The 119,082-nt window shown below is 43.8% G+C and overlaps 3 protein-coding genes and 1 pseudogene across 4 annotated transcripts; 1 reads left to right on the top strand and 3 right to left on the bottom strand.

Annotated features, from left to right (window-relative positions):
• Positions 1–24,092: 24,092 nt before the first annotated feature.
• Positions 24,093–39,486, top strand: Col9a2 (collagen type IX alpha 2 chain). Its single transcript, XM_034503854.1, has 32 exons — positions 24,093–24,565; positions 25,753–25,827; positions 27,090–27,125; positions 27,215–27,277; positions 28,510–28,563; positions 28,676–28,711; positions 28,809–28,832; positions 29,105–29,158; positions 29,470–29,523; positions 29,634–29,681; positions 29,812–29,868; positions 29,947–30,000; positions 30,280–30,333; positions 30,766–30,819; positions 30,915–30,968; positions 31,081–31,134; positions 33,784–33,837; positions 34,209–34,262; positions 34,466–34,519; positions 35,311–35,355; positions 35,751–35,804; positions 36,084–36,137; positions 36,344–36,397; positions 36,474–36,545; positions 36,691–36,726; positions 36,862–36,906; positions 37,005–37,037; positions 37,203–37,349; positions 37,589–37,643; positions 37,921–38,109; positions 38,397–38,474; positions 38,749–39,486. Exons 1-32 carry the CDS (start codon positions 24,287–24,289, stop codon positions 38,946–38,948), a joined length of 2,274 nt encoding a protein of 757 aa, XP_034359745.1. The 5' UTR covers positions 24,093–24,286; the 3' UTR covers positions 38,949–39,486.
• A 4,079-nt stretch (positions 39,487–43,565) lies between these two features.
• Zmpste24 (zinc metallopeptidase STE24) lies at positions 43,566–84,112 on the bottom strand. Of its 2 annotated transcripts, XM_034503003.1 has the most exons (10): positions 83,748–84,112; positions 81,639–81,785; positions 73,671–73,757; positions 68,392–68,508; positions 67,725–67,877; positions 66,002–66,143; positions 60,209–60,393; positions 52,204–52,308; positions 49,782–49,925; positions 43,566–45,544 (listed from the first exon to the last, which is right to left on the bottom strand). In XM_034503003.1, the coding sequence occupies exons 1-10, from the start codon at positions 83,868–83,870 to the stop codon at positions 45,320–45,322; spliced, it is 1,428 nt and encodes a 475-aa protein (XP_034358894.1). In that variant the 5' UTR covers positions 83,871–84,112; the 3' UTR covers positions 43,566–45,319. The 2 variants fall into 2 exon arrangements, with proteins under 2 accessions (XP_034358894.1, XP_034358895.1); XM_034503004.2 differs by lacking the exon at positions 49,782–49,925 and having other exon boundaries at positions 83,748–84,017.
• On the bottom strand, positions 78,476–78,916 carry LOC117708974 (small ribosomal subunit protein eS19 pseudogene; annotated as a pseudogene).
• A 5,596-nt stretch (positions 84,113–89,708) lies between the features above and the next one.
• Positions 89,709–93,892, bottom strand: Tmco2 (transmembrane and coiled-coil domains 2). Its single transcript, XM_034503005.2, has 2 exons — positions 93,585–93,892; positions 89,709–90,091 (listed from the first exon to the last, which is right to left on the bottom strand). The coding sequence occupies exons 1-2, from the start codon at positions 93,828–93,830 to the stop codon at positions 89,774–89,776; spliced, it is 564 nt and encodes a 187-aa protein (XP_034358896.1). The 5' UTR covers positions 93,831–93,892; the 3' UTR covers positions 89,709–89,773.
• Between the last annotated feature and the right edge of the window lie 25,190 nt (positions 93,893–119,082).

Here is a 119,082-nt window from a genome sequence, read left to right as displayed (position 1 = left end):
CCTGGAACTTTGTATTGTAGATCAGGATAGGCTCGAACTCACAGAGATCTGCCTCCAAAGTGCTGGAATTAAAGGTATGTGCTACCATACCTGGCCTTTACTTACTAGTGTGTGAGTGAGTGTGTGTGTGTGTGTGTGTGTGTGTGTGTGTGTGTGTGTGTGTGTGATGTGTTCAGGTGCCCAAGGAGAAGAGGGCATTACATCCTCCGAAGAGTTACATGTTGTTAAGTGCTGATGGATGAGCTGACTGGTGTGGGTCTTGGGGAAGGAACCAGTGTCCTATAAGAGATTACCAAAGTCTCTCACCTGCTGAGCCATCGCTCAGATTGTTTGGAGGAGAGCCAGTTATAGGGTAGCATGAAGTAAGCAACTACTTAAGAATGGCTATTATTTTCCAAAGCCACTCTTGTTACAAAGAGTGTATGGTAGCTGTCTTGAACCCACTGCCATCTTGCTTGTGAACACATTCCCTCCCTTCACTCATCAAATTCTTACAAGAAACTGATAGAAAATAGGATGTGCTAGAGGAGTGGAGAACACTACTTCCTGTTTTGTGCTCTTAAGAGATTCTTCTGAAGGCTAGAGTACTAGACCAGGGAGGCCGGCAAGACAAAGCATTCATTTATCTCTAAGACAGCACTCTTGTCCATCTCTACTTTCTCCCAATACCAGGCTCCCCTCAAAATGCTTATATTATCAAAGGGAAATTAAACTATTTGTTACTTTATTAATCAGAATAATTTATTCCTCTGTCCAAAACCTTTTTGTTCTAGTGAAGTCTTAATTTACTTTCATAAATGTCCAAGTTTATAAAGTATTTTCCTAAGACAGAATCATCATCGATATTATCTTAGTTGTTTTTAAATATTTATTTTATTTTATTGGGACAGGGTCTCACTATGTAGCCATGGTTGGCCTGTACTCACTATGTAGACCAGGTTGGCCTTGACATCCCAAAGTTCTGCCTGCGTCTGCCTCCTGAGTGCTAGGATCAGAGGCATTGCAACATGCTGGCCTTAAGATTTAGTTTTATTTTTAACTATGTGTATGTGTGTCTATATATGGATCTGCACGTATAAATTCAGGCGCCCTTGAAGTCCAAAAAAGGTCGTCCAATTTTCTGGAGCTGGAGTCAGTCACAGGTGGCTTTGCCCCACCTGACTCCTCTTGTATGAAGATCTCACTGAACTATGCTCATCCGTTGGGAAAACCTTTGGTAGCTTCTCATTTTCTTCCACTTGGTGTGAGACTGCACAGTATGGAGATGAGGCACATATTCCATGAGGTCAGATCACCTGGGTTGAGATCCAAAGTTTGAATTCTGTTTGTGTGGCTTTGGCAGATTGCTTAATGTCTTGCCTTGGTATTTCATCTATGAAGTAGGAATGATAATGGTGTTAACTACCTGTTTCATGGGACTGATGCACAGCTTCACTGGCCTAATACCTGTAACTCGTTTAGAACAGCTCTCAGCACATAATGAATGGTAGACGACCAACACTTGTTGCTAAATATGTCTGGCTTTTGGCCTTATCAATGCATGATAGGGTTTATTTCCTGATCTGTTTATAGTCAGACATGGTCAATGGGCCAAGCAGAAACATGTTGCTTTATGTCTGAAGCCTTTATTTGGTGTTTTGACTGGAACACACTATCCACACAGGACAAACAGTCAAGACAGACTGAAGCACCAACTATATAAAACATGCCTTTGCTTCCGATCCCTGCAAGGGCAGCCCCGGGGGGTTCCAGGTTAGGCTTCATAATCAAAGCCTGAATTTATTTCAGAAAGCAAGAGCTCTCAACTAATCTAAAAAAATGGTAAGAAGTAATGAGCAACAACCACAAAAGAGTCTTGCTTTAAGTTACTGAGTTGTTTTGTCACCAAACTGTAACTTAGCTGGTCCTACATAAAAGGATTCATCAAAGCCAGATATGGTAGCACACAGGTGATCCCAGCACTTGGTAGATGGAGGCCAGTAGCTCAGGAGTTTAAGGTTAGCCTCAGCTACATAGTGGATATTAGGCTATCCTTGGTTACAGGAGATCCTGTTTTAAAGCAAAGAAACAGGAAAGAAAAGAGAGAGAGCAACAAAATTATAAAACCACAGTGCTCGAGACATATTTAGTCATTCATTTCCTTTTTTGTTTATTTTTGAAGCAGAGTACCTTGCACCACCCAGCTCAGAAATGAATCTCCTAAGCTGCTATGCTAGAGTAAGCTGTGCAGCCAAACGCCCAGAGCATGACTCCAGCAGTGCTGTGGGGACATGTTTGGATTTCTGCCACATGGAGCTTTTCATCCCAGCATCTTCTAGCTAAGAGATAAAATCTCTTGAGTCATACATTGAACTAAAATAGTTTCCAACCCACTGGTTAGTCAGGGTACCAATTTAGGGTAATACCAATTAAATGGCTTTGTCATTAATCGAGCTGGACTAATTTTTTTCTATTTTCCCGTCATCTCTTCTTTAGCTGTCACAGTAAATGAGCTGTGGCTCTCCAGTGAACTCAAAGCCTGTTCAGCCAACTCCAGCCAACTCTCACTTTTTTTTTTTTTTTTTTTTTTTGGATGTGACAATGTGCTATGACTTCACTGTCAGCCTTGAGGACTTGTCTGCATAGGAGAAGCCAGCTGGGAGCCAACCTTGCCTGTCTGGCCCTTCTCTCCTGCTTGAATTCCCATATGTCCACTTCCACAGCCTGACTCTCAGAAGCACTTCCGCTTGCAGCTGCTGAAGGTGCCCACCAGGACAAAGACGGTGCTTTACTTAGTGGCATATGTCCTAATGTTCACACTTCTTGGGAGTCCAGAAGATCAGCATGCATTGTTTCTTTCCAGACAGAATGGCTTCTCCTCATCTGTTGACACACTGGACTCTGGACTCAAAACCATCCCTGTTTGTGGGCAGTCTCACGAAGTCTTTCCTGTGAGCCTGTTGGCTGGCCTTTGAACCTTTCCCGTCAATGTGGAAACCCAGTCCCAATGCCAGGATTTCTTGGTATGCAAATCTGCCATTTTTCTCAGGACAGCCTGTGTCCTAGCTCTATCAAGCCTCTTTCCCTGTCTTCCTTTCTCTGCCCTACTGTTGCTAAACTTCCTTAACGAATCCCAGGTACAGGTCCTGGGAGAGGAGGCTGGGCCAGCTGCGTGTGACTCTAGCTCTGCAACGCACTGCTACCGCCATGCCAGAGTGACAGAGTGATCGTGCTAGCATCCTCTTCAGCCACATGCAAGAACAGACAACGTCCAAGAGCTGTATCAATAGCTCCTGCATTTTTAGGGCCTTACAAGGGACTGGGTAAACACACCTGACCAAGGCCTCCTGGGAGAGACTCGGAAGTGTAATGAAAGGAAATCACACCACACCACAGCATATCAACTGTAAAAAGCAAAACACGGGGTCGGGGAGGGGAAGGGAGGTAAGACCAGAAGTTTAAGTCACATGTAGAAGGTCCAAGGAGAATGGCACAGAGTTCTCAACAACAGCAGGGGAAGCCAGGAGACCATGGAATAGTGCTTTCAAAATTCTGAAAGAATTGCCAACCTAGAATTCCAAGCCTGGCACCCTGCTGTTCTAGAAGCACTGTGGAACAAGGGAGGGTTTTTTCTTTCTTTCTTTCTTTCTTTCTTTCTTTCTTTCTTTCTTTCTTTCTTTCCTTCTTTTCTTTTCTTTCTATTCTTGCTTTCAAAGTTGTAGCTCCCCCTGTGGCTGTGTTCTAATGCCCCACACACTCTGTCTGCCCTTCATCCCACCCTGGGCCCCAGAGTCACTCCGGAGAGCATCAGCCAGATCCCTCGAAGGCAAGCTTTGGGTTGTGCTCAGCCCTGAGTCAACAATAGGCACAGGCAGGAAACCAAGAGATGCTGAGTTACTTGGTTTCTCTGATTTTTTTTTTCCCTGCTGCCAGAGGCATTTCCTTCCTGCGCTGACAGCAGCATTCCTTCGAGGACCTTCTCCCACAACTAAAACTCTTAGCAGGGAACTTCCAGAACCCTCCCTGTTGCCTCAGAGTTTGAGGGTAACAGCTTTCTGCTGATGCTGGCCTCAAGATAACAGCACAGCAGGACTCTTCTTAGAACTCTCTTCAGCTGCCTCTTTCACATTGGCCACGAGCTTCTGATTGGATCCTACCCAAACCACTGTCTGGGCCTACACTATCTAAAAAGAACAGTCACTGCAGAGAGATACACGAACTATGGAAAACAGAGATAACATCTCTTCCCAGTTACATAATGGTGGAGCCCAGGGTGAAGGTCATGAAGAACGGACCAGCTGGACAGAAGCTTTAGTATGGACTGAGCCGAGAGAGTGAAGCTGGCAGATCAGCTAACATGTTGGAATTTATTAAAAGGAACTCTGACTGCACTGGATGTTGATAGTGTACCCCTCTAATTCCAGCCCTCCAGAGGTGGAGGCAGGACGAGTCCAAGCCTTCATGTTACACAGTGAGCATAGTGAATTTGAGGACAGCCTGGGCAACACAGCAAAACCCTAGCTGAAGGGGGCAGGGGGAGGGGGGAGGAACCCCCCCCAAGGATTAAGAGATAAATTAATTATAGATTCCTTGACAATTAAAACATTTCAGCACAGAGTGACCATTTGGCTCCAAAGAAAACAAAGGCTTAGCCAATGAGGAAAATCTAATTGGTAAATCTAGTGGTCAACATGACATTATTATAGGCAGTGAACAGAAGCAAGGTATTGTTATACAACTGTATCAGGAAATCATTAGAGAGAGACTCCAGGGATAGAACAAAGAAAGGTATATCTTCATCTTGTTTAGCAGGAAGAGATAAATAAAGATGGAGGGCAAATCAGGGTAATTTAGCCTGCTGTTTAGTCAAACCCCTCAATTACAAAAGAAAGCTCCTTAAGAGTTGAAAATGGTTACTTCAGAGGAAGGAGGGGGGGAAGAGTCAAGTGCGAACGGGTGGGGGCGGCAGTGCTGGCTGGCTGACATTATAAACCCTGTACATCCAGTCTTGAGGCTTAAGGGATTTTTCTTTAAACATTTTATGTGTGGGAGTGCTTTGTCTGTCTGTATGTGTGCCCTATGCCCTCAGAAGCCAGAAAAGAACATCAGGTTCCTCACAACTGGAGTTACAGATGGTTGTGAGCCACCATGTGTGTACTGGAAACTGCACCACAGTCCTCTGAAATCGCAGCCAGTGCTCTTAAGTGCTCAGGCATCATTCTAGTCCCCTTGAATTTTTTTTAAAAAGATTTTTTAATGAGGTCAAAGGACAATTCGAGAGTCAGCTCTTTCCTTCCCCTCTATGTGGACCCCAGGGATTGAACTCAGGTGGCCAGGCTTAGCGGCAGGTGCTTCTACTCACTGAGCCTTCTCACTGGTCCTCTTGAGCGTTTTATTTCATTTTGGGTTTGGGTTTTGTTTGTTTGTTTGTTTGTTTGTTTGGAAACAGGGTCTCTAGTAGCCCAGGCTGACCTTGAATTTGCTAGGTTTCCAAGTATGACCTTTAATTCCTGCTCCTTCTCTCCCAAATACTAGGATTACAGACGTGAGCCACCAAGCTGGCTTATCAAGCAGTGCTGGGCACCAAACCTGGTGCTCTGTCCACACCAGACAAAACTCTACCAGTTGATCTACATTCCCATCGCCAAGTTCAGAAACCTTTTAAATGGAAGTGATAAGAAATCCAACTGGGCTTAAACAAATAATAGTTTATTCTCATTGGACAGGAAATTTAGAAGTAGGGCGGATGTCCATACTTAACACAGCTCCCTGACAAGACATCAGCATGGGGTGGTGTCATCCCAAGCTGCTTTGCTCATGCTCAGAGATCCTCAGTCCCAGTTGGGCACCAGCATCACCTGGGAACTTGTCAGCAACGGGGGTCCTCTTTCCAGATCCAAAGAGAGACAGAGACCATAAAAAAACGAGAGCTCAGCTGAGCCAGCCTGGTGGCTCACTCTTGCAGCCAAATGTGATGAGCCAAGTTTAATCCTCAGGACCCACATCGTGGAAGGGGAGGATTGAGTCCTGGAAGTTGTTCTCTGACCTCCACATGCACATACACACATGGATGGATGGATGGATGGATGGATGGATGGATGGATAGATAGATAGATAGATAGATAGGGTTTAAAAAGAAAAGGGAAGGTTCTTCACCTGACTAACTGTTCACCAGTGATGACGTTTGGCTATTTCCCATTCATTCTTGAGCTCAACCCTTTCGTTAGATGCCAAATTCCCGAAATCGTCAGCTGAGTGGGGCCCAATAGACTTGCAAAGAGCTTCCTTAGGCCAGAAATCAAGTTGGCAACTTCCCTTGACTCCCTGGTTGGGCAACTTGCCCGACCAATTTCATTTCACAACTGGTTTTGGGACAGGAAGTGGCCCAGATTTGCAAATCACCATGCGCATCGACTGCACAGTCCTGCTGTGGCTTTGTCTCTTCCTAGGAAACAGATGTGTCAACTCTTGGCACCAATGCCGTTCCTTTGTTCTCAAAGTTTGAGAGAATGCAGCTTCCCAGGCCTCTTCTGACCTGGCTGTAGACTCACACTGTCATGGAGTAGGGACCTCAGGTTAACACACTGACCTCTATTAAAGGAGATTAACCTTTCTTTATTAATCTCCAAAAAACCTACAGTGTGTCTTATTTTATTTCTGTGACTCAAATGTTGATTCCCTGTTTGGTGATCCTGGTAACCCCTACTGCAGGCCTTCACCAGAAGGGAGGGGAGAGAAGGGGAGGGGAGAGGGGAGGGGAAAGGGGAAGGGAGAGGGGAAGGAAGAGGAGGGGAGAGGAGGAAGAAGAGGGGAGAGGGAGGGGGAGGGGAGGGGAGAGGAGGGGAGGGGAGAGGAGGGGACAGGAGGAAGAAGAGGGGAGAGAAGAAGAGGGAAGGGGTAGGGAGGTTTGGGGAGAGGTCTTAGGCAAGACCCATAAAGGAATCTAATGGGATGAATACACATGGCTTACATAAGAGACCCACAAAGTTATTGGGGATTTAATACCAGAAAAAGCACTGGAGTATGGACTGAAAGGGAGAAAGGGTCTGAGATAAAGAGGAATTCACCCTTGCAAATCCCACCAACAGGAAACTACCCACTTGCTACCTTTCATGAAGAAAGAAGTTTGTGGCTGGTGGAGGGGTCCACAGGGGATTGAGCATTCCTAGGTTTTAAACCTTATTTTGAAATTGGAACTATTCCTTCCCTTTCCCTTCCTGCACGGGACCTGCTGTCCTATGTCCATCCCACCACTGTATTTGGAGAACTAAAGCCTCGTTTCGAGTTCCTTGTGTCCAAACGGTATAATCTATAGTTGATGAGTCTTATCCAAAACTTATCACAGATCAATTCAGGGAGACCTTGGAGAGAGTTGACTGTATTTAGCTTGAGGGGATGCTCCATGAATAGTTGGGACCAGAGAAAGGGTGGAGGTAGGCAGAGCAGTGGCCCCCAAGCATGTCTATGTCCTTACTCCTTCATGATTTGTAAATCTGTCATATTAAGTGGGGGCCGGAAGATAAGTGAACAAGGTGAGACCAAGTTAAAGATTGTAGGGCAGGAAGTGATCTCTAGTTGTCAGAGGTTCTCCTTCCAATTGGAAGAGAGAAGCAGAGGGAGGTTTTAATATGGCTGAGCCAGTGAGATGATTCAGTGGGTAAAAGTGCTTGTACCCAAGCCTGAGGACCTGACTTTTGTACCCTGCACCCACATGGCAGAAGGAGAGAAGCAATTTCTAAAAACTGTCCTCTGACAACACATGGCCTATGGCATCTATGTGCACGTGCATGCACAAGCACACACACACACACACATATATATATAAATGTTTTTTGAGACAGGGTTTCTCTGTATAGCTCTGACTGTCCTGGAACTCACTCTGTAGACCAGGCTGGCCTCAAACTCAGAAATCTGCCTGCATTTGCCTTCCAAGTGCTGGGATTAAAGGCATGCGGCACCACTGCCCAGCAAAAATAAATTTCTATTTAATTGTATTTTATACACACTAGTGTGAGAGTGTCAGATCCCCTGAAACTGGAGTTACAGACATGAGCTGCCACGTGGGTGCTGGAAATTGAACCCGGACCCTCTGGAAGAGGAGCCAGTGCTCTTAACCATTGAGCCATCTCTCTAGCCCTCAAACCAAAATTTTAAAAGATCTTCCTATAGAAGAGTGTCAGAGAGATGTAAGCCGAAGAAGGGCACCTTGAAAGAAAAAATGTAGGAATCTTATAGAAACTCAGAATGGATGGGAAATGGATTTATCCCTAAAAATCTTGAGAAAGAATCATAAACTGCAGAGAGAGAGAGAGAGAGAGAGAGAGAGAGAGAGAGAGAGAAGAAGAAGAAGAAGAAGAAGAAGAAGAAGAAGAAGAAGAAGAAGAAGAAGAAGAAGACACCGAGAGTCTAACTGAGGAGCCGCTGCACTGGTATTGCGGCTCGGTTCATACACTGCTATTCTAGCATGCGGTGACTCCATAGGAATAGGAGGAAGCAGGAGGACCAGCTGACCAAAGGTCCTGCATAGTGACCAGCCTGAGATTCTATTCCAGGGTGAGGGGGAACATGCAATAATGTAGGCCAAAGAGATGGAGAGGACAGGATGGCTTAGGAAATATGTGTATGCATTTGCCTTAACCAATAGGACAAAGGGTGGAGCCACTGGCTGTGTAGGTGGCACAGGAGGAAGGGTGGGTTTGTGGGCAAGAAGATAACTTCATCCTGCACATGAGGAGTTGGTGATATGTGTGGGACATTCCGAAGACAGTTGCATAAGTAGGACTGGGGTTCTGGGGAAAACAAGCAATAATTAAAGCTAATGAGGTAGATAAGATGGCCCAGGGAGAGGGGCTGGGGCGGGGAGTATCTCAATTGGTAGGGTGCTTGCCTAGCTTACTCAAATTCCTGGGTAATCCCTGGGTTCCATGGCCAGCACTTTATAAAACAGGCATGTGGTGCATGTCTGTAATCCCAAAACCCAGGAGATAAAGGCAGGAGGATCAGAAGTTCAAGGTCAGCCTCAAATCAACTACATAGTGAGTTTGAAACCAGCTTAGCATACATGAGACCCCGTCACAAACAAAACAAACAGAGAAACAGCCAATATATAAGGCCACTGAGGTGGTCCATTGTGGTAAAAGTGCCTGCTACACAAGTCTGGTGACTGAGTCTCTGTGTAAGAGTGGAAGGAAAGAACTGATTCTACATTCTAATATCATCATCATCATCACCACCACCACCACCAACGACAACACACACACACACACACACAAATAATAACAGTGATTTAAAAAATGACCAAAACCAACCAATATATACACGGTTCTGGAAGAGCATAGCAAGTGAGAAGAGGAAGGCAGGGCAGGCCTTTGAGGAAAAGCCAAGCTAGAGTGTGCAATGGAGAAACTCCTAAGAGGAACAACTAGAGAGACAGGAAACCAGAGAACAGCAAGGACAACCACTCTGCGGGTGGTCGGTACTGGCTCAGGACCAGGGAAGAGTTAGGTGAAGCCAGTGGTAAGGCAGACAGGACTAGAGCCCAGGTGTGGCTGTTCAGAGAAGTCTGGAGAAACTGGCTGAGGTGACGCATGCCTTAAGGTAGCAGGTAGAGGCAGACGGAGGCTAGCTTGATCTTCATAGTGAAGTCCAAGTCGGTCTGAGCTACATAGTGAGACCTTGAAAAAGGATAGGTGGGAGCCGGTAACTGGTGTCTGGGGGTAAATCCTGAGCACAAGAGCATAGCCACACTCTAGGGAGCAAACCTGCCGAGGACTAGGCTGAGCTGAACATGGAGCTGCTCCCAGGAGGGTTCTGACTCCTTTAATGTACTTTTCTTCCTTTCTTAGAGGTAGGTGTTGCTGGCATGCCTGAAATCTCAGCACTCAGTAAGGCTGAGTAAGAGGACTGTTAATTCTAGCCAGCCTAGGCAACAAAGCAAGCCCCTATTTAAAAAAAAAAAAAAAAAAAGGCAACAGCTGGAGACATGGCTCAGTAGGTAGTTAAGAGCACTTGCTGGCTTTGCAGAGGACCAGAATTTGGGATCCAGCATCGAGGTGGGCATCTCACAACCTCCTATAACTACAGCCAGGGAATCTGATGTCCTTTTCTAGCCTCTGAGGGCACCTGCACTTATATGTACATAACACACACACACACACACACACACACACACACACACACACACACACTTTACCTCCCAAAGAGACTCATCCCCTGCTCCACCTTGTTACACGGGACTAACCAGCTGAGACTCCTCCCCTCCAGCGGGGAAGGGGGATTGGCTGTCACTTACTGTCTTCTGAATCTGTGTTTTTCTTCCTACCTTTGCTTACAAAGTGCCTTCTGCCTAAACATCTAGAGCTTTCTGGGCGCCATGTTAAACGTGCCCTGGATATAAATAGGGCCTGGTATATGTCTGCTCTCCACGTTACAAGTGAGGACAGTGAGGATCAAAGAGATGGAGTGACTTATTTGTCCAAGGTCACTCAGCCAATACATAGTAAAATGAGACTCTAACTATATTTGAATCCAGATTCTAAATTCTTTTTTTTTTAATTTTCTTTAACTTTGTGTATATAAAAATTTATGTATATATGAGGGTGGGGTGTGTTGTGCAGATGTGTACCTGTGGAGGCCAAAAGAGGCTTCACATTTCCTTGAGCTGGAGTTACAGGAAGCTGTCAGCTGCCCAATGTGGGTGCTGGAAATCAAACTTGGGTCTTCAGTAAACACAGCAAGCTTTTAGCCGGGTAGTGGTGGCACACGCCTTTACTCCCAGCACTTGGGAGGCAGAGGCAGGCAGATTTATAAGTTCGAGGCCAAAATGGTCTACCAGAGTGCATTCCAGGACAGCTACACAAAGAAATCCTGAAGGGCTGCGGGAGTGGTGGTGGGGGTAGCAAATTTTCTTAGCTGGCCCTAGTTCTGATTCTTGAAAGCCATGATCTGTCCCTCAACTGAGGTTTGTTTGCGTGCGTACGTGCGTGCGTGCGTGCGTGCGTGCGTGCGTGCGTGTGTGTGTGTGTGTGTGTGTGTGTGTGTGTGTGTTATGCTTGTTTCTTTGTTTTGGTTTTTCGAGACAGGGTTTGTCTGTGTAGACCAGGCAGGCCTCAAACTCAGAGAGATCTGCTTGCTTCTACCTCCTGAGTGCTGGGATTAGGTTAAAGGTATACATTGCCACCACCACCTCTTCTGCTGCCCAGCCTGAGTTTTTTTTTAAAGATAGGCAATTTATTTGTGTGCCACTTCACACATATGAATGGAGGTCAGAGAACAACTCGTGGGAATTGGTTCTCTTTCCACCTTGTAGGTCCCAGAGCTGGAACACACAGGTCCTCTATCTTGGCATCAGGCACTTTGCGCTTGCTTTATTCGCTGAGCCATCTCTCCAGCCCTGCCCAAACTGTGTTCTCACAGTGTTGTTGCCAGAGAAAGGGCTTTTTTTTAATTAGTCGCCAGCATGAGGTGCTGTGAATGATGACCACGAGGTGGCGCCACAGCACCAGCCAGCCCTATTCGTTCTGGAGGTGTCCTGGCTGTCTTACCGTGCCAATTAAAGCTTAGGGAACTGAAACACTTCTAGAGTTTCCCCGGGCCTCACATCAAACTTAAGATTTCAAGGAGTTTTCTCTAAAGGTTTAGAACTAGCTAATAAAAACTTGTAACAATCCTGTGACGCTTCTGCCCACTGCCATTCCTTTCTGTACATACTCAGGTCCCCATGCTGTGGTCTCAGTGGAAAAGGGAGCAAGGCTGGCCACTGGGACCCATGCTGAGCAGTAAACGATAGTAATCACGCACGTGTGTGGTCTCGGGAAAGTCCCTTCCGCTAAGCCTGTTTTATTGGTATTAAACAAACAGACCTAAGTCAGGGCTGGAGAGACTACTCAGTGGTTAGAGCACTTGCCTCTCTTGCAGAGGACCCTGATTTGGTTTCAAGCATCCACATAATGGCTCACAAACCATCCATAACTTCAGTTCCAGGGGATTGAACATCTCTTTCTGACCTCTGGATGCACCAAGAACTGTGTATAGTGCACATACATGCCTGCAAGCAAAAACACTCGTACATATAAAACAAATAAGTCTATTCAGGTGGTAATCCCAGCACTTGGGAGACAGAGGCCAGCAGATCTCTGTGAGTTCAAGGCCAGCCTGGTCTACAGAGTGATTTCTAGGATAGACAGAGAAACTCTGTTTTAAAAAAAACAACCACAATAACAATAATAAATTTAAAGAACAAATAAATCTAAAAAAAAAGACATAATCAGGAGACCTACCTCACCGAGGAATAACAAAATTCAGACTAAGTATTTAGAAAGTGTGGCATCAAAAGGGAACATTCATCGTGGCTAAGGCAGAGACCCTGTACTTGATAGTTCCCCAAGCAGACTGAAGACAGAGACAAAAGATGTCTCAGATTTGTGTATTCTTCACAATATAAAACCAGTCCTAAAGAGGGTCTGCAGATCTAGCACAGATGCCAACAGCTTACATGAAGGAAACCCAGGGTCTGATCTCCTCAGTGCTGTTTTTTTTTTTTTTTTTTTTTTTTGGTTTTTTCGAGACAGGGTTTCTCTGTGTAGCCCTGGCTGTCCTGGAACTCACTCTGTAGACCAGGCTGGCCTCGAACTCAGAAATCCACCTGTCTCTGCCTCCCAAGTGCTGGGATTAAAGGCGTGCGCCACCACCGCCCGGCCCTCAGCGCTGTTTAAACCATGTGATCTGTGCATTTGGGGAGAGGTGACCAGAGGGTAAGGAACTCATGGTCATCCTCAGCTACACAGAAAGAAAGAGAGAGGAAGGAAGGAAGGAAGGAAGGAAGGAAGGAAGGAAGGAAGCCAGGCACATGCACACACATACATACACATGTACACATGAAGGAAATAACTATAGTAGAAAATGTTTAGAAGAAACAAAATAGCATTCCAGATGAAATGTGTTAGCTTTCACTGGGAGGCCATGGGGGAGTTAATGTGAGTCCACAGCACCCTAATAAACCAAGTGTCACCATTGGAGCAAAAAGCATATATTTCCAGAAGGAAGGATGGGAAGGGGGAGAGGAGGAAAGGGGGAGGAGTTTGGGTGAATGAGGGAGGCTGCAAAGACAATCTCCAGCAGCCTGTCTCTAGGGTCTTCACGGTTCCCTCTACGCTCCCAGTGTCTGCCTTGCTGGATCTGCAGCCACAGCGTGACCTCAGCGTGACCTCAGCGTGACCTCAGTGTGACCTCAGCAGAGCTCATTCGCCTTGCCCAATGTGATGTGCACTTGGTATAAGGAGCTGCTTAGTAAAGGCTCGTGTATCGCTGAACTGGCAGGTTTGCATTCAGGTCTTGGTTGGGTGAGCTGCATAATGCCAACCTCCCACAGATAACAATTATAAATTCTGATCAAAATGTACAGACAGCAGCAGTGCCTAGTGAAGTGCGGCTAGAGAGATGCCGTTTAGGACACTTCTTGTTCTTGCAGAAGACCAGGGTTCAGATCTGTGGCTAATAACCATCTGTAACTCCAGATGGTTATTAATTGATTGATTAATTAATTAAGCGAATAAAGTGAATTAAGGCTCAGGAAGGTGACCCAAAGTAGCCATCGACTACAAAGTAACTCATCATTTAAAATAAGTGATCCAGGGTCGATAACATGGCTCAGCAGGTAAAGGCATCTGCCAGCAGCCTGCCAACCTGAGTTCAAACTCAGGAACACACATCATGGAAGGAGAACATCAAAGCGACTCCCAGAAGTTGTCCTCTGACCTACACATCTTGCTGTGGAGTGCAGCTCCTTCCCCCGCTCCAGATAAATAAAATGAAAAGATAAAGAAAAGAAGTTTCTGTGAGCTGGAGAGATGGCTCAGAGGTTAGGAGCACTGGTTGTTCTTCCAGAGGTCCAATTCCCAGCAACCACATGGTGACTTATGAGCCTCTATAAAGGGATCTGGTGCCCTCTTCTGGCAGGCAGGTGTAATGTAGACAGAGCGCTCCTACATTAAAAAAAAAAAAAAAACTTAAAAATTTCAAAAAAAATGGTTTAGTAAGGGTTCTCTAGAGGAACAGAACCAAGGGGATGAACACACACACACACACACACACACACACACACACACACACACACACACACACTGCTTTAGTTATGGTTTTATTGTTGTGAAGAGACACCATGGCAACTCTTATAAAAGAAACCCTTTAATTTGGGCTGGCTTACAGTTTCAGAGGATCATTCATTATCATTGTCGGGGGAAACATGGCAGCATCTAGGCAGACATGGTGCTGGAGAAGGAGCTGAGAGTCCTACATCTTGATCTACAGGCAGCAGAAGGGGATTGTGTTCCACACTGGGCAAAGCTTGAGCATAGGTGACCTCAAAACTTGCCCCCAAAGTGACACACTTCCTCCAAGTCCATACCTCCTAATAGTGCCACTCCCCATGGGCCAAGCAATTAGACTCATGACTTTACAGGGGCCATTCCTATTCAAACCACCACCACACAGATATATGTGTATGTAGACATGTAGATGTATATAAATACATCAATATCATATATACAAATATACATATTCAGGATTTATTAAGTGAGCTTTAAAACAGAAACAACAGTCAAATTGCACCCGAGAACCCAGAAGTTACTTGGTCCTTGATTCTGGGTGCCTCAGCAGTCAGAGGAGTGTTAGAACAGCTGTCTTTCATTGGTGGGTGACAACCAGTAGCTGCTCAGACCACGAGGCAGGGAGCCTTAGTACTTTCAAGCTGGCACCAGTAACTTGAAGGTTCCTGCAGATAGGCTATTCTACCATAGAAGACTGGAAGAGCTGCTGGTTCTACTGTTAGCAAAGGAATCAGCAGAAGCAGCAGCAAGGGGGCAAATCCACTCAGCAACAAGAGGGAGGCCAAGCAAGAAGAGAGTAGAGGAAAAGTTTTCTGATACTGTAAGGCCCCCATGAAGGGAGGACCTCACCCAAGCCTCAGGAATTCACGGCCACCCATTAACTCACAAGACACCAAACCTGATGCAATCAGCAAGAGGTATATTTCGATCAACATGTTGAGGTCAAGACCTGAAGCCCACGCAGGAGCAATGGGGTCTGACCCTGGGGCTTTGGAGACAGAGAGATTTTAAAGCCAAAAACCACAACTCAGGGGGGAAACCACAACCCAGGGGGAGTGAAGGAGGGCTATTAGAGAGTACTGGTGGAAAGTCCCAGTCCATTATTCAGTTTGTGACAGGGTCCAAGGAACAGTCATGGGGAACATTTTGTATAGGCTATTCTCTAAGAGCCTGTATGTAATCAGCCATCTATCTTGTGGTCAGCTAAGTTCCTGAAACACAGAGCTCATGACCAAGCTGACCTGCACTCTTGGTTCTGCTCTGCCTGTTAGGAGTTTTTGAAAAATTTTAACCCTTTCAATACACCCTTTTTAAAAATCTGGGCAGCTATCAGAAGATGTCACCCCCAAATGGCCTTCCCACATCAATCTTGGCAATCAGGACAATTCTCTAGGTGAGGGTCCCTATTCAGGTGATTCTAATTTGTGGCAAGCTGACATTAAAACCAACCATAATAACAAAGGGTCCATCAGGGAGTTGTAGTGCATTCCTGTAATACCAGCCCTTGGGAGATGCAGGCAGACAAATCAGGGATTCAAGACCACCATATGTGTCTTAGTTACTTTTCTATGGCTGGAACAAAACACATGGCCAGGACAACATATAGAAGAAAGTGTTTCATTGGGCTTATGTTTTCAGAGGGTTAGAGTCCATGATGGCAGCCTGGAGGCATAACTACAGGAACAGTTGAGAGCTCACATCTCTAACAGCAAGCAGGAGACAGAGAAGAGAGCACACTGGGAATGGGGTGAGTCTTGGACCCTCAGAGCCTACCCCCAAGTGATACTTCTCCTCCAACAAGGCCAAATCCTTCTCAAACAGTTGTACCTACCACTGGGGAATACCACAAGTATTCAAACAGATGAGCCTAAGAAGGCTATTCTCATTCAAACCACTGTACAAGGCAAATAGTGGGTCTGAGGCCATCCTGGGCTACTTGAGATCCTGTCTCAAAGCAAAACACCTGTAACTCCAGCCCCAGGGGATCCAGTACCCTCTTCTGGCTTCACTAAGTAACTGTACTGATTAATCCCATTCTTGATTTGACACAGGCTGAAGGAATCTCAGTCGAGAAAATACCTTTAGGCAAGCCTGTGGGATATATATATATATATATCTGTGTATGTTTATATGTATTTATATGTATTATGTATGTGTATATGTCTATGTATAATGTGTCTGTGTATGTGTATGTCTATGTATAATGTATATATATATTATATCTATGTATAATGTATATATGTATGTCTATATATAATGTGTATGTCTATATATAATGTGTATGTGTATGTCTATGTATAATGTGTATGTATATGTATGTGTATATGTAAAATGTGTATGTCTATGTATAATGTGTATGTATAATGTGTATGTCTATGTATAATATGTATGTGTTTATGTATGTGTACGTATAATGTGTCTGTGTATGTATTATGTATGTACATGTGTATAAGCAAGCCTGGTAAGCAATGCTCCTCTATGGTCTCTGCTTCAGTTCTTGCCTGCAGCTCCTGCCCGGCTGCCCTTGATGATGAACTGCAAACTAGAAGCTGAAAGAAACCCTTTCCCCCACAAGCTGCCTTTGGTCAGTGTTTTATCACAGCAACACAGAAAGGAACTAGAACACCAGATAAGCAAAGACATACGTCTTGCTAACCTATCGTTCAATTTCTAGTGGAACTGTAGTTCAAAAATTAGGACGTTTCTGATAAAGTAAAGCTGCTCTTGTCACCAGGAAAATTAAGTGCTGGAGATAACAGGACAAGAGCTTGAGCTTGGACCAGTATTACGCCACACTCTTGGATGTACAGAAAGACAAGTACAATAGATAGTATAAGTAGGTTGAGAAATGAGACATTTTATTCTTTACTTTTTAAGTTCTTTGAAAGCCACTGGGCTCTCAGGTGACGTGACTAAAATGCTGACAAAGGAGAACAGAGACTTCACTCCCCAGTGGAGACATCAGCACAAGAACAAATAGTCTAGAATTCCAGAGCTCAAGGCTGGGGCTATGGCTCAGATGGTAGGTGCTTGCGTAGTGTGCACAAAGCCCTGGGTTCAATCCCCAGCACTGCATACACTGGGCAGGGTGGAGCGTACCTACAGCCCCAACATCAAGGATGGGAAGAAAGAAGGATCAGAAATTTCAGGTCAGCTGGGCACTTGGGAGGCAGAGGCAGGCGGATTTCTGAGTTCGAGGCCAGCCTGGTCTACAGAGTGAGTTCCAGGACAGTCAGGGCTACACAGAGAAACCCTGTCTCAAAAAACCAAAAAATATATATGAAAAGGAAACAAGAAAAGAAAAGCAAGGATATTAGCTCATACCTTTAATCCCAGCACTTGGGAGGCAGAGGGAGGCAGATCTGTGAATTTGAGGCCAGCCTGGTCTACAGAGTGAGTTCCTGGACAGCCAGAGAAACCTTGTGTTGGAAAACAAAAACCAGACAAACAAACATATAAACAAAACCAACAACAACAGACCTGGGTTTTCAGCACCCAGATATTAGTTAGTCATTGGTTTTAGAAATCTAGTCAGTTGTCCCAGCATGGCAGCAGTGTGCAGGCAGACACAGGACTGGAGAAGTAACTGGGAGTTCTATGTCTGGATGTGTAGGTGTTGGGAAGAGGGGGAGTCAGTAGGCCTGGCTGCTCCCTGTTAACCTCAAAGCTTATCCCTAGTGACACACTTTCCAACAAGGCCACACCTCCTGGTCCTTCTCAAGAAGTGCCTCTCTCTGATGACCAAGCATTCAAAGTTATAAGCCCTTGGGGGCCATTCTTATTCAAACCATCACACATATAAAAAGCAAAATTGTCAAACGCTGCTCATTTCAATGCTACATCTGCCAAAACTGGAGCAGTGCAGAGATTGGCATGGTGCCTGTGGAAGGATGGCATGCAAACTTGTGAAGTATTACGTGGTTTTTATGTATCAATCAATTTTTTTAAAACTTTCTTAAAATAATAAATGAAATTTATAAATCACTTGAGAGGCTGAGGCAGGAGGTTTGAAAATTTGATGCCAGTCTAGGCAGCATAGGGAACCCTGTCTCAAAAAAAAAAAAAAAAAAAAAAATCTGGACCAGAAAGATGGATCACCAGATAAAGTCACCAGTTCAATGACTCCAGGATCCATATGATAGAAAGAGAGAACCAATTTTTAAAAGTGTTCTCTGACATCCATAGGCATGCCATGTAAACCATGCATCCACACTCACTCCCTTCTGCCACTAAAAATCTAAATTTGTGGGCAGAGACTGGGAATGTAGCTCAGAGGTAGAATACTTATCTAGAATATGTGGGTCTCCAGCACCACCATCACCCAAATCATCATCATCATCACTACCACCACCACCACCATCACCACCCTCCTTATCATCACCACTACCACCACCACCACCATCATCACCATCATCATCTCATCATTTATGGATAACTGTGGCTTGGGAGTTTAAGAGTTGTGTGCTAAATAGTTTTATGTCAACTTGAGACAAGCTAAAGTTAACAGAAAAGAAGGAGCCTCACTTGAGGAAATGCCTCTCTAAGGTCTGGCTATAAGGCATTTTTTAAATTAGTGATGGATAGGGGAAGGTCCAGCCAACTGTGGGTGGGGCCATCCCTGGGCTGGTGGTCCTGGGTTCTATAAGAAAGCAGGCTGAGCAAGCCATGAGAAGCAAGCCACTAAGCAGCACTCTCCATGGCCTCTGCATCAGCTCCTGCCTCCAGGTTCCTGCCCTGCCTGAGTTTCTGTCCTGACTTCCTTCAATAATGGATTATGATGTAGAAGTGTAAGTTGGATAAACCCTTTCCTCCCCAAGATGCATTTTGATCTTGGTGTTTCATCACAGCCATGGAAACCCCAACTAAGACAAATTGTAAATCAAATTCCATCTCTGTTCAAATAGGAAACAACCCTGTAACTACAACTTAAGCTTGAAGTAATACCAAGAAACCCTGCATCAAATCTGACAAAATGCGAAAGGGACACCTGTCTTTCTTCTCTTTCCTCTCTGGACCTCATGGAAGACATTTCCATATCCTACGGATTTGCTGTTCCAACTCTGTTGTGTCAGTCCTCTCTGGATCAGCTCCTGATTGACCCTGTGGGCTCCCACTGCCGGGCTTATTTTTGAAGGACAATTCCTATGATGGGCAGAGCATAAGAAGAAATTCAAGTTCCAGGGTTTTTATATCCTGGAGATGATATTAACTATCTTTCTCCTCCTCTTTTTCCTCCATTTTGAAAAAGGGTCTCCTATGTAGCCCTGGCTGGCTTGAAACTCACTGTATACAGCTAGCCTTCAACTCAAAGAGATTCCCCTTTCTGGAGAGTGCTAAGATTCAAAATGTAAGCACCCACGCCTCAACTTTTTTGGTTGTTGGGGAGGTAGAAGGACAGTCAGGATCTCATGTTTCCTAGACTGACCTTAACATTGTTGTAGTCAAGACTGGCCTTGAACTACTGATTCTTTTTAATATATATATATAACATTTTAATTTATTTATTTTGTGTGACATAATTTGAAATTATTTTTTATTTTATGTGCATGTACTATGCCTGCATATACGTCTGTGCACCACTTGGGTGCCTGATGCCCTTAGAGGTCAGAAGAGAGCATCAAACCCTGGAACTGGAGTTAGAGGTACTTATAGGCAGATAAATAGATGCTTGGTCCTCTGCTAGAGCAGCTGGGTGCTCTTAACCACTGAGCCATTGCTCCAGCTTCATGGCATACTTAAAAAAAAAAAAAAAGAAATGTTGAGGGTGATTTTTACATGTGTTTATTCATTTTGTGTATGTACATGTGTTTTATATGTCTACTGTGTGTGTGCTGGTGCCTATGGAAGCCTAAAGAGAGCATTGGGTTCTGTGGAACAGGAGGTACAGGTAGTTGGGATCCATCTGATGTGGGTGCTGGGGTCCAAATCCCAGACTTCTGCAGAAGCAACACGTGCTTTTAGCTGTGGAGCCATCTTTCCAGGCTCTCTCTTTGGCCAGGTCACTTGATTTGCTTGTGGTCAAGTTCCCATTCTGGAGGTCAGTGGATACAAAGAACAAACGATACTGAGGGTCAAAGTGCACCGGGGGGCAACATCAGGCAGCTGCGGCTCATCAGCTCCTTCAGTCTTCAAGCAAATTCTTTTTTTTTTTTTAATATATATAATATAAAATTTTATTAATACATGTATGGACATTTTTAAACATTATAAATATAAACACAGAGATATATTGATAATATTTTTGTGGAATACATCTGTAACTAGTTTATTATTTTATTGTGTTTAATAAATATATTTTATTTAGAAATTATGCTACTTTTTTTCCTTTTTTATTAGATATTTTATTTATATTTTAGATGCCATCCCCTTTCCCCATTCCCCCCCTTAGAAAACCCCTATCCCATGCCCCCTTTTCCTTTTTACACTTATACAATTTTTAAAAAATGTTAATCATAGGCTTTATAAGTTTGGTATTGCTCAATCAGAGGTGTAACCCACTGCCCAACCTAGATATATCAACTATCTTTGACTGGTAGAGATACATGAACATCTGCCTCCCTGTCTCCCCCCTCTTTCTCTCTCTCATCACCTAGCTTCTCCTCTCCTTCTTCTTCTCCTTTTCTTACTCCTTCTCTTCCTCTCAGTTCTCCTCCCACCTTAGCTCCTCCTACATATCACTCTTCCTGTTAAAATGAAACTTTTCTCTCAAAATACAATTAGAGCATAATTATGCTGATTTGTACCAGTGAGGTACAAGATAATCCTAATATCCAGTCCATCATTTTGTTGACTAACCAGTTCCTCTCTCGTCTATCCTAACTAAAACATTTAGTTCTGAACCTGGCTTTAGGATGAATGTCAGGTGACAACCATCCACTCAAATCTTTTCTCTCAAGGTAAATAGCCAGGATTGGCTATGAGGCTATAAGTTTTCAACCCTGTCAGAGATCCAGAATGACTGAGTTAACTATAATTGTGGAAAGCACAAATCGTAGTTTCTAAAACTTAGCCAATTTATAGAGACCTCCGAACACCTGGACAGTCCCTCTACTTCAAAATGTTGGAGCATCTGTTCTCCCGCCATCTGGCCCAGGATCATCTGACAGACCTTAGTGCTGCAGAATTCTTAAGGGCTGATTACTCTGTCTAGGCAGATATAATCAGTCGACTATTCTGCAAGTGTGTCCTTTTCTGGACAGTAATTTGTCTGTAGAAGGAAAGAGGCAATTCTTGCCTAGTGGCTGTCTCACCACAACTGGAGTAACTCCAAAGATGCTCAATTTCTTCTTAGAATTCAATATAGGAAGCTGTCAGGAGCAGACAGGTCTCTAATCAAAATGAACATTAATACAGAAATGTTTGTCATGTCAATTCTGTGGATTTCTGATGTTTTGAAAACCAATTATCCATGTAAAGTAATCTGGACTGTTGCCTGTTAACTCCACTCAGCTATTTCTAAATAAAACATAGAAAACATCCAGATGGCCTTCAACAGAGGAATGGATACAAAAAATGTGGTACATTTACACAATGGAATATTACTCAGCTATTAAAAATAATGAATTCGAGAAATTCTTAGGTAAATGGATGGAACTAGAAAATATCATCCTGAGTGAGGTAACCCAATCACAAAAGAACACACATGGTATTTACTCACTGATAAGCGGAGATTAGCCCAAAAGTTTCAAACATCAAAGATTCAACTACGAGACAACATGAAGCTCATGAAGAAGAAAGAACAAGTGAGGATGCCTAGGTCTTTCTTAGAAAGAGTAACTAAATACCCAAGGGAGCAAATATGGAGACAAAGTGTGGGACAGAATCTGAAGGAGAGGTTGTATGGAGACCATTCCACCTGGGTATTCATTCCATGTGTAGTCACCAAAAATAGACGCTGATATGAATGCCAGGAAGGGAAAGCTGACAGCAGCCTGATAAGGCTGTCTCCTTAGAGGTCCCCCAGAGTCTGACATACCCAGAGACAGATACTCGCACCTAACCATTAATCTGATCAAAGGTTCCCAATGGAGAAGTTAGAGAGTAAACTGAAGGAGCCTTAAGGGTTGGGAGCCCCATGAGGAGAGCAACAATACCAACCAGCCAGAGCTCCCCAGGGTCTAAACCACCAGCCTAGGAGTACATGACTCATGGAGAGACACATGACTCCAGCTGTATATGTAGGGGAGGATGGCCTTGTTGGGTATAGGTGGGAGACGAGGTCATTGGTACCTTGAAGGCTGAGCACTGAGTGGGGGGTGGAATCTGAGGGTGGGGGGGAGTGGGGGGGGTAGGTGGATGCACAGCCTCATAGAAGCAGGAGGAGGGGGGATGGGATAAGGGGTTCTTGGTTGGGGGGGGAATGTGGTAAGGGGATAAAATTTGAAATACAAATATTATATCCAATAAAAGAGGGAAAAAAAAAGAAAAGCGGTTAGAACCAACATCCTTAATAAAATGTCAGCCCTCTTAAAAAAAACTATCTTGATACTAAAATTTGTTTTGAGAATTGTATATTGCAGAATGATCAGCCTTGGTGTATCTACTCAACAAGCAAGCTGGGCAGACCTGCTCAAACCTCTGAGGTCCTGGAATTCCATCTGGAGGCAGTGAAGACACAGCATCAGAGGCTTGTCAATTTGCTCTTCCCCCCTACTCCTCTTCTAATATCTCAACGCCCATAATCAGCTTGAAGAAGCTAATGAAGAGTCAGCGCCCCTATTCCCTGGGCTTGGGGACTAAGGTGGTAAGTGTTGGGCTGTCTTTCTAGGGAAAAGTAGTGGTTTTGTGGGAATAGAGAGGACTAGCTAGGGTTTATTGCATAGCTATCACCTATTAGTAGAAATCTGTATAATTAGTATCAAGATGAAGATATAAATTCTTAAACGGCACCAATTTACTTTGATTACAAATTTTAAGGTTTTCATTGGTATGAGCTTCTTATTGATATACGAGTGAGATGAATATTGTTACCCTCATAGGCATTGTACCAGTATAACACACTTAGGAATACAAGGCTTAGACCCAGCCCTTCTTTAACTTTTTTAACTGATTTGAGATGGTCAGCCTGTGAGTTAAGGGACTATAGCAAATTCATGGCTTGGAGTTTATTGTTAAGCAAATTCTTTAAGATGGGAACCCGGAGGTTCTCAGTCACAGAGGAAGAAACTGAGACTTCATAGATGTAGTTAGAGGTGCAGCCTGAGATCCACAGCTGCAGAGGAGAAAGACAGTAGAGTTGTGTGTCACTTGGCTGATAACGGACCTCACACATGCAGGTGGTTCTACAGGTTAGACAGTCCACGGTTCGATAGTACACATTTTAGTTTGTGTGACTATGCATTGTGATGTTTGATAGCCTAAGGGGCACTTTTCACAGAACATGTATTTCTCCTTAATATGTTGTTGTAGGGATCCGGAGAGACGCCTCAGTGCTTAAGAGCACTTGCTCTTCTTGCAAAGACACGGGCTCTGTTGCCAGCACCCGCATTCGAGCTTACACCTTTCTGCAACTCCAGTTCCAGGGTGTCTGGTTCCCCATGGGACAAGGTCATACATGAGGGCAAAACACTCATACACATAAATAAAAGCTGATTTTTTTTTAAAGGATATAATTGTACAAGGTCAAGTGGGGTGCCTGGTGGATGCTTGGGAGAGGATATGTGAAGAACGGCAGGTCCAAATGCTAAAAGCCTCCTGCCTCAAGGATGGAAGATGTTTGGATCTCACTGGTGAAGATCGCCATCCTAGATCAATGGAAGCAGGGAGGCGAGAGAAAAGGGAAGTTTAGAGGCCACGGACAACTCTATTGGAATTGATGGTGGAGGGGGGGAGAGAAGAGGAAGATGGAGAATTGCGGAGGACATGGCTGATTCAAGAAAGATGTTATTGTGTTTTCATATGGCAGGGACCTGATTGTCTGTGGAGAGGACTGAGCCAGTTAGAAAAGACCGAGTTGGGTGGAGTCCTGGCCAGATCTCCAGAACCCCAGACGGTTGCGCCTAGGCACGAAGGAGAAAGGACCCAGACAAGCCTGCCTCAGGCCAGGGTAAAGGATGGGGCTGAGGACAAGGAGGAAAGTTTTGATCCTGGAGGGCAAGGAGGAAAGGGACTTCGGATGGCTTCTGCTCTTCACAGAGAAAATGGTCCAGCACCCCGGAGATGCCTCTAGGACTTCCTAGCTGGGGATTCTAGTCAAGCTCAAAATGCAGACCCAGGGTGGGAACAGAAGATCCGCCCCTGGCCGGGCGGAGCTGGACACTTCCTCCCCACAACTGCTCTCAGGTGACAGGCCTGCAGGTCCCCGCCCCGGCCCGCCCCGCCGCGTATTCGGGGAGATCCAGTCCGAGGCTCTGAAAGCAACCCCTGCGGTCGGTGCGTGGAGCGTCGAGCTCCAGAACTCGCTGCTCGCCATGACCGCCGTGCCCGCGTCCCGCAGCGTGGTCGTTCTCCTCCAGGTGCTGTGGCTTGCCCTGGCTCAGATCGTAAGTCCTGTCACTTCTCTGGCACTGCATTCCCGGGTGCGGAGCCTGGGTTTAGGAGCCAGGAGTCTTTAGGACCTGTTCTAGTTAGTTCCTAGCCTGAGGGGCAGCTGAGGACAGAGCCAGCGGGGTGGTGCATACCTGGCACACGGCGCGCAGTGAAGGGAGATTGACTAGCACGGGAGCCAGAGGGACAGACGTTGCCTCGGGATGCTTGGCCTTGCTTGGGGCGGGCAGCTTCGAGCAGGAGATGGCGCGGGGTCCTGGCAGCGGGGAGAGCCCAGGTGGTGGCGGAGACAATGGTGACTATTCAGTCGACAGCGGAGCCTCCGCCCCCGGAGTCTCCTAAGGGGCCCGGGTTCCCGCCAGACTTCTCTGTCGCTCCAGTACGCCCGTCTCCTCTAACTCTGGGCTTCTGCCTCATTTCGCAGGAACAGCTGGGGCCTGGGAAAGAGATGTCACGAGTAGGACGCTAATGGGGACGCTGGGCCTGGCGCGATCCGGCCAGCGCGCCGAACAGTGCTAGCGTGGGGGTATAGTTCGCCTGTGGGGCGTCAGCCTGGCACTTCTTAACCTGGGGAGGGCACCTGGCGCCAGCATCTGTCACACGTGGACGTCTTCCTGGGCCGGGGCTGGCCCGCCACCTTAGGGAGGATTGGGTGGGAAGAGTTCCAGCTTTCCTTCTTTACGCCTTTCTTCTCCGAGGGCACTTTACCCACACCAGGGGCGAGGGAGAGGAGCCAGTTCACCGCTATACCTGTTGTTGGCTAGAAAACAGTAATAGTCCGAACGGCCATCGTTGGCTAGGCACCATCTTGCACATCATCTGTGATTTGAGCAAATGATATCTTCATCTGTTTCCCATCAGGACAGTGGAAAGACAGTGTGGTCCAGGGGAAGAAGTCAGCCAACAGTAACCACGATTTCATCATTCACTTCCACGAACACTTAGTCTTTTTGTGTGTTTCTTCACCCTCTCCCTGTCACAGAGTTCTGAGTAGCTCATAAAGTAACAGAGCACAATGCCACACAGTGCCTGACACACAGTAGCTGCTCAACAAACTCCCCATGGAGCACCGTCTCATTGAGGAGATACTGCTTTAAGTCACCTTCGCTCTCGGGGTCTCCAGCAGCCCCTGGGAGCCCAGTTCTTCATACTGTCTGAGGGCTGCAATCTTGTGTATTTTCAGAGAGGTCCACCAGGGGAGCCGGGTCCTCCAGGGCCACCAGGGCCACCAGGAGTGCCTGGTTCAGATGGCATCGACGTGAGTATCTAACCTCAGACTTGAGAGGAAAGAGGGCTATTCACAAAGGAGAACTTTGTGAGGGCAGGGGTGGGGATGCCTGGAAGTTTAGCGCCCCCTGTTGCCAGTAGGCGGTGCCTGCAGAGACCACAAGGAGTCTGTTCAGAGAAAACCCCAAACCAGCCTTGAAATGCGGGAGTCTGTCATAGCCACCCAGTAACAAGGGCTTGCTGTTCTGCTGTTGGCCTCAACTCACAGCGTGTCCTTATCCCCCTCCCTCTCTTCTTCCTCTTCGCGCTGTCGCCTGACACACTATGTGCTTCTTTAAGGGTAGCTGGGGAGCCTCGTGTAGACTGCTGAGCAGCTTGGGACCACACTCGTGTCTCTCTCTCCCTTTTGCTTTTAACTCCCCGGTTTAGAAATCAGCTAGGCTTGTCTTCTGCTCCCCCTGTGTGCAGAGGGTTAACTACCTCATTCTGGAGGTTCCCCCAGGAGGTCGGCTGGATGTTTACGGTTTGAACAGACTTCTATTCAGTCTGGTGCCCCCACCCCCAAAGGCAGGGCGCTGGGCCCCAGCCAGACTCTTGCTGCTGCAGGCTCCGGAATGCCCAGGGGCCTCTCTAGGGCTAAATCTGACTCCCTGGCCCTGCCCTTCTCCCACCAAGGGTCCTTTGTCACGCGGAAAAGAGACCTTTCTTTTCTTGAGAACATTTTGAATCTATCCCCATGTTGGCCCCCTTGATCCTTGCCTCTGTCCTGAGTCTCTGGTTTTCCTGACCAAAAGCCACCACCAGCCTCCCCTTCAGATTTCTCTAAAAGCTTTATTTATTTTTATTTTTTGTCATTTGCTTTATTTCTCCCAGTTAGCCTGGGGACTTCACAGTTAGTACCCCACCAGCATCAGCATGCCTAGAACCTACTTGATTAAATAAATACACCTCTCAGCTGGCTAGATCGGTGTTGATGCACTTCTTATTTCGTTTTGTTTTAATTTAGTTTAATGTAGACATGGTCTCTTTATGTAACCCTGACTGTCCTGAAATGTGCTGTTAGACTAGGCTGTCCTTGAACTTACAGACTTATACGTACCTCTAGAGGCCTCCTGAGTTCTGGAATTGAAGGCTTGTGTGCAGCTGAATTTTGTTTTGAGCAAAGGAAGCTGTTTTTTAAAAAGTGCAAATTTCAGCACAAAAGAGAGAGGAGGAAGCTCTTTGGGACCACCCAGCCAGGCTTGTCCACCATCTCTTGGGGAAAAGCATGTCTTACCAGCTTATGTCTTGCAGGGTGACAAGGGGCCTCCAGGTAAAGTTGGTCCTCCGGTGAGTGCTTTTTTTTTTTTTTTTTTTTTTACCTTTGACAGTTCTGCTACTTTCCTCTGACTAATATCTGCTCTGCTTCTAATTTCAAGGGATCCAAAGGAGAGCCTGGCACACCCGGGCCCGATGGTCCAGATGGGAAGCCGGGCATTGATGTGAGTACCCGAGGCTGGGAAGAATCTGATTCTGGCTTTGTTCACACATGTTCTGGTCAGAAAGGTAGCAAGATGTTGGCTCTATAGCCAGTCAGACCTCCTCATTTGATGCAACCGTGACCTCATTCCTGTCTCACATCTATCCTGTCTGGAAGCCTTGGATCTCTGGCAGCCAGGAGCCAGAGAGGGCTTTTTTTTTTTTTTTTTTTTAATGTGAGGACCAGGATTGTCTGCAGGTGTGGGAGCATAGTCTCATACTTCTGGTGTCTAGGAATTATACTGCCTTTGTGTCCTGTCTGCATGCCCCCAACACACACACACACACACTGCCACCCCATCCCCATTGCTTTGCTTTTCCATCTATCCACTCTGTAGCTCTGGCACAGCTCGGGGAAGGAACACTATTACAGAGTTCCCAGGGACCTCAAAGCCACACATTCCTGAGGACAGTTTTAGGGAGGTAGGGATGGTTAATTGATGGGGGTACCCCTCACCCTCACCCCACAGAGATTACAAAACACACTGCCCCCACCCTAGCAAGTCAAAGCCTCTGTCTGCCCGAGAGGTGGGTGTGTTCATTCATTTGCAAATGAGAAAACAACAGAAAGCTTTCCAAAGTTACCCAGAGCAGACACACAAGTCCAGATTCAAGTCTGAGTACCTAGATTCCAAATGTGAGGAGTGAGGCTGAGCCCACAGGGTTTTGAGTCTTCGTTTCTCATCTCTCAAAGGAGGGTAATTGCCATGAGACTGAAGCTCAGAGGCAGAGCCACAGCATCACAATTGTGCCAGGTAGCATAGATCTGTAATTCCAGTACTCAGTTGGTGGGAAAGAGTCAGAAGTTCAAGGTCACCCTCCTGTACTCAGTGAACCGGGGTCTACTCTCTCAATAACACAACAAAAGGATAATTGCAAGGCATGGTGGCACATGCCTTCAATCTCAGGACTGATCTCTTTGAGCTTGAGGCCAGCCTGGTGTACATAGCAAGATCCAAAGCTAGCCTAGGCTGGGCACAGTGAGATTCTGTCTTTGGGGGGGGGGGGGGAAGGAGAACGATTGTTTTGCTGGCCTCCCTGGATTCTTAAGGAAACCAGAGAAAGAGAAAGGGAAAGGTTTGGTTCCCAGGCCTCTATCCAGTGTGGAAGCCTAAGGAATCGCCTAGACTTGCCTTGCCTTTTGAATTAAGGGCAGGCTGCACCTCAATGATCCGACCATCTCTTTCTTCCCCAGGGTTTAATGGGAGCCAAGGGAGAGCCTGGCCCCATGGGGACCCCTGGAGTCAAGGTAAGTGCTCGCTGAAGACAAACTAAGGCAGGGGCTTGGAGGAGCCACAGTAGAGGGAAGTATGGATTCCAGAAGTCTCTAGTCTCTGACTCCTCTCTCGTTACTTCTGCAGGGCCAGCCTGGGCTCCCAGGGCCTCCTGGCCTGCCGGTGAGTAGCACCTACAAGGGTGTGGAGGGGCCCTCTAGGGGTTGGGAGGACCTGCAGAGGGGAGCTGTGAATCTGATTTCTTTTTCCTCTGTCCCAGGGCCCTGGTTTTGCTGGACCTCCCGTAAGTTCTGGGGGCTCAGGGCAGGGTACTCAGATACTGGGGAAGGAGGGGAGTCCTCATCATGAGAAATGACCAGTATGCTGTGTTGGTGTCAAGAGTGGGCCAGTGTGAGTCTGGAATAGTCTGGTCCTTACAGCCCTACAAGCTCTGTCTACCCAGAGTTGTTTAACTAGTCACAGTGGAGAAAAGACTTTTGGTGCCTGTCCCTACCTTCCCATCAAAGGTGACTGACCTTGTGAAGCATCTGGGACAGCCATCTCTCTGCTCCACAGGGACCCCCTGGACCTGTTGGCCTCCCTGGTGAGATTGGAACCCCAGGCCCCAAGGTGAGCCCCAGTCACCATCTGACTCTGCCCCTTGCCTGTACACCTAAGCTGGCAGCCTGGGTCAGGCTTTCTAGGAGTTTCTGGCCCACGAGGAGCTTCTCCAGGCTTGAGGTAGAACCTATCCTGCTGAACCTGGGACTGTAGCAAGTCTTCCTGGGAGGCTTAGTGCTGGTGCTGCTTGCCAGTTCCCTGGATCTCCTCCCTGTGGAAGCTTTCTGGAGGCGCCCTAAAGGGTGGTGTGGATGGGAAGAGAAAGGATAAACTAGGTCCCAGCAGGATGATATTGTAATTTGGGCTCTTCTTGCCTCCAGGGGGATCCAGGACCAGAGGGACCATCAGGGCCCCCAGGGCCCCCTGGGAAACCAGTAAGTATCTTCAACTCTCTTGAATGGCCATGTGTTCCCAAGGAAGTGGCTCAAGGAAGTGGTCGAAGTGGGGATGGATCACGTCAGGTCTCATCCTAATCTCCTCTTAGGGCCGACCAGGAACCATCCAGGGCCTGGAAGGGAGTGCAGATTTCTTGGTGAGAAATGGGGTCTGGAAAAACTGACAGGGGTTTGCAGTGAGAGATGAGAGCGGGTTTTGAGAAGCATTGCTCAGCTGGCCCTGACCAGCAAGAAACCTCAAGGCCTTATAGGATTTTTTCTTTCCAGTGTCCAACCAACTGTCCAGCTGGTGTGAAAGGTCCCCAGGGCCTGCAAGGAGTGAAGGTGAAAGGGTGGCTTTTCCTGGGAGGAGGGGTAGAACTTGGAGGGAACCTGGGCTGAAGAATCCATTCTTCCTTTTAGGGCCATCCAGGCAAACGGGGGATTCTGGGTGATCCTGGTCGCCAGGGGAAGCCAGTGAGTATGAGAGCTAAGGATCACGGATGAGGATTAAGGGGGGACTGTCCTACAGAGATCTGCCTCCTTCTTCATCCCTCCCTCTGTCCTTATGGGTTTAAGACGGGCAGATCCCTGAGCTGAGGGGCGGGAGGCCACTGGGTCTCTTGTTGAGTCCCCTTCATGTGGTATGGGACTTCATGGTTTCTAATTGCCTGTCTGGTTGTCTGTTGAAAAGGTTGCTAATGTCTGTCTGTCTTGTATTCACCTGTTAGTCTGACTGCTCTTCCTTTCTCTTAGGGCCCCAAGGGAGATGTGGGTGCCTCTGGAGAGCAAGGCATCCCTGGACCACCGGTATGAAGCACCCCCACTCTTATGCCCTCTATCATCCTGGGAGCCCTTTAATGCGATCATTCACCTGCTTTGGTCTCTAATTTATAAAGATATCTGTGTCTCGATGGGGTGCCTGGATAGGTTGAAAGATTGAGGCTGGGTATGGAGATAAGGAGGGACAGGACCTAGGCTGCCCACCAGAAGGCCTGGCTAAGGTCCAGGCCTGCCACTGTTTTTTTTTTTTTGTTTGTTTGTTTGTTTTGTTTTTTTGTTTTTTTGTTTTTTAAATGCCCTGATTCCTCTCTACATCTGAGCAGCTTTGTACTGTGCAGGAGACAGGGACATTCTGCCCACTTTAAAGGGGCATTGTGAGAGAGGGTAGGGTTAGAAAGGGCATAAATGAATTGGGCCTTGTAGCTGTCTCCACCTTAGTCATTTGTTTGTTTTTTACAGGGTCCCCAAGGCATCAGGGGCTACCCAGGCATGGCAGGGCCCAAGGGAGAGACGGTGAGTCTTTGGGGGCCATGAAAGAGCTGCTGTGCCCAGTACTCTGGGCTCTAAAGTCCATCTAGGACTGATCTGCAATCTTTTCCTCTCCCCAGGGTCCTCGTGGATATAAAGGCATGGTGGGCTCTATCGGGGCTGCAGGGCCACCGGTAAGCCTGCTTCTGTCACCAGGCCCTTCCTACACTGGAGGTCTATGGCTTCAAACCGGGTACTGGTCTTCATGGGCTCATATAACTTGGACTCTTGTCTTCTTCATGCCAGGGTGAAGAAGGCCCAAGGGGGCCACCAGGCCGAGCTGGTGAGAAGGGGGATGTGGTAAGTTTTCAGGCACCCCTTATTTGAACAGACCCCCTGAAGAGTACTGGAAAGGGATTGTCTCCATCCAAGGCTGTGGCCATTGGGGTCAGACATGAAATTCTAGCAAATTAACTATGGAACTAATGGAATTTGGTCTGGGCCCATAGACATCTATAGCAGTTGTTTAACTCTTGTTTCTCTCTCTCTCTCTCTCTCTCTCTCTCTCTCTCTCTCTCTCTCTCTCTCTCTCACACACACACACACACACACACACAATCTTTTTTTTTCATAGATCCTTTTTCTGAGCAGCACTTTTGTTTGTTTGCTTTGAGACAGGGTCTCGCTACATAGTCCCAGCTGTCCTGAAACTCACTCTGTAGACCAGGCTGTCCTATAACTACAGAGACCTCTCTGCCTCTGCCTCTCATGTGCTGGAATGGAAGGCATGTGCCACCACTCCTATCTTTCTGAGGAGTTTTAAAATCACAGAAAACTGAGCAAAGGGTGAGTGGCTCTGGAAGCCAGAAGAGTTGCCTGGGGATGGGAAGCCATTTTCTTTAGTGTTCCAGCCACTAGCAAGTTGCCCACATTCTAGTAAATAACCCCACCTATGTCCATACAAAGCAACCTAATTAAAATGGGTTTTATTAAACTTGGATCACACCCAAACACACAAAGGGATGGTGGTGACTTGAGTTCAGTCCTGGATCCACTTAAATAAAGGTGGAAAGAAGGAGAGAAGCAATTCCACAAGGTTGTCTTCTGATCTCCATGCAAGTACTATAACACTTGCATGTTCCCCAACACACACACACACACACACACACACACACACACACACACACACTCCATCATCATCACAACAACATAATACATATCCATCAAACAAACAAACAAAGACCTGAGATTAAGAGGGAACTCATTGGTAAGAGGGGGTTCTGTAGGAGTGGGAGGATGAGAGTGGGTGATAGGAATTACAAATTTATTATCATTACTCTGTGTGCTTAGTGTGTGCCTCAGCATGCAGTTGGGAGCCAGGGGACAACTTAACAGGAATCAGTTCTCCCCTCCCACCTGTGGCTGCTGGAACCCAAACTCAGGTGATCGGGCTCCCATGGCAAATACTTTTACCCACTGAGCCATCTCACCAGCTCTTACGTTTGGGCAACATGACACATGTAAAGGTAATTTTTGTGTCACTGGCTGTAGCGCTGGTAGAGTATGTCACTATGCGTCACAAGAAGATGTTCCCTAATCTGGTAAACCAAGGGCTCGTCAATGTTGTGGGTGACCTCTACGGTTTGTTAAGTAGTGGGGTGGGGGCAGTCATTGATGTAGAACAGATATTCATGCTATGTTAATAGAATGAAAAAAAAAAAAAAAGATTGCTGATTTGCTTGGGGAAGAAAACCCCCTAAGCAGAAAGTTTAGTTAACTGTGTTTTTAGTGCAAGTTTAAAAATACATAGAAGAGTAGAGAGACTGCCACAGAGAATCCCATGCGGCACCTCACGGGTTCCAGGTTAGACATTTGCCATCACTGACTCCGTTGCTGTCCCGTACCACAACCACCCCTCTCTCCATCCCACAGTCCCATAGTCCTGCACTAGATTACTGCTTGCTTGCCTGTTTCTTTCCTTCCTTCCTTCCTTCCTTCCTTCCTTCCTTCCTTCCTTCCTTTTTCTTTGTTTTGTTTTTTTTTTTTTTTAAAGGCAGGGTTTCTCTGTATAGCCCTGGCTGTCCTGGAACTCTTTCTGTAGACCAGGCTGGCCTGGAACTCAGAGATCTGCTGGCCCTGCTTCCCGGCTCTGACATTTTCAGAGATACTTGGCTCATCTCATTTGCCTCCACACACTTCTGAGTTTATCTCTAAGAATTAAAGACTTTTCCTCACGGAATCATATTATTATTGGAACTGGAGAAAGAGGGCTGGAGAGATGGCTCAGAGGGTAAAGGCACCCACTACCAGGACTGATAGTCCGCATGGTGGAAAGAGAGAGCCGATTCCCAAGAGCTGTCCCTCTGGCCTCCACAAGCATGCCCACAGGAATACACCAACAAAAAGAAACCTGTGGGACTGGAGAGATGGCACAGAGGTTGTAAGCACTGACAGCTCTTCCAGAGGACCTGAGTTCAATTCCTAGAAACCAAATGGTGGCTCACAACCATCTGTGATGGGATCTGGTGTCCTCTTCTGACATGCAGATATATATGCAGAACATTGTGCATAAAATAAATAATAAATCTTTGGGGAAAAAAAAAAGAAAACTGAAGGGTGCAGTTGTCTTTAGCATCACCAAGTAACTGTCTTTAGCTTACTCTAGTTTCCCCCAAACTATCTTCAATCAAGGCACCCTCCCCCCCACCCAATATGAAGTCCACCCATCACTCTTGGTAACTGTTTCTTTACCTGAGTAACGGCTGTCTATGAATGCCTGGGGCTCCCAGGGACCACTGCACTGCCCTTCCTGCTCAGATGCTATGCTTAGTGATGCTCTGGGCACCCTTCCCTTATGTCAGGCCACAGGTGTGCATCTTCAGGGACTCCCATTCAGCCTCTGAGTCTGGCCCATGCCACAAGGACTCTGGGACCGCTGTGTCAGCTGTGTTTTCCTCTCTCGTTAGGCTCAGCATTCTAAAGGTGACCTCCTCTCTATCTATTTTGCAGGGGAGCCAAGGTGCCCGAGGACCCCAGGGGATAACAGGCCCAAAGGGAACAACTGTAAGTGCTCAGAGTCCAGGCCCTGGCCCTGGTCAGTTTGTCTGCATCCCTACATGGACAGGAAGCTGGGGGTCTAGACTGGACTCTGTGGTGGGCTACAGCTCTGTAACCTGACCGGTTTACAGTCTGAGAGTATCTTCACCTGCAAGTAGGGGGGAATTCTTGTGGAGGACAGTGGGAGGCTTGAGCAATCTGAGTGGTCATCTACATACCAAGGAAGGGTGTGGCTTGTCCTTCTTAACCCTGTCTCCTGTGGGCTGGTGTTTCCTGAGATGATCAGAGCCTCTCTGCTTATACACTGTGGCTGTCACAGAGGCTCATGTCACAGGGTGAGTGTTCGTGAGACTCCCTTGAACTTTCTTCCTGAGCAGGGTCCACCAGGCATCGATGGCAAGGATGGGACCCCGGGCATACCTGGCATGAAGGTAAGAGTAGGGAGCACTCGTGGGGCTGCGCAGGGTAAGGCTTGTTCCTCCTCAGGCCTTTGAGCCTTGTCACACCAATCCTAGAGACTTCAGTCTGTTCCCAGCAGGTTTTCTTGCCTCTGTTTCTCTGCCTGCCCTTAGGTGGGAGCCATGAGAGCTCAGCTGGGGCTCTAATTTATGCTTCTGGTTGTTTGTCTCTCTAGGGCAGTGCTGGACAGGTGGGGCGGCCGGGAAGCCCAGGCCACCAGGGCTTAGCGGTGAGTATCATTGGAAGCCACTGAGGCTGCCCATGGGCAAGTTGATCCTCCTGAGCCTCAGAGAGCTAGCCACTCTGTTGTTTCCCTCTCTGTGGGGGCATGAGGAACTGATGAGGTAAAAGTTACACCGGAGCTCTGGTCCTGTCACCACGTCACCTTGTCACTGTCTGCAGTTCCTGGCTTAGGGTAGGCAGCCTCAACGCTGGACAGTTATTTTTGTCTTCTCTTTTGTTGTTACACATCCTCCATACTGGCTGAGTGGAATCTAACCATTTCCCTGCTAATCCCTCCAGGTTCCCCAGTGCTTCTATGAAATTCACACAGTTTAGCTATTCAGTAGTTATTGATTACTTGAGGTACATAATAACGAGAAAACAGTTAAAAAGGGGGCGATTACAGCTCACTAGCTCATCCTGGCATTCAGTGACTACCATAATTTGAGCCCAGCCTGACACCCCTACTCCACACTTCTGGAGTAAGGTGCCCACCCTTCTCCTTCCTGAGGGCACGGAGTGGCCACAGCTTGCTTCTCTGTGCATGTGTAGACTTGTGTTCACTGTGTGTTACTCTTTCCCCATCACCAAGGACATTGATAGACAGGCCACTGTCCAAAGCCCACTCTTCCAACAGTAAACTTGGGAAGCCAGCCAAGTTCATGATACCATGGCTGGATCTTTGGTTGTTTAGTTCCCACAAGGGGGAGAAAATCTGGACTGGGCATGGAGGCAAAGTGGCAAGTACACCCATCTCCCCATGCCAGGGCAGAGATTAACACCAAAGTTTTTCTTTAGGGTGTGCCTGGTCAGCCTGGAACAAAAGGAGGCCCTGGAGACAAGGTGAGGAGACCCACCTTCCTCTTCACCAGGAAAACCTGTTCTATCTCAATAAGGGGGCCAGGGAGTGAGAAATGAGGCATGCCTTAAGGATTGTGTAAGGCCCAGTGCTTAAGGCTTGTCACAGCCCCATAGGCCAAACCACCTTCTGTGACCACCCTGCCCCTGATCCTGGCTTAGTAGAAACAGGATGTGGTCTGGAATCCAGTGGAGAAACAAACCTAGGAAAAGCAATGGAACCCAGAGGATTTGATCCAGAACTTCCTCCCCCACCCCCCATCCCCTGCACTCTTCTCTGCTTATTTGGTTGTAAACTTTGTTGAGGGTTCCTGGGTCTACCTGAGGCTCAGGCTGACTGGCAGCTACCAGACTGACAAGAGAACTGTGTTTTTCTGCAGGGTGAACCAGGCCAGCAGGGCTTCCCGGGAATCTCTGGTCCCCTGGGGAAAGAAGTGAGTATATGCCCCCACCCCCTACTTTCCCAGGAGGGCTTTGGTCCTTCTAGGCCTGAGTCCTTGACCTCAGTGTGGGGCCTGGGTAAGGCTGAGGAATGAAGCCCAAGCCTGGGGAGTGTCTTGAGTCTGTCCCACTGTTTCCAGCAAGCTTTCTGTTTTCTAGGCCAGCTTCCTTAATTGAAGCCAATTAGCTGATCCAAGGGTGGGGAAGGCTGAGCCAGGGGTAGAAAGAAGGGTCCCACCAGGCTTGCTGCTTACCCTCCTTTCTCCTCCCAGGGGGAGCCAGGGCCTCGAGGAGAAATTGGTCCACAGGGCATCATGGGACAGAAGGTAAATGGTCCCTCCCTTAGGATCCTTGTAGCAGCTGGCACTGGGTCTTCTCTGACAAGGCCTTAAATGAATGTCTGTAAAAAAGTAATTAGAAGGACCCCTGCTGGTGACAACCAGAATGGACAGCACTTGTCCTGCTAGAGTTCAGCCTAACCTAAAAGGCTGGTCCTGCTGAGCCCAGAGGTGACCTCCATTTTCCATTTCAGGGCGACCAGGGTGAGAGGGGGCCAGTGGGGCAGCCAGGCCCTCAAGGACGGCAGGTGAGAACAGCTGAGGGAAACAGTGGGCTCACAACTGGGTTCCTTGTTTGATTTATTTCATTTTTTCCCACCTCAGGGCCCCAAGGGAGAGCAGGGACCTCCGGGAATTCCAGGACCCCAAGGCTTGCCAGGCATCAAAGGAAATAAGGTGCCTTAGGAGGCTGGAAAACACCAGGGAAAAGGGGCTAAGCCTGGGCTGCTGTGGGACGTGGGGTTGGGTTAGACCAGAAGAAACGGAGCTAGAGGAGCTTCCTGGAGAGGACATTTCACTACACCACAGTCTCTTTTTTCAGGGTTCCCCAGGGAAGACCGGGCCCCGCGGCGGAGTGGTGAGTCCCAGCGTCCCCAGATCTGCTTGCAGTCATTGAGTGCCTGGGGCCTCTGGTCTGTCCACACTTGCAGACCCTACGCCCCACATCGCTGCCATCACGGCTGGCTCTTGACACAAGGTTCTCTTTCTGCAGGGTGACCCAGGGGTGGCTGGCCTCCCAGGAGAGAAAGGAGAGAAGGTGAGCAGGGAACCGGAGCGGGACAGGAGTGTGTGGGGTGTACATGGCCTGGGTTCCCCCCCCCCCCTGCATCCTGACTGCTCCCCCTCTGCTTGCAGGGCCAGTCAGGCGAGCCAGGGCTTAAGGGACAGGTGAGCTCCTAACTCCCTCCCTCCCTCCCTCCCTCCTTCCCTTCCTCCTTCCCTCCTTCTCTCCCAAATGGATGCTTTCCTCTCTTGCTCCGCCCTCTCCCCGCCCCCTTTCCCCACTGTCCCCTTCCTTCAGAAGCCTTCTCAGTCTACACTGTCCCCTGGCAGCAAGGAGTCCGTGGAGAGCCGGGCTACCCTGGCCCCAGTGGAGATGCTGGTGCCCCAGGAGTGCAGGGCTACCCTGGGCTTCCCGGGCCCCGAGGACTGGTGGGAGATCGAGGCTTGCCAGGACAACCTGGGAGACAGGGTGTGGTGGTGAGTGGACCCCAGGGCTAGGGGACTTTATAGGAAGGGAATCTTCTTGGGGATGCGGCATATTACTGAAAGCTGGGAGTTCCCAGAGGTGTCCTGGCTTCTTGGAGATTGGCCACAGATCAAGAGAATGGGTGTGACACGTGCTGAAAATGCTGGACGGAGATGGGAACCAGAGGGTTGCAGGCGTGGTTGGTCTTGGCAGCCAGAGCTTCTTCCTCAATTGTATCCTCTGCTCTCAGGGTCGAGATGCCAGTGACCAGCACATCGTGGATGTCGTACTGAAGATGATTCAAGGTGAGGGGAGGGCTGCAGCTCCTCCTCACAGCCCACTTCAGTACCCAGTTACCCTTCACCAGCCTCTCCGTGTGTCTTTGCTTGAGAGTCTGGAATTCCCGGTGTGCATTCCAGCTCTGCCTCCTCACACACTGTGGAGCCTTGGACAGACTTCCATAAAACAGGGCCTAGGGAAGGGGAGGTCAATGCTGGGTTTTTCTGTCTACAAGCTTATGGGCCAGGATGCTCTGTCTTTTCCAGGCTCATCTTAGATCCTTCTTCCTCCTCTTCCCTTCAGAGCAACTTGCAGAGGTAGCTGTGAGTGCCAAGCGAGAAGCTCTGGGTGCAGCAGGAATGGTGGGCCTTCCAGGACCTCCTGGCCCCCCTGGATATCCAGGCAAACAGGGACCCAATGGGCATCCTGGCCCTCGAGGCATTCCTGGTATCGTGGGAGCAGTGGGTCAGATTGGCAACACTGGACCCAAGGGTGAGTGCTCCACTGGCTCTGGAGCTAAGGCTGGACTAGGGGGACTGGGTCAAAGGCAGCTTGGTACACAGTAAATGCCAGTTATTTATTGGACACTTTCCTATAATAAACCTTATCTGATACAGAAACTCCAAAATTTTATCTGGATTGTCCTTTATCTAACCAGCTCTGGGGTCATTTCCAACTTTCTCCAATAGTATACTGCCACAGTAGAAGTGTATGAAACAAAATAAATAGCGGGAGAAATACTTGTCAGTTTGGGAAAAGACACTCCTTTTTGTCTACAGGAAAGCGTGGAGAGAAGGGGGATCAAGGAGAAATGGGACGTGGCCATCCCGGGATGCCTGGGCCCCCAGGGATCCCAGGTAACAAACACCCTGGTCCTGTCCAGCTACTCTGTTTCAGCTTGGGGATGAATGATCCATGGACACCTGGGTTTTCTTCGTGGAAGCCTGGCACTCAGCCAAGCTGGAGGACCTATGTGTCTCTGGGAGGGTCTGGCTGGGAGCTGGCAGTTGGGACTCTGAGTTGGGCAATGTCTGTGTCTTCCTTCGATGGAATTCATGGTCTAGTTTTCCCTGCCTGAACAACTTTCTGGTGGTCTTTATCCCATTCTTATGGTCTGTCCTCTCCTCACAGGTCTTCCTGGCCGGCCTGGTCAGGCAATCAATGGCAAGGACGGGGACCGAGGATCCCCAGGGGCTCCAGGAGAGGCCGGGCGACCTGGTCCGCCAGGCCCTGTGGGGTTACCAGGTTTCTGTGAGCCTGCTGCCTGCCTGGGAGCTTCAGCCTATACCTCTGCTCGCCTCACAGAGCCTGGGTCTATCAAGGGGCCATGAGTAACCAGCCAGGACAGAGCCTATTAGCATCCAGGGTCACCTCTGGGTGGACATGCACCCCAGCCCCAGGAGGCTAGATTTCTCAGGATCTTGTCTGGAAACCCAGGGGTCCTGAAGACAAGTTTGATGAGGGAGCGGTCGGGGAAGAGAAAGCACTGGAATAAAGGTGACCACAACAGAGCAAGTATTGGAGAGCCATCCCTCCCAAGGGAAGAGGGTAGCTTTTCTTCCCAGAGCGCCAACTGTCTCTCACCCAGGCCATTCAGCACTGGCCTTCCCACCCCTGGGGCAGGAGGGCTGAGGCTTCTGGTGGTCCTTACCCCATTCTTACTCTCTGGATTTATTTTGATTGGTTGTCTGCTGGGGGAGAATACCCTGAGCTAGCAGTTCTTAGGCCAGCCCCACTATTGCCTCTGCCTCCCATCCGAGTATTTAAACACCCATCTCCTTTCTTGTTTTGGCACCACAGTTTCCCAGTCCCCTTTGCCCACACCACTCTGGCTTTTGTGTGAATAAAAGTTCCCAAGTTGGTTACAAAGTGACTTCTTGTGGATGAGGATGGGTCTCCCTCCACTGCTTGAGCAAAGTGGCTAAGGGGAGGGAAGGTCTGGGCCCTCCATCTGGGTACATCTTAAGTTGTGAATATTGGGATCCCTGGCCTGCTTGAGAAACTTAGCAGAAAGAACCCAAGGGTTGAGGCAGGTTGATTCACTGTACCTTTGGGCAAACTGCATATGCATCTTTGTACAGTGGTGATGAGGGCTTAGCCATGTCTTATGTATAAAAGTGTGCCATGTCCACTGGGTTGTCTGGGCTCTCTCTCTCCCATTCCCCCTCCTTTCCCTTTCTCCCCTTCCTTTCTTTTCTGACTCACGAGTCGGGGGCCATGTACTTAGACTGGCCTTAAACTTGCTATATATTGAACTTTTGAATTTCTACCTTTTGCTGGGATTACAGGTATCTATTGCCATGCCCTTTTTGTGCTACTGGAGATCAAATCCAGTGCTTCATGAATTGCATATTAGACAAGTACTTTACCAACTGAGCCACACCCCCAGTTGCACACACTCCAACCTCCTGGCCTGTCTCAGTGGCCTGCATGTTATTTCTGCAGCAGCAGCATGCAGTGGAAGATTGGAAGACCTGGCTGCTGCCTTCCAGGGACTCCTGGGGGTGGGGGTGGGGTATGAAATGCTAAGGGACTCAGATCTGGTCTGTATAACCCATTATTCTATTGGCCAGCCAGGAGCTTTTGAAATTAGATGATATCCCAGTCAGGGTTAGTACCGCTGTCATGAAACACCATGGCCAACCTGGAAAGCAAAGGTTTGTTTGGCTTCAGCTTCCACATCAGAGTTCATCATCAAAATAGATCAGGACAGAAATCAACCGAGTAGGAACCTGGAGACAGGAAGTGATACAGAGGTCATGGAAGACTGTTGTACACTGGCTTGCAAGTTGCCCCCATGCTAGCTCAACCTGTTTTCTTAATGGGCTGGGCCTCCTCCTATCAATCACAAATTAAGAAAATGCCTTGTGGTGGCTGGAGAGATGGCTCAGTGGTTAAGAGCACATACTGCTCTTCTAGAGGTCCCGAGTTCAATTCCCAGCAACCACATGGTGGCTCACAACCAACTGTAATGGAATCTGGTGTCCTCTTCTGGTGTGTCTGAAGACAGCTACAGTGTACTCATATAAATAAAACAAATACAGCTTAAAAAAAAAGAAAGAAAGAAAATGTCTTACAAGGCTTGTTTACTATGGAAACATTTTCTTAACTGAGGCTCCCTCCTCTCTGATGACTCTAGCTTGTATCAAGTTGATATAAAATTAGCCAGCATAGATAGCTAATTTCGTTGTTATTTGGGTACAGATCTGGGCATGTGTTGCCCCCAAATGAAGTGCTCTGCATCCTGCCCCCTCCTGGAGACACATAGCACTGCAGCCCAAGGCCTGGCACCTGCAGAAGTTATCCTCACCCTCCCTCTTCTCTCAACACACGTTTACCATTAGGGACTTAACAAGCCAGGGTCAGCCAGAAATACTAGGTATAGCACTTCAGAGTTTCGGCCAATCCTGTTACGACACCCCAGTATCCACAGAGGACTCCCAGTGTATGGTTGTCAGAGTTCCTGGAATACAGAGGATTCAGGATTCAGAGCCATATGAAGGAATGGAAGAGAGCCTCCCTGGCCCTGAGTGGGTACTCAGGTATCCACATGGCATGGTGGTGGCAGTGACTCTCTCTTAGACACTGTACCCTATATTTGGTCGGTGCCTGGAACCTTGGGCTTAGAGAGCCCAATTTCTCCTCGATGTCTTCATGTGTTAGTTTAGGATCCTTTTCCTGGTCCTCTCTGTAGCTTAGTGAGACAGGACACACTGGATGGTTTCAATGACAACAGAAGCTGATGGTTCAGCAATCACACCCCATTGCACCTCATTTCTGAGTGAGGCACTTGAAAGGGGGTTACTCCTAGGGACCAGTGGTCTCTCATATACTTGTCTGAATGCATCCTGGTCGTCTGGCCTTAGTCCATCCTACCCAGCCATGATACTCCCTGGGCTGTCCAAGCATGCTGTGCCACACACATGCTGTGCCTGCTGCTTGTACCCTACCAACTATCCTCACTCCAGCACCTTGTTTCCTTTCTGCCATTTCAGACATCCCTTTCCTGAATGTCTGTTTCTCTTTTGTGCTTCTGTTTGACCTGAGATGCTAGAATATCAACTCCACAAAGGAAGGGGCTTGTCCTCTCTCATTCACTGTTGTTTGACCTGAGATGCTAGAATATCAACTCCACAAAGGAAGGGGCTTGTCCTCTCTCATTCACTGTTGTTTCTCAGCACAGTGCCTGCTATACAGCAGGTACTCTATTGGTTAAACAAAAATATGTTCAGGACACAAAGAAACAAGACTACTAATTATCAAACTATGAACAAAGAGACTTGATTTCAACCTGTGTATGACCGTGTGTTCCGATGGCTTAAGAGTACCAGTGGTTCTTTGCACCATGAGCAGGACTCTGCCCCCTCCATGACTGAATCTTGAGCAGCCAAAATGACATGAGTATTGCAACAGAGCACTTGCCTAGTATGAGTAAGGCCCTGGAAATGGTCCCCAGTAAAATACACACACACACACACACACACACACACACACACACACACACACACACACGGGGGGGGCGGGTTAGCTGGGGGGAGGAAATTACGTTTACTATAAAGGACACACAGCTAGGTAGTTCAGGTGTCAGTTTCAGTTTCAGATTCAACATGTATCAGTTTCAGATTCAACATGGATTCTCCAGGTCATACCTTGCAATGCCTCTCCAACTATCACTTCAGGGAGCACCAAGATTTCTTGCCATAAGGGTGAGATGATCCCACCAACCACACACTTCTAATGTAGAAGGGTGATCCTGTAAAACGAGGCCATATCATGCCCTAAGCCTTAATAGCCCTACCATACCCAAGTAAAAGTCTAAATCTTCCTATCCTCGAGGTATTGAGGGTCAAACCCAGGACCTTGTGCACCCTGGGCCAAGTACTCTAATTGCACCATGCCCCAGCCCCTAAAGCCTGAATTCTCATAGTGGCCCATAAGGCCCAACAAAGTCTGTCCTTTCTGCTTCATCTCCCAATCCTTCTCGCATCTACCATTCCCACCCTTTGGCCTTCTGGTGCTGCTCATTTGTTCCAAAGCCTTTATTCCTATAGTTCCCTTTTCCTAAGATGCCCTCTGATACCTACAGTACCGTCACTGGGCTCCCATTATAGTTTTCTTCTATACACACACACACACACACACACACACACACACACACACACACACGCTCTCACATGCACACCCCTACTGATAAGGTCTAGCTATAGTGGGAGATTAACAGTAATTAACATAACAGTTACGGCAATACATTGTATGTAGGGTTTGCACTGTGGCTCAATTGACAAGAGAGCTTGTTTAGCACGAGCAAGGCTCTGGTTTCAGTGCCAAGTGTCACATAAACGTCACATAAAAATTTCTGGCCTGTAACTCCAGCACTCAGGAGGTGCAGACAGGAAGATCTAGGTTACCCTCAACTACCCAGTGGGCTTGAGACCTGCCTGGGATGCATGAGACTGTATCTTAAGAGGAAGTTTCTCCTCAGCAACTTGACAAAGGTTATTAGTATTTCTGCAACAGCCAGAAAGTAAAACTACTGGGAGCGGGGACTACTTACTGTTACCTGAAATTGAGGATTGGACGTGAGCTGACTCCAACGGGGGCAGTTATCTGCTCACTGGTATAGGCAATCCTGGTGTTGTGGGCTTCAGAATACACAGGGGTATCTGGATGACAGAGGACCCAGAGGGCAGCCAGAACAATAAAAAGCAAGCCCAAGACAATTTGAGGTTGCAGCAATGGAGAAGGAGTAGTTCCAAATGTTGCTTCTGAGGGAGCATCAGCAAGAACTGGTGAAGCTGGAGAGGCAGGAGGCAGCCATGAGTGGTGCTGGTGCCGACACCGCTCAAACTCAGGGCTGTTCACAGGTCACATGGCACTGTTTCTGTAGGTGATCAACACATCTGCGTAACGTATGACGCACAAATCACATCAAACCCAACACCAGGACATAAATCTGCATTGGCAATTTTTAATGTCTCATTTGTGCAGAACTGAAAAGTTTTTAAAGGCACAGAAGGAAGGAAAGGCAGTTATCTGAGCATGAGGTCACAGGGAAGGATGCTGGAGAGAAACCGTGGGCGGCTCTGCGTAGCTGTAGGAAATACTAATGCAGCGCTGACTGAGAGCTGACGCTATTATGGTCCGTGTGAAGGCATCGCTCAGCCAGCTGAGTGCAGACACCATAGTGTACAGTCGGTCACACTGTGGAGTGAATGCCCAGAGGTGCTCCTTGCCAGTGACGGGGAGCGGCTGGCACAGCATGATTCCCACTCAGGATGTGGACAGACATCTGAAGCAGTTAAGCACATACCTTTTCCCACTAGAAATCTTTTATGACGCTTTCTCTGCAAGTAAACATCTGCCTGCCTACCAAGAATTATAATTTTAAAAAATGGAATCTGGTCTAATTATGATTTGTGAATAAAAAATTACAAAAATAAAAGCAGAGACTTCTGTCCTTGAAAAAAGATAGAAAACTATATTTTCCTGTAATTAGAGAATCATGAATATTTTACCTTTATGTCTTTTAAAATGCCATCTCTTCTTTTTTTTATTCTGCCATAATTAACATTGGGAGATGCATACAATATGGCAACTTCTGCTGAGTAAAAGGATGCACTATTATTTACTGGAGAAAATGAATGAGAAAAGGCTAGTTTACTCCTAATAAGGTCGGTGGAAGGAAGGATAAAAACCGAGAGTGACTTTTACCCCCCACCCACCTTTGAGACAGTCTCACTGCAGAGTCCTGGCTGGCCTAGAACTTGCTTTGTAGACCAGGCTTGGCCTCAGCTCACAGGTCCATCTGCCTCTGCCTTAATTGCTGAGACTAAATGTAAGCCTGGTTTAAAATTAAGCCCTTCTTAAAGCAAACCCAAACCCAATGATTTAAAAGGTTTCTAATTTCAAGCACTATTAATAATTCCTAAGCTGTATGTGGTGGCTCACACCTGCAAGCCCAACATTTGGAAGACTGAGGCAGGAGGCCTGATAGGGTTCAAGGCCACCTTGCACTAAAGAATGAGTTTGGGGCCAGCAAGGACTAGAGTGAGACCTAGGAAAAAAAAGAAAAAAGAAAAAAGAAAAAAGGAGAGAAGGAGGTGGAAGGGGATTCCTGATTTGTGTGGCAAGAAAGGGAACAGAAAGCTCTGTAAAGCGTTGTAACTACAACAGTATAGCATGCCTAACAATCATTTCAGTAGCATTAGCCTTACTCATTTTTACTTTTCTTTCTTATGTAAAACACTGATTGGCCAGGTTAAATCATAACAACATAAAAGTAAAAATGGATTCCACGTAGGTACAAGCACGATGATTGGGACCACTCTCTGTCTCTGCCCAGCAGAAAGTGCTTGGAGGTGGTGTCGCCACCTTTAAATATACGACCTAAACCCTCTGCGCAGACTCCACATAGTGCAGACATAAAACAAATTGTGCATTTCCTTAAATCATTTTACAAACTGATGATAAATCAGGTACTAGATAAAACTATGCTTTAAAAATATTAAGCCTCAAAATTTTATCCAGTGTTTTAAGAAATGGATTATTAAAATCATTTTTGAAATGAGATAGTAAATGTATTTAAATCTGGACTTTTATGTACGTAATCATTTTTCTTAAAAAATTAAAAACATCAAGAGCTGGAACATGCTGCCAGGACAGAAATAACCAGAAGTGCGTCCAGTCATGGGACCTGAGTGGCTCAGTCTTGTTTTGTGCTTTTCAGAGCCTGAAGCCTCTCTAGCAGCGGAGGGTGCGAATAGTGCCATGTTGAAAACAACCAGTCAGAAACCGGGAATCCCAGGTTATCTTTGTTCAGCTTGATCAAAGCAGAATATAAGTCTTTAGCCTTCCCAAGTTTCTTGGCAAAAGCGTCGGCTTGAAACTCAAATCTGCGGCTCAGGACTGTTAGGCAGAAAGACAGAATCTGCAGAAGGAAATCGAAGGTTTTAGCCGCCTGGTACCTTTGTTATCACTCAAGTCTTCATGAGCCAGGCTGTGGAGGAAGGCTGGTCAGGACATGAGAAAGGCAAGCCAAATCTAGAAGACAACGACTTAGGGACTGTCAAACTGAGCTTCCCTCACCCCAAGCGATCAGACCAAAAGCAGGTACACAGCTTATTAAAAAGGAGCTTCTGAGAACCTGCCACGTGCCAGCCAGTTTACATGCTCTTCAGGAATCTCTCGCTTCTGCTGTACAGGTCAGGAGGGTTACGTTCAGAGGACTGGACATTTCCGGAGGCCACAGGGCTGGAGGTTGGTGCTGAACAAGGGTGACTCCGAAGCCAGTGCACGCCACCGCCTCAATCAGACCTGTGCTCACTTCTGTCTCTGATATGCTTTGTCTGTTTTTCTTAGACTGGGTTTCATGTAACCCAGGCCGACCTCAAACTCCTCATCCTTTGCCCCCACACCCCAACTGCTAGGCTAGGAACATGGGAATCCACTACCTCACCTGGAGTTCTTTTTCAAGTATTTATTTATTTTGTATTTATATTTTGCCTGGTGCCCAAAGAGGTCAGAAGCAGGCTTCATGATCCTTTTAACCTGGAGTTACATTACAGATGGTTATGAGTCATCGTGTAGGTGCTGGGAACTAAGCCCAGGTCCTCTGCAAGGTCAGTGAGTGCTCTTAACTGAGCCATCTCTCTAGTCCACAGGATCACTCTTAATATTCCTGATCATTTATCTATCTTTAATACATCTTCTTTGAGTTATTCTAAAAAATATGACAGAGCCTCTGACAATAGTTTCAAGTTTTGTTTTGTTCCTGCCATGCTTTTCCTACATAGCTGGTCTCACACCCATGATCCTCCTCCTCCTTCAGCCTCCCATAGCAGACCTGAATGTCCTCCAAGTAGCTTCGGCAATATCTCAGAGTAAGTTCATAATTTCTAAAGACCATTATGAGAGGGAAACTTTTCCTAGGAAAGATATACGTTCTGAGGGATTAAAAAGTTTTTGTATCAACACTCAAGGGATAGAGGCAAGTGGATTCCTGAGTTTGAGGCCAGCCTGGTCTACAAAGTGAGTTCCAGGACAGCCAGGGCTACACGGAGAAACCCTGTCTCGAAAAACTAAAAACCAAACCAAACCAAACCAAACCAAACCAAAAACCTCAAAAAAACCAAACCCACAAAAAAACAAAAAAACCCCAAAAAACCAAAAAACCAAAAAAACACCCCAAAACCAAAACCAAACAAACAAAAAATAGAAAAAAAAAAAAAAAGACTTTTTTTTTTTTTTTTTTTTTTTTTTTTTTTTTTTTGGCTTTTGGCTTTTGGGGACTGAGGAGATGGCTCTGTGGGTAAAGTACTTACTATGTGAGCCTGAAGACTCAAATTTGAACTCACAGCTAAATGTGTATCAGAAGCCCTAGTGCTAAGAAGTGGGGAGGTGAGGTAGATCTCAGGGGCTTGCTGGGCAGCCAGGTTCAATGACATAGGAAGATTCCTGGTATGAATGTCTGGCCTTGGAGAGCGACAGAGGAAGGCATTCAGTGTTAACCTCTGGTCTCCGCAGGCATACACATGGGCTAGTATTCTTACGAATACAGCTCACTCTGTCTCTGTCTGTCTCTGCCACTAACAAATACTAGTTTCCCAATAAAGTTTGTGTGTCTCTGTTATCAGCCAATTCTGCATGAAATTTCTTTCAAATCTTGAATATACATTTTGGTTTGGCTAGCTGAGTCACATGAGGTGGACTGTACCTGTCACTCCAGCTATGAGAAGGCTGAGGCAGGAGTTGGAGGCCAGCCTTACTACAACACAGTGAGACCCTGTCTCAAAGAAGGAAAGAAGGGAGGGGAGAAGGGCAACCCTTATCCCAACCTTCATTCACTGGCTCTACTAACCTTATCCCAATGTTTCCCCAGCACATGTGAGGACCTAGGTTCAGTTTTGACAACTATAAAAAACAAGCCCCCCAAACAAACATACAATCCTTCATTCTCACCCTTCACCTCTTCTCAGTAGCCTGGTCAAAAAGTCTTTGATTTTTGCTGTAATACATAAATAAAATACAAGCTAAATGAGTAACCATCTGTTTTGTTGTGGGTACATGAGTATAAGTCCCCACAGATGCCGAATCCACCGGACCTCCAGAGCTGGAGTCACGGGCACTACCTGACGTGATTCCGTCCTATCTAGGAAGAGCAGCACTGACTTGGAAACACTGAGCTGGCCCTCCAATTGTTTTTAAAGGGTAATCCCAGGAAAGATCTCTCCTATTAGGTCCCTTAAACTCTGACACTGCTTACAAGACATCCAGGCTAAAATAACTAGTGCCTTCTAAATAGATCTCCCAGGCAACTCAAAGCTTAATAATCAGTTGTTAGTACCTCTGTGGACTAATCACATTCCAAACCACTCTAATACTCCATATTTATTTCAGTATTTATGAAGTGAAGTCAACTACTGAGTAAGGAGACAAAACAAAAGATCCTCTGAGTAGTCCAAGCAGACAGCCTTTGTGACATCACCCTCCCAGCCCCCAGCCCTCCCCCTGCTTCAGAAGCTCTCCTCTACTTCAGAGGAGCTCCCCTGTGAGCTGGGCTGCCAGAGTTCCTAGACAAAGGCAGTAAGTTCAAGAAAACTAAACATGGACTAATGGGGAAGCCACAGTGATATTATTAGCCCAAAGGGGTAAGAAAACATTAGTTAAACAAACAAACCTTCTAAAATGCAGGGTGCTCAAGGGTCATTTACTATGTATATGCAGTGACTTGAACGCATCTGAGATATGACAAAAGCATTCTGTATAATTTTTTTTTTTTTTTTAAATTGTTGATGATATTGAGACAGGGCTTCTCTATGTGGCTTTGGCTGTCCTGGAACTCACTCTAGACCAGGGTGGCCTCAAATGCAGAGATCCACTTACTTCTGCCTCCCGAGTCCTGAGATTAAAGGGTATAACATCATCATCCAGCTTCCCATCATATTTAAGCAGCAAACTGCATAATGCATTTTATAAATATGTTCATCAAAAGTTAAAAAGTTTAATGTTTAGGGGCTGGAGAGATGGCTCAGCAGTTAACAGTATGAGCTGCTCTTCCGGGGGACCCAGGCTGGATTCCCAGCAGCCATGCCGGGTGGCTCACAGCTGCCTATTGTCCAGCTTTAGGAGTACTCACCAACTCTAGCCCTGCTGGCACCTACATTCACATGCACACACCACACAAACATCATACACATAGTTTAAAATAACAAAAATAGATCTTAAAACCCAAAAACCAATAGTGTAATGTCTATAATTCAGAAATAATAAATACAAGTTCTCTCTTAGATTTAGTTCTTTGGACAACAATTTACAGCTACTTCTCTTATAACTTTTACCCTAAGGCAGTGGTTCTCAATCTGTGGATTGTGACCCATTTGGGGGGTCAAACAACTCTTTTACAGAAGTTTCATATCAGATATTCTGTCTCTCAGGTATTTATAATCCATAACATTAGCAAAGAGTGGCAACAAAAATAATTTTATGGTTGGAGGTCACCACAACATGAGGAACTGTATTAAAGGGTTGCAGCATTACGAAGGTTGAGAACCACTGCTCTAAAACCTGTCTCAAGGATGAATGGAGGCTCCCCAAAATCCCCAATATCATTTCGGCTTCACCTGAAGCCTTACCAAATGCCATGAGACTCTGCTCTAAAGTCCAGTCTCATGAACACGTTTATCACACTGCAGGATCTGCTCCTGAGTAGCTCACTAGTGAAATGCCCACTTTTGGTTTAGTGGGTCCTGGAGGGAACTCTAGAGTTACTGTAAACAATCAGAGGAACACTGTCTCACAGCCTTCTCCAGTCTAGTTGCCACCTACTCATAATTTGCCTTGTCCTCTTACACACAGATTTTCACACCTACACTGGTGACCACATGGCTGAGGACATTCGAGCAGGTGACCTGCAGCTACTGCAGCTCTGAGGACACACAAAGTTTTTACTGCTAAGCTCCAATTCTCTATTTTTATCTCCTAGTGGTCTTATGAGCACTGAATTACTTAGTCTCAGGCTTCTCTGCTACTTTTATTCTGTCCAATCTGTCAATGAGGAACTAGAAGATTATAGAACTTTATTGATTCATTTTTATATTACCCTAAAGAATGTAGATTTGAAATAGGCAAAACCCTATTATATGGTAGTTTTAAAAAGCATACATTACCTCATTGTAAGGTGAGAAAATAAACTGAAAGATGATCAAGAGTCCGATCAGAGTGGGTTGGCTGTCATAAAAACCAAAGGCAGCAAAAAGTTCCCTTCGACCAATTAATACAGCAAACAAGAAAAAACACAGGAAAGAATTCATCTAGAAAAGAGGGCACAAGCACTGTACGTTACTGTGATGCTGAGCAAGCTGTAGTGCGTTTTCTTGATTGATGATGGATGTGGGCGGGCCCAGCTCACTAGGGGATGCTGCCACCCCTGCTCAGGTGGTCCTGGTTTATACAAGAAAGCAGGCTAAGCAAGCCATGAGAACAATGTTCCTCTATGCATTAGAGGTTCTCAATTTAATGCTGCAACCCTGTAACATACTTACTTCCTCATGTTGTGGTGACCCCCCCCAACCAAAAATTATTTTGTTGCTACTTCATAACTATAATTTTTCTACTGTTGTAAGTTGTAATGTAAATATCTGATATGCAAGATATTTGATATGTGACCCTCAAAGGTGTCAAGATCCACAGGTTGAGAACCACTGCAGATATATATATATATGTATGCATATGTATGTATGTAGGTATCTGTGTGTGTGTGTGTGTGTGTGTGTGTGTGTGTGTGTGTGTGTATATATATATATATATATATATATATATATATATATATATATATATATTGCAACTTTTGGTCATGGCATTTTATCACTGCAATAGAAACTATAACTAAGACTCAGAGGGTCTTGCTAGGTAGCCCATGCTGGCTTCATAATCATAATCTTCCTGTCTCAGGAGGCATTAAAAGCATACACCTTTAATCTTAAAATTTTATATATGACATATATAATAACGTGCTATGCTAGCACCAGCTGAAGTGACAAAATGCTCACCATAGAAAAAGGTTTTAGGGCTGGAGAGAGCTCAGCAGTTAAGAGCACTGCTGCTCTTGCAGAGAACTTGGGTTCAGTTCCCAGCACCAGCATCACATAGGTCATAACCACCTTTAACTCCAGCTCCCTGCCCTCATATCCATACACAGACACACATACCCATACTTGATAAATAATCATAAAAACAAAATCTTTAAAAAATTTTTGTTTTATAAAAGATTCTTTTAAAATCTTTAAAAAGTAGATACAAATATAGAAGGCACTCAGTGGTAGCACACGTCTCTAATCCCAGCACTCAAGAGGCAAGGCCAGCCGGGTGGTGGTGGCACACACCTTTAATCCCAGCACTTGGGAGGCAGAGGCAGCCTGGTCTACAGAGTGAGTTCCAGGACAGCCAGGGCTACACAGAGAAACCCTGTCTCGAAAAAACCAAAAAAAAAAAAAAAAAAAAAAAGAGGCAAGGCCAATGGACCCCTGAGTCTGAGGCCAGCACAGTCTACAGAGTGAGTAAAAATGTCTAGTTTTTACACTTAGCATTTGCTTACTTTGTGTGCACGTGTATGGGTTTTTTCAGCAGTGTGTATGACATGGCAAGCATGTGGAGGTCAGAAGGACAACCTGCGGAATGAGTTCTTGCCTTCTACCAGGTGGGTCTCAGGAGTCAATCTAATATTGCTAGGCTTGGTGGCAAGTGACTCTGTATGCTGAGCAATCTCACCAACTTTCAAAAGCATTTTAACATACGACTTGTCTGGTTTTGCTCCTTTGGCTTTCACGGCTCACGTGTCTGTGGAGTGACAGCGATGATGGTAACAGTGGTGTACTCCCCGTGCTCCCTGGACATCCTGAACTCCGACAGCACTCTTCACCTGAGTCCTAAGCAGCACTATGCTTTATTATTCAATGAAGAAATGGAGGCAGAGATAAATTAAGGAATTGCCTCAGGGAACCACAAAGAGAAGTCAGGTAGCTTGGCCTTAAAGTTGTGATCCTCCTGCCTCAGCTTCCTTTGAATGCTGGGATTCCAAGCCTGTAACCTCACTCCTGGCTCCAGGTCTGTCTTGACCCATTATTATATAATATCTCGGGCCTTTCATACTTTTATGTACTTTTTATGTAGCTCAGTTTGGCCTGGAAATTACTATATAGCTCAGAACGGCCTTAGGCTTCTAAATTTTTTTACTTCTCTTGTTTATGTATATGTGTGTGCACAAGAACACATGCCACGGTGCAAGTATGGAGGGTCAGAGGACAGCTTAAGGGAGCTGGTTCTTCCTTCCATCATGTGAGTCCTGGGGGTTGAACTTAGGCTTGGCAGCAAGTACCTTCAACTCTTATGCTATTTTGCCAGCCCCATCAACCTGAGATCTTTCTGCCTGGGTTTCCTGAGCTCTTAAGATTACAGATGGAAGGTAAAGGATGGAGGATTGGGAGTTCAAGGTCATCGTTGGCTACATAGTGAACACCAGGCCAGTCTGAACTACATGAGATCCTGTCTCAAACAAAACAAAATAAAATATAACTGTCATGCCAAACTTACCTGACTAATAATGATATTTTTTACTGTGTGTCCCAACTTCCAATGGCCCAGTTCATGGCCAAGTACAGCCAGTACCTCCTCATTTTTACATCCTTGTTTCTTATTCTGAATCAAAGAAAAAAAGGAAAACTGATTAATAACCTTTCATTCACATCTTTAGCCTTGATCCATCTAATTAAACAACCAGACTTTAGTATAGAACTTTGCGTAACAGAGCATTCACTCCATGTGAGATATTTTGTTATGCCCCAACAACAGAAATATAAACAAGACAGGCTCCAACTTCACTAAGTTTAACACCCTAGAATAACTTTATTAGGAAAAAGCATAAATCTTTATCAATAAGGTTAATCAAGTCACAATGAAACCACTTGGCAGCCACATCCTAAACCCGTTAGAAACCTCATCCTCACAGTTTGTTTGGACATGTGTACCTCTGGCTGTCCTAGAATTCACTCTATAGATTGAGGCTGGCCTCAAACTCAGAGATCCACCTGCCTCTCTCTGCCTTGGAAGTACTGAGATTAAAGGTGCACACCAACATCACCTAACAGCTTGACTACTTTATACCTTTCCTATTTTGCAAATGTCTACAAATATGCACTTCTCATTCAGGACTCAAAAACATACCAGTAACGGCTATTTAAAAATAGAGCCTCAGGGGCTACAGTCATAGAGAGCCTGATGGTTGAACACTTGCCTAATGTGCACAAGGCTATGGTTCTAATTCTCAGCACCACGAAAAAAATAGAGTAATAAAAACTGATTCCACGGGCAGTGGGGTGCACACCTTTAGTCCCAGCACTTGGGAGGCAGAGGCAGGTGGATTTCTTAGTTCAAGTCCGGCCTGGTCTACAGAGTGAGTTCTAGGACAGCCAGAGATACACAGAGAAATCCTGTCTTGGAAACAAAACAAGACTCAGCCTTATGTTGGGCTGGAGAGATGGCTCAGCGGTTAAGAGCTCTGTTCTTCCAGAGGTCCTGAGTTCAATTCCCAACAACCACATGGAGGCTCACAACCATCTGTAAAGGGATCCAATGCCCTCTTCTGGTGTGCCTGAGGACAGTGACAGTGTACTCACATACATAAAATAAGTAAATAAATAAACCTTAAAAAAGACTGATTCCAATAATTAAGAAAATGTAAGGAACATAGGAGAAACAGGAAGGGTGACTCGGGGTTCAGGACAGTGGGTGGGTATGATGGAGGCAGGAAAGCAGAGGGACGAATGAGAGCAAATTGAGCAGACAAAGCTGAGTCACAGGGTAGCAGTGGAGAATATGGAGAGGAAACAGATTTGCATTGCTGAACTTTCAAAAGGCATGGGGACACACCAAGCACCTCTAAATCTGGAGAGAAAGAGGAATTAACTAGAATAGAACCTGAGAGTCAGAGAAGTGGTTCAGTACATAAAGGTGCTTGTGCCAAGCCTTACAACATATATGCACACAACAAAAGGAAAAAAAAAATCAATTATGAAATATTGGCTCAACAGGTAAAGGTGCCTGCTACCAAGGCTGATGACCTGAGCCTGAGCCTCAGGACTCATACAGTAGGAGAAAATCAGCTCCTAAAAGTGATCCTCTGACTGCCACATGTGTGCTAAAGGCACATGAGTGCCCAGCCCACACATCACACAATAAAATAATAATAACTGAACTTTTTTTTAAGAAAAGAAACTTAACATTCAAATAATATATCTCTAAAATAAGAGAACAGAAAAAAATGAAGCAGCCCAGGGAATACAGAAGATGAAAATCTTCACAAGGGGCTGATAGTCTAAACCCCTCAGGGTTCTTCAAGGTAAGGTCAGTGCAGTGGACTAGAGAGATGGCTGCTCTTCCAGAGGACTGGGGTTCAATTCCCAGCAGCCTCATGGCAGCTTACAACTGTCTGTAATTCTAGTTCCAGAGGATCCGATGCCCTCTTCTGGTGTTTTCAGGCACCAGGCATGCATCTGGTACACTTACACACATGCAGGCCAAACACCTGTAAACATAGAGGGGCTTTTGTTTTGTTGTTGTTGGTTTGTTTTGTTTTTAAATCAGTGAGAAATTGTAATAAAAAAAATCACCAAATACTTCAGAAAACAAGTCAGGACAGTGAGAGCAGAAACAACAAAGAATAGCATTAGTGCCATAAGAATTTATGTTATGGGATTATCATATTCAGAATACAAAATAAGCACGCTTTATACAAATAAGGAGACATGACCTAAAGAATCCCTCACCAGCCAGGCAGTGATGCTGCATACCTTTAATCTCAATACTCAGAAGGCAGAGGCAGGTGGATCTCTGAGCTTGAGGACAGCCTGATCTGCATAGGGGGTTCCAGGACAGCCAGGGCTACACAGAGAACACAGAGAAAACAAACAAACAAACAACAACAAAGAGGATAGAGGCTTGGCATGATGGTGCTCACCTTTAACCATAACACTGGGTAGGTAGAGGCAGAGAGGCAGATGAATTTCTGTGAGCTACAGGCCAGCCTGCTCTACATAGTGAGTTCTAGGGCTACATGTAAACACCCTGTCTCAAAACAAGCAAGCAAACAAACAAAAAACAACCCAAAACCAAACCAAACCAAACCCCAAAAGACAAAGACATGGTAGATGAATAAGGAGCACACTGGGTTGAGAATGTGGTAGAACATTTGCCTTGCATGGGTGAGTTGACTGGTTCACTTCCTAGCATGGGGATGAGAGACAGCATGACGCACAGCATGGGTGAGCATCAAAGCCTCACCAACAGGGCGTGCAAAGAGAAACATGGATCATTTGCCACCAAAAAGGAGGCTCGATGATTTACAGAGGACTGTTAGAAAGAACTGGATTTACTTTTCCTTCCACATTAATGTCACATAAAAGAACAAGGAAAACACCCACACCATTTATATAGTACACTTCTTTTCATAAAACTCATACCTTGCCTCACTGGATTCTTAACAATACTGTACTGGCAACAAATGGAGCATCTTTACGTCAGAGAAAAAGAAAAGGAAGAGGAGAAACCGATGTCTTATGGAGAGGCTGTGCTGTAATCCCAGCACTTGGTGGAAGAAAGAACCACAAGTTCAAGGCTACATGAGATCCCTGTCTCAAAACAAAACAGAAAATCTTGCTCAATCTGATAAGCCCCCAGTCAAAATTCTGCCCAGTTCACATGTTCTTCTCAGAAAACAGCATGCTTATCAGAATCTACAGGAATGCCTGAGTGTCAAGATGAGTGTAATTAAGGGTACCTGGGCTTCAAGGGCTCTTCTTCACCTCTACTCACAGGATGGAATACGTCATGTCATGCATATAACTTATATAAACATATTCGTGCGTGCGTGCGTGCGTGCGTGCGTGCGTGTGTGTATGTGCAGACTCTTCAAAGAGGCAACAGAAGGCAGGTCCCACTCAGCACACTTTAAAGGAGTACTCAATGATTGTGTTTACTTTGTTCTGCTGAGGACTGAATCCAGGCCATGACAAGCTAGGAAAGTATTCTATCTGAGCATGTCTGTAGCCGAATAAAGCTGTTTTCAGACACCAAAGGTCTGCATTCTCCTTCCATTGTTGCAACGCCTGGATTGCTTGCTAGTGTGTAGATTAACTACAATGTCATATAGTCTGCTCTGGGCACTCCTTAAGCCGGTTCCGTGCTGAACCTGCAGGACTCTCAAGGGTTACTGAGTTACCCTTTCACACCTTCAGTTTTCCTGTCTGTGAAATGACCTTAAGACCTTGTCCCAGCTTTGACTCTTATGATATTATTGGTTAAATCTAAGTGGCTTTTATTCTAAAATCCTAGCTGGCAGGATAATTCCACTTAAAATAAATATTAAAAGCTGGGTAGGATAGCTCATGCCTAAGTTAACATGCAGGAGCCTGGAGCAGGAAGGTCCCAAATTTGAAGCCAGACTAGGCTGTATAGTAAGGTCCAGAACAATATGGGCCACACACATCATGCCACTGTGTGTGTGTAGTGTATATGCATGTACGTTCATATTCACATGCTTGTGGTGCACGTAAATGTGCAGGTGTGCACCTTAGCCTTGAGACGAGGTCTCTCAATGAACTGGAAGCTCAGTTTGGGCTGTCGGTAGGATCTGCCTCTCTACACCTTCATGCATGGCTGTTTACATGGGTGCTAGGGATTCCAATTCAGGTCCTCAAGTTTGTAGAACAACTGCTCTTACCCACTGGGGCATCTTCCCAGTCCTTCAATATTGTCTTTCAAGCAAATCAACCAACCAACCAACCAACCAACCAACCAACCCACCAACCAACCCAAGGGCTGGACTTAACAGTTAAGAGCATTTGTTGCTCTTAAAGAGGACCAAGGTTTGATTCCCAGCACCCACATGGTGACTCAAAAATCATACATAACCCCAGTTCCAGGATATCTGATGCCTTCTTCTGCCCTCTCCAGGCACCAATCATACACATGGTACATATTTATTCATACATGTAGGCAAAATACACACACACACACACACACACACACACACACACACATAAATAAAATAAAGCAAAACAAATCAACCAACCAAACAAACAAAACACACAGATGGCTTAGGAGTTAAGAGTGCTTTCTGCTCTTTCTTTCTTCTGAATTTGGGTTTGGTTCTCAATACCCATGTCAGGTGGCTCACGGTCGTCTCTAAGTCTGGCTGCAGAGGACTCAGACACTTTTCTCTGGACTATGGACTTACCATACACAACACTCTTACACATAAAAATAAATTAGTCTTTTAAAAATTCAAGGGCACTGGGCTGGAAAGACAGCTCGGTGTTAGAGGCAATGAATCCTCTTACAGAAGACCTGGTTTCAACTCCTAGCACTCACATGGCAGCCCATAGCTGTCTGTAACTCTAGTTCCAGAATACCTGACACCCTCACACAGGCATACATGCAGGCAAAACACCAATGCACATAAAATAATAATAAATAAATTATTTTTAAAAATTCAAAGGCATTAATCCCTTTACCATACCATTTAATCTTTGCACAGAAATTGTCTCATCTAGATATTCATAGGTACAGGCACCTTACCAATCATGTCTTTAAAATAAAAATAATGCTCAAATGACAATCAATATTTTCAAGAACTTAAAAGAAAAAGCACAAGAGATTTCATGGGCATTTTAACTTCAACTGAGAACTCTGACAGGTGAGCATATCGACATAACCATTTCTCAAACACAAGAGAACTTGCATCATTCTAACTGCCTCACTCCCATCCAAGAACATCTGGTGCCATCTGGGGAGTATTTTGGCTGTAATATGTGCGTACATAAAAGAGGTGTCACTGGTTTCAAATAGAGATAAGCCAGCAAGGCTGCCAAATACCACAACAAGATACTATGCAGTCCAATAATGCCAAGGTTGAAAAACGCTGCCAGTCTTATCTTTGCCTGAAGGAAGTTGAAGTTCAGAAAGCTTAAATCACTTGTCCAGAGCTATATAGCTGGTGAGAGTGAATAGGGATCTATTATCATCACATGGGACCAGACCAAGGGCATATGTAATTCTACATACAAATACTAGTGGTTATTTCTGAAGATAATTATTATTATTTCTTGCTATCCCCTCTCATCCATTTATTCTTACATTTTAAATTTGACTAGTCAGCATTAGCTGACCTCATGCAGCAATGTTGTTAGACTCTCAGGTCCAATTTAAGAAAAGTTTTCTTGGGTCTGGGTGTGGTGGCACAGGCCTTTAATCCCAGCACTTGAAAGGCAGAGACAGGTGGATCTCTGAGTTCGAGGCCAGCCTCATCTATATAGTGAGTCTCTGGGCACCAAGGGCTATGTATAGAGACCCTGCCTTAAAAACAAACAAACAAATTAATAAAAAGGAATGTTTTCTTGGGCTGGTGGCATAGCTCGATGGGTAAAAAGATCTTTGCCAACCAGTCTGGAGACCTGAGTTTACTCCCTGGAACTCAAGAAAGGTGGAAGTAGAGAATTGGTGCTGCAGATTGTTCTCTGGTTTCTAGAAATGTGCTATGGTATGCACATATGCACTCACACATGCACTCACATGAGTGTTCATATACACACAAAATAAAGAAAGAAAGAAAGAAAGAAAGAAAGAAAGAAAGAAATGCCTTCTCTTACACTCCCCATTGTCTTGTATGCATAGCTGCCCAGTGTCAGAGAGAAGGATGTTTGTCTTACTATTCCCCCTTTACAATGTAAGTTTATAAAGATTAGATTTCTTGGGCTGGAGAGATGGCTCAGTGGTTAAGAGCACTGACTGCTCTTCCAGAGGTCCTGAGTTCAATTCCCAGCAACCACATGGTGCCTTACAACCATCTGCAATGGGATCTGATGCCTTCTTCTGGTGTGTCTGAAGAGAGGGACAGTGTACTCACATACACAAAATAAATAAACTGAAAAAAAAAAAAATCAGCCAGGCAGTGGTGGCACACGCCTTTAATCCCAGCACTTGGGAGGCAGAAGCAGGTGGATTTCTGAGTTCGAGGCCAGCCTGGTCTACAGAGTGAGTTCCAGGACAGCCAGGGCTACACAGAGAAACCCTGTCTCCAAAAAAAAAAAAAAAAAAAAAAAAAAAAAGACTTCTCTTCTAACCTCAGTACTCTCCTGAGTGCTGGGATTAGAGGTGTGAACCATCGTGACTTGTGCCTTGTATACGATAGGCAAGCACTTTACCAACAGACCTCACATTCCCACTCCCTACTTTCGTACACTTTTGACAGCCCTGGCACTTTCTTGGTAGACTAGGCTAGCCTTAAATCATTTGTCTCTGCCTCCTGGGTGCTGGGATTAAATTTAAGGCACTGACCACCTTCCCCTGACTTCTTTTGTATTTTTAATGCCAAGCAAAGCAGTTCAGTAGAAAGCATATATTTCATAAGTGTTAAAACCAAATAAAACTGATTCAATTACATACTGTACCCAAGGATCCTCATTGACTAAATGACAGGACCAGGTCTCAACTATGTCCACTGCCAAAATAAAGCCTGGAAAGCCTATTATCTGTTATGTCTCAGTTACACTAACAACTAAATGTTTATCTCCTTATTTTGTCTGAAGAAAGTCTTTGATCATAAACATGAAAGGAATATGGGTCAGTGAGATGGTTCATTAAGTACAGGTCAGAGGTAACAGGCCCCTAGACCTGAACACAACTGGCTCCATAAAACTCAGTACATAGACAACACCAAACAAAGGCCTGATCCGTCAAAGCCCACAGTTATGGGAAGTCTCTAAATGTACTACCCTTGCTTTTTTGCTTCTGCAGTTCCACTTCTGACCAACTGTTCTTGTTAACTGAAGCATGTCAACTCAGATATCGTTTTTGTGCTTAAAAGTTCACCCTAAGAAAAGCTACATTGCTGGGCAGTGGTGGAGCACGCCTTTAGTCCCAGCACTTAGGAGGCAGAGGCAGGTGGATTTCTGAGTTCCAAGCCAGCCTGATTTACAGAGTGAGTTCCAAGACAGCCAGGACTACACAGAGAAACCCTGTCTCAGGAAAAAAAAGAAGAAGAAGAAAGGCTACACTGGGGCTCTGGTGATTACACTAAGTAGTTGTCAGCTGCTATAAAGACTTTTATTGGCTTAAACCTGTGTCTGAGTCATCTTTCCTGGTGGATACACAACTGTCACCAATCCTGACTAGCTGAGGATAATCCCCAGGACTGACAGTGGTAAGAGAGAATCAACTCCTACAAGTTGTCCTTCTGATTTCCATTTTTACCATGGTGTACATACACACAAACACACATACACACACACAAGTGCACACAAAAGCTACTACAGTAATATTTTAAAAAATAAGATCTTCCAGTTTTAATATGTACACTTATGAAAGCTTGTAAGGTAGTTTAGCATGTGGTAATGGTAGACATTTCTCACAAAAAGCAGAACTTTAAGAGCTGCAGTATTTGTTCTTGGTGGTCTCTGTGAGGTCCACGTACAGCATGGACAATCTATCAAAAGTAACTACGAATAAACACTAAGTCAAAGGCTCTGAGGAAGGAAGAACTCACTTTCACTTTAGCCTTTACTTCTTCGCTGTCCCCTTCTCCTTCATTTCGAGGTTCCACGCCAGGCTCTTCCTGGTTGTCTTTGTTTGGTACAGAGTACTCCTCGAGTAGAGTGTCAAACAAAACTATTCTCTTGTTCTTGAAGAAGCCATAGAAGTAAGCATTGCTGTGAGAGGAGCGCTTAGATCCTATGGAAGACAGGCCAAAGTAGGGAGCAGGGTTAAAACATCAGGGGTCCTTTGGAACACTGAAACACTGAAAGACCAGTAACACTGAAAGACCCGATTAATACAAATCATTAGCAGCAGGGGCGGCTCCCTGGTGTGTAGCAGTAGTAAAGTAAGCCAAAGGACTCAACAGCGAAGTGAGTAAACTGTGGCAAAGCTATGGAAGAGAACTTTAAGCAACCAGGGGGACCCCCCTCCCCCCATGGAATTTAGCAAGAGAAAAATCTCACCAAAGTATAGTGAAGACTAGAAAATGCCACACACACACACACAAGGTTATATTATTAAAAGATGTACATGACACAGAAAGGCACAAGCTGAGTCTATGAGAAAACAAAGCCAAAGTAAGGAAATGTAGTTTATGGGGACCTAGAAGTATAGATTTTGTCTCTGTTCCCAGTTTTCTTTTTAAAAAAGAAGACACCTGTTATCAGAAAAAGCTCTGTTAAGACCAGAAGACAACATAACCTAAACTTTGAAGAGAAGCTGAGAGTTCCTGAACTGTGGTTGATGTTACTTTCTATGTTTTGTATTTCTCCAATTTCCAAATGTTCTTCATTGTGCAGTATGAGAATGGGCCAATTACCAGCAGCCACATGGTGACTCAGCCAATTATAACTCCAGCTGCAATGGATCGAGGGACCCACTGCCCTCTTCTGACCTCCGAGAGTATCAAGCACAGATGTGGTACATAAACATCCGTCTGAACAAAACATTCATATACATAAAATAAAAATAAATAAATCTAAAATGTAAACAACCCACAAAAATCTTTTAAAAGAAAAGGAACTCACAAGTTGTGACTCCTTTTACCCAACAAGGCCACCTTAGTTCCTCCTAAACGGGAGACAGACCTTGGTCTGTTCGGACTTCTCCTGCCTGTACCTGATTGTAAGCATACAGACAAAGCTTCACATCCCTCTAAGATCTCTGGAATCTCACTTGAAGCAGTTTCCTTTAGGGTCACTTTTAGGCTAAGTGGATATGCCTGCTTCTCAATGCAGTCAGTGCCAGCAACATGAACAAGCCCAGTTCACACTTGTTTGTAAGCTGACACTCAGAATGTCCATTAGAGGCTTTCATATGTTCTGTTAGCCATCTTGCAGCTCCTTCTCAGACCTGGGAAGCAGTCCTGTGTCTAATGCAAAACCAGTTGTTCTATGAGGGGTTTCCAACAATGTGAAGTGATAGAAGCTCTGGGATAGATCTTCCTTGTATTCTATAAGGAATTTAAAAATTTAATTAATGTGTGTGTGTGTGTGTGTGGGGAAGGTCAGAGACCAGATGACGGTATCAGAGCCCTTGGAGAAGAAAGAGTCCCACGTGTTTGTGGGACTTCCTACCTACTAGGGAAGTACTCAGATCAAAACTTACTCCTCATAGTTTCAAGGCAAGCACTCTTAACTTCGGATCCAGCTCTCCAGGCTAGATTATTTATTGTTGTGTGTATGTGTGCATGTACCTTGGCTCATGTGGAGATCAGAAGACAACTTGCAGTAATTGGTTCTCTTTCTACCATGTGAGTTCTAGGGTTCAGCACAGTTCTCAGACGTGGTAGCAAGTTCCTGTATTCACTGGACCACTCTCCACCCATTATTTGTTGTTTTATAAGAGGTAAAAGTTTTTATGAATGTGTGAGTGTGTGTATACAGACGTGTGAGTGCCTGTAGAGGCCAAAAGAGGGCAAAGAATCCCCATCGGGCCAGAGTCACAGGTGGCTGTGATCAACCCAGTATGGGTGCTGGGAACCAAACTCTGGGCCTCTGGAAGAGCAGCAAATGCCCTTAACTGCTGAGCCTTCAAGCACCTAGATGCTTCTATCTTTATGCCTCTTCTCCTGTCCATTACTGAATCTTCTTTCAGAGCTCAGGAAATTTCACACAGTGAAGATCTTATGAGACTACTTCTCATTTGGGAAACTTACAAGCCAGGTATTTGCTTCCTTAGGAACCCCTGGCAACTAGCCCCATGCACCAGCTTAGTGGGGGAGATGTAGCCCCGGGAATTCTGAATAGTCAGTGTCACATAAAGAAGCAAAGCAGTAGCCGGGCGGTGTTGGTGCATGCCTTTAATCCCAGCACTTGGGAAGCAGAGGCAGTTGGATTTCTGAGTTTGAGGCCAGCCTGGTCTACAGAGTGAGTTCCAGGACAGCCAGGACTACACAGAGAAACCCTGTCTCAAAAAAAAAAAAAAAAAAAAAAAAAAAAAAAAAAAAGCAAAGCAGTCAAGAATTTATTCCGCAACTGAGAGTGGCAGGAATGTTAGGGTTTTTACTAAAAACAATACAAACCAAATGCCTCCCCCCAAAACAAACAAAATGAAATCTTATTTAAATTATTTTTAGATGTATTTATATGTATGGATGTGCACTATGTTTGTGTCTGGTGCCTATAAGGCCAGAAGAGGGTGACAGATCCCCCAGTACTAGAATAACAGTTGTTAATCACCACATAGATACTAGGAATTGAATTTGGGTCTTCTGAAAGAGCACCAAATGCTCTTAACCACTAAACCATCTCTCCAACCCCCACTACTTTTTAAAAAAATGTATTTGTATGTTTGTGTATGTAGGTACACATATGTGTGCACACGTATATATGTACATGTGTGCTGGAGACAGCATACCATGACAGGGACTGCCTGCAGCAGGCCAGGATGGATACATCTCAGAAGCCAGCGGCAGCTCCTTGTAAAAGAGGATGGCATCTGGGACCCTGAGGAGCAGGACACACATCCCTCCAGGGGACCTGCCATCTGAAATAAGGGACTGCATAATTATTCTATTCTATCTGACTTTCCTACTTTTTTCTCCTTTTGCTCTGGTGAATTCTGTGAAACTAGTTGTTCCTTGATGTAATGATTCTTAAACAATTAAAAATTGAGGCACAGGGACATAGCACAGCACAGTCCTAATGGCCCAGGTGCATGCTGTGTGTTCTCATCTTGGAAACAATGTAATAACTGCACAATGGTAGTTCCAGATTAATGCTTGCCTTACAAAGAAAGTTTGAAGAAATTATTACAAAATGAAATAGAGCCAACATTGGGACCCCAAGAAAGAAAAAAAAAAAAAACTACTGAAGTTATGAAATAAGTTTTGCACAACATCTGAGAGTGGTTTCTGGTTAAGAAAGTACAAAATGCATAAAATCTTATACTAGTAAAACTAAGTCAAAACACTGGGACTCTTAGGAGAGTCATTGTGTGCAATGTGCAGAAGCAGAAAGATAGTGGAACTGCTGAGTTACAGGTTAACTTGATTCTTTTTGGCCACTGCCTGGAAGCTTTGTCCACGTCATTTATCATTAGAGCTTCACAGGAAAATGCATGGTAGCTGGCCTTGGAGCTCTGAGCTCTGAAGTATAATAAGTCAAAAGTTAAAGTTTAAAATAATAATAAGTTTGCAATTATTATTATTATTTTGGCCACAGGCCTGGAAATAGGGGAAGCTTGGAACTTTGGGGAACAATTGTAATTCTTGATTCTTTGTGGTATGTGGTTACTCTTTTGAATCTGATTTGGCAAATTATACAATGTCTTTTTTTCTACCTGCCTTTGGAGTACCAATAAAAGACTGGGGCAAGAGAAAGGCGAGAGAGCAAGTGGAGAGCAAGTGAGGAGCAAGTGGAGAGAGAGAGAGAGAGAGAGAGAGAGAGAGAGAGAGAGAGAGAGAGAGAGAGAGAGAGAAAGGGGAGCACATGGAGATGAAGTGACATAAGCCTTGAATACAGGATTCTACAATGGCAACAACGTAGCCTCCCCATCCCCACTGGCTCCACTCCATGATTCTGAACCCACAGCCACCCACCCATCTAAAAGTCCGTTTCTTAAGGTTGGTAAACAGCTTTCTGGAGATTTTGTGGTTATCAATAAGACATTCCTCTGCTTAAATCGCTAGCTCTTGCAGAGCTATGACTAAGATGGTGTTTAAAGTCATTTCAATACTAACACAGACATGAAAACTCGTAGTTCCTTATGAATCTACTCTTCTTTCAACTCTATTCTCTCTTAACAAGCTGCCATAATGACTGTCCACATCAAATCCAGGCTGTTAGTTGTCCTTTGTCTCTTCTTCATTTCTCTATTTGTAATCAATTAGCAAATGGCATCAACATTCTTTCTCTTCATCAACTATCGCTCAAGTCTAAAACAAAACGAAAGGAACCACCACCATGCAACCCCACCCCATCTAACCTGGACTACCCAGACAGCCTCCCAGCCGTTCTCCTTGCCTCCATCCTTCCCTTGCCCTATAATGCATTCTCTATGCAGAAGCCCAGGACAGTCTCCTGGTGTGTGTGTGGCTCATACCTGTAATTCTAGCATGAGGGAAGCAGAGGGAGTGAGGTCAAGAGTTCATGGCCAGCCTCAAATGTAGAGTAATTCTGAGGTTAGCTTTGGCTACTTGTGACTGCCTTAAACATCAACAAAACCCAGAGTCTTTACAATCTGACTTACAGAGGCCTGTCAGATTGCTGTATGCCTGTAGCTGCTCATTCTAGTGACAGCCATCTTTGTTCTCCTTTCACTTTGCAATTGCTTCTCATTGGTGATATTTTAGTTTGTAGTAGGTACCAGCAAACTAAGGCTTCAAATCAAATCCAAGGTGTTGCTTGTTGTATGCAGTCTTTCTGGAACCCAGCCAGGTTCCCATGCTTATGCCCTGTTTGTGGTTGCTTCTGCCATACAGAACTGAACGTCTGAAGAATGTAGGCCACAAAGCTCAGAACAGTGAATTGCGTGCTTTTTACAAAGAACTACCATTCAGAGGAAGCACTGTTGGAAGGTAGAGGGAATAAGTGATTTGTTTAAGATCCCATAACTAGTAAGTTGCTGAGACAGAATCTGTTCTATTTATTTTAAAAAGAAATTCTGACATATATCCAACTGTTATCTTCTTAATTTGGCAGGCTTCCCTGAAACTTAACTAATAGGTGGTTTAACTCTCCAAGGCAAACAGAAAAACAGTTTAATAACGTGAGGTGTTTGATAGCACCATAGGCTAGAGCCCCTGGGACACTGAAACAAAGCCAAGAACACTAGTTTTGTTTTACAGCCTCAAACCAGTGCCATACAGCGAATCATTCAACAGTCCAATTCAGTTACCCAAGGGAACCAGGCAGATAGTAGGGTGAGTTTTGGTCAACTATACAATATAGGATGAGATAGTAAAAAGGCTTTGAACAAAGATTAAGAACAGTTAGCCAAACAGAGTTGTACATAGAAACTGGATTTGGCATCAGGCTACCAGTTTCTATATTGAGAAATGTTGTTAGTTCCTATAAATATTTTTCTTTCTTTTTTTTTTTTTTATTTCATTTTTAAAAATTTACATTATAGGCAACTGTGAGCCAATATGTGGATGTTGTAAATCCAACTCAGCTCCTCTGGAAGAACATCCACGGGTCTTAACTGCTGAGCCATCTCTCCAGTGCAGATTCTATAAATCTTAAAAAGCCAACTGTAAAATCTTATCCTATTTTTTAAGCAACAAACTTAAAACAAATAATAAAGACTGAATGATTTAAGAACAGAGGACTCAGACCACTTCTCCTCCAGACAGCCTTACCTTCCACAACATACACCTTAGTTAAAGGGAAGTTGATACTCTTTGCCATCACTTCAATTTCCTGCTTAAGCTTTCCCTCCGGTAGAGGTGTGAATTTGTCAAACAAAGGGGCAATATAATCAGCATAAATAGTGACAAGAACCTGAAAATAACAGGAAAATTGCTCATTAATAAAAACTTAATTATATTATATAATTATGTTCATTCAACAAACAACTGAGACATTATCTATTTAGTAAATTAAACCAACATAGGGTGATAACACAGTAAGCAAGTCAACTGAGTTTTGCTACTAACAGTGACTAAAAATGCTGGGTCTAATCAATAGCCTTTCTTGGGGATTTCTGGCACTATAAGACAATTATAACACAATCTTGTTCATACTGGTTGAAATGGCACTTCTGGAGCATTTTCTCAGTCTTTGCTCTCAGTTAGTTTGCCATTATTACAGATATTTAAAGACAAGTAGCTCATTTTCTGATCTTGATCCCACCGGTGAGAGATAAAGCAACAAACACCACACAATTCAGGTGGAAATAATCCTCATCCCCAGTGGAGTTGAAGAACTGACAGATGGTATATTCTAGGGTCTGTGAACACACCCCTTGATTATATTATTGTCTGTGTGATGAAGTGGTTTAGAATATGAGAAACAGAGAAGGAAAAGGATGTAAAGCAGGAAAATGGGGGTGAGAGGAGGGAGGGAGCGAGGGAAAAGGAAGGGGAAAGAAATGAAAGAAGGACAGCGTGGAGAGTGGGTGAAGGAGAATGCAGAACAGAGAAGGGGTGGAAAAAAGAAGAAGCAAGTGGTGGATGCCTGTATCAGCACTCAGCAGGCTGAGGCAAGAGGATTGTCAGGAATTTGAGGCCAGCCTAGGCTACATATAGCTTTGGGGCTAGCCTGATGCTTCTTTAAAAAAAGAAAATTAACAAATTAATTGAAGGAGGAAAGGGATACAGAGAAAGGGAACAGGAAGGGAGGGCAGGAGAAAGCTGGGTAAAGAAAGCATATGCTTTTTAAAAGACAGGGTCTCTGACCCTGCCTGCCCTCCATATACAGCTGAGGATGGTTTTGGACTTCTGATTCTCCTGTCTTCACCTCCCAAGAGCACTATCACACCTGCCTTATGAAGGACTGGGGACTGAGCTAGGACCTTGTGAATGCTAGACAAGCACTCTACCACCTGAGCTACATCCTTGGCTCTATGCTTTCATTTCTTGTCTCTCATAAATCCACTAATTCAAAACATGAAGGCTTTTTAGGCACTGGGAGGCAGGGAGGATACATCAATCAAAAAAGCCATCCATTTTGGTTAAACTTACAAGTACAGTCTCAGTTGCCTAGCAGCCAGATCACTGAAAGTGACTAGCAACTAGCTTCTGGCAAGCACAGAGTCAGGATAAAGAGAAGAAAATCCATTATCAGTCAGTTCTCCTACTTTAAAAAGCAGGAACTGAGAGGAAGATGTAGACGGGCAGTGGTTACACTGAAACCTTCTCTTAGGAACCACTTACACAGCGATGAAAACTAAATCCCAGTAATGTCAAGGAACTTTTGCGAAAGAAAATGAAATAATTAGAGAATAAGAGGCCATGAGTTTGAGAGGGGGTGGGAGAACATGGGAAGAATTGGAGGAGAGGAGAATATACATATAATATTAATATATGATAGTATCAAATAATGAATAAAATGAACAAGAAAGGAAATAAACAATTTACTTACCAGAGAAACAACTAATGTGAATAGCCAGGCATAAATAAAAAAGTAGTCACCTCCAATTTTAATAATGTAAAGCAGAAGGGAAGACACAGGCAATAAAATACATTGAGTCACAATAAACTTTTTGATTGCATCTTTCATAAAAAACTCCAAAGTCTGAAAAAGAAAATATTACCACTATTAACTGAGCAACACAACTTTTTGTTTTTGTTTTTTAAGATTTATTTATTTTTTATATATGAGTACACTGTCACTGTCTTCAGACACAACAGAGGAGGGTATCAGATCTTATTACAGATGGTTGTGAGCCACCATGTGGTTGCTGGGAGCTGAACTCAAGACCTCTGGAAGAATAGTCAGTGCTCTTAACCACTGAGCCATCTCTCCAGCTACAAGACATTTGTTTTAAAAGCAGCTTTAAGTGCTTTTAAAACACTTAAACTTAAAGAACACAAGGTAGGAAGCCTAGGACAATAAGCAAGGTCTTGCATTTTCATAGTTTAGAACAGTTTAGCTGGCAAGCAGTAAGGGTTTCTATCAGGACCTTAAACTAACTTTGTCCTCAGTGGATTCATGCTGTAAGATGGCAGGCTATATCTAAATTCCTGCCAGCGTGGGACTGAAGCACAGGAAATCTATATAGTAAACACCCTGGTGTTCCCTGTCATACCTGGTGATTGAAGCCATGCTTTTCTTCTATCACAAAAGTATTGTACAGACTCCAGGGCAAGCCAGTCAGTGCACTGAAGAGTGTGGCCAACAGCAGGAACACCAATGACTGAATAATCTAAGCACAAACAAGGAGGAAAACCAAGTGAACTGAAGCACAAACCAGCAAGTACACACACACTGAATGCTTGATCTGTCCCAAGCAATGCACTTGATCCTGTGGGAACAGGCTGTAGTAGCCTGCTCTTGGAGTGTTTACTTACAAGAGGCACGGCTTGAAAGCCACCTGAAGTCATAGGGACATATGGCTGGTAGGATTCAGATAACAGAAAAAGTAGCATAAGCTAGATGGATTCAAGGAAGACTTATTCTTGGGTTTCTTGTGTACTGTGGAGGCAGGGTCTCACCATGTACCTCTGTTGCTTGGAACTTACTCTCTGACTATGAAGACCAGAGTTACATGGAGAGACCTTGCCTCTGCTTCCTCGGTGTTGGGAATAAAGGCATGTGCCGTGATGCCTCGCTGAATTCAAGAAACATTTAATGAGCTGGTGCAACTTCAAGGCTTCTAAGATGGGTGAAGAGAAATGACATTTAAACTTTTTTGTTCGTTTGTTTGTTTTTTCAAGACAGGGTTTCTATGTATAGCCTTGGCTGTTCTGGAAATAATTTTGTAGATCAGGCTGGCCTTGAACTCTCATAGAGATCTGCCTGCCTCTGTCTCCCTCTGCCAGGATTAAAGGCGTGCACCACTATGCCCCTGGAGAAATAGCACTTAAAAGAAGAAACTTCAAGTGCTTTGTAAAAGTGCAGAGGGAGGAAAGAGCACCTAAAAGGCATGTATGAGCTAGAACCTGGGAAAGGAAGAGTGTGGAGAAAACCATTCTGGCTGAGAAAGGCAGTGTGGCAGGGAGCTCACTCCTGCACAGCATCAGACAGCCGCAGCTTGCCTTGGCCAGCCAGTCAACCCAGAAGGAAGCCATCCTAGGATCCTGGGGGATGAGGAAAAACACTGCTTCAAGAAGGTGGCAAGATCCAAGCGGTGTCTCTCTGTCAGTGCCCAAGGGTCCTAGGACACACAGCATTATGAATCCTGCACTCAGACCAACCATCTATCTCTTCATGACATGGAGGACTCTGGAGTATTCTAAGTCAAAGAGGTTCATACTTGCTGAGAAAGAGCAGGCCTTATTTTGCTGCTCAAAACTAGGACACTCGCCTGTGAGCCCTCACTGAAGTCTGCTACGATGGAAGTTCTGCCAGAGGACATGCTGCCTATACACAGAGCAGCTCTGACTCGCCAACCCTTCTTCCACTGCTTTTTGTCTCCTTTTCTTTCTTTCTCTTTTTTTTTTTTTTTTTTTTTTTTTGAGACAGGGTCTAACTATATAGCTGGATTCACAATCCTCCTGCCTCAGCCTACTCACTACTGGGATTATGGGTACAAACTCACATACTCTACACTACTATGCATGGCTTCATTTTTAAATAGAGAATATATTTTCAATTACATAAGACGTTTCTGTGCATTGTTGAATTTTCTTATGGCCAATCTCTCATGAAGAAAACTCACTTTTAATATTTTGACATGCATTATTTCATATTTTTAAAAAATAAATGCAAAATATATACACAAGTATAGTATATACAAAGATACATACCAGGGCCAGGCATAATGGTGTATGCCTTTAATTCCAGCATTTAGGAGGCAGAAGCAGGTGGATTTGTAAATTTGAGGCCACAACAATTTGTGAATTTGGTCTACACCGCAAGTTCCAAGGCAGCCAGGGCTACATAGTAATACCTACTCAAAAGAATAAAGATACACATTACTGTACACAAGAAGAACTGGGTTACTATAAATGTTCATCTCTAGGACAGAAATAATATTCATCTACATACTCGGACTCAGTTACTGTTGCTTCAAAACCTGACTTTTCCACTGAATAAGATACATAAAATAATTTTTAAAAATTAATTTTATGATGTGGGATGGCAGGGTGTACATACACCTTTAGTCCCAGCACTAGGAAGGCAGAGGCAAGTGGATCTCTGTGAGTTCCAGGCCAGCCTGGTCTACAGAGAGTTTCAGGATAGCCAGGGCTACACAGAGAAACCCTGTCTCAAGAACTAAAAAAAAAAAGCAAGAAGCTATTTTATGTATTTAGGTATTTTGCCTGTATGTATGCATGCATATGTATGCACCAACACACATATGTATTGTACTATGTGTGTGTTTGTATTCGAGGAAGCCAGGAAAAGGCATTGGATCCCTTGGAACTGGAGTTTCAGTTGTTTGCTATTATGTGGGTGCTAGACACCTGGGTCCCATTTCTTTGCAGGGGGCAAGTGGGTGGAGGACAAGGTCTCTCTCTAAGGACCAGCTATCCTAGAACTCATAATTTTCCAGCCACAGTACTTGGCACTGTAAAGTAATTTAAATAAACAATCTAAAAAAATGTGGTTGTCTTGATCTTTAAAAATTTTGATCAACATCCCAAACTCCATTATTTATCAGTTCTTAATGTATAGGGAAGTAAAAGAAAATAACAAAACTAATTTGTTTTAATACCTTGTTATTTTAAAACAAAGGACAGGGGCTGGAGAGATGACTCAGTGGTTAAGAGCACTGGCTGCTCTTCCAGAGGGTCTGGGTATCAATTCCCAGTATCCACAAGGCAGCTCACAATTGTCTGTAATTCCAGTTTCAGGGGATCTGATACCCTCACACAGGCACATATGCAGGCAAAACCTAATATATCATTAAAAAAATAAAACAATAAGGAACATTCAAGACTAATCTCTCTTTTTTGCAGTGATTTGAGGGGAATTTAAACAATGCTCAGTTCCTCATGCATCTTACTGCAAGGACAGCTCTCTCTGGGGAGCTGTCTTACAGCGGAAGTCAGGTCAGCTTTGAATGTTTTATCCTTTGGACTTCAATGTGAAATATCCCCAGAGGTCCTCATGTTTGGACTTTCTAGTATCACTAGTTCTGGGACATCTCCATCCTTCTATCACATCCAAGGCCTTCACTTGAGACGACCAGGTTGCCATCATACAGTCCTGCTCTCTAGTGGCTGACAGGAGCAGCACTGGCACTCCACAGCCAGCGTAGCGTCTGTGGTGTAGTTTACTAGGTTGGATCTGAGTCTTACTTTCTGTCATTATTTTTCACTTCTTTGCTGTACTTTCACTCTTGTCAGCCAACTCTGCCTTCCAATCATCTCAGCCCCCTTCAGTCTAGATCTCTCTCTCCTCCCTCCCACCCCCTGTCCCTCTGTCTGTCCTCTCTGTCTCTCTGTCTCATTACTGTTGTCCAGTATTGTTTTGAATGCCTGGCTCAAGCAATTCTCCAGCCCCAGTCTTCATTGTAACAGACCAGAGATGTGCACCACTGGACCCAGATCAATTACCTCTTTTTCTAAACGCTGGAAGAGAACAAGGCATCACACTTTGAATAACATATACAGTAACCAATTATGTAGATTGAAGAAAATACTGACATGACTTCTCCTGATTACCACTTATATCATGATCTGTATATTGACCAGCTAACAGCTGCAGTTTATTTAACTATTCACATAATATACTCTGATAACTGAAATTTGGGCTAGCGTTGAGGGCTGGTGTTAAAACCGCACTGTGGTACCTTACATATGTATATATCAGAACTACACAAAGTGAGGACTCTAATATCAGCAGCCATCAAAGAACAAAGTTCTAGATAAATAACAATAGGAAAACAACCCTAAGTTATCATTAAATGCAAAATTCATACCTCAGAACATTATATAAAATATGCCAATAAGATAAAGACTCACCCCCAGCTCAGGAGCTAATGGCAGCTGATGGGTGTTGAGATAGAGAAAGTCACTTTTCTTCATCAGGGCTGGAAGGGAGAGCAGCCATTAGCTGCCCATAGCCCAGTAGATGCCCTACATACATGTACATATGGGCTGCACTGACTTACTCTGGGAGATACGTTTCTTCCTGGCACATGTAGAAGTTGTGCTTACTCATCCAACAAAGTATAACTGCTCTGAGCCTGCAAGATGACTCAGATGGTAGAGATGCCTGCCACCAAGCCTAGCTGGCTGAGCTCAAGCCCTAGAGGCCATATGGTGGAAGGGGGACCTCCTAAAAATTGTCCTCCACCTTACACACACACACCCCACACCCATCCACCCCCCCCCCACACACACACACCTTGCTGCTTTAGAAAATAGTATATAAAAATGGTACAGGATGAGCAAGTTAAAGCCAAGAGCAACCCACCCACACAGGAAGTCCATGATTTCCAATAAAAAATCAGGAAGGAGGTAAAGTGGCAGCTTCCAGGAGAAAGTCAGGAAGGCAGGCTGCAGCGCTCATTATAAATGGAGAACTCACTTAACACTTTGCCCAGAAGATAGACTTTCAGTTTTAAAGTGTCTGTTTGACATACATGTAGCAAAAGTATCTGCTAAGTTCCTCAAAACAGGGGTTCCTACCACTGCAGAGGGCTGTTCCTAACAAGCAGCTGTGTAAGCAAGACTACATTTCCCAGCTCCCTTCCACGTGGATGAGATCAAATGACCGCTTCACCATGTAATGCGAATACAAGATATCATAACCTTAGCATTACAGAAGTTAAAAAGAGGGGATGATCTTCCCAGTGTCACAGAATGATGAATGCATTAAAAACAAAGACAAAAAACAAAACGAAACAAAACAAAAAACCAACCTTACTCAGCACATGGAACAAAGTCACCTGCTAACTAAAATACTCACATTAGCTATTATGTGATTGGGAGATAAACCGTGAAGTCACTAGAATTCTGGAGTTACAGTAAATAACTGTAGTCATTGAATAATACGGCTCTCTTAGGTTCACATATTTAAATGTTGGTACTGTTTGTGGAACTGTTTGGTAAGATTTGGAGCTGTGAACTTGTTGGAGGAGGTGTGTCACTGCCTCTTGTTCATGGATCAGAGTCGAGCTCTCAAGCTACTGCCCCAGCATCATGCCTGCCAACTGCCATGTTCCCCAACATGATGGTCATGGACTTTGAAATGGTGAGCTCCAAATTAAATGCTTTCTTTTACAAGCTGCTTTGGTCAGTGTTTTGTCATGGCAATAGAAAAATAGCCAAAACATATTATGGTTTATGCTAATCCAATTGGAATGCAGAGACCAAGAGGCAAGTCTACCAGTGGTAGGAATCACATAGGCAACTTCTGTATAAAGCTTCCCAAGCAAAAGAAAGACTGAACAATCCAGGTAAAGGACTCACATACCTCATATTCTGGTCCAAAGCCAGCAGAACTACAGAACTGTCCAGAAAGTCTCCAGAGGAAAGGGATTCCTCCAAAGAGAAGAATAAACTGTAAAACAAAGCAGATTGTGATCACATTCGAACAATCTTAGCAACTGTCATATGAAAGAGTGCATTATAAGGAAAAATAAGTAAATTACAGGAAAAACAGGGAGCATAACTCATTTAGAATACAATATTCATTTAGAAGAACACAAACCATTGAGACACTAAGTTTAGACCACTGAGATATTTTTGCCTAAACACTGTATATGGGTAAATTGTATAGTATGTAAATTACATTCCAAAAAAACTGTTTAAAGGGCAAACCCAGGAGTCTCACTTGTGGAAGTTGAAAAAAAAAATCAATATAGGGCCAGAGAAATGGCTGAGTGGGTAAAGAAAGGCACTTGCCTTATAATCCTTTCCTGGGACCAGTGTGAAAGATGAGAGACCATACTTCCAAAAGTGGTTCTGACCTCCACATGCACACTGAGGCACACATGTATGTCCCTCCCAACACACACACACACACACACACACACACACACACACACACACACACACACACAGCACCATCACCAACAAATTATTTCAAGAGAACCACAGGCCTAAAGGTTTCTGGCATAAAAATGTTTAAGGAAATGGAAATTCTAATTACCCTGGTCTGATTGTCATACAGGGTATACATTTTCTAAATTATACTGTACTCCATAAATGTACATAAATATTATGTGCCGATTAAAACTTAAAACTAATAATGAGGAGAAATTATTAAGGAGTACAAAGTCAGAGAGAACAGACTCTAGTCTTTGTATAGTTGAATTTGAAAACAGGTAGAAGAGAGGGTTTCAATGTTTGTATCACACACACACACACACATACACACACACATACACACACGCACACACCCATACCCATTTTTATGGTAATATGCTAATTATCCTGATATTATCATTATTACATCAAAAACACCAGTGAACCCTAGAAATAGGAATCATATGTGTTAATCATAATGGCTTAAAAAAGTAAGTAAAAACATCTGCCAAGAGACTAAAATAAAAACTTATCACTTAAGCCTACAAGGGTTAAATGGCTTGTTCCAAATCCCACAGGGAATGAATGAGCAACAGATGGAATTTGAACCAAGCAATATGGCTTTATAACTATCTTTTCCATGAAAGGAAAGTGTCCTTTTCAGTCAGGAAAAAGTATTAGCTTGCTGTTGTTTATTTGAGATATCATCTCATTATGTTGCCCAGGCAGTATTTGAACTCATGGTTTTAAATGATCTTTCTGCCTCCTACACAGCTGGGAATGTGGTATGTACAAACCATGCCTGGTTAAAATATTGTTACTATTGATATAGAAGTGGTGAGTCATGTTCACTTACCAAGCTGTGGGACAGAATAGGAGACTCAGGCCTCCTGTGGTCAGGAAAAAATGAATCCTAAGGCAGGAATCAGGGCTTCAAGAGTAGGCCCTTACCACTCTTTTTCTTGGGCAAATACGTAGACAGACATTCACTAAGTCACATTCTAAGAACATTAGAAATACCTACGAAATAGTTCAAATCTTGAAAACAGCCTGTAATCCTATCTACCCAGGAGGCTGAGGCAAGATTGCCTGTGCTACAGAGTGAGCTCAAGCTAGACCAAGAAACAGTGAGACCTTTCTGTGGTGTTGGAGAAACAGCAACTAGACATATAGCTTAGTGGAGTGATTGCTTGGCATTCTTGAGGCCCTGAATTCAATCCCCAGTTGTAAGGAAGAAAAAGAAGGAAAGGAAGGGAGGGAGGGAGAGAGGAAGGGAGGGAGAGAATAAAGGAGGGAGGGAGAGAGGGAAGGAGAAGGGAGGCAGGGAAGGAAGGAAGGAAGGACAGATGGAAGGAGAGTCAGTCAAGTCAACTCTGGGGCTATGGATGTGTGGCTTACTGGTGGAGTGTTCTCGTGTATGAAGCCCTGAATTTGATCATTGGCACCACTTTAAGAAGAAACTTCAATGGCAATAGGTACTACTAATAATGAGGTTGCAGAGATCACTTTGTCAAGAAACAATCTAGTTTTCTCCAAATAGGAAGTTATGAACACAAGATCAAGATCAACCATCCTCCTTGGTTAGAAGCTCATAGCTATGAATTCAAACATGGCTCCTCATGGACAGGGTTTGTTTGTTTATATATTCATTTTTGCTAGAGATTGAATACAGGGCCTTGGACCTCTAACTCTAAGCTGTATCTACAATCCAGTCTGAAGGGCTTGGAAACAATCCTATTTCATATATTTATATCTTTCCATTTTTATATATGTATTGATGAAATTCAGAGATCTACTTTTAAGTCTGTATATAAAGTATAGCAGACTGTATTCATTCACAACTTGCTTTTTAACTACAATTTTTGTTTGTTCTGAGACAGGGCCTCACTCTATAACTCTACTGTCCTAGAACTTGCTTTGTACACTAGTCTGAACTCAAACTCACAGAGGTCCACCTGCTTCTGCCTCTCAAGTGCTGGGATTAAAGGTGTGCACCACCACATCTGGCCTACCTCTGTTCATAAAGACCTTCCCATGGTGCCCTCTAACCTTACTTGGCATTACCAGCTGCTCTCTACATGCTTCCCGACACATTATACCTTTATTATACTTTCATCCACAGTGCATGTGTTATCTTTCTACAACTTCACACACATTTTATACTATCCATCTTTTACAGTTTTGTTTTGGAAACAGGGTCTTATGCAGCCAAAATTGGCCTAGAACTCACTATGTAGCCTTGGCAGATCTTGAACTCAGAATGATCCCCCTGCATCAGTTTCCTCAGGGCTGTGATTTCAGGTGTGCATCCCCAACCTAGTTATCATTTGGAGCTGGACTGGTTTGCACAGGTCTCAAGTACAGCTTTTGCACAGAACCAGGAACAGTAGCACCTGAGGTTACAAATTATCTGGCCAGAGCACAAAGGCTGGGCTGAGGCCTAACAGCCTGCAGGATAATCTGGCACTCACAGGTGATGTTTAAATAATCTGACTGTGAACTCTGGGTGCAAGCATTTCTACTTTGCTACAATTAACTCCACCATAAGAAACTTTGCTCCTAAAAGATCTGCTCTGGCACCACTACCTGTCACATGCTACAGTTGCTGAGCTAATAGACACAGGATGACATTACTTTTATCTTCCTCCCAATACTAACAAATGCTATAGAATTAAGGGTTTATACTGCTTTTGATGCAAGGCTAAAACAGCCACTACTAAAATTCCAGCTTTTAAATAAACATTGAGGGTACATGCCTTTGAATAACTTATGAACACACTTGGAAACTGCTGTTCCAACCCTTGTTGAGTTTACTTTGGGGACTGAAAACCAAGTATGGTAAGTTATAAACTTTCCTCATGCTGATAACCTCACTGAGTACACTCCAGGGAGTCCTAAGGAAAAATCAATAAGCACAACAGACACAACTCCAGCATCTAACATATATTATCTCATTAGAGCCTTGAAAAGAAGACATGGCAGGGAGGTAACAGGAACACAGAGAGGTTAAAGTAATGCCCAAAGAAATCCAGTGGCAAAGTGCTTGTTACCTGTTGAGTTCTATGTTAAGTGCTTCATTTACTGCCTACTCAGTCCACACCACAAGCCATACAAAGGTCTGGTGTTTATCCTCCTTTTTATTTTATAATGACTTCAAAGACTGTGTGTGTGAGTACAAGTGCCTATGAGGCCAAAAGAGGTCACTGGATCCCCGCAGCTGGAGGGGCAGCTGTGATCTCCTCCAATGTGGGAACTGGGAATAAAACTTAGATATTCTGTAAGAGCAGTATGTTTTCTTAATCACTGAGCCATAGCTCCAGTTTCTACTTGTCATTTTTCAGGAGAAATGAGGCTTAAAAAGATACAACTATGCCAGTGGTGAAGGCTCACACCTTTAACCCCAACATTTTGGGAAGCAAAGGCAGGCGATCTCTGTGAGTCCAGCCTGGTCTACAAATTAAGTTCTAGAACAGCCCAGGCTACACAGAGAAATCCTTGAAAAATATTGAAAAACAAAACAAAAACAAATAACAACAAAAGATGAAAATGCTCATGTAGAAACATGTACAACCCAGAGAAGCAAAAATCTGAGTTTAGCTGAATCTAGTGGGTCACTCTTGTAAAAAGTGCATTCAACAAGCTAAGAGAATTCTTGCAAATTCATGGCCCGAATGGCCTGCATAGCAAGTTCTAGGATAGCTACGGCTACATAGTGAGATATACACACTCCAAAACAAAAACAAAGAGCTGAGATGATGGCTTAGTGAGAAAGTGTTTATCTGCTGTACAAGTATGAGGACCTTACTTTGGAATCCAAGCATTTACATAAAAATCCAGGCAGGTGTGTGTGTGTATGTGTGTGTGTGCACGCAAACCTATAATCCCACTGCTAGGAGGTGAGCAGAAGGATCCATGAAGCTTGCTGGCCACCTAGTGTACCTAACTGGTTATCTACAGGTTCAGTTAGGGACCTGTCTCAAACAATGAGATGGAGAAGAGACTGAGCAAGACACCCAGTGTCAACCTCTGACCTGACATGCATCACCCACACAGGCAGATGCACTATAAACATCACACACAACCTGGGCTTTTCTATTCTGCTCTTTTCCACTCCTGGTCAGACCAATTCTTGATAGTGCTTTGCTATCATCTTGCTGTATTGCCTACATATCCACCTCAGACTCAAGTGATCCTCCTGCCTCAACTCTCTTTTTTTTTTAAATGAATGAGACAATTTATTAATCCAGCATTCTAATGCTTCTTGCTCGCAGCTGCCACCTGTCCAGCGATCCTGTCCAGAGTTCTCTGTCCCTGAGGTGTTAGCTTATGACCCCCATCTTGGTCCTTTTCCACCATTTTCAGCCCCTCCAGGGCTTGGAGGACCCGGTGAGCCACACTCTTAGAGCCTCTGCTCAAGTAGCTGGGCCTGACACGGTTTCTCTGCTGTACTCCGTAGATCTTGGTCATGGAACCAACCCCTGCACCACCACGAGGTACAGGTGTCGTGCTGTGGAAGCAGCTCCTGTGTAGAACCAGCTCTGTCACATGGGGCAAGTTCTGTATGTTTGGCCAGCTTGACTGTGTCTACCTACTCAGGGACTTTCAGCTTCCCGGACTTTTTGAGGAAGGCTGCCAGAGCTCTGACGAACTCCTGCTGGTTAACGTCTTTTACAGTAACTCCAGGCATCACGAGGCCTCTGCACTGCCAGCCAGAGGAAAGGGCTTGCCTCAACTCTTAAGCAGCTAGAATTACCAAGCACAGTGCCATAGTGTCAGCCATTCCATTTCTTGGAAGAGCTTTTATAGATACCTGTGAGATATCAGGTAAAATCGCTCTAAGAAAATCTGGATATTTTTCTCCTTAGCTACTTGTCACATTTATGACAATTTCTCTTATATGCAAAGAAACAGGCAAAAACGGTGTATGTGTGTGTGTGTGTGTGTGGGGAGGGGACTAAGTTAATGTTTACAGGAGAAATTTAGCCAAGCAGGTCCAACTGTAATGCTGGTGCCTGCACTGCTGATATTTCCTCCCCAAGCCAACCTCCCCAGGAATCTGCCAGCATGGCTAGAGACCACTGATTCTGGTGCTGGATCCGGCAATGGAGTGAGCCAATGAAAAAGAGCCAGGGGCATGATAGTCAAGGCCTTGAATCTGGAAACCTTCTGGACTGAGGCAGCAGTTCTAGCCCCATGGATCTCTCCTGAGACTATGTGGGAACCTGATTTATGGATGCGGGTTTTCTTTCTGGCTTGGAAATGAAAGGTGAATTCGGTGAGTTCCCCCACCCCCCCTTTGTCCCAATTCTTTTTGCCATTATTGCTAGTCTAAAATTTTCTTCCCAAGAGGAAGTTACCGCCTCCCACAACAAACATCATCAGGAACAGGCAGGCAAGTGTGAACTTATTCATAACCACCCCTCCTCTGGCCCTCTGGGCCACATCTGAGTCCTTGGCTGATGAGGAAGAGGGGCAGAGGGCACTCGCTGTGGCACTGGCAAAACCATCTCATCTTTCAAAGGCATCTGAATGCCTGGTGCTGGCTGCAAGCACCATCCCCGTACCCCTGCACCGGCCCCCCAACCCCCCAGCATCCATGATGTGGACTTTGTGCCATGGATTTTAACACCCCGCCTTCCCAACACTTACAGCCTCTTGTGGTTGGGCTCCCACAAGTCCCTGCCACACAGCAGACCCACTTGGCCCATAGGGCCTGACCAGTGGCTTATCCTGTCAACCTTGGCCCTGATACAGCCAACTGCCCTTGGGTTCCTACACCCCTGACTGACCTACCTTTAATCAGAAAGGTGGCCAATGAATTGGGGTGTGACTCTCCCTACTTTGAACAGTTGGCTATGCACTTACAAACCTATTATGACTGGTATAATATTCTTAAAGCAGTCCTGGAGCCTGCCATGTTCTTAAACTGGCAGTCAGCCTATCAAGATCTGGCTGAGAGTCAGGCACGCTTATATCCTGAATGTAAGTTTAAAATCACCCTAGACAAGCTGAGTAGCCACAGGGCATACATTAAACCCATTACCCAAGTTATTATCTGCCAACACGCCTACTTCAAACAGGTGGCCGATCTGTCTTTCAAGGACCTTAAGGCCTGCACTATCAGAGAGTTCTCTGCCTGCTTCCATAACCTTGTACAACAATCAAGTGAATCCTTTCTCACCAGGGTTCCTGAGGCAGTGGAGGAAAGGGTCGATTCGGGACCCACTCCAGACATGCTTATTAAACAACTGGCTTGGGAGGGTCTTAATGCCCTAACCCGAAATTCAGTTTTCCGAAGTCCATAATGATGACCTTCATAAATGGGTAGTAACCTTGATGCCGGGGCAGGCTCTAGAGTGGTTCTGACTGCCTCTCTTGATGCCCTGTTGGGTGACAGGCAAAGATTCCTACATAAAAGTTCAGAACAGTCCCATACACATCCTTATAAAGTCCCTTCAAGGAGCCCTTGAGAAGAGGGCACACCCATGGTTCATTTCTCACATCAGATCCCACTCCTGGCTGCCAGGAATCTTGGCTAAGGGTAATGAGATCACTGACTTAATGATAATGATTGTTGACCAGGGGTTCTTGGAACAGGTGAGAACATTGCATCAACAATTTCACCTTTCCTCATAAAATTTACACAAGCTCTTGCCAGATTATGCATCAAACAATAAAAACATCTTGCAAGATCTTATGCCACCTGCGCCCTGCTTGTGTCATTGGGGCCCCTCAATTAGGGGAGATGTCAACCCAAGAGGGTTACTTCTCAATGCTATTTGGCAGATGGACTTGACTCACTATCCCTCTTTTGGTAAGCTGAGATATGTACATGTTATTGTACAGACTTGCTGCTCTTCTGTATATGCTGAGGCCTTGACGGGAGAGAAAGCCTCCCACGCTCTCAAGGCAATGAAATCTGCTAATCACCCAGAGAGGTGATTAGAGTATGGCTCACAGAAATTCGAAAGGCCTCTGTTTAGGCTCCCTCCTTACACTCTGATATGCCCTCTGAGATGGCTGTCCTTTGAGAGCTGGTAGTCAATGATAGGTAAGAACCTGCTTTGCAGGCCAACCTAAGACGGGAAAGGTCCTCTATACTGAAGGCCCCCTGAGGTGGGGCCAACAAGGCTGGAGCAAAGAATTCTGACTCCCAATAGGTTATCAAAAATAAAAACAAAAGGGTGGAAATGTAGAAGGAACTTAGCTAAGCAAGCCCAGCTGCAATGCTTGCGCATACACCACTGAAACTTCCTCCCCAAGCCAACCTAGACTCTGCTGGCATGGCTAGAGACCACTGATGGTGTCCTGTTAAAGGACTGTCATCTGAAGGCCAGATGTGCAAAAACAAAACCAAAATTTACAAAGTTTTAAACAATCTGAGAATTGTGTCTCCAAGAAATAGATTACTTACAGTGCCTTCCACCTCTGAGTAGAGTTCTGACCAGAAGCTGAATGTACTTTTATCCAGTTGATACAGTCGAGATTTCTCAAATGTGTCTGAATCCATGATCTGTTCTAACTCTGGTGGTACTTGAGTTGTTGTTTTGTATATCCTTCTCTGAAATATTTTGAAGAAAAACACTTTAATGAGTATTTTTAAATTAAATAGTAGCAATTTGTGGTCAAACACTGAATGGTCTGTAGCATTAATTTGTCATGTAAGCTTGTAGAATTTGTCACATACATGTACATCTTGCATTTAGTCAAGAACACTGACCACTGAAACAATTGACACAGGAAGTTAAAAACAGACAAAAACAACTCCAAGGCCAGCTGACTAGGTGGAATGAGTTGTCAATACACTTTCAGTTTGCCTGTGTGAACCAAAGTTGTGACATCATGAGGGGACAATTCTTTCTGAGTATTTGGTATGTTTTACAATATAGAAAATAACACATGAAAAAGAGAAGTATGCTCACAATATACATTAACAGATACATTTAGTAATTTATTAGTAAATCATAATTAAACTTGGTCCTAGAGGTCAAATTAAGTAAGAGTTAGGGAGTGACAGAAACATATCAAATCTTATAACAAATTTTCTTATTATATCAAATTCTAAAAGATAATTTTAGCCACTAGGCCATAACACAGGGAACAGATACCAGAAAGACCTTCTACAAGTTTTACAACAAGTACTTTTCCTATTGTATGTTAACAACAACAACCACAAAAAGCTGAAGGCATTAAAGAATAACCGTACAATGATGCAGGTGGTTGTGGTATATGGCAGAGGGAGATGGATCTCTGAGTTCAAGGCCAGCCTGTCTACAGAGTGAGCTTCAGGACAGCCAGGGCTACCCAAAGATAAGCTGGGGGGGGGGGGGGCAGAAGATGAACTCTTTTTATTAGTAAACTATGTCAGATAAGTACTGAATAACTCACCCTGCTGTTTTGACACTACTTGTTACGTGTTTACTTCCAGCAAGGGTACTTCTGTAATTCTGAACTAATGAAGCTTTGAATGCCTAACTGTAGTAATTTTTAACACCTTGGACAAACTAAAGAGACTGAGGTATATATAACCTGACACTGACAGAGTTTTAAAATTAAAACTTACAGTCCAGAGAGTCATGAAGGGCTGAGAAATGTAGTTCAGTGGAGGAGCACTTGCCTGGCAAAGAACCTCATATACAGTGTAAATTAAAAGGAAACTTCAGAAGGACTGCAATGCTCAAGAAATAGATCCAGCAGTTAAAGGGAAAGGTTCTCAAGGACAACACAGATGAGTGTTGTCCAAAGTTAGGCCAAGGAACCTAAGACTAGAGCAGGCATAGACCTGCTCAAGTTTGATGGAAGGGCTGTCCTTTCCTTTGATTGGACATCAAAAGGCTTGGGACCCATTATAACATTGCAGACAACTTGTTTTGTTGTTACAAAGTCCGTTCACATTTCTAATTAAGCTGTTAATCACGGCTATCTCCAGGGAACTGTTAGCTTTCTACTGCACTATTTAACATTTTAAACAAAAGCAAAGGAGATATTTTCATGAAACACACGCACACACACTACTCATATTTTGGGGCCCCAAACAACATTTGTTCTAATAAGGATTTTCAAAAGGTGTGATAACTTTTAGAACGCTTGCAAAGTATATCCAGAAAAAATGGTTTCCTAATCTTGAGGGTGAGCATGGTAACATTAATGTCATGGGAAGTTACTATTCTAAAAATTTAGCACCTCCACTTAGAAAGCTTATACCAAGATAGAAGGGGTCAAGCCTCAGTCCAAGGATTCTAAGCACAGACAGGCTCAAGTTTGGCGGTAGGGCAGCTTTTTCCCTTTCATTAGACGCTTACAGGCTTGGGTCCCATTACAACGTTGCAAACAACTTCTGCCGTTCCAAAAACCCCCTCAAAGCCACAGTCATCATTGGGAAAAGGTAGGAAGCTCACTGGGTTACGGAGTATAGACCAGCGCTGCAACCGGGCAAACATTAAGGGGCTTGGGTCGAGGATCAGGCTGGCCTAAGGATGTCTGTCCAGAGGCTGAGGTCAGGGGGTCCCCCGTCAAAGCTCACCTGCCGCTGTGCTAGGAAGGTCTCCCAAAGATACACGGTCCAGGAAAAGAGCAACACAGCCCCGAAGATTCGCTTCTCCGCAGGAAAGTCCCACATAGCGTCCACCGATGCCCACATCCCCATGGTCACCCAATCTCACCCGCTCCTTCGGCGTGCACCGGTGCCACACCGACACGCTTCCCTCAGAAAGTGGCAGCGGTGTCACAACGATACCGGCCCCTTCCGATGGCTTCTTCAGACGCCCATTCCCTCAGCTTTGCCAGCAGTGTCACAAAGACACTCTTCCCCCTCTTACTCCTCAAGGACCTACTTATTTCTGCTAGAATAAGACTTGCCCCACCTTCCTCACTTCCGGCTTGAAGAGTGAGCGGTGGTGCACCTGAAACATCCCTCCGGGTTCTGCGCGAGGGATTCCAACTCAAAGGTTCCGGCCTTTTTCCTGGAAGAGTCTGTGGTCGCCGCCCCTCCCTTGCTTTGGCGGGTTTCCAGAGAGGCCTGTGAACTGCGGTACTATACCGCGGGTATATAGTCTGGGTAAGCAGGGTCATAGAAATATTTAGCGGGAACTGACAGGGTAGACTCCATTCCCACCACCTAGAAGTAGCTGGGAAGGATGAGAGAGGCTCTAAAACTTACTTTTTCTTCTGTTTAGTGCCGTTCAAAGGTTAAATGTGGATCTCCAGGATAACTAGCCAAACGAGGTATTTGGGGTTGTTTGGCTTGTCTTGGAAAGTTCTGACTTCGGGAATATTAGAGATGAAAATGACACTAGTTATTAGGATTTTTCATTTACACATTTCCGCTCATCCCCCCACGCCCAAGTGAAGTCAGAGGAGGTATTTACCTGTGTGTCCTGGAACTGCATGTCTCACCTCAAATAGGCAGGTTTGGCGGCTACTGCCTTTAGGCCCAGCAAGACCTTGTTTCAGACAGACAGACAGACACACACACACACACACACACACACACACACATCCCATGACAGCTCAGTACCATTTTTTTGCCTTGGAATTCATCAGTGAAATGGGGTCACTGTGGCCCCTGTTAATACATTGACTTTACTTGAAAAGTGAAGTCAAGTAAATATAATTTACTTAATAGTTTCTATGAACTAATGTTGCCAATTTGTATAATCATTATGGCGAATTGGGATAAATCTGTAGCTCCAACTAAAATATATAGCTCTAATTTAAAATATAATGCTAAAAGATGTTGAGACTAAGGTTTCAAATTTCTCAACTGTGACTAAATTCATCCACATGAGAGTAATCAGTAGAAGTCACTTGACAAAGTGAATTGCTTCAATATAATAGGATCACAAATTCTTCCGAAACCAAATGTTATTTGGGGATTTTTGCTTTCGGCAAAATTAGTGGTGCACCTGATTGAACTGTCAGCTGAACTTTAAGTTTTGTTCGAGGACCTGGGGAATATTTTTACTTGATAGGGTGTGAGGCAAATGGCGTGAAAACAAGAATCACAGACAAGGAGAGACAGAGATCTCTAACAAGTGCTACCTCCTCAGCCAGAAGGTCTGAGGAGGAGGAGGTTTTGTCCCTATCCTCCTTTTCTATGGCCGGTTGGATGTCCTGTACCAGCACCCATCATGGTGTTGTAGAGTTTTATGGAAAAATACAAGCATATCCTCGCCCCTGTGTCAGCAAAGGGGTGGGTGACTGCCATTATGATGTTAGGGGATATCTCCATTGTACCAATGGTAGACTGGTATTCCTGGGTAGGAAAGCCCAACGTTTATAGTCAGGGCTTAATCCTGGATCATCAAAGGTGAGGAAGTTTAGGTGAAACAAGGCCTCTGCCAAAGCCAGGTGAGGGTTACATTTGGACTCAGGAGAGGTAAACTGAGTCAGCAACTCCTTTAGAGTCTAACTGGAACTTTCTACTTTTGTCTGGCTTTGAGGATTTTAGGGAATCCTAAAAGTATGAGGCAGCAAACTCATTGAATTGTTGAGAGGCATAGAGTCATTATCTGTCTTCAGAGCACAAAGCACACTCATAACCAGCATAGCAGATTTCATAGCCTTGACTGCGTGGGAGGCTTTCTCTCCCGTCAAGGCCTCAGCATATACAGAAGAGCAGCAAGTATGTACAATAACATGTACATATCTCAGCTTACCAAAAGAGGGGTAGTGAGTCAAGTCCATCTGCCAAATAGCATTGAGAAGTAACCCTCTTGGGTTGACATCTCCCCTAATTGAGGGGCCCCAATGACACAAGCAGGGCGCAGGTGGCATAAGATCTTGCAAGATGTTTTTATTGTTTGATGCATAATCTGGCAAGAGCTTGTGTAAATTTTATGAGGAAAGGTGAAATTGTTGATGCAATGTTCTCACCTGTTCCAAGAACCCCTGGTCAACAATCATTATCATTAAGTCAGTGATCTCATTACCCTTAGCCAAGATTCCTGGCAGCCAGGAGTGGGATCTGATGTGAGAAATGAACCATGGGTGTGCCCTCTTCTCAAGGGCTCCTTGAAGGGACTTTATAAGGATGTGTATGGGACTGTTCTGAACTTTTATGCAGGAGAATGATAGTGTTCGAATAGCCTGTATTGCATAGTGGCTGTCCGAAAATTTGACAGGCTCATCCTGACAGAATTCAAAGATCCTCAGAAGCCCCAACAACTCCCTCAATGGACTGATCTAGGATTTGGAACGATGTAACATCCTTCAAGCCTGTCCTCTGTAGTAAAATCCATATCTTTGTTGGCATCAGAAAAGGCCACAGTGGCCTTAGGGATTGGGCTAGAATTGGGTAGGTTGTAGGGCTTAATTTCAATAGGTAAATGGGGAAGGGCCACTAGGTGGTTATCTGGAGATGGGTGGTTATCAAGAGTGCCTGTCATCACTTCTTGAAGACTAAGGGAATCTTCCCATAGAGTTTGAGAGTGCTTAAGAGAAAAGGGCCGTATTATCTTATCAGGTTTCTTATTATAGCTTCCTCTTGCCAAGCCCCTTGCCTTAACAGCAAGTTTAAAGGTGATTTCATATTTGAAGGCTACCTTATGTAGATCTGTCTGAACTTGGTACAACCACATGAGGGGCCCACTTTGACACAGGGCCCCTAGGATCTCCTCTGTAGTCCACATAATTATTGCCAGCAAAGGCCTCAAAGGGTTATGTCTATTAAGGCTCGTGTCAGACAAGCAGGTCATTATCTTCTGCTGGAGTCTCTTATCGTCCTGGATAAAGGTGATCTTAGTAGAGGGGCCATCAGGGCTCTCCAATAGGGAGAAGAGATTTCTCATCTCTTGGTCAGGGATCAGAAGAAATGGCTTTAACCAATTAACAGTCCCACACAGTTTTTGAAGCTCCACCAGGGAGTAGGTCACTTTCCAAGAAACAGAGAAAGCCAGGGGGCTCTAATCTGCTTAGAAATAGTGAATCCCAGAAAGGCATATGGGGGAGCCTGAATTTTTTCAGGGGGCAGCCCACAGATTAAGCTCTTCTAAGTCTTTTAGTAGCTGTTCATTAACTCCTTGTAAAAGAGCCAAATCAGGATGTGGCAGCATAATGTTCATATAGTGGACAGTCAGTATATCTTTAGGGACGACCCATAGCACCTCAGCCACAAAAAGCTGGCAGATGGTGGGACTATTGTTTATTTCCTGTAGGAGGACTGTCCATTGGTATCTCTTAGTTGGTCTTTGTGTATTAAGTTCCCACACTGTAAAGGCAAAGCCGCATCTGTCCTGTGGTGCCAGGGGGATTTGGAAAAAACAGTCCTTAATCTCCCCTAGTGTGTGACAGGAGGGTGGGAGGGCACCAGGATGAGACAGTCCGCCTGAGTAGTTCCCATTTCTTCTATTTGTTCATTGATAGCTCTCAGATCTTATAAGAGTCTATATTTTCATGACTTCTCTTTTTATGACAAAGATGGGAGCATTATGTCTACTGGTCAAGGGTTCTAAGTGACCAAATATGCGTTGTTCCTCAACCAGTTCTTTGATTGTGGACAATTTTGGTTCAGTGATTGGCTACTGATCTACCCAGATATTGACATGTGATAGCCAGGCCAGTGGTATGGGGTTAGGTTCAGTGATTGCAGGAGGCTCTGGGTGGGCAGTATCAGACTTGGGGATGATCCCCTTTTAGGTGGCCTATTAGGCTCAATTGTTCATGTTCCATGATATCATCAAAGAAGGCCCAATCATCTGTTTTAAGAATGACACCCATAACCTTTCATACGTCCCTGCCCCAAAGTGTGCGAGGAACATCAGCAACAGTAGAATCTCATCTAGCTGCACAGTCATCATGGGCGAAGGCGGAAACACGGGGAGAGTTTAATATACAGTAGGCTTGGAGCCATTCTCTCTTATTGACAGGGCTGGGGGGCGCCCCTTTTGGAGTTTAAATGATCTCCAAGTTTATCAGAGTTCTGAGACCTGCAGTCTCGTGCCCAGTGAAATCCTTTATTACAGTCAGGGCACTATGTTCTTGGCCTAGCGTTAAGGGCAGTCCCCTCAGAGATGTCCTGTCTTTCTGCAGCTCCAGTGGGAGTCAGGGTGCTTATAGGGCCTGCCCCAGGGTCAAGGTCTCTGGTGGCTACTACCCATTTATGGGGGACATCATTACGGTCTGCTGCCACCGCTTAGCATGCTGGGGTGTTTCGAACCTCCCAAGCCAACTGTTTAACAAGCATGTCTGGAGTGGGTCCCCAATCTACCCTTCTCTCCACTGACTGCCTCAGGAACCTTTGTGAGAAAGTCTATAAAGAACTCGCTTGTCTTTTGTACAAGGTTATGGAGGTAGGCAGAGAGATCTCTGGGAGTGCAGGCCTTAAGGGCCTTGAAAGACAGATCGGCCACCTGAGTGAAGTAGGCGTGTTGGCCAATAGTAACTTCCACAACTGGAGGCTTTGTTAGAATTCTTCTGAATCATCATTAACATTTTTTATGTATAGTTAATCAAAATGACATGATTATAAATTAGAATTCTTCTGATTAGCATTGCAATATAAATAGCTGATCAAACTAAAATAATTTTGATAACATATAAACATAAATTGTAAATTTATATCATCAGTCTGTTAGTGAGCTGGATATGCTGGGGCAAATGATAGTTTATAGAAATAAGAGCATATTTAGGGATGGAGGATGACTCAGCAGTTAAGAGCACTGCTGCTCTTGCAGAGGACCCAGTTTGATTTCTAGTGCCCACATGGGAACTTATAGCCACCTGTAACTCTAGTTCTAGGGTATCCAATAACTTCTTTTGGGCTCTATGGACACCAGGAAAACAAGTGGTTACAGACATGCAGGCAATAATACCCTTACCCCCTTTCTCCACCCGAACACACACACACACACACACACACACACACAGACATACAGACACACACACACATACAGACACACACACACATACAGACACACACACATATACAGACACACACACAGACACACACAGACACACACACACACACACACACACACACACACACACACACACACAAACACAAATTCCAGGCCATGCTGGGCTACCTAGTGAAACCTTGCTTAAAAAAACCACCCACCATGTTCTCATTTATGCACATTCCCACCTTTACTCACTTCTGAGTAATCTAGGGGTCCCCAGACCGCATACATTTCTTATGACAAGGACCAGCTTGAGACAGCCTATTTGCAAACCATGGCCCTCTGTGACTGGCTTCTCCAGTGTCTTCAGCATGGACCTCAAAGTCACAGCCCTGATCCCTCTCTCCCTTCTCCATCTGCTCCCACTCCAGTCTGGCTATCTTGCATTACCATGAGGTCCCAAGCCTGCAGAGTCAGCACATACCTGTTTGTGTCAGGCAAATGTCTTACCACCAAGCCACAGAACCTGTTCTTGGAGACATTTCCAGCTATCACTACCCCACATTACCCACTGCACACAAAGTAGATGCTGGGCCCTGCTGAAGAGGGAACCAGATCTTTGCAGGGTGATTTCAATATAGTTCTCTATTTTATTGATACACCACTGCACACACAAGGAAAGCAGTGCTTTTCTGGAAAAGATTCGAGTTCGTCACATTTCAGATGTGGAAGTAAACCCTGACGTGGGCAAGGGACTCTGGCAGTCAGAGCAGCTGCAGTAGGGTTCGGAGGAGCAGTCCCGCTTCACGGCAGGTTTCTGGGCGACGATCATCCCCTCCAGATCTCTCACTTTGTTTTCCACCATCTGAAGCTTTTTCAAAATCTTCTCTTGAAGACCCAAGGACAGGAAGATATTACTATTCTCTTGAATCTGGCGACCGCTTCCTTCTGGGTTGGCTAGCAAAGCCTGAAAAAAGTCTGAGCCCTTCTTGTAAAGTTGGTAGAGTGTGATCACAAACACCACTACTTTCTAAAACGAAACAAGAGTGTTACTTGGTCATATGTGCGAAATGTCACAGTTAGTTACAGAGCCGAAACAGCGTAAAGATCTAGTAACGACCATCCTTCGTTCCCAAGCCAAGCTTTCCCTTCAACAGAACACCTTCATACCTTCTTTTAACTGTTTTAAAAATATTTTAAGGATATACCTTATTATTTTATGGGTATTAGTGTTTTGCTTTCATGTGTGTAACTATACCATTTACATGCCTGGCTGGTGCCCAAGGAGGCCAAAAGAGAGGTTTGAATCTCCTGAGACTGGAGTTACAGATGGTTGTGAGCTCCTGTGTGGGTGCTTGGAATCAGACCTGGGTTCTGTAGGACAGTAGCCGATGCTCTTTGCTGAGCCATCTCTCCAGCCTCCCTACATTGAAGTCTTTTGATTACCATCAACTTACAAACTGGAGTGTTAAACAGGTCAGGGATTTAATTTGTATTTAGATAATAAAAAGTATGATAAGGGGCTGGAGAGATGGCTCAGCAGTTAAGAGCACCGGCTGCTCTTCCAGAGGTCCTGAGTTCAATTTCCAACAACTACATGGTATCTCACAACCATCTGTAATGAGTTCTGGTGCCGTCTTCTGCCATGCAGGAATACATGCAGATAGAACACTCATTTAAGAAAATAAATACATCTTAAAAAAAAAAAGAAAGAAAGAAAACAAATAAAAAGCATAATATTAAATGCCATTTGCTCAAAGTCTGTTACCATGTGGTGGGTTCTGTGTCAGAAGTTAGCTTACCAGCTTATGAGATATTCATGCAGGAGAACCCAGAACTTGATACACCAATGTGGACTCTGTCAATGTTCAAGACCACAGACTGAAACTGATAAAGTCAGGACTGGGGTCCAGGAATTCTCCCAAGCATAGAGGTCCAAAAAAGTGGATTTACTGATTGTGCTGGATAGTTTTATGTCAACACGGCACAAGTCATCTAAGAAGAGAGAATCCCGACTGAGAAAATGCCTCCATACGATGGAGCTGGAGTCAAGCCTGTTGGCCATTTTCTTAGTTGATGATGGATAGGGGAGGGTCCAGTCCTGTTGTGGGTGGGGCCACCCGTTGGTTGGTAGTCCTGGGTTCTATAAGAAAGCAGGCTGAGCAAGCCATGAGGAGCAAGCCAGTAAGCAGCACCCCTCCATGGCCTCTGCATCAGCTCCTGCCTCCAAGTTCCTGCTCTGCTTGAGCTCCTGACCTGACTTCCTTCCATGATGAAACAGTGATGTGGAAATGTAAGACAAACGTTTTCCTCCCAGGTTGGTTTGGTTGTGGTGTTTCATCACAACAATAGTAACCCTGACTAAGACATTGGTCTTGAAAATTTTGCTTTAATATGTTATGACAGATTCCTGGTAGGATTAGAATAAAACCATAACGTTTTCCCCCTTATAGCAATCAACACTGCTTATTGAATACACATAGGCTAAGATATACATTCTATCACTTTTAAGCCTCATAATAATCCTATAAAGCAGCACTTTTAGCAAGCCCATTTTACAGATAAGAAAACTTGGGTAGGGGTTAAATGAGTGATCTTAGTTCAGAGCAGATAGTCCACCAAAAATGTATACAAAGCAGTCAGACTTCTGAGTCCACAGTGTTACTTACTCTGTTGCATTTCACCATTTTGCTTGTGTGTCTCCCCCACCCCGTTTTTCTGCTCCTTTAGAGATAGGTTCTCATTTATCCAAGGCTGACCCTGCAATTTGCTCTGTAGTGAAGGATGACCTTGAATTTCCAATCATCCTACCACCCATCTTCCAAACGATGGAATTATGGTCATTCATCACCCTACCTGATTTCTGTTTTTGTGGTTTTGCCTAAAGTGTCCAAGTGTCCAATCATCTCTCTCTCTCTCTCATTGCACTAAACCAGAAAGTTTGTGTTCTTATTTTACACTCTTATTAGATAACTGAAATGTGTCTATGCATACATAATCTTGTATTGATAACATGTTTATTTGTTGGATTCTATTCTATGAGATTTCGAATAAAAATTAAATTTGAAATCCTAAAAATGAGGTCCAAACTCCAGCCTCGCTAGCTCTAACAAAACCATATGAATTTGAGTAGGAACCAAGTTTTTTCACTTCCAAAGTGGACATGATAATCTCTGGCCTGCCCATCATGTAGGGCTTTCTGACGTTAGACTTCAGATTCAACCATGATTTCTAATGGAAAAAAGAAAACTATAAAGTGATCCAGTAATAGCGCCTCTGTGTACTCATAAAAAACAACCATTTAAGAAAGCTCTCAGGATTGTCTACAGTTCCAACATTTTGTAGGTGAAGTGCTGAAGAAAAGAAGTCCAAAGTCAGCCTTCACTATCTAGTGAAATCTGAGGTCAGTCTAAGCTACAGAAGTCCTTCTTGACAAAACAGAACGAAAGCTCTCCTTAAGTTCTATCTTCATAAATTTCCACCGAGCCTCCACACATCCCATTTTCCATCAAGCCTCCATGCACCCCACTTTTCTCACTCCTCATGTGAAAAACTCCTTCTCATGGAGTTAAGATTTTTTTATAGCTCTAAGGACCATGTTATAAATGAGCTATTATTATCATTGTGGGTTAAACAAGATTATGCAAATTCCAAATGTCTCTTAAAATCCCAGTGTTTTAAACTTATATTTCCCCTAATGAGCCCTTGTATGTTTCTAGGGGCTTAGCTTGTTGATACATAATAACAAAATGAATTGGGATGACTTAACTCACACAACTCCTTATCAGTTAAACAGCAGAAACATTAACATGATTGGCAGTAATAAAACACACACACACACACACACACACACAAACCTGGTTGTCCTACACTGCTCATCCTATGAACAGTGTAGTACATGGAGGGCTCTGTGAGACAAATGATAATTAAGTTTTGGCTCAGATAACTTTCTCAAGTGATGAATTTGTCCAAAACAATTTTTGAGACAGGGTTTCTCTGTGTAGCCCTGGCCACCCTGGAACTCACTCTGTAGACTAGGCTGCCCTCAAACTCAGGAATCTACCTGCTTTTGCCTCCCAAGTGTTGGGATTAAAGGCATGTGCCACTACGACCCAGCCAGATCTATTTTATATTAGAGACAAGCCAAATACTATTGTGAGAAAAAGTATTTTTGCTCACAACCTAATTGGTGGAGGTTTTCAAGAATAGTGTAGTTTCAATCAACTCAAGAAACAGAGACAATGGCTTACCCCCGACCACTTACATGGACTTTTAAAACTGAGTAACAGCAATATAAAAGACAGGTAACCAAATTTAAATTTTAAGTCAGGAATGGTGGTGTTTGTTGTTGTCTTAGCCCTTGGTGGTGGGAGTTTGGGGTGAGGGCTTAATGAAGCAGGCAGATCGTAAACTTGAAGTCAGCCTCATTCTACAAGGCCAGCCTAAGGTACCACCCTGTCTTAGAACAACAAAACCCAACAAATCCCTTGCAAAAGACTTAAGTTTCTCTATAAGTATACAACCTGAATTGACCGAATGCTTCGTTTCCATAAGGCAAATAATCCGATTGCCAACAAAGTCAAAAAGGAAATCCCAAGGATGATTTGCACTGCTGGAGCGAGATTATCTAGTATCCCCAAGTTTGTTGGCTGAGGCACACTAGTAGTCTCTCCCACAAAAGTTGCTTGTAACCAATTCCATATTGAGCTGCGAGCAAGAGCATTTAAGAGGTTGTCCCAAGAAGAAGTTGAAGTTGGAAGTGTTGGCATTTTAAAACAGCAGCTCCAGGAACTACATGTGCAGAGACTTCAGGAATCTAGACATAAATTAGGGAAAGCAGTCAGGGAGTTGAGGCATTCTGGAGCCATTATGAGCTGTGCTTTGTGACGTCACTCTCCTAAGGCTCAGCCTCTTCCTACTCATCAGCGTTCACTCAAGAGCAAGCAGGTACAGGCCTGTGTTTTCAGCTCATGCATACTGTTTCCTCTGATCTCTGGCCCAGCAGTCTCCCATCATAGCACCTCCTACAATGACAGAAACTCCCAGTGTGTGCCTTGTCTGATATAGCAGCCAACATCACTAGAAATGGGGACAGCTTGGGCCAGGAATGTAACTCAGTTGGTAGTGTTCTTGCCTACTACACATGAAGTCCAAGGTTTGACTCCAATCACTACAAAAACAGGCCATGGTAGCTGTACTAGTTAGGTTTTTATTGCTGTCATGTGACCAAAAGCAACTTGTCCCGGAAAGGGTTATTTCACCTAGTAGATTATAGCCATAATCAAGGGAAGTCACGGCAGGAACTTGGAAGGAACTGAAGCAGAAGCCATGAATGAATGCCACTTATTAGCTTCCTCCCCATGGCTTGCTCAGCCTGCTTTTTGTTTTTTCTTTTCTTTTCTTTTTTAAAAATGTGTATGGGTATTTTGCCTGCACATATGTCTGTGAACCATGTACCTGCATAGGCCGGAAGAGGGCATTGGATCTCCTGGGACTGGAGTTACAGACATATAAGCCACCATATAGGTTCTGGGAATCCAACCCGAGTCCTTCAAACAAGTAGCTAATGTTCTTAATGGCTTGAGCTATCTATCTCTCCCCCCTCCCCTCCTCCCCCAGCCTGCTTTCTTATATAGCCCAGGACCATTTGTTGAGGAGTGGCATTTCTCAATGCGAGCTGACCCTTCCCCATTACTCATCAATCAAAAAATGTCCCTAGACGTACCTACAGGTCAACCTGATATAAGTATTTTCTTAGTTGACATTTCTTCTACCCAGATGACCCTAGCTTGTTACAAGTTGAAAACCAACCAACCAACCAACCAACCAACCAAAAAACTAACCAACATATAATCTCAGTGCTAATGAAGGTGTAAGTAGGAGGATCTGAAATTTAAAGTCATCCTAGGATACACAAAAATTACAAGGCCAGAGAGGGCTACATGAGACCCAACTTTAAAACAACAAAAGGTGGATAGTGTTACAGAAGAACTTGTTTTTACCTTTCAGTTTTATTTAAATTTAAGTACCGGCATGAGTCCTCTTAGATGGTGTCCATATAGAACCTTTTCAGTACTTCTGTACAGGGGAGCAGTTACTTTCTTCCGGATGAGAAAGCCCAAGTTCATTATGGTTGAGAGGAACTTGGAGATAAGATTTAGAAAGGGCTTTTGTTGGGGGGCACAGAGGCCCTTGCAGTCACAGAGAAGCATTACTCATTTGTTTGTTTGCTTGATTTTTGTTTACATGGTTTTTTTTGTTTGTTTTTCCCTAATAGCAGGAATAACTCAATATCAATGGTCCCTTCATGGGAGAAAAAAAATGAAACAAGCCCAACTTCTATTACAGAAACAATCTCAACCAGGGCATAAAGCATTCAGCCGATGCTGTTTCAATTTCCAGAGGTTCTTGGTCATTTATTATATGGAGGATATCCTCTTCCCCAGATCATCTAATTAATGCTTAAATAAATGCTTAATTTGTTTAGACTAATCAATTACTTAATTAAAGAGACTAAAAGAGAAAATTTCAGAATTTTGAACACTTTTTTTGAGACAAAGTTTATTTTGTGTGGCCCTGACTGTGCAGGAACTAGACCAGGCTAGCCGTGAACCCACAGGGATCCTTCTGCCTCTGCCTCCCAAGTGCTGGGATTAAAGGCATGTGCCACCATGCCTGGCCTTTGGGTATGCTTTTATCTGTTTATCGCTATTGAGGATTTGGCTCTTCTCCTTAAGTTGCTTTCTGGAAACTCTTGGTTAAATTCTATAAAAATTTAACACCCGAAAGAGAGCAGGTTATTAGCTTATTAGGTAATGTGGCTGCTAAGACAGTAGCTCTTAGAAATAATCTCTTACTGATAAAGAGCCTACAAAAATTATTTTTCCACTAAATAAAATTCAGATAAATTATTTGCTCCACAATGCTAATAGTTGGTAGGTCATGTTAACATGTTACTTGGGATCTATTTTTTTTAAATCTTCTTTTTAGGGTTTTATAAAACTACTTCATGGATATTGCCTAAACTTACATCTTAAAAGCATATATAGATTACTTTTAATATTTTTATAGATGCTTCTTGAAAAGGACAAAGAACATGTTTACATTCAAATTCCCTATGCCCCTATTGACCCACTCTAAGTTATATAGCACAAAAGTTTAAACTTGTAATCAGTCAGCTTTTATTAGAAATTTAATATTTTAATATTTTAACTTGACTGCTGATGATTTAAGTTTGGATGATAATTTATTGGATGGACTAAGAAGAATCAGAATCTTATAGTTATAATGGATGGTTTTTGAATCCCTAGTTTTTATATCCTCACCCAAAATGAGTATCTTTAAGGAAGACTGAGGCTCAACACTAACTGACCTCACACATGAATTAGCATCTGAAGGATGAGATGCACCAAGAATGGAAAGTGACCTAACTCAAGAAGAAAATAATATTGCAGAAGATTGTAAATGTCGGAAGGAGATAGTGGAAAGAAACATTTGGAATGAGGGACTTGAGAATGGAGACTAGTTAACAGAAGTGGTTTAGAGATAGAAATGTGGACGAGACAAAGTGCACAGAAGCTGTTCGGGTCCACAGTAACCGAAGGAAGACCCCAGACTCAAATAGTGTGCCAAAGTAACAGAGCGCTTATTCTGCAGAAATTACCAACATGCAGGGGTCAACGGTTCATCAAAACGGTGACCCCAGTCAAAAGCATGCAAGCCTTTTATAGAAAACGAGGGGAATTTTAGCAAAGGTTGGGTAATCTAAAACTTCATTACTGGGTGCTGGAGAAGTTACATGGGTCAGTTTTTGATTGGCTGCTATGTTAGTTTCATTATATTTTGTGAGGTCATGAGGAAATTCCAGGAACCAGTTCAGCTCTGAGCTTATGCTCCCTTGGTCAGAGCCATCCATGATCAACAGCTCCTTATCAGTAGCACCCTCTGACAAGCCCAATCTTCTTCCCTGGGGAACCAAAACTTTTCTATTCCTAAGGTTTTTATTCCTTAGAGCACATCTCAAGGCTTAATGTGCTTCTGCAGTCCAGTTTCCTTGCTTTAAAAATAACAGATAGACAGACAGTCAGACAGACAGATCTAATCTTATTGAAACATGACAGTAATACTGTATGCTGACATATCCATCTCTAGAAAACACTAGCAGGAAAAATTTTCATAGGAGGAAAGCCAGGAACAGCTTTTCAGTATATCAGTAGATATTACTGATATAAGGTAGCACCTATAAACCTTCTTAATCCTCATGAACCTGTTAATCCCACCAGGCAAGAATACAGCTTCTACCACAATTAGAGCCAAATTTGAAGCAAGCTTGATTTTATTGGGGTACACCCAAGAGCTGGCCAGCAACTGCCTCCTAAGTCAGATTAAAAAGAGCATCTAGGAATCCATTTCTTGGGCCCCTTTTAAGGAGAAAAATCACAAGTAGTTGCAAAGCAGTTTTCAGAAGAGAGACATTGGAGCAATGAGGCAATTCAGGAAAAACAAACACTATGTGGTCAACATGTGATTAGGAAGGCTAAGAGAAGGTCAGGAAGGGTCAGAGAGGGTCAAGGACAGGAAGGATGTTCTCAAAAATAAGTCAAGGTCATATGTTGTGGCAGGTCCAGCTCCAGGAAACAGACTTAAAACAGCAACTCAGCTCTTACAGTAAATGTAAATTTATTCTTAACAATACAGCTTAATGGCTCCTGCTTCAAAATAGAGTCAGGTAGGTTCTCAAACCCTCTGTTTATTATTATACCTTCTTTTTAAATTAAGGAGGCAACAGCATGTCTCCAAGATATTTTTGATTTAGCCTGAATTTTATTATAATGATAAATTTCTAAGGTTATAAAGGTATACTTATGCTAACAAAAATTAACTTAGTGGTGTATGTCTACAACTCTGAAAGCCTAATTTTATAAAAATTATTAACCTGTAAACTGTTAAAAACAAGACATGCAAATTAATGGTCAATTACCTTATAAATGATCAAATTCTTTAATGTGCTCAGAACTAACTTTGTAGTCATACTAAGTACAAAAACAGACAGGCTTTAGTCTTTTATATATGTTTTTAAGGTTAAGTCTAAAGCAAGTAACTAAAAGCAAAGTTTGTTTAAAACCAGGTATGCTTTATAAATGTTGCCTGGTCAAATTATGCATTCATCCAATGTGCTAGTAACATTAGCAAAATAAGAAATTCTATCTTGTCTTTTATTACTAAAACTTCATTTTAAAATTTATATTTTTGTACAACATAACAAATTTTAAAAATAACAATGTGAACAGGCTTGGGATAGATTTAAAAGAATGGGAGTAAATTGGAATCAAGGAAGTTTTAAAAAATATTTCTTTTGGATATTATGTTGGCACAACAACTGTTACATCAAACTGCCTACAAAATACAGTAAAAACCAAAGCCTTCTAAGAAGTTCTTCCTCCAGGGTGGTTGTGCTTTGGTGTTGTTCACAATTGTGTTTCCTTTATAGTATCAGCTAAATCGGAACATTCATGCTTACATGAAAATAATCCAAATCTTTTGTACTTCAGGATTTTATATGATTATTTCTTAGGTACTTCTAAATAGCCTGTTACCTAGTTTTTTTAAAAGTCTTCTTGTCTTACTTAGGGTTTTATTGCTGTGAACAGACAACATTTAATTGGGGTTGGCTTACAGGTTCAGAGGTTTAGTCCATTACCATCAAGGTGGGAGCATGGCAGTTTCCTAGCAGATGTGGGGCTGGAGGAGATGAGAGTTCCACCTCTTATTCTAAAGGCTTCTAGGAGAAGACTGGCTTCCAGGCAGACAGGATGAGATTCTTAAAATCCATGCCCACAGTGACACACTTCCTCCAACATGGCCACACCTCCTAATAGTGTCACTCCCTGGGCCAAGCATGTTCAAACCACCATACTTCTTAAGCTCATAATTAATATTGTTCTAAATTTTAAAGATACCAAATATTAAAAGCCATAAGTTTAATCTTTAAAAGTTAATAACTGTTGTTAGTTAAATGGATGTCGTTTGTTTTTTTACTTTATGCTCTCCCTTGTCTGATAAAAGGTCAGACTCTGGCAAGGGAGAAAGTTAAAGGTTGCTCCCAAGAGCTTATCCTTTATTAAAGGCATTGTTTTATACAGCATAAAGACAAATTTTAAACAGTATTCCAAACTTCTAATGCATAATTAGTAGTGAATGGACATTGGCTTAAATCTGAAAATATGGCGGTGTCTCAGACCCTCTCTGTAATCACATACATAGAGATCTGAGCTCAAAGTGCACTCCAGGCATACACAATGCCTCTCCCTAGTCAGCCACACAACATAGCCCCAGGCATAGCACAGGGCCCAGGAAACTCCAGTGAAACACCATTGTATCATATCTGAAGCTTTGCCAAATAGTTCTTTATACATTTCCTTTCTAGGACCCATTACAACTAAAAATGATAGTGGCCCTACTTAGCAAATGATCTGAGAAATTTTAGTATTAATCAAATTACTAAAATTCCTTACTATACACAGAATTAAGTTATTGTGGAATGACACAGATACTTAATTGGTAAAGTAAAAAAAATAAATGAAAGAATAAATGACTAAATAAATAAATGGGGGTATTTTCACTACCTATATCCTCACATTCTATTTAGCTATGCTAACTTTATTTATTTATTTTTATTAATTTTTTTCCATGAGGGTGCTCCCCCACCCACCTGCCCACTCCACCACACTAGCATTCCTCTATGCTGGGGCATCAAGCCTTCACAGGACCAAGGGCCTCCCTTCCCTTTGATGTCATACAAGGCCATCCTCTGCTACATATATATGCAGCTGGAGCCATGGGTCCCTCTATGTGTACTCTTTGGTTGGTGGTTTAGTTTCTGAATTTTTTTTAAAAGGATAATGATTTTTCTGCTGCCCAGAAACATTTGCCCTAACAGAGACACAATCTAAAGTAAATGCTAAATAAAAAGAAAGAGACGTGCGGATGTTCTACCATCTAGGTGAGGTTATACTGTTGAGCTTACTCTGCTGTCTATTGTAATGCTACGTGTGAGTCCTCAAGACCTGGACTCTGTATACAAGCTCAAGTGATTCTGCCCTAAAGTCATTTTTGATTGGTAAATAAAGATTCCAGCAGCCAATATCTGGGCAGAAGAGACATATGTGGGGTTTAGGTTTCCCAAGCTTGGGGTTGGAGGAGAACCATGAGGGAAAAAAAGGTGGAAAAAGAAGGAGAAGCTGCCATGCGTTAGGTGAACCATAAAAATATGGCCAGATGAAATATAGTAAGTAATAATTCAAGGTTATCGATAGAAAAGTAGACTTTAATCGCATAGAGGGTAGATATATGCCCAAGCTCTAGTGCTGATTATGGCTTATTATAAATATAAAAGTTGTGTGAATTAGAAACTTCTAAGTTCTTTGGGAAGTTAGTTATGTCAAATGATGTTTGACTGGGGCACACCGTTGAAAGGATGTCTTGATAAAGCAAGCACGTGAGAGACTGATTTACTGAAGCAGACACAGGTGAAAGGACATTTGAATATAGCAAACACCTGAAATAACGCTTGATGAAGGAATACAAATATGACTCCACAGACAGTGGGAGACGAGCACTGAGCATTGGTTTGCTTTGCTAGGCCTCACTACTCTTCACTAACAACATACATGTATTAGTTCTCCTTACATAGCGTTGTTGAGCTCAACTTGTGGTAATGCAGCCACTGAGAGAAACTCTCCCAAGAACTTCCTGTGGGGTTCCTGTAGTAGCTTGCCACCTCCAGAGCCACACCTTCAGCCGGTTGGTGAGCCTGGTGGTTTCTTCAGGATTGAACTACAGTTTCTTGGTGTTTGCTTGCTGAAAGTACTGGATTTTAGCTGCTGGTTTCATGCCCGGTGTCTGCCTAGAGGACTGGTCTACAGCTGCTAAGTTGTATTTGGTGTTTGCTACAGGACTGAACTGCTGTCAAAGAAGATCAAGCTTGCCCCCAAAGAACGTTTGCTGAACAGGCTCTCTTCCCCAGTGTCCTAATATCTTTTGTCTTCCATTACCTCTGCTGGGTGGTGGGCTAGAGGAGAGGTTGAATCTTTATTAAAAGTAGTTTGCAAAAACTTATGCCTATAGTTGTGTGTCTTTTATCTTGGAATTAAATGGTCAAAGGTTGGGTAGAAACTCTGGGTCAGGATTAAATAATGTCTACAACATTACGCTTGTGTTTTTCAGAAAATGAAGTGCCAGATAGCTCCTCATTTGATGCATTCAACCAGGTCATCCAGAGACCACTGGACAGATGAAAGGTATAAAATATCTGACCAGGACATCCAGAGAACACCAGATGAATGAAACATCTGAAGGCAGATGACAAAGCCCTCAAGAGGAGATGTCCCAAGAGGGAGAATCAGCTGATAACTTAGGGAGACATAAGGACTTTAACTCATTAAGCCAGGACTTTGAGGAAACAACAAGGAATGACCTAAAAATGACACTGTTATGATAATGACTGTGTAGTATGATAATTCTTATCAATTCAGAATGACACACTTATGATAGGAGACATAAATACACCTGCTATAGGAGACAGTATGACACACCTGCTATAGGAGACAGTATGATTTTCTTTTGTCATGCTAAGGACTGTTATAAAGGTTTATGTGGAATAAGCTCTATTATATCCATTTTGCTCACAACAAAATATTAGGAGAAATTATAGAGATGGATGAATTATAGAGATAGAGAATGGCTTTTGCCTGTCCAGTCCTTTGTTGGCTATTCTTACAATTCTCTTATGCTTGCCTGTAGTAATTAGATTAGCTATAGAGGCAAAGCATTCAACCCTGGCCTCTATTACAGCAACTATTTTTTCTTTAAAAATAAAATTGGAATGGAGGAGATGTTGGAGGCACAGAGGTCCTTGTACAAAGCATTAGGGAAAACCAGGAATGTTGATCACACAGGGGCCTCTTCTCAATGGAGGAGATAAAATACCTGGTTTACTGCACAGAAGGCTGGGAGTGGATTTTGTTCATGACCTGGTGACCTTTTGCTGTCTATAGAGGCAGGCCTCACCTAAACGTCTCAGAATGGTTATTCCAGATTGTTCCCTCCCTAGACCATTACCCACCCTTAGGGTGGATGTCACGAGTACATTATGACGTGCTGACCTCTATGCTATGGTCAGAGACCATATACATGTACTCAATTCTAAGTGGTTTAGCTACAGAACCCACCTTCATGGCCACATGTACTTTGTGAATGAGTTTCTATGTAGTCACATCTTAAGCTTTACTGTGCACCTGTGATTGGACTGATCATCTCCTGGAAACCTTTCCCCAAATTGTACTGTGTTTTAAATATGCTGACAATGCAGCCTCTGGCATTAGACTCCCTGAAGTCGGATCCAAGTTGACAAAGTCAATCTGCACTGGGTTTTCATTCTTACCTCTTCCTTGGGTTTGCTTCTCTGTCTGACACCTGCAGGGACCCCCTCAGGCTTTTTGATAAATGTAGAAAATAGTTATTTCTAAGTCATTTTATAGAATTCCTTTGTTTTTTGGCTCATCTTTAAAAAGGTTTTTATTAGCATATATTAGTTATTCATGATAATGGCCTTCACTTCCTGTCCCTTGTTCATAAGCCTCTTCACATATTTGTGCCTCATTTGCTTATGTGTTTACAGAAAGGGACCCCACCTCCTTCATGAGAATTGTATTAAGAACAAACAACACAGTTTTCTACAGCATTTTGTGAGAGTGGCATACTGCACAGTAACCTACATACTGTTATTAGATCAGTTATTTCCTGCCTAGTACCTATCTAAACAGCAGGGTCCCCAGAAGGTCTTATGAATTAAGGTAGTTCACATATAACTAGAACAAAGTGTGAACCCCGATTAGAAAGACAGTGAGTGCTTGTGTGGGTAGTACTGAAGTGATCAGCAAAGGACAGACCCCATCCAAGGATCACTTGCAAACCTGCCAAGTGTTCCACATTTTGAAAAAACAAGACAAGCAAGAATCCAGGAGTTTGCAACAGGAGGAAGAAGAGCACAGTAAAGAAAGGTCAGTTGGGGCCTGGAGAGATGGCTCAGAGCGGAGGAGCACTGGCTGCTCCTCAGAGCAGCTGCTTTCCCCTCCCTGTGTGTACATGCAGGTTTGCAACATTTGTAACTCCCATTCCAAACGATCTGACTCCCTGTTCTGCCCCCCCCCCCCGTGGGCATTGCATACTGGGTGCACAGATGAATACGCATGCAAAACACTCTGTATATAAAATTTAAAAATTAAATGTTTACTATTTTACTCAAGGTTAACATATTACAAAAGAAGGGTCAGTTATGGTAAATAATATTGGTAAAGTATTGTCAGACATACAGGCATAGAGCCACAGACATGGTAGGTTCCGATTTCTTCATTCTAGTTGCCAGAGACAAAGAACAGGAACAGAGAGAGGGGAATAAAGGAAGTCCTTGTCTCCACAGCAGGGTTTGAGGGGACAGCAAGTGTCTTGAGTTGCCAAGGGCACCTGAGGGAATCAGTTCTATGATGGTGCTTCATATGGTGTGTCTATTTTAGAGCAAAATGACTGAAGGGTTCGTAACAAATTCACAGACCTCAGCACAACTAACTGCACGTTACCATTCAGGCCATATGACTCACCTGCCAAAATGAGAACAAAGACCTAGTCCATCAAAGTCCACAGTTCTAGGAAAGACTCTAAATGTATTAACATGGCTTTTTTTCCCTTTTGGCTCACTGTGCTTGTTAACTGAAATATGTCAACCCAGACTGTGTTTTTGTGCTTAAAAGCTCACCTTGATTAAGACTTGGGACTACACTAGGATCCTGAATACCCAGTATAGTTACCATTGGCCAATAAAGACTTTCTATTGACTTAAATCCATGCCTGAGCAGTTTTCTCTGGTGGGTACCCCACAACAGGATTTAGAAGAGACTACTAAGTTAACTCACAGTCTATAAGTGACTGACCCCAGGGTCCACTGTAGCAAGGAATAACCCAGATAAGATCTGAGATATGACTCTAACAGATCTACCACAGGCCTGACACCATTAAAGAATGGAGAGACAACTCAGCAGGACAAGGGCACTTGCTGTAAAGATCTGGTGACCTGAACAGGACCTTAAAGACTATTTCTGGTACTTCTTGAGAAGTTCTTATGGTACAGGTCAAGAAAGATCTTCAAACTAATCCATCAAGGGGCTTTGACATTGTTCCTTTTATGGACTGTGAGGCTCGAGTAGAAGTAATATTATAGTGAAGTGTGCCTGCTGCTCATGGTGTGATTTTAAACTTCCAAATCCTAAGCAAAGCCCAGATGAGCCTTTGTGAGGCACACATGCATTTGCTGGGCATTGTATAGAGGAGACCATAGCACAGAGAAGCGGTTGGTGTCTTTGTTCTGAACAATCCAGGGCTTTGTTACACTTGCAAGTGAGAAGGCCATGCGGATAAATAAAGGACTCAGTGAGCATATATGCAACCTGAACTTAAACACAACAGCAATCATCAGAAGGAAGTGGAAGAGCTGACGGTAACCCAGGGAGCTTTGGGAATCAAGGTGGGTTAGGTAGAAGAAGATGGGGGTGGAGTTGGCTTGGTAAATAACCGGTGTAGTGATCTGGGTGGAGAGATGAAGTGTGGAGGCCTCAGCGTGGATACAGCAGTGGTGGATATGTTGGGAGAAGCAGTCAGGCCTGTCCGGTAATAACCAAAGCCAGGGCGGCATGCAGAGGAAGCCAAATCAGCCTGTGGTTCTGGAAATAGCTCCTACCGTGGTTCTAATTCTGGTTCCTGTCTTGGCTGGGAGCTGGCATCAATGCAGGGTCAGGCAGTGGCTTTGACTCTGAGGAGAGTTTAGCTCAAGTGTAGATTCTAAATCCTCTGGCTGGGGACTGTAGACAGTGGGTTATGGTTGGTTGATATGAATGGTGGGAATTCAAAAGTTTCTAAGTTCACAGAATGCTCCTTGTAAAATATATACGTAGTATTTTTTTTTAATTGGTTTGCTTAGTGTGGAGTATATGCAGCAGGTTTTCTGACATTTTCTTTGGACAAAGAGGAAGAGATAAAGTAATCTTGTGCTGTTACATCAGGTTTAAAATACAGAGTGGCTGAAAGTGAGCTGCTGTGTGCCAGGTTGGTAAACTAACACACTACAATCCATTTCAGGTTTTGCAGAAATACTCTACCTTTGGACTTAAGGGAATCCTTTGCATGTCCAAGGTAGAAAATGTATTGCTTTCTTATTTAATTTGAATCTCACCCTATGGATTTTTTCCTTTACTAAAATTTCCTTTGAGGAGATCATAAGGGCATTGTGTTTTGTTCCTGTGGTTTTGTTTTTAACACTTGTCTTCCTTCCTGCATAAGAGTACAATCTGAAGCTGTCCTTTAGTTTCTGCAGTTCGTCTTGTTTCAAATGTCACACTACACCGAGAGCAGGGCTGTGGATGCCCTTCTCCTAGGAGCACACTCCTGTATCTGTGTTTTATCATCCAATACTGCATCACCATGGCTGCTCTGCTGTCCTCCACTACTCTGTATTTCACAGAGTTGTATCAATGCCATGACTGCAAGGCTGTGACCCAGAACCTGAAGACAGTTCAAGAAAGATTCACTCTCCATTCTCCAAAGGTTGAGAACAGAAGTGTGTGTGTGTGTGTGTGTGTGTGTGTGTGTGTGTGTGTCCAAAGGTACTGGGTTCTTCTAGGCTGAAGTACCATACTGCCCACAGTTTCCTGTCATTTAGCCCTGCTATTCATAACCTGACTTCTTCTTCAAGGCCAAGAAAAGAATCTTTCTTATATCAGGATGTGGCGGCACACTCCTTTAGTTCCAATACTTGAGAGGCAGGGGCAGAGGCAGGCAGATCTTTGTGAGTTCGAGACCAGCCTCACACATTCCAAGCCAGCCAGGGCTATATAGTGGAAACCTGTCTAAACACAAAGACAACAACAGAAGATTCTCAGGAAATTCTTAAATAAAAAGCAAAAAGCAAAGAACTCATCTCACACATGTAGGTGAAGGGGGTTATTAATAATGACATTTATGCAGATACATGGTCTTATAAATCCAGAAGCATTCAGTACTTTAACCAACTCTTGGCTCTTGGACAACTTGGACCCGTCAGCGCTGAAGAAGTAGTTACTACTGTGAAGCATTTCAGCCTGGCTCTACAGTGCCAGTCTCACAGCCACCAACCTGACTTCATCTTCCATGTCCCACTGTAGGATTGGTGTAGGCAATGCAGGCTTTTCAGTAGCTCCTTCAAGCAAAACTCTCACCCAGACATGGAGCACAGGCCATGGAGCACCATAGTATTTGACCCTAATACCTACCCAACCTTCTCCTCTTCCTCTCTTCCCACCCTGACTTATTTTTTTCCAAATTCTTGTCTACATTTCAGATCAAGCACCTGCACCACAAAGTGTTGGCATGCAGTAGGATTGCCCTTTCTTTGTTTGGCTAACCTCTGACTCAGGTTTCAGATTCAACATCCCCTTAACGTTGTAGCACTTTGGTTTCCATATCATTTTTATGTAACTTTTCATTCTGTGTTGTTCGGTCTCATATCAGTCCCTCTACCAGGATCCATTAGCAGGATGCCAGAAAGTAATGACATCTCATTTAACACATCCCACCAAGAGACTGACAGATCACATATACACAGTAAATATATGGCATCTTATTTTTAAATTTTTTATATTTATTTATTTTGTTTTTTCAAGATAGGCTTCTCTGAGATGCCCTGGCTGTCTGTAGACAAGGCTGGTCTCAAACTTTGAGATCTACCTCTGCCTCCTGTGTGCTGGGACTAAAGGCATGTGCTGGCACCACCGCCAGGCACGGAGGAATGGCTTATCCTTTAAAAGCTAGGCTCACAACACCAAATAGTTGGCATTTTAATTTTTATATAACTTTCTCAGAGCTACATTTTTTTTCTAGATTAAATCAGTTTTGGGTTTATTTGAACCAAGGTCATTATATAGCCTGGGCCTGGCCTGAAAATTGCTATGTTGACTAGGCTAGCCTTGAACATACAGAGATCTGCTTGCCTCCCAAGTGCTGAGATTGATGGAGAGTGCTGCCATGACTGGCTCAGACTAAATCTCTCTCTCTCTCTCTCTCTCTCTCTCTCTCTCTCTCTCTCTCTCTCTCTCTCACACACACACACACACACACACACACACACACACAGGAAATCTGAACCCAAAGCCTTGAACTCGCTTGGTAAGAACTGTACCACTGAGCTATGCCCTCAGCTTTATTTATAGATTTTAAACTCTTCTTCTTATCCTGCTTAGCTAATATGAAAGGGCCCAGACCTCCAAGTGCAATCTATCATGCCTAGGGTTTACACCAGGCAGGCTGAGTAGAGTAGGCTATACTTTCTACAATAGCTATACATGGAGGGTATGGAGCAGTTGTATGCCAACTAGCACCATAGACCACTTAGAGGTGTGAACTGGAGAGGAGCAACGTTTCTCACTTTAGCATGCAAGCAAGCCTGACTTTTTCATAAATTATCTTCCTCACAGAACCAACTGATAACACTTCCCAGTCTTTATTCTCACAGGAGAAAAACGTCAGCAGTGGATTGACAGCTAGAGTTGGAGCTGCTGGACTTAAATCTGGCCATTCGCACACCCTCAGCTTTTTTCTGCTATTCACTTTCACAACACGACTCTCAGCTAACTTGTAGAGAAGTGGTATCTCATGCACTTCAACTACTGCCTACCCTCTTCCATTAGTCACTCCTACTGTTAAATGCACTCTGTTGGATCTCTAGTGAGATCAGAAACTGAGCTCACTCTTGTCAGGCAACACATTTTATCTTTTTTTTTTTTCTTTTTGAGACAGGGTTTCTCTGTATAGCCCTGGCTGTCCTGGAACTCACTCTGTAGACCAGGCTGGCCTCAAACTCAGAACTCTGCCTGCCTCTGCCTCCCAAGTGCTGGGATTAAAGGCATGTGCCACCACTGTCCGGCCCACATTTTATATTGTAAAAAATGTGTATATGTGTGTTTGCCTGTATGAGTTATGTGAACCATGTGCATGCAAGAGCCCACAGAGACCAGAAGAGGACGTAAGATCCCCTGGAACTAGAGTTACAGGCAACTGCAAGCCACCCTGTGGGTGCTGGGAACAGAACTCCAGTCCTTTGCAAGATCATTCAGGGTCCCTTAACTGTTGAGCCATCTCTTCCTGTCTCAGGATCTCTGCCAAATAAGGGTGATAATTGGAGAACTGAAGGTCAGATCTGCTTTGGTATGTAAAATACGCACCCCAACCCCTTTTCCTGGGTCTGAAACCCAACAGATAACACTTCCCTTCATGGGGTTATGAACATTCAATAGTATAATTTTATAAGTCTTATAACTTCTCACAGCACTTTTCACTGTATATTCCAGGTGTTTCTAGAACCAAAATATTGTGTCACCATTCTTACTTAGGTAAATCTCCACAATGACACTGACAAGTTTACTTTGATATTTTTTGTCTCCCAAAGCATTTCAAAATCTGTTAGTTTCTGAGACAGAGTAATAGTCTAGACTGGTTTTGAACTTACTATATAGCTGAAGATGATTCTAAACTTCTAATCCTCTCTCCATTCCCCAAGATACTAAAATACAGACATATGCCACCATGCTTATTAAACATATCTTTAAAAATTTTTGCTGGGTGTATTGTACATGCTTGTAATTTTAGCCCTTGGCAGGTTGAGGTAAATTTGTGAGCTCCAGGCCAGTCTAGGCTATATGGTGAGACCATGTCTAAAAAGGGGGTGGGGAGGGAGACATAACTCAGTGGTAGAGTTTTCTTAACATGTACAAAGTCCTGGGAACAACTCCTCATCAACATACATAAAAAGGCTTACATTTATTATTTGGTGAGTGATCATGTCCCTCAGTGACTGTCTTTGAGGCACAGTTAAGGAGCAGACAATCCAGGACCTGAGGGAAGGTAGGTTGGGGATGGATCACTTCTAGAAAGCTAATAAAAATCTTTTCTCCTCATAGCTCTCCACTTTCCCCCACATGTTTTATAGTGAGAATTAGAGAAACACTGAAGAGCAAGCCCTGGGTAAGATGACAAGCAGAGATGTATCAGGTTGCTGTTGGTCTTAGTTGAAAAAAAAAAAAAGTTCTTGAAACAGTCAATATTTTCATGTCCAGGCCAAGTTTGAGACAAATTCCAAATAAGACATTAAGTTGGAATTACTAAAAGCTTCAAAACAACTCAGTGATCTGGGAATTACCATGTAATCATTCATTCTGTCTTATGAAGAAAACATTCTTCATACTATCAAGATTTCAATGTCATTATTCATAGATCTAGGGAAGACCCTTCTAGAAGACATATGGTCATGTATTTTCTATACAATGTTCTAAATAAAGATTCCAAGATTGTCACAACAATCCTGAGCAGGAGCCATGTTGAGATGTCACAAAGCCTTCTTTCAAACCATACTACATTTGTGATAACGGTGTGGCATTGGAATGAAAAGCCATGTAGACCAACAGAATGGTGTTGTGGTAATTTCTTACCCCAATAAGCCTGTATAAAAACCACACAACTCAGTTATTATATTTATAAGCTATACATCTAGATTGGGCAGAACTATCACTGTACTATATTCCCCAGCTATGAGAATGCTTGTTACTTGTGGCTCCTTCAGGCCACATGTTTCTGCTCCATCTTCATTCCACCTCTTCCTCCTCCATCCCCTTTCCTCTCCCATTCCCTATTCTTCTTTCACTTTCTAAAACCTCCATCCTCACCTTTCCCTTCCACTGCCCAATCACAGGCTCTAGCCTTTATTTAACCAGTTAAAATGGGCAGAAGGTTCACATAAAATCACCTGAGTAAGTGATCAACTCCTTGTTGGAGCAGCCCCTCTTTTTTGTTTTGTTTTTCAAGACTTGGTTTCTCTGTATAGCCTTGGCTGTCCTAGAATTCATTCTGTAGACTAGGCTGGCCTTGAACTCAGAAGTCTGCCTGCCTTTGCCTCCCAAGTTCTGGTATTAAAGGTGTGTGCCACTACTCTCCGACTCTTTTTTTTTTTTTTTTGTAGCAGTCCCTCTTGAGGAAGCAGAATCGACGTTAGAATACAAACAGCACAAGGGCAACCCACAACTCCCCCCCTTTTGTCCAATTAAAAGGCTCTTTTCTTTCAGATATAAATTGAGTACAACCATTACAAATATGTAATTTATAAAGTATAAGATACATCTACCATCTGTCCTAACTTAAAAAGCTTATAATTCTATACCTGAAAACCATCCTTTCAAATCTATATCATCTCTCGAAATGTTAAACAACTTGAGTTGACTATGAGACTATAATTATTCTTTAACCATGTCATATATCTGAGAATGACAAAAATATTACCTGAAAATATAGGAATCATAAAACATAGCTTCCAAAACTTAACCAATTTGTAGAGACAGCTACTTGTACCCTCATTCCTCAAAACGTTGGAGCATCAGTTTTCAGCCTTCTGGCCCAGGATCATCTGACAGACCTTTGTAAAGTAGAGTTATTAAGGACTGCTTACTCTGTCTTGGCAGAGGCACCAGTCAACTATTCCACATAGTGTGTCCTTTTTCTGGGCAGTATTTTTGTCTGTAGATGAATTGAGGCAATTCTTGTCCAGTGGCTATCTTGCCACAACTGGAGCAATGCCACTGATGCTCAATTTCTTCTTTGAACCAAGAAGGGGATGTTGTCAGGAGCAGATGTGTCTCTAGTCAAATAATCTTTACTAATGATTGGCCTTAAATGACATATTCTGTGGACTTCTGACTTTTGAATACTATTTATGTAAAGTCCACTGAACTGTTACATCTTAATTATTCTTAGTCATTTCTATTTGAGTAAATTAATTTTTTTATTATAATTAAATCAGAATCTAATATAACCATGAGATTACTATCTGGCCCTCAACTTGTATTACTTAATCATCCTAACCAGTTTGTAATGACAGTTATTAGTAGGACTGGGTCTAAGCCTTGTATTCTTAGATGAGTTGTACAGGCACAATGCCTATCAAAGAGTAACACTATTAATTTCAAATTTTGTATTAATATAAGAAATTTACACCAATGAAAACCTTAAATCTATATCAATCTATAAATTCCATATCAATGTAAAATTATAACTTCAATTTGCATTAATTATAAAGATTTCTACCAATGTAAGATATGGCTGTACAATGTTGTTTAAGAGTATATCTCTATTTGTCTAGTCCTCTAATTTTTATATCACTATATCCCCCTTTTCTCTACCATCCGCCTTTCCTTTACCTAAGAAGGAAGGATAGAGAAGAGGAAAGGTAGAAATCCCTGAGTCTAAGCTCTCTAATTTCCTCCCTGTCCAAAGCTACAACATTTGTAAATTATCTCTTAAAATGACAACATATCTACAATTCATAAAATAATCATAACCACCCAACCCAAGGGTCCCAATATTCTTTTGCTTGCTTCTAGTTGAATTGGGGTAAAGAATTCCCTTCTGGAGGCCCAAAGGGAAATGGAAAAATTGATTTTGTCAAAGGAGGGCTAGCTGGCATCATTTGCCTTCTAGTCTCTATGTGCTGAGAAAGTTCATGGCTCAGCTGACATTCTGACTATAACCATCTGACAGGCTGGATGGGCAAGTTAGCTGTTCTGGAAATGTCCTGGAAGCAAGTTTTTAGAGGAAACAGCTTCAATGTAGTTGAGGTAGAATCAAACAAGAGCTGGAATAGAAGGTCACAGAATCTCAGCATCCCAGAGTGTGAACCTTCTCAGGGTGTCTTTCTCCTCTTCCATTCTGCAATATACAAACCTTACAAGCAATACATAGCTTTGTAAAGACAGTCATATGGAACATGCAGGGTGTATAGATTGGTTAATGAAGATCAATAAAGAAAGACAACTGCTTTTCTTCAGAGGTTAGTTTGATCACATAATAAAACTACAATATAAATTTTCATTCATGCCATCTTAAAGGTGGTATGTAATAAGTCATGAGAGGTTTGTAATCAATAAGTGTCATTGACTGTATATAGAGACATAAGTCTTAGCCCATTCTAAGAGTTGTCTCTACATACAGAGACATATGCATCATCTATCTTGTCATTCTAGAGTTGTCTCTACATACAGAGACATATACATCATCTACCTTGTTCATTTTGTTAGTCTCCTTCTTCTTGTCTGTTGCCAAGGTCTTCAGTGGGTCTTCCTTTGTCATGTCTAGTTTTTATCAACTTGGAAGGAATCCATAGCTTTCCTTTTTCTGTGGAAATATAGACATAACCCCTCCCCCAGCATAACACATTTCTTATTTTCCATTCTGATGTCAGAACATCCTTAAAATAAACAGACTGGTTTAGTTTAGCAGTTTTCCCACAATCCAATGTTTTTCAGCAGCCGTAGTTTTTGGCATTAGTATTTTTTTTTTTAATTTAAGGTTAATGAAGGACTATGTAATCTATCTCTGGGGGTTTTTGTTGCCCCCTTTGGCATGTTAAGTATCTCTTAGAATTTGATTAGATCTCTCCACAATCACTTGTCCTGTAGGATTATGTGATATTTTTGTAACATGTTTTATATTATAATATGTAAAAACTCTTCATCTTAGAGACATATGTTAGACTGTTGTTCATTTTAGTTTATATGGGTATTTCTATAATGGCCATAATTTTTAAACAAATGTGTAATTACAGAATCAGCCTTTTCTGATGCTAAGGCAGTTGCCCATTGAAATCCTGAATATGTGTCTATAGTATGATGCACATATTTCAGTTTACCAAATTCCATAAAATGGAAGACATCCATTTGCCAAATATCATTTCTTTGGGTACCTTTAGGGTTACTTCCTGTAGGTAATGGAGTTTGGCTATATAATGAGCAAGTAGACATTGTGTCATAATTTCCTTGGCTTGTTACCAAGTGATAGAGAATTCTTTCTTTAAACCTTTGCTGTTAACATGGTGTTTTTGCCTCTAGTACACTTCCTACCAATAGTTGGTCAATTTTATTATTACTTTGTGCCAGAGGGCCTGGCAGACCTGTATGGGATCTTATGTGTGTTATATACAGTGGATGACTCCTGTTCCTGATCATTTGTTGTAGCTGAGTAAATAGTGAAGTCAATTCAGAATCATCCTGAATAAGGTCAACAGTCTCTATGTGTAAAACAACTCTTTCTGCATATTGAGAGTCAGTTACTATATGAAGAGACTCTTGAAAATCTGACATCATGAGTACTGCATATAACTCAGATTTTTGAAAAGACTTTTAGGGACTCTCAGCCATCTTATTTATATCTTCTGATTTATATCCTGCCTTTCCTGATTTATTGGCATCAGTGTAAAATGTAGGGGCCCCAGAAATTGGAATTTCTTTTATTATATGAGGGAGAATCCAATTTTTTTTTTCTTTTAAATGAACGGAAGCTGCTTGCTTTTAGGGTATCTGTTGTTAATCTCTCCCACACAATTACTGTATGTTTTTTGTCAATGTTCATCTTGTGCCCATAACGAGGCCATCTCTGCATTAGTAAAAGGTACCACTCTCTCTGCTGGATCCATTGCAGGTAGTTGTTGAAGTCTCGTTTTTCCTTTTAGTATCAATTCAGAGACCTTCTCTATGTAGGTTTTAAATTTTTACTCAGTGTATGTGCTAAAAATATCCATTTTTAAGATATAATCTTCCTTCTGCATGAAAATTCCTGTAGGGGAATGAGTGGAAGGTAAGATAACTAAGATGCAGGCCATCTTTGGATCAATATGATCTAGATGTGTATCCTGTATTCCTTTCTACTAGAGCTAACTCCGAAGCCTCTGCTGATAATTTCCTCGGCCTAATTAAATCTTTATCACCTTGTAACATTTGAAATAAATTACTCAGCTCTTGAGTGGTCAACCCAATCACAGGCCGAAGCCAGTTAGTATCTCCTAATAGTTTCTGAACATCATTAAGAGTCCTTAATTGGTTTCTTCTGATTTGTACCTTTTGTGGCCTAACCTTTTGTAGACTTAAACAGAAACAGTCCCATGCAGCTGGTTGACTCTCAACAATGGTGCTGAGACAGAGCTGAAGAAAAGGTAGCTGTTTAAACCACTGGTGCTGGGGGAAACAGGATATCAGCATGCCGGACACTAGCTCTCAAAGTGCACAAAACCAACTCAAAATGCACAAAAGAACTTAATGTACGCATTAAATGTTACAAAAGAAAAGTATTAAAAGACACAGTCACATGACACAACTTTTTGAGCAGGACTAAAATACAGCTCCAGAAATAACAAAAGCTAGGTGTGGTGGCACACAGTCTTTAATCACACACAGCACTTGGGAGGTGGAGGTAGGAGGGAGAGTTCTGGGCAAGCCTGAGCTATGTATCAAGATCCTGTCTCAAAATACCAAATAGAAAGAAAGAAAAATTATCAGGAAATCAACATATGTAATTATGTCAAGTTAAGGAAAATCAAAGTGAAGCAATGATTTACAGAACTGGGGCAGGGAGCTACTCGCTATTCATCCAATGGGGAAATTAATAACCAGCATATGTAAAGAACTCAAAAAATTAAACATCAAAAGATAATTCAACCAATAAAATGGCAACTGACTTTAACAGTTCTCCAAAGTACAAAAGAACAGTAATTAACTGAAAAAAAAAAGTTCAACATTTTTAGCCACTTGCAAAATGCAAATCAAAACTACATGGAGATTCTACCTCATGTCAGTTAGAAAGGCTATTATCTAAAACAAAAACAACAACAAAATAATAAATGCTGGTGAAGAGGCTGGGTAAGAGGAACCCTTATATACTGCTGGTGGGAATCTAAATTAGTTCAGTCACTATGGAAATCAGTGTTCTGATTTCTCAAAATCAAGCACAACTAAGAATAGCTGCAGTGACATACTTTTGTGATAGCATTCACCTTTAATCCCAGCAAGCAAGAGGCAGAGGCATGAGATCTCTCTGAATTCCAGGATAGCCTGGTATAGGAGTTCAGACCAGCTAGAGCTACAGTCTCGAAACAAAAGCAACAAATAGGCAGGCATGGCAGTATACTATGTAATCCCAGCAGTTGAAATTTTAAATTTTGGGGACAGCTTGGGCTACATAATTAGACTCCTCAAAACCCTACAACCACAAAGAGGTGCTAACCCTAGGTGAGAAACTATTGAGTTGACAGCTACAAGGGAAAGGAGGACTACGAGAGAAGGGATGGCTGTAAGGGGGGCAGGGAGGGCTACAAGGGAAGGAAGGATCTTTTTTCTTTAGGGTTGTGGTTACTAGCAGGGTGCCTCTGTTCCAGTGGATGACCCCACACCCCATCTGCATAAGGTAGTACTAACTGGACTAAATGGGATAGACAAAAAAGAGAGGACATGAAAACAGGAAGAGCATGTGTAGGGGAATTTCGGGGAAGCTACAGAAGGGAACAGAGGGTGGCTCTAATCAAAGTATACTGTATTAAATTTTCAAAGATTAAAGGAAGAAAACATTATATACACAAACAATCAAAAAGAATTACCAAAAGCTCCAGCTTAGCACTCATGGCTGTATACTAGAAAGAATCAAAGCCAACATTAATGTATTAGAGACCTCTGTTCACCCATACTGCAACACTATTCAAAACAGTCAGACTGAACCATCCACCAAATGTGTACGTGTACATATGTAAAGTTGGTTGGAGCTCCAGCCACCCAATGTGTGAATATGTGTGTGTTTGTGTGTGTAGGTATGTATGTACATATGTGAGTTGTTGGGGCTTGTTTTGTTTCATCCATGGACTCTCTCTTTGTACACATGTATGTATGGTGATTCTTTACCTTCTTTTTCTTTTTTCCTTCTCCCTGGCCTTCAAAAAGTTCAAATAGTTCAGATAGAGCCTCTTCCTGATCACAGGGACTACTGGTCCCAGTGAATCTAGGCTTACTCTTTTAGAAACAAGTCTGAGTGATCCAAGTCACTGACTCTCTGGCCCTGATCAGTTGCCCACTCTATGCCCAACCTCAGTGTACTCTGGATGTCAAAGCTGGCCTTTGATACTAAACTATGGAAACAACCACCAATGGATGAACGGATAAAAAGTATGTGGCATATATACAAAATGGTGTAGTTTGGAAACATGCGTTTGTAGCAAGGTGGATTGGAGATTAAGTGAAATATGTCAGATTCAAATTGATAAAACACATTTCCTCTCATATATAGAATCTATATTTTAAAAGGCATTAGCTTGGCTGAGTGAGTGTAGCAGTACATGCCATTAATCTTAGCACTTGAGACCTGGTCTGCACAGCAAGTTCCAGGCCAGCCAAGGCTGCACAGTGAGACTTGTCAAAGGGAGAAAGGAAAAAAGAACAAAACCAAAAACCAGCTGTAAGCTAATCCCTGAAGTCCACATTTAGGATGTGGAAGAGGATTAGGAGTTCAAAGTCATTCTCAAATACTTAAAGATTTAGGGACTTAAGAGGCCAGTCTGGGACACATGAAACCACTCTCCTGCCCCTCTCCCCACAAAAGAAACAAATATTAGCTAGTCACTGTGGCACATGACTGTAATCCTTGCACTTGGGAGGCTAAGGAAGATGTCAAATTCAAAGCCAATCTAGGCTTCACAGTAATGTCTTGCTTTCAAAACAAAAAAGAGCCCCATTATTTTGTAAATTAATATGTATAAATAAAAGCTACCCAAAAACATGAACTGAAGCAAACTCTGACAACTCCAACTTGTGACCTTAGCTGAGTCAAGTGCTCTGCTTGTACCTGAGCTGTCAAAGGGGCTCTGAAATGAGGGTTTGACTCTACTCATCTGGGGTGTTTGTAGTTGAATGTATAGTTGTTTTAAGCAAAAGAGCAAACTTCTCTCCTGGACTAAACAACCTTAATATGAAGATTTTTTTTTTCCCCCATTTTATTAGGCAGGATCATGCCACAAAGTCCTGGAATTTTTAAAAATGACTTGTTTTTACTTTATGTGTTGTGTTTTGCCTGTATGTTTATCTGTGTGAAGGTGTCAGATCCCCTAGGACTGACACTTATAGAGAGGTGTAAGCTGCCATGTGGATGCTGGGAACTGAATCCAGGTCTTCTGGGAGAGCAGCCAGTGCTCTTAACTGTTGAACCTCCTCTCCAGTCATGAGTCCTGGAATTTTAAATACACACACCAGGATGGCCTCAAATTTGTGGCAGTTTTGTAGGTGCTAGAATTACAGGTGTGACAGGGTTGAGAACCACACTGATTCTTACTCTCAGACCACAGGCCTCACAAGGTGCTCTCACTCATGCTTCCTCACTGAGGAAGCCAAAGGCCAGAGCTGGACTCCAAGGTAGCAGCAGGGGTATCAGTCTAAGTCTTTCAACCTAAGCACCAGAGAGTGATGTACTTGTAAAGAACTTAATTCAAAGCTGGGCATAATGGATACTGTAACTACAGCTTTAGGAAGGTGGAGGCAGGATTTAAGTTTGAGGCATCCTAGGCAACCCAGAGTGTGTCTTAAAACTAAACACTCATCAACAACCTCATATGAAAATTTGTCATCTACTGGAATCTGTACCAAGAAAGAACCCGAGCTTGTGTAGAGTATTTTAAGACTGTCAGGGTAAGAAGCAGAATGGTGTCCAAAACAGTTGACTTCATAATGGGAAGGGGTTGAGAAGTAACCCCAGGAAAGAAAAGGGGATATAGGTATTCTTTACTAGATAATTAAAGTGGCTGAAAATGCCCCAAGGACAGAGTGACACTAGTGTATTCTAAGAACATAATACTGACTTTGGCATAATGGGCTATACCTGTAATCAGTTTTAAGGCTGAGGCAGGAGGATTTGTCTGAAGCCAGCTTGAGCTATACACAGAGCTTGTCTCAAAACTAGAAAGTCAAATGGTTGGGAACGTGGTTCAGATGGTACAGCTAGCACAACACAGCACTGCATAAACTGGATGAGGGACAAGTTTCTATCAGCACTCAGGAGGTGGGGTGAGGTGGGGTGGGGGCAGGGAGATCAAAGTCTGAGGCTAATCAGCTGAGTGAGCTGCCTTGGAGCTCATGTGGTAATGCCATTCTAGCACTCAGGGCCACAAGACAGGTAAGCCTGAACCTGCACAACAGACTAAAGTGAGAGCAACAGTCTCTACAAACAAAACCCCACACTGCCTTGCCGTCAGATGCCCCTCAATGAACACACACACAAAACCAGACTCACCATGAAACCGTCTTCTTCCCAAATACCCTTTTATATTTCCACCTTAGTTGGCCATGTTTTTCTTGCTCTAAGTTCCAACAGTCCTGTCTCCTTACCTACCTTAATAAGGATAAAAATTATTTCTGTTCATACGCCATGGTGAATGTGTTATTTATGGTTAGGTCAACCTTCAGGAGTCAGCTGGTCTGGTCTGGCAGCAAGCCCTTTACCCGCTGCCCACCTCTCTATCGCTCTTTATATATCCTGGCTTCACCTATTCTTCTCTATACTGGAACTGCCAGCACAGACCATCACCAAGTTTGCCTCAACTATTTAAGCGTATTTTTATGTTTTGCCAGCACACATGTATGTGCACCATATGTCTGTCTAGTGACAGCAGAAGCCAGAAAAGGTTGTCAGAGCCTAGGAAATTACTAACAGTTATTGGTAGCCATTTGGGTGCTTACAGGCCCTCTATCTGCCAAGCTTCCTATTACTTATCTCCTATCCACTCAGAGATCCAGTCCTTCGGAGGCTCTCAGCTATGTATAAAGTACCAGCTACGCCTCTGCAGAAATCCCATCCCTTTCACTGCCAGCGTATGACATCACCTGTAGCTTCCTGGGAACCTCCTTCAGAACCTGCTATTGTACTTCATGTTCGGCCTGGCACACCCTCTCCTGTCTTTGCAGTCAACTTCTGGGGGCTATCCAGAATCTTAAGGCAATAACTCAAATCTCAGGATTTTCTTACCATAAAAAAATTTTAAGACAAGGGTCATAAAAAAAAAAAAAATCACATGAATTGTTTTGTTAGCAGAAA

Source organism: Arvicanthis niloticus, chromosome 5, assembly GCF_011762505.2.
Source record: "Arvicanthis niloticus isolate mArvNil1 chromosome 5, mArvNil1.pat.X, whole genome shotgun sequence".
Taxonomy (NCBI): domain Eukaryota; kingdom Metazoa; phylum Chordata; class Mammalia; order Rodentia; family Muridae; genus Arvicanthis; species Arvicanthis niloticus.
Note: the sequence above shows the minus strand (reverse complement) of the source record. Positions and strands in the feature narration are given on the sequence as shown.

Excerpts from the sequence above, each read along its gene's own strand:
- Col9a2 (XM_034503854.1), top strand. The coding sequence starts at position 24,287 with ATGCAGACCCAGGGTGGGAACAGAAGATCCGCCCCTGGCCGGGCGGAG. Across the intron at positions 28,712-28,808 it reads CAGGGCCTCCTGGCCTGCCG|GGCCCTGGTTTTGCTGGACC; the intron begins GTGAGTAGCACC and ends CCTCTGTCCCAG. Across the intron at positions 35,356-35,750 it reads AAGGAGGCCCTGGAGACAAG|GGTGAACCAGGCCAGCAGGG; the intron begins GTGAGGAGACCC and ends GTTTTTCTGCAG.
- Zmpste24 (XM_034503003.1), bottom strand. The coding sequence starts at position 83,870 with ATGGGGATGTGGGCATCGGTGGACGCTATGTGGGACTTTCCTGCGGAG. Across the intron at positions 68,509-73,670 it reads GCTTTGGACCAGAATATGAG|ATTATTCAGTCATTGGTGTT; the intron begins GTATGTGAGTCC and ends GTTTGTGCTTAG. Across the intron at positions 66,144-67,724 it reads TCACATTAGTTGTTTCTCTG|GTTCTTGTCACTATTTATGC; the intron begins GTAAGTAAATTG and ends TGTTATTTTCAG.
- Tmco2 (XM_034503005.2), bottom strand. The coding sequence starts at position 93,830 with ATGCCAACACTTCCAACTTCAACTTCTTCTTGGGACAACCTCTTAAAT. Across the intron at positions 90,092-93,584 it reads GAAGCATTCGGTCAATTCAG|AAAGTAGTGGTGTTTGTGAT; the intron begins GTTGTATACTTA and ends GTTTCGTTTTAG.